Genomic DNA, 143387 nt, shown 5'->3' on the forward strand with positions numbered 1-143387 from the left:
CTACCTTAATATTTTTCTCTTATTTTTCCTATAATATGTTCATTTTTATTTCTTTTTGGTTTTCTTTTGGATTGATGAAAACTTTTTATTGTTCTGTCTTACTCTTTACTAGTCTGGTAGTTATCAATATGTTTACTCTTCTGTTAGTGGTTTCTCTGGAAATTACAAATATGCTTGATGTATGGAAACCTAATATAACTTAGTACTTTTATCTCTTTCAGGACATGTCAAACACATCAGAACACTGTAATAACATTTGCCACCTTCTTTGTGAGATTTTTAATGTTATTTTAATTTTATGTTGTTTTTACAATCAAGTCATTCATTATTTACCAGTATTTTACCCTACTGACTGTTGTTTGTTCCTTCCTGCAAGTCCAGCCTTCCATTTTGCATACTTGGTGCACTGTAGTTTCTGAAGGTGGTTGTGAAGGACTCCACAGGGTCACCATTTTGTTACAAACGCCTGCCCCAGGCTGGTGCTTTCTGGAAACCAACTTGCGTCGGGGATGGGGTCGTCCCAAGCGGAGGCTGTATCGGTCCCTCTCCCAAGAACCCCTGGAAGTTGTTCTCTTACTCTGGCTCAGTATTCCCTACTTTTTCTCTCCAGGCCTATCCTACTGGCTCTTCTGGGGACACTGGGGGCCATAAAATGGCAGAAGCCCTCAGTGGGAGCAGTCCCTGGGACAAGTGGTGCTGGAGGGGCTGGCAGGCAGAGATCCTGGAGACCCAACTGCTATCACAGACGGTAGAGGCAGAGCCGTAAGGGGAGAACCTTGACAGCCTCCTTCTCCTGCCGGTGACCCCCTGGGTGAACCCACCTGGAGGTCAGCTGTCCAGGAAGCTGTGTTGTGGGGTCTGAGTGCGGAGTCACCCGGCAGAGACAGTTTGCAATAGTCACCTGTCGCCGTGTGACAAACCGTCCCTACACTTACTGGCTGAGAACAGCCCTTGCTAGCGATTCTGAACCCGGGCTGGGCTCCGCGAGCAGCGGCTCAGAGGGAGGCTGACAGCCGGCCGGCCTGAGTACGCGCGTCGCGGCGAGCCCAACCCCTTCCCTCTGCGGGCGGGACCCTGACGGGCTCCGGCGCCCACGTGCAGCGCCTGCAGCCGCACCTGCCGCGACGTGCGGAGGCTCCGCCGCTTCCCTCCTTCTCCAGCTTCCGGTTCCTCACTAACCCAGGGCCGACTGGCTCTCCCGGGGTGTCACAGCTGGCTGGAGTGGAGGCCGCGTGCAGGACTGGGGCCGGGGCTTGGCGTCGCCGAAATCGGAGCCGGCAGCCACAGCCTGCGCCTAATCCGGCGAGGGTGGGGGCAACGCGGTCTAGGTCGGCGACGACACCGCGGGTTAAATCCCTTGCCCGCCTTTCAACTGAGTTTTTTCATCCAAAGCGTTAGTCGAACCAAGCTCCCGAGATCAGGTCTGCAGTGCCGGGGCTGGCGGCCGCCTCCAAGCCCGGAACCTTCCCGCCCTGCCGGGAGCGGCCACGGGGGACGCTTAAGCCGTCGCACACACGGCCCCAGGGCAGGAAGTAGCGGGGCACTGTGGGAAGCGCCCGCGCTTTCGCGGGTTCCGCGAAAAATGGCGCCCTTGTATCTGTCGGCGCCCGCGCCTTAGCCGGTCGGGAGCCGGGAGCCCGCGGGGCAGTGGGGGAGCGCAGCGGGCTGGCGAGGGCCGTGGGCTCCACTGGGGTCCGTGGCGCACAGTCCCGAGGCGAGCATGGCGACCCCGGACCAGAAGTCGCCGAACGTCCTGTTGCAGAACCTATGCTGCCGCATCCTGGGCAGGAGCGAAGGTAGGCGCGTCGGGTCGGCCGCTCGGGGTGCCAGCCCGGAGGTCGCTTTCTCAGCTTGCTACTTGGAATCCTCCTGGGGCTGGAGGCGCCGGGACGCGGGGCCGGGGCGGAGGTTTGGAGGGCTGGGAACTGGGCCAGAGGGAGCGGGGCACCAGGGCTGTGTTGGAGGCTCGGAGGGCTGAGGTGGAGAGAGAGGCGGGTCTGAGGGCCGGGGTTGTGGCCGGGGCAGAGGGAGCGGATGGCCGGTAGCCCGGACGGGGACGTGGGGTTAGAGGGTCGGGGCAGAGTGTTGGAGGACCCGGCCGAGGGAGCGGAGGGTCGCGGTTAGGGCCTAGGACCTGGATAGAGGGAGCCGAGTGAATGGGGCCCGGCGTACGGAGGGGTGGAGCCCGGAGCGGGCTGAGTCACCTCGCACTCTGGCTCGCTGCTCTGTCAGTGAAGACAGGAAGCCTGCCAGCTCGGCAATTTATCGCTTTTCTCTAGTATAATGCGTCGGGGAGCGAGCTTCTGCGCACGGTTGGGTTCCTGCTGAGCCTGGGTGAACAGTGCGGATAGCACCGTGGTGGGGGAGGGTGCGAGGCGCTGACGAGCCACAGAATTGCCCCTTTTTCCCTTAGGAACGTTTAACAGGTTTGAGTATTGTGCAAAGGGAAGTGTTTACCACTCTTCTCTGCCATGTTTTCCCACTGTTAAAGGGTTGGAGGTTGGATTTGATATAAAACTACTCTGGTAGAGTTCATGTAGCAGATATTATTAAGAAGCAAAACAAAACAGTCCTGTGTAATAGGTGAAGCCGTTCTGTAGCCGAGGTGTTTGAATAGAAAAGGTGCAGAATGTCATCTTTTGGTTCTTTGGAGGTGGTGGGGAAGAATAGGATGCACTTTGAGGGGATTTTGTGGGTAATTAAAGTTACTTAACCCATTAAGCACGAAAATGTGGCAAATAAATCATGCAATTTGAAGGAGGACTTAAGTAAAATTACATTTAAAGTACTGAGATTGCCCTTTGGCTTTTATTTTTTGATTCATGACAATTTGCGTACACTGTTCTGTAATCTTAGGGGGAAAAGATGAATTTTGTGTCATTTTCTGTTAAATGACTTGACTTCACATAGTTGTTGGTACCTTGTGTAGTTTTACTCTGTCACTTTATTCATCTGTCTTTGATGAAGACACCCCCCCAACACACACACCTAGCTGAAGACACCCTCCCCACACCTAGCTCCTGGAGAAGCAAGAATTTATGATCTATTTAAGGTCATTCACAGATCTTTCATTCTAGTGGAGACAATTAGTAGAGATAAACAGGTAATGTTAGTGGTGATGTTAATGAACCGGCAAGGGGGGTTCCCTCTTTCTCACCTTACAAAAAGTCAATTGGGACAACAGGGATTGTCAAAGAAGAAGGATTTATTGCAGAGAATGATGTCCACTGGGAGGTGGGAGGACAGAATGGTCAAGGGTTTCTCTAGAGGTGAAATGAATAATACATGAAGTGAGTGAGTTATACATGGTTGGGGGTGGAGGCACAGTGAGAAATCATATTGGCATATTGCATGATCAAAAATTGGTGGATAAGCCCTTTCAAGGGTGGAGATTTTAATGGTATAATGAACTGGGGATAATACTGATCCTCCTTTCCAGGGTTATGGGAAGTATGTTGCTAAGAGCGTCCTTGGGCACTATCTGTGGTGGAATGATCTGTTACTTACCTTGGCTTCTCTGAACAACTGGGTAAAGCCTCATGGTTATCTTAGTACTGTAAGGAGGATTCACCATTTCTGAAAAACAACTCAAAAGGGTCAGGGGAAGGGTCCAGTGAAACAGAAAATTATGAAGTTCTGGTCAGCAAAGTTTACTGGTCTGGGGACTTGAAACATAAGAGAACTGCAAAAAGGTGTTTTTGTTTAGGGAGCAAATTGGAGCGAGTGCTGTGATGAAAAAGTCATAGAGAGTGAAGAGGTGAGGGGAAGTGCTTTGAGGTGCTTAAACAGACCCGAGTGAAGGCAGGCAGGACCATTTGGACATCTGGGGAGGGATAAGGAGGAGGGAACAAGAGCTAGGGCCTGAGGTGGGTGTGAGTATGGTCTGCTTTCTTTTTGTGTCTGGAGCACACTGAGTTAACTCTCTAATTTCAAGTTCCTAATAGTAGGGAAGCCAAGAAACTGAGATTGTTGGTTATAACTTAGCTGCTTTAACATCAGTGTTTTTGTTATACCAGTGGTTCCAAACTCTTTTCTTATCTTTATACATTCTCACCGTCATAACTGGATTTTGAAAGTCACTCATGTGAGCAAGAATGATATATCTCAACGTAAAAAATTTTTTGATATTGAAACTTCTTTTGATTGACATAAAAGTTTCACTCCCTAGCCAGGTGTTGTGGCGGGCACCTGTAGTCCCAGCTGCTCGGGAGGCTGAGGCAAGAGAATCGCGTAAGCCCAAGAGTTAGAGGTTACTGTGAGCCGTGTGACGCCATGGCACTGTACCCGAGGGCGGTACAGTGAGACTCTGTCTCTACAAAAAAAAAAAAAGTTTCACTCCTTGAAATGCTTTTCTTTAGCCAAGTTCTGTATCTTACTATCTCCCCATTTAGAATTGTGCCCAGATTGAGAGTAAGTAGGCTCTCCAATCTTGAAGGGTCCTCTCTGAATATGTTGTATCGTAAAGTCCATTTAGGATGATATTCTTTGGGTATTTTTTGTATAGCTAGGATTGCCAGGCATTGATGATACTCATAATATCAAGTTATGTTACAGTTTATGTGGGACAATTTATAACTATTTAGTAGTTACCTCTCTTGAATACAATTTGTTCTTAAAGATGAAAGGAGCAATATTAACTGATGCCTGTGCAATATTTGATGTTAAAAAGTTTCATTAGTGGAAATTTTATCTGATAACTCCATAGAACATTGATTAATTACCTAATTTTCTAATTACATATTGCTAACAGACTTACGTATTTTCATACTGTGAAATCAGAGCATAAAAGATACTTGTTACTTTTAGTGAATTTCATATGCATCCACTTTTTATAGAGTATCTTTAAAAAAAATTACAGTTGACTTAACATCTGTGAATTTGCTTGAGACACATACTGCTGGCTGGCAAGTAATAAAAAAAATCCTATCTTCATATCCCTTCTCTGCCCTGCCCTGCCCAGGAGTATATTTGACTTTATTATTACATCTCTGCAGAGTCATTATTCCTAGCACAGGAAGTAGTGTGCTTAATGGGAGAGTGTTTCAACTCTGCAGGAGTCAACACTTTGCAAGCTCTGTCTATGGGGTAATGAAGACATAGATGTGTGCAGGATAAGTGTTGAGGTGTACCTGCAGCACACAGCACGTTGGAGTGAGAGGGTTGCTGTAACGGGAGTGAGAGGGTTGCTGTAACGTGTCAGACCGCTGTCCCTGCACCACAGGCAGAAGGGACAGCAATGCTGTCTCATGATTCACTACCTTAGAGGTGTTCCTGTTGGTTTCATAATTTTCCAAAGCAGTGAAGAGCTCTTGATCTAATTCTGAATAACATGTGGTCTTCTTTTGATTATACAGTAACTGCATTCTTGGGAAAGTCAATGTATATTGAGTGTTCAAATGTATATTAAATATATATTACAACTTGAAAGTTTTAGGCTTCATTCGAAAGTTGTAATTAATGGATTTATTTTTATTTTTAAGTATTTAAGCATTGCCTTGGTTTATATTTCCAATATGGTAACTATGGATAGATGTAGCCTACATAATCAAAAACTTTTTGGAGTCCTCAATCTTAAGAATATAAAGGGGCCTTGAGGCCCCCCAAAATTGAGAATCACGAATCTACAGTGATGCTTTCTTTCTTTTGTGTTTTTTTAGGACACTACTTTTCAACTAGAGTCATGCATTAGAATTTCCTGTGATTACACAAGAACCTGATAACACTGGTTGCTTGTGGAAAGGGGAGCTGGTGGCTGAGGGCAGGGGACGTCTGCTGTAACGTTATGCGTCTTCATTGTGAGCTCCTTAAATGCGGGGACTGCTCACCCTTTGCTGTCAGGTTGTTTTCTGTGACCTCCTTGGAGATGTGTCGCACTCCAGCTTCCTCTCCTTTTTTGCTTGGTTGGATCTAGTGATTTTCTTGGTGGTCTTAATTTCCGTCTTTTGACCTTTTTGTTTTGGTATTATAGAGATCTCTTCAACTTAAATACAGACATTTTGATTTTAAAAAACATTCTGCAACCATCCTTTGAACATTCCAGAGCTTGTCTTCTCTGTATCTGTAGCTTCCTGTTTCTGTTTCCTGGATATGGTATTTCTAATATTTGAGGCTATTGTAGTTGCTTTTTAAAAAGTCTTTCATTTTCCTACTTCATACATTTTGCTCGTTCTTAGAGTTTCATCTTTCATTGTTTTTGTCTCGCTCTTCCGTGTTGCCTGCTGTCCTCTTCTGTGTGGTGGTACTTGTCCTCTGATAGCTAAGAGTGAGTTGGTTTGGGAGTCTTCTGAGAAGGCAACGCTTGCCAGGGCTTGAGCTTCCTGTGGAGGATGGCACACTTCACTCTACTGTCTCTCACCTTGTTTTGCTCACAAGTACCGTGATTTTTACACACTGAAGGTTTGTGGGACCCCTGCATCGAGCAAGTTCATTGTCACAAAAGCATGTACTCTCTCTTCCTGTCTCTGTGTTACATTTGGGTAGTTCTTGCAGTATTTCAAACTTTTCATTAATATTGTATCTGCTGTGTTATTTGTGATCAGTGATATTTGATGTTACTTTTGTAATTGTTTGGGGGGCGCCACAAGCTGCACCTGTATAAGAGGAGACTGACGGCTCCACTGACTCGCAGCTCCCTGTCACCTTCTCCTTGGGCTTCCCTGCTCCCTGAGCCACCACAGCGTGGAAGTTAGGCTGTTAGGCTGATTAATAGCCCTACGATGGCCTCTGAGTGTTTAAGTGTGTATGTCTCTCACTTTAAATCAAAAGTTAGAAATGATTAAGTTCAGTGAGGAAGGCTTGCCAAGTTGAAGAAGCTGAGATAGGCTGGGAGCCAGGCCTCTTGCACCGAACAGTTAGCCAAGTTGTGAATGCAAAGGAAAAGTTCTTGAAGGGAAATTAAAAGTGCTGCTCCAGTGAACACACACATGATAAGAAAGCAAAATGGCCTTATTGCTGATATGGAGAAAGTTTTAGTGGTCTGGAGAGAAGATCAAATCAGCTATAACATTCTCTAAGCCAAAGCCTAACCCAGAGGAAGGCCCTGACTCTTTTTTTCTAGGAAGCAGTGATTTTTCAACCGATGTTCTACGGCACACTGGTGGGCCGTGAGAGGATCTTACGTGTGCCTTGAAAATTTTAAAGATCATTAAATTATTTTCAAAGAAGTTCAAAGCATATACATTTTTTACTCTTTCTTTTGATCAACATAATTTAAGTGTGCTGTGGAAGTTTAACTATAGGTTCAAGTGTGCAGAGAGATAAAAAAGTTGAAAAACATTGCTGAGAAGGCTGAGAAGTGAGGAAGCTGCAGAGAAAAGTTGGAAGCTGCAGAGGCTGGTCCCTGAGGTTTGAGGAGAGGTGCGTCTCCATGACATAAAAGTGCGAGGTGAAGCAGCAGGTGCTGATGGAGCATCTGTGAGTGACCCAGGAGACCTGGCTGAAATCAATGCCAAGGTTGGCTACACTACAGATGTTCACTGTGTACGAAATCTCCTCCTGTTGGAAGATGCCGTCCAGGCCTTTCATAGTTGCAGAGGAGAAGTCCATGCCTGGCTTCAAAGCTGCACAGGACAGGCTGGCTCTCATTAGGGGCTAGAGCAGCTGGTGACCTTAAGTCAAAGCCAGTGCTCACTGAGCATTCTAAAGATCCCAGGGCCTGTCAGAATTATGCTGTACCTACTGTGCCTATGCTCTGTAAATGGAACAACAAAGCCGGGGTGGCAGCATAGCTGTTTACAGAATGGTTACTGAATATTTTAAGACCACTATTGAGAGCTGCTCAGGAAAAAAAAAAATCCTTTTAAAATCCTACTGCTCATTGGCAGTGCACCAGGTCACCCAAGAGCTGTGATGGAGAAGTACGAGGAGGTGAGTGTTGTCTTCATGTCCATGGATCAAGGAGTCATTTTGACTTTCAGGTCTCATTATTTAAGAAGTGCAGTTTGTAAGGCTATAGCTGCCATAGATAATGATTCCCCTGATGGATCTGGCAAAGTGAAATGAAAATCTTCAAGAAAAGATTTCCCCACTGTAGGTGATGCTGTTAAGAGCACTTGTGATGATGGGAGGAGGACAAATGTCCACATTAAGAGGAGGCTAGAAGGTGATTCCAGCCATTGTGGATGCTTCGAGGGGTTCAGGACTCCCGTGGAGCAAGTCCCTGGAGATGTGCTGGAAATAGCGGGAACCAGAGTTGGAAGTAAGCCTGGAGATGGGGCCGAGTTGCTGCGATCTCACGATCAACCTTGGGTGGATGAGGAGGTTCTCATGGATGAGCAAAGAAAGTGCTGTGTTGAGGTAGAATCTACTTCTGGTGAAGGTGCTGGGAACACTATTGAAATGACAACAAGGTATTTGGAATATTCTATAAACTAAGTTGGTATAGCAAGGGAAGGGATTTGGACAATTGACTGCAATTTTAGAAGAAATTCTGCTGTGGGTAAAACCCTGTCAAACAGCATCGTGTGCCACAGAGCAGTCTTTTGTGAGAGGAGAGCCCACGGATGCAGTAAACCTTATTTTACAAAATTGCCACAGTCACCCCAGCCTTCAGCAACCGTCACCCTGTTTAGTAAGCAGCCATCAGCATGGAAGCACCTACAGAAAGATTGTGAGTCTGAAGACTCAGGTGGTTGATAACATTTTTTAGCAATAAACTATTCTTTAATTAAGGTAGGTACATTTTTAAAGACATAATGCTACATTAATAGACTATAGTAAATGTATCTTGACTTTTATATGCACTGGGAAACCGAAAGAATCATGTGACCTGCTTTATTTTTACCATGGTGGCTGGAAGTGACTCTGCCTCATCTCTGCAGGCTGTAATTGGATAGAGACCCCTCTGTGCAGGGTTACCCCCATGTCACTGTCTTGTCTTTTTCCTTGGGCTGGTTAGTTCGGCTGCAGAGGGGTTTTGCCTCAGTGTTCTGGAAAGGATGGAGGGTCCTTGAATTCAGTCTGCTGCTTTTCTTTAGTGCTTTCTCTAGACCAGCTTTTCTTTGCCCGGGTCAGGGATCAGGGATTGAAGAGAGGACCCAGGGGTCCATTTCCTTCCAGACCTTTAGCCAGGCTCTCCCACTCTGCTTGTGTCTGATCTTGAGGGTGCTGAGTTCCTTCCTTCTCTGAGCCTCCCTGGGCCTCTGCTGAGGGATCCATATTTCTTCTTGGTTTTTGTCTCCTGCTCTACCCTTTTCCCGTTTTTAACCCAGTACACTAGTAGCCTGCAGGTTTCACGGCCCCTGTGCCAGCTTCTCACTTCATTGAATTCTCTCTGCTGTTGTTTCGCCTTACTTCTTTTGCCCTTGGCAGTTTATGCCTAATTTTTAGAACTCCTTTCTTTTCAGCGTAATGGTATTTTTGAAAGGGGTGAAAGCCCACATATGTGTTGAAGCACAAATCCAGATTATTGCCTGTTGTGGCTGTTGAGTGGCCCACTTATGAGTCTATTTGTTGACCCAGAAGGTTCTCAGAGGCTCTCTTGATCAGCCTTTCTTCTTACACTTAATGCTTTGGGATGCACTTTTTTATCTTCCAGGATTTTGAAGACTGTCTGGCCTATTGCTGTTTTTTTTTCTTGTTTCATAGAACTCTTAATTCCATTTATTTGTTCATTTTATTTTAATTTCTTAATAGGATTTTTTTCTCTAGTTAAGACATGTGGAGGGTGGAAGGTGAAGGCTGTGTATACCCAGCTCTTGCAGGCCGTTGAAACTGCTGATTGGTAGTAACTTGCCTGCTTTCATTCACCCTGCAGCTGATGTGGCCCAGCAGTTCCAGTATGCTGTTCGAGTTATTGGCAGCAACTTTGCCCCAACTGTTGAAAGAGATGAATTTCTAGTAGCTGAAAAAATCAAGAAAGAACGTACGTATTTTTATTAAATGTTATGTATTGGATTTTTAAATGTGTCAAAGCATAAGGATATATATGTATGTATGCATGTCGTTCCCAAGCACATTTTAATTATAGGTACTATTAAAAATAAGGACAACTCAATTCAGTTGTAGTAGTGAAAGAGGTTTGTTTTAAATGCCATAACAATGTTACTGAGTTTTAGAGTGTGAGGAAGATAAAAGGGCTTAATGAAACTTCCCACTTCTCTCTAATGTGCCTCTGAGCAGCTGATGTAGAGCCCGAGAACATGTCTTGGCAAGTGGGCGACTACTTTTGATTGCCACCTTCCAAACTTCTGGTACTTCAGGACTTTGGTGAACATTTTAATTCTGAGATGGTACATAAAGCCTCCTTAACCTTAGAGAAGGAAGGTTAGCTCTTTCTCGGTTTGTTATTGACAGTGGGTTATCTGGTTGTGCAGGTGGATTCTGCCACTCCTATGCCTCAGGCGTGTCTGGGGGTAGCTCAGCTTAGGCAGGTGGCAGCCCCGAGTAGTCCCTGGAGAACAGCCCTACTGTCAGTTGACAGGTTGTGTTTCCTGGCAGCCAGTTCTCTGGGCTGCAGAAGCCGAGCCCCAGGGGCTTGCAGTTCTCCGCTGGCTGTTAAACGGCCCAGGGAGTGGACATTGGCCTGTGTCTAAGTAATAACATCTTCTAGAAGTCACTTCTTCATGGTAGAGTTCTCCACCCCAGCTGTTGCCTTATGGACTAGCCAGTGGTCTGTGTGGAGGTCCGGCTCTGCTGTGCGGCCAGACTGGATGGTGCATCAGCTCGTTAGCTGGTGACGTAGTTGACGCTGTGACCTGTGAGTCCTCACATCTGGACGTAGTTGCCTTTGCCTGTTCAGGGTGTGATGAGTGACCTAAATCTGAAATGGTCCATCAGATTCCAAGCTTTGATGTTAGCTACCGTGCATATATTTAAGGCAGAGGAATAAAAATGGAAGATCTGAGCTATTGTTAACGTACTAATATTTATCTTCTTTTTGTGTCTATAAAACTGAACACAAGGACACTGCACTCTCCTCTTGAACCCTAAACCATTTTACATTTTAGATAACCCCAGCTGTCAGGTGCTATATTAACAGGCCATTCCCTGTGTAAGTTTGCCTGTCACGGCCTCATGCTGAGCCTATTACACCTGTATGTAGTAGCAAAGAATAAAGTTTGTCTGAACTTACAGTACAACTGATAGCTACATGGTTACATTAGAAATTCAAGGAAGTCTTGGATTTTTTAAAAGAAGAAACCTAACCATGCACACTTTGTTTCATGTGTGCTGTGTTTTTGAGATCAAGGCATTTTGTGTGCGGACTCAGTATGCCCCTGCAGTGTCCAGCAGCTCTCCCTGGACACCTGCAGTAGGCACCATCTCTCTGAGTACCTGTAGTCCTTTTGTGTGATGGTTACTGTTGGTCTGTTATGTTTTATCTAAGACATTTTAAATTTGATTACATTTGTTGATAGATCAGATTAGTTATGATAGCTCTGCCCTCTGGAATAACACAGAAAAGTTAAGTTTTAATTTTATGTGGCTGACTTCAGTATAAAATGCTAGTGTGTTTTATATTGAAACAAAAGGCAAAAGTGATCATGTGACAAAACCTAACAATTTTTTTGTTTGTTTGTTTGTTTGAGATAGACTCTTACTATGTCACTCTAGGTAGAGTGCTGTTGTGTCACAGCTCACAGCAATCTCCAACTTTTGGGCTTAAGCGATTCTCTTGCCTCAGCCTCCCAAGTAGCTGGGACTGCAGGTGCCCTCACAATGCCTGGCTATTTGTTGTTGTTGTCTAGCAGGCCCAGGTTGGGTTGGAACCCACCAGCCCCAGTGCATGTGGCCATTGCCCTAATCACTGAGGGACGGGTGCCGAGCCTTAACAGTTGTTAATTCTTTAATTTTTCACATTGCCAAATATGTGTACGTTGTAACTTGAGATTTGTTTTGCTTTGTTTAACAATTTTGTAGATAAAACATTCATTTGTAAATATTCTGTATTTTTTTCTTACTATTAGCCTATGGTTATATCTATGAATTGGTGTCAGTCTCATTCTATAGAAAGAACATTCCTTTCATAATTTAATGGTTGTATTGGAGTATATTTATATAAATTTTAAAGGTAGCAAATTACAGTATATTAAATTTTAATTGCATTAATCTTGTTGAATATACTTTATATATTTTAAAGATAGCTTTACCTTTCTATATGGGAGAAGTTGAAAGTACTGTTAGGGTTAGGATTATGTCATCTCTGGTATGTGCTTCTGTGATTAAGACATGACCCCAGCACACTTTCTTAGCTGATGAACATGAGAGAACATTGGGTATAAAGTCAGTCATTACCTTTGTACAAACCAAGTAGAAGATCTGAGGCTCCATGTGACTGGCTAGTGAGGTTTTAACAAAGTCCTCCCACTGAATGGGTGAACACAGAGACTCAGTGGAGAGTCCTGAAGTTATCTGTGAGCTTATTGAAGTGGCTCCTTTTCCAGTAAGTGGAACGCTATATTTTGGTGTGTATAATGTGCTCCCATGTATAATGTGCACTCACATGTTTGGTTCAAACTTTTAGGAAAAAACTTACATTTAATTTTTTTACTCAAATTTTTATTTATTTATGGTTAGGTACTGGTTTTTTATATTATAAAAGAATTTTAACATTTATTTTTTAATGCAGTTACACTTTTAATACATCAGCATAAATAGAAGATGTAAAAACAGATACAGAATTTGTACTACCCATGTAAATGCACATTCTTATTGTTCCCTCAAAAGTTTGGGCAGAGAGTGCACATTATACACGGCAGATTGGGACAGTGTGCACGGCCTTGTGCGTAGGTGGTGTGCAGTGCTGTGAAGGTGAGTCTCTCCCCTTGGGAGCCCCACATATGGTCTGTAGCTTCCCCTCCGAGGAGTAGAGCTCAGAATGAGCTTCTCATTTGTTACAGTTGATTTCAGGTAATTTGTAAGTGTATGGAACATCCAAAGACATTTATTAATAAAACAAATTAGTGGGTGAAAATTAGTGGGCTATTTTGAATTTTATTTGAAACCTCAGTTGATTGTTACAAATGAAACATTGCTGTATATCTTAACAAAAATGTTTAGAATGCGAGGTTTTCAAGTGAAATAAACGATCATGATTTTATAAGTTTTGTTGTTTCACACTCCACCTTGTTAACCAGTTAGATTGGTGGGTTTGCTTCACTGTCACATTTGTAGATAGAATCTAAATGATCCCATTATTCTCATTTTTTTACTTAATTTTCATATGAATGCTTTGATTCCACCTGGTACTGTTCATATTTTATTAGTAGACAGGTCAGAGAGGTTAAATGGCTTGACCAGATTCCTGTAGCTGTTGGGTCACCCACAGTGACTTCTAACTGAAGCTGGGGATTCTTCCCCTCCCTTCAGAGCTATGGAGCAGTGTCATGAGCAGGTGCTGGTGCAGGTGGTTAACATGTACTTTCTGACTTGCAGTTACTCGCCAGAGAAGAGATGCTGATGCCGCTTTGTTCTCCGAGCTCCACAGGAGGCTCCATTCACAGGTGTGGTGCAGGATCTGGGGGACATTTGACTGGTTCCTGGGCATATTACTCATGGTTTGGAACATTTGCCGGGGTGTCTGTCTTTTTTTTCTTGCCTGCTGCCTGTTGGAAGAATTGTTGTCTTGGGCCACATGTTAAATACACAAATACTAATGAAAGCTGGTTAGCAGGAATAAAAAAGAGGCCCATACTTCTCATGATACCTGACACCACAGATAAGCAACAGTCCTCAAATAATTTGCATGTAGCCTGCAGGCCAGACACCCCTGAACCTTTTTTTGTAGTGTCACATTAAACTTTTCTGTAATCAATAATGGCTTTTCATTGTAGATACCATTTGCTTTTTCAAGAGTTTCAATACTTGAAGTAGGTTTTGGCTGAATTTAATGCTAAATTACTTATAAAAATGAATGAAACTACACTGGGAAAGTAGTTAGACTTTGTTTTTTTTTTTGCAGTTTTTTGGCTGGGGCTGGGCTTGAACCTGCATCCCCGGTATATGGGGCCAGTGCCCTACTCCTTGAGCCACAGGCGCCACCCCAATAGTTAGACTTTGTAATTTTTGGTAGTTACCTTAGTTACATTCCTAGGAGGAGGCACATTGGTGGAAGTAGTCTTGGCTGTCTGTAGGTAACAGCAGAAGTTTATCAGGTTGATAGGCTTTACTGATCATTAGGTTCTGGTTTGTACTGCTGTACATGATAACCCTGGGTGGCGAATGTTTTGTGATTGGATGTTAACATTGAATGGTTGTTCTGGCCTGGTATTTTTATAAAAGGCTTTGCTAATACCGATACATTAATTGAATTATAGGGTGAGGTTTCTGTGGGTTTTGAATGTAAAGGAATGTAGTTCATCTAGCTCACTCCCTTTTATAGAGAAGGTGAATCCAGTGAGGTTTACTGCACAAAATAATGTTCATGTTACAATAGTCAAGTGATGGAGTGAGGCCTAATGTTTCTAGTGATCAGACACGTATTTTTTGAGTCTTCCTTTCTGTTCATACATGGTACTCTTAGAACAAGCCTAAGTTTACTTGCTGATGATTGTGGTTCCTTAATTCAGTTTGACTTTGAATTTACTTTTAAGTGTGCTTTTTTCATACTTTGATCTTTGATAATATTTTCAGTATTATTGTATTTTTGAAATATTTACAAAGAAATAGGAACCTTTTTTATATATTCATTTGCAGGCAAATTGTTTCAAACTGCTCTATCATTTGCTTTCCTTAAATCTTTCTCCATTTCTAAGTTGTATATGGAAGTTGAAAAGACCTGGTTGGATTTCACATTTCCCAGCCTTCTGAGATCCCAAAAGAGAATTTCCTTCCGTGAAAGCTATTGTGTCTGTTAATATTGGCCATTGGACGAAAAGACATTTAGAAACTTTGTACTTTAAAATGGTTGTTTTCCATAATTGTGGAATTCTCAATATTTATTCCTAAATATCAGTGATTTAAATAGTGGCCATCTTTCTGAGGCTAACTTAAAACCTAACTTGCTTAGTTTTCTCATTGCATGAGATGAAAAATGTTAGGAAACAATAGTACAACATTGGTAATTAAACTGAGTAGAAAAATATATATAGGTTAGTATCCATATCATCATTTTGCTAAAATAATCATTGAGATTATTTTTGTCCTGTTTTCTCAGTGGGGGCCCCTTGTTGGTGTGTGCCATGCATACCCCTCCTGGAGAGGAAGCCCAGAGGTGCGGCTCTTGCTGTTAGACCTGGAGGAGGGACTTGGGGAGTGGAGGGTAGCTCTGGGTGTGACAGACATGGGGAAGGTGCCCTGTGGTCCTGGGCTGGACAGTGAAGTGTAGCCGGCAGGGAAAGGGTGCAAGGAGGGAGGGTGGCTTGTGAGGGACGGGCAGGCCAGGGTGCACAGTGCCTGTGGGAGGACACTGGCTGGCCCCTGTCCACACCTTGGCACATGTTCAAAGCTCTTCAGAGACTGATCTTGGGTGTTTTATACCTGCTCTTTTTATTGTAAAAAGTGTGGCCTCTCCCTTTAAATTTTGTTCTTTGTTGGAACTTTGTGCACTCTTCACCTGTGTGCCTGCTTTCTGAAGTAAGAGCTGAAGCTTCCTCTTCGCACTCTCCTGCTGCAGCGTGCTCATTTCCTGCCGCCTTTCCTGTGCTGGCAGCTGTCTTTTCTCAGACAGTCCTTAAAGACTCTTCCAGCATAGCCTGGTGGGTGTGCTCTCTGTTCCCTTCTCTCCCTGTGTGTGGCCCATCTTGCTGAGAGCCAGAGTCTCTCCTGGGAGTTCTACATGAGCTGTGAAGTGCTGTTTGTCACATTGCATCTGCCCAGTCTGTTTACCATGAGACTAGACTCTATCAGGGCTCAGGTGGGAATTGGTTGAGTGTCTGAAAAAGTCTGTGTAAATAAATTTAAATACTTGGGATGAGCTTATTCTTTAGAAAAACTTTCAGGTAATATTTAATATAATGAAGCTTTTGCACAATGTAAGAAATCCTATAATTTGTTTTGTAAATAAAGATACTTATATATTCTAGCTTATGCATGCAAAGGTAAGGCTATATGAATAGAGTAGAATGCTGTGCAGATTCGAGGTGGGATGTACTGAGACTTGGCCCCTGTGCGGATTAGGCTGCCGTGATGCACAGTTGGAAATTAATGAACTGTGAAATGCTAACCCTACATGGAAACTCACGGTTAGTTATCCTGAACCCCATCTTGAGTTTGGATGTATGTTGTGCTGAGGCTAAGTCCTGCACTTTAGGATTCTTTTCTCATAATACTCTATTTTGTGTCCTAAATGTGACATTGATAAAGTAAAAAAGAAAACAAAACGTGTTTTATGATGACATTTGTCTTATAATCACTATGCTTTGGAAGTTATATGAATTATTTCCGGGAGGACGATGCTGTTATTTTTCAAAGAGGATAATCTAAACACCTTGTTCTCATTAGGGAGTTTGGAGTTGATTGTGTTGGAACCTGTCTCTTCCTTCTGGGGGCGGGAGGGGGGGTGCTAGTTACACTCCCCGAAATGAGCAGAGGTGGCATTATGTCTCCATGTGTTTTCTAAAATGCATTTCTGTTTCAGAAATAAGTATAGTTTAGGAGAGAGGAAAACGAGACTGGAGAGAAACATAAAATAGTTCTTTTTCAACATTTGTTTTCTTTCTAAACAGGGAATTTTGAAAAACAAGTGGTCAATTCTCTACCTCTTGCTGAGCCTTAGTGAGGACCCGCGCAAACAGCCGAGCAAGGTGAGTGGCTTTGCCCTGCAATCAGGTGTCTTGTTGGGGGCAATTATACCAAATTTTGGTAGGAATTAACTACAGGTGAGAAAATAGCAGGAGCAAAGCAAAAAGCTCACTTGATCGTGGAAGGTCAAGGGCTTTCATTTTCCTTTTTTTCCCCCCCTCATTTCTTAATAGTTTTGAAATGTACCATTGCATCGTGCACATTAGATGAGGTCTCCCTAGGTACCCTCCCTCCTCCCATATCCTCCCTCCCTTCCCCTCTCTCTCCTCTTCCCTTCTACTTTCTGGACTGTAGTTATGTTTTGGTATTCTTATGAGTGTGTAGGTGATTATATATTGATTTCATAGTAGTATTGAGTACATTGGATACTTTTTTCCCCATTCTTGAGATACTTTACTAAGAAGAATATGTTCAAGCTCCCTCCAGGTAAACATAAAAGATGTGAAGTCTCCATCCATTTTATGGCTGCATAGTATTCCATGGTGTACACATACCACAATTTGTTAATCCATTAACAATTGGGTGGCTGGGCACTTGGGCTGTTTCCTTGTCTTGGCAATTATGAATTGGGCTGCAATAAACATTTTGGTGCAAATGTCTTTGTTGTGAAGTAATTTTTGATCATCTGGGAATATACCTAGTAGAGGAATTGCAGGATCGAATGGTAGGTCTACTTTTAGTTCCTTGAGTGTTCTCCAAACTTCTTTCCAAAAAGGTCGTATTAGCTTGCATTCCCACCAGCAGTGTAGAAGTGTTCCCTTCTCTCTGCATCCATGCCAACATCTGCAGTTTTGGGATTTTGTGATGTGGGCTAATCTTACTGGAGTTAGATGATATTGCAAAGTGGTTTTGATTTGCATTTCTCTGATGATTAAGGATGATAAGCATTTTTTCATGTGTTTGTTGGCCATGCGCCTGTCTTCATCAGGGAAGTTTCTGTTCAGGTCTCTTGCCCACATAGAAATGGGGTTATTTGTTCTTTTCTTATTGACTAGTTTGAGTTCTCTGTAGATTCTAGTTATCAGACCTTTGTTGGAAGCATAACCTGCAAAAGTCTTCTCCTATTCTGAAGGTTGTGTGTTTTCTTTACTTACTGTGCTCTTGGCTGTGCAAAAGCTTTTTAGTTAGACCAGATCCCAGTAATGTATTTTTGGTGTTGCTTCAATTGCCCGGGGTGGGGGGGGTCCTCCTCATAAAATATTCTCCCAGGCCAATTTCTTCAAGTGTTTTCCCTGCACTCTCTTCTAGTATTTTTATAGTTTCATGTCTTAAGTTTAAATCTTTTATCCAGTGAGAAGCAATTTTTGTTAATGGTGAAAGGTGGGGGTCCAGTTTCAGTCTTCTACAGGTCACCAGCTAGTTCGCTCAGCACCATTTGTTAAATAGGAAGTTTTCCCCCATTGAATATTTTTGATAGGCTTGTTAAAGATCAAATGACGACATCTTCATCTCTTAGTTCTCTATTCTGTTCCATACATCTACCGCTCTGTTTTTGTGCCAGTACCACTGTAGATTTATAGTATAGCCTGAAGTCTGGTAACGTGATACCTCCTGATTTGTTCTCATTTCTGAGTAATGTATTTGCTATTTGAGGTTTTTTCTGATTCCATATAAAACGAAGTACTATTTTTTCAAATTCTTTAAATTATGACAGTGGAGCTTTAATAGGGATTGCATTAAATCTGTAGATTGCTTTGGGTAGTATGGACATTTTAACAATGTTGATTCTTCCCAGCCATGAGCATGGTATGTTTTTCCATTTGTTAACATCTTCAGCTATTTCTTTTTTCAGAGTTTCATAGTTCTCTTTATAGAGATCTTTCACGTCCTTTGTTAGGTAAATTCCCAGATATTTCATCTTCTTTGGTGCTATTGTAAAAGGAATAGAGTCCTTGACTATATTTTCAGCTTGACTATTGTTGGCATATATAAAAGCTACTGATCTGTAAGTTTTGATTTTGTGTCCTGAGACACTGCTGTATTCCTTGATCACTTCTAAGAGTTTTGAAGTTGAGTCTCTGGGATTTCCAAGTATAGGATCCTATCATCCGAGAAGACTGAGAGTTTGATTTCCTCTGACTGTATTTGGATACCGTTGATTGCCTTCTCTTGCCTGATTGCAATGGCTAAGACTTCATTACTATGTTGAATAGCAATGGAGACAGTGGACATCCTTGCCTCGTTCCTGATCTGAGTGGAACTGTTTTCAATTTTACACCATTCAATATGTTGGCTGTTGTTTTGCTACAGATGGCCTCTATCAGATTAAGAAATGTCCCTTCTATGCCTATTTTCTTAATTATCCTGATAATGAAAGGATGCTGGATATTATCAAAGGCTTTTTCTGCATCAATAGGGAGAATCATATGGTCTTTGTTTTTTTTTTTTTTTTTTTTTTTTTTGCAGTTTTTGGCCGGGGCTGGGCTTGAACTCGCCACCTCCGGCACATGGGGCCAGTGCCCTACTCCTTGTTTTTTATTATATTGATGTGATGTATTATATTTATAGATTTTCATATTTTGAACCAGCCCTGTAACCCAACTTGATCATGGTGTATAATTTTTTTGATGTGTTGTTGAATTCTGTTTGCTAAGATCTTATTGAATATTTTTGTGTCGATATTCATTAATGATATTGGTCTATAATTGTCTTTCTTTGTTGGATCCTTTCCTGGTTTGGGGATCAGGATGATATGTGCTTCATAGAGTGTGTTGGGAAGGATTCCTTCTTTTTGTATGCTTTGGAAAAGGTTGTATAATGTAGGTAGTAGCTCCTCTTGGAAGGTTAATAGAATTCGGATATGAAGCCATCTGTTCTAGGACTTTTCTTTTTTGGGGAGATTTCGTATTGTTTGTGCTTTTTCAGTGATTGATATAGGTCTATTCAAGATTTCTAAATCTTTCTGGTTGAGTCTAGGAAGGTGGTGTGCTTTAATTTTCCTTTTTTTAAAAGAGCATTTTTGTCTGATGTATTTCACTGTTATTCAGATGTAACAATGAGTGGTTAAAAAGAGAATGAATTGTTAGTTTTGAAAATGTTTGCTTTTCAATAAGGTTGCTAATTCCAGCACAGACGGGCAGTTCTTTGTGAGCTGGAGTCCCTTGAGGAGTATCTTGTGGTGTCAGTTACTGTTATGAATGTTCATGACTGCTACATGGTGAAGCTTCGTTGTCACCTGTGTTCAGTGTTTGTACTTTGTGGCGTTTCAAAGCATGATGGGCTGTTCCATGTCCTAGAGTGTGGAGTAATAAAATATTCTCCTTTAGATACCCTGTTTCCCCGAAAATAAGACCTACTTACAGGAAAGATAAGATGTCCCCTGAAAATAAGACCTAGCGCATCTTTGGGAGCACACCTTAAAATAAGACACTGTCTTATTTTTGGGGAAACAGGGTAGAAAGTTGAAGAATATGGGTGAGAGATTTATACTTGTCTCTAAAGCTTTAGTCTATCTAATAATATAAATAGGAATAGCAGTATAAATATATAAAGTAATCATTTTATAGCAGTGCCAAACTTTGAAAAATTATGAGTTTGCTTGAATTTTGAATAAATAAGGTACTTAGTTATTAGACAGTATAATAGTTGGAGTTCAGAAAATTTTCAAAAACTTTATCATTTTTGCCATATTTCAAAAGTGTGTCAACTAGCTTATTATTTAATAAAGCATGGAATATAAACTCAGTCCTAGGAATAGAAGAAAAATCGGAACAGAAATTATCTTTGTAGATTTGGGAAAAATGTCTTGTAATTTCCTATCTCTGTATTCCTGGTGCATTTTTTATTTCCAGGTTTCTAGCTATGCCGCGTTATTTGCTCAAGCATTACCGCGAGATGCTCATTCAACTCCCTTCTACTACACCCGGCCGCAGACCCTCCCTCTGAGTTACCAGGACCGGAGCACCCCCTCAGTTCCGAGCTCAGGCAGCATGGGCAGCAGCGGCATCAGCAGCGTCAGCCTGTGTGGCCTCAGTGGCCCAGCACCAACTCCACAGCCTGTCCTTCCGGGGTAAGGACAGGCTGACACGTACATACAGGTTCTTCTATGAGGAAACAGAAATGCCATGGGCCTCTAAATGGGCACTTGTGTTCACTGACAGCATCAGGAGGCCTCGGATGAGCCGGGCCATGTTCCCCCTGGGCAGTGTCCAGTGTGCTCTGTCTTAAGACCTTGTGCTCAGCGCTGCATCTCAGTGGAATTCTTTTCACTTTTTAATGGTTAGAACTGACTGAAGACTTGGCTGGCTCTCAGCTGTCAGGGGTGTGCTTGCTATTGGGACCTGCAAGGCGAGTATGCGGGCCCTTGGTCTGGAGGTGACAGCCAGCTCTCTGTTCTCACTTGTCTTTCAGTGAACATTGGCCTCTTCATTTGTGTATGTATTCTCCTCCTTGGATTCTTTAAAAAATTAAGTTAAAGAATATAAGGTTGAACTATCCTCCAGTGCCAACATCTTTAAGGATTGTGACATTTTAGTGTACATGAATTAAGATGATGAAAAGCAGGATGCCCAGTGAAGATGTTACATACTTGGTCACTTACTATGATGTCAAAACATACGTCCAAACACGTTTGAGGAAATACAGAATGTGTAGTTGAGAATAAAGCAGGTGGTGAAGAGCCAGGTGCCACTGTCATTAACGTTTTGTTCTTGAGTACACAGTTCCACCTGTAGATAAACAGGTGGCTTTTCTGTTTGTTTCCTTGAAATCACATTAAAACAGATGGTTATAAAGCAGATATTTTCCCAGAAATCCTTGGTCACCGAGGATTCAGCGTTAAATAAATGATGTTTTCCGTATAAGCATGATGGGATTATAAATCATTTTGTGAGTTATGAGATTATGTTCAAGCTGTTAGAAAGCAGAATGTATGTTCTACACACGTGTGTCATCAGGGGGCCTGTGCTTAGTGCACAGCACGTCCGCCTTTGAAAAGAACACTCCATAGACTCCACCTGCAGCTGTGCTCGGGGAAGGGCACGCTAACATCTCATTCTCTCTTTGAATTTGTAATAAGTTTTTGCTATGAGCTGTGTACACTTTGAACTGAGACAATCTTCTAGTATCATTCTCTTAAATTTAGAACTATGCTGGAAGACACAGTTTTAGTAAATGTTGACTTTTTTCCCCACTGAAAATACTATAGAATAAGGGTGGTTTCAGATTTTTCCTCTTCTCTATCTCTGTGAGTGGACTGTAGATGGACCTACTGGTGATGGCACCAGTACAAAGTCAGAGCTCTGTGCCTGGAAGCAGTGCAAATTCTCAATTTTGTGTTTCACAGTCCCAGGAAGTGATATTTTTGCCACAGTTGTCAAAGCATATGTTAGAAATTAGTTATCAGGTTCTTAGATTTTTCAAAAAACAAGTTTGAAATATTCTCAAAATTATTCTAAAACTATCTTGACCTTGAATGTGCATTTACCTTAGCTTTTGTATGTTTGTACTTGTTAGAGCTTAATAGAAAATTGCAGTATTTCTTTTTCTAGTTAGCACCCTGAAGGGCAGAGACACATGAGGACAGGCCCCTAGGCAGTTTGCAAAGGGTGGGCGTTTCTGTGCAGTCAGTGTGCATTGGGTGGTGTGCAGCAGGAGGTACACAGTGTGCAGCGGGAGGCATGCAGTGCAAAGTGTGCTGTGGGAGGTGTGTAGCGGGAGGTGTGCAGGGTGCAATGGGAGGTGTACAGTGGGGTGTGCAGTGGGAGGTGTGTAAGGCAGAGTGCAGTGGGAGGTGTGTAAGGCAGAGTGCAGTGGGAGGTGTGCGGCAGGAGGTGTGTAATAGGCAGAGTGCAGTGGGAGGTGTGCGGCAGGAGGTGTGGAATAGGCAGAGTGCAGTGGGAGGTGTGCGGCAGGAGGTGTGTAATAGGCAGAGAGCAGTGGGAGGTGTGCGGCAGGAGGTGTGGAATAGGCAGAGTGCAGTGGGAGGTGTGCGGCAGGAGGTGTGTAATAGGCAGAGTGCCGTGGGAGGTGTGCGGCAGGAGGTGTGGAATAGGCAGAGTGCCGTGGGAGGTGTGCGGCAGGAGGTGTGTAATAGGCAGAGTGCCGTGGGAGGTGTGCGGCAGGAGGTGTGTAATAGGCAGAGTGCGGTGGGAGGTGTGCGGCAGGAGGTGTGTAATAGGCAGAGTGCGGTGGGAGGTGTGCGGCAGGAGGTGTGTAATAGGCAGAGTGCGGTGGGAGGTGTGCGGCAGGAGGTGTGGAATAGGCAGAGTGCAGTGGGAGGTGTGCGGCAGGAGGTGTGGAATAGGCAGAGTGCGGTGGGAGGTGTGCGGCAGGAGGTGTGTAATAGGCAGAGTGCGGTGGGAGGTGTGCGGCAGGAGGTGTGTAATAGGCAGAGTGTGGTGGGAGGTGTGCGGCAGGAGGTGTGGAATAGGCAGAGTGCGGTGGGAGGTGTGCGGCAGGAGGTGTGTAATAGGCAGAGTGCGGTGGGAGGTGTGCGGCAGGAGGTGTGGAATAGGCAGAGTGCGGTGGGAGGTGTGCGGCAGGAGGTGTGGAATAGGCAGAGTGCGGTGGGAGGTGTGCGGCAGGTGTGTAAGGCAGAGTGCGGTGGGAGGTGTGCGGCAGGAGGTGTGGAATAGGCAGAGTACAGTGGGAGGTGTGCGGCAGGAGGTGTGTAATAGGCAGAGTGCGGTGGGAGGTGTGCGGCAGGAGGTGTGGAATAGGCAGAGTGCAGTGGGAGGTGTGCGGCAGGTGTGTAAGGCAGAGTGCGGTGGGAGGTGTGCGGCAGGAGGTGTGGAATAGGCAGAGTGCGGTGGGAGGTGTGCGGCAGGTGTGTAAGGCAGAGTGCGGTGGGAGGTGTGCGGCAGGAGGTGTGTAATAGGCAGAGTGCAGTGGGAGGTGTGCGGCAGGAGGTGTGGAATAGGCAGAGTGCGGTGGGAGGTGTGCGGCAGGAGGTGTGGAATAGGCAGAGTGCAGTGGGAGGTGTGCGGCAGGAGGTGTGTAATAGGCAGAGTGCGGTGGGAGGTGTGCGGCAGGAGGTGTGGAATAGGCAGAGTGCGGTGGGAGGTGTGCGGCAGGAGGTGTGTAATAGGCAGAGTGCGGTGGGAGGTGTGCGGCAGGAGGTGTGGAATAGGCATAGTGCAGTGGGAGGTGTGCGGCAGGAGGTGTGTAATAGGCAGAGTGCAGTGGGAGGTGTGCGGCAGGAGGTGTGGAATAGGCAGAGTGCGGTGGGAGGTGTGCGGCAGGAGGTGTGGAATAGGCAGAGTGCAGTGGGAGGTGTGCGGCAGGTGTGTAAGGCAGAGTGCGGTGGGAGGTGTGCGGCAGGAGGTGTGTAATAGGCAGAGTGCGGTGGGAGGTGTGCGGCAGGAGGTGTGTAATAGGCAGGGTGCAGTGGGAGGTGTGCGGCGGGAGGTGTGGAATAGGCAGAGTGCGGTGGGAGGTGTGCGGCAGGAGGTGTGTAATAGGCAGGGTGCAGTGGGAGGTGTGCGGCAGGAGGTGGGAAATGTACAGAGGGATGTTTGCAGTGTGCAGTGGGAGGTATGCGGTGTGCAGCAGGTGTGCAGTGAGAGGTGCATAGTGGGAAGTGCACAGTGTGCAGTGGGAGGTGTGCAGTGTGTGCTGGGAGGTGTGCAATGTGCAGCGGGAGGTGTGTAGTGTGTAGAGGGGGGTGTGCAGTGGGCAGTGGGAAATGCCAGGCTGGGGGTCCCAATGGAAGCCCACAGTTTCCAGGGACTTACTGGTGTATCTTAGAGTTGAACCAAAGTGTCACCTGTCTTAGATTTCTGAGTTTCATAGTTCCCTGTATTGATGTATGAAGCATTTCTAGGAATGCTGTACCTTCAGTGAATCACCTGGTCACGTGAAGATATTAAATGTTATTTGTGTCCTGTAGACAGTCTCATCCAGCTCCTGGGGTGGGAGACTGCCTTCGACAGCAGCTGGGGTCTCGTCTGGCATGGACTTTAACTGCAAATCAACCTTCTTCACAAACCACTACCTCAAGAGGTATCCCAAACACTGTTTCCCGTAACATGACACGGTCAAGGAGAGAAGGGGACACGGGTGGTGAGTAACGATGTTTTCACATAGCTTTTCTTTGAACATTTAGAATCCCCCCTTCCTTTAGTTTAAAGTGTGGATCCGGGATCCCCACCTGAAGGCCTTTAGTGGTTTCCTGTTGTACTTAGGGTGAGGCTCAGAATCCCTGGAGTTGGGGAGCCCTGGCTGTTAACTTTGTGCTGTCGGCTTTCCCCAGGGCCATCTGCTCTGCTCCCGCCTTTCTCCCTGGTCACCTGTGGATGGGCCAGGCCTCTGGGTGAAGACATCTTCTTCGACCAAAGCCCTTGTGCCGCACGGGGGCAGGGACTGTGCCTGTCTCGTTCTCAGCCCTAGTGCTTAACAGAAGCTTGAGCTGCCTTGAGAACACTGCAGATAGCAGTGTTTGAAACACAGTGCCCTGAAAATAGAGCATTGGGTTTTACTCTTGATTCACTGTCTGCTGTTTCTGAAATTGCCGCTGGTGTCATCTGTCCTTGCATAGAACACAGAGGCGAGGAGCGCCTGTTAGAGGACGCTCCAGGCAGGCATCCTCAAACTTTTTAGACAGGGGGCCAATTCACTGTCCCTCAGACCGTTGGAGGGCCAGACTTTAGTTTAAAAAAAAAACAAAACAAAACAATGAACAAATTCCTATGCACACTGCGCATAGCTTATTTTGAAGTAAAAAACAAAACGGGAACAAATACAATTCACACCGCCTCATGTGGCCCACGGGCCACAGTTTGAGGACGCCTGCTCTAAGGGGACGTGAGGACGCCTAGCTTCAGCGTCTGTGCAACTCTGCCCACCCCGTGTCCCTCTCATAAGCCTCCCTCTGCCCACAGCGTGTCACTGGCTCAGCATGCAGCTTCCAAACGGAGGTGGGACACTGTCCTGATACCTACCCAGTGCCTCCAGACCTGTATTCTATGCAGTGCTAAGACAAAATTGACTTAAAAATACACCAGATTAGTTCAGAAGAAGCCGGGGAGAATGTACAAAGGAGGAAAGAACAGTGGGGTAGACAGAAAGCACACAGCAAGAAGGTCACTTTAAACCCAGGAATGTCAGCAGTTACATTAACTGTGTGAACACTTGGGTTAAATGACAGTTTTTTAACAAAAATTACATCATTCTGACAACTATGTATTGCTTATAAGAGATACATTTTAGCTATTTGGACACAAATGGATTGAAAATAAATGGATGAAAAAATAAATAGTCTGGTAAACACTAACCCTGAGAAAGATGTAGCTGTATTAATCCCTAGGTATAGTTTAGGGAGAGCAGTGCCAGGGAAGAGGGGCATTCACAGCAACCAAGGGGTCAACTGTTTAGGAAGAAGTAACAATCCTAATCCTGTGCTCACCACCCAACAGCTTTACAGTTCACAGAGCAAAACTGACAGAACAAAGAAAACCAGGCAAACCCATACAGTTGATACTTTAACTTTTCTTAGTAATGGATAGAGTAAGCAGACAAAAACAATGATCCATAAGGTTTGAACAGTGCATTTAGGAACTTGATCTGGTTGATATTCATGGAGCCTTCCACCCGTGGCTGTGCAGTACACGCCTGCCCTGCCTCTGAGCTGGCTGGGTTGGTCTTCGAACCCTGACCCCCAGAGACTAGAAGCTCTAGGCTGCTCTCTCCTTCCATGAATGTCTTAGATTTTAAAACATTGCCTCCCCTTTTGTATTTTGGCCTAACACTCAAATTCTGACTTGGCTTTTGTTGAAAGGAATTATGAAAATAATAAATATCTTTCCTGTATTATTAACTCCACTTATCTGGTGTTAGGGAGGGACCCAGGTCATTCGCTTGCTGTGTGGTAACCCTGTCTCTGCAGACACCCTCCGTCAGCCAATCCATCCTTTGTGGTTGGTTTGTGCTGCTGCCCTGATTCTACAGTGCGGTCCCACAGAGGCTTGTCTGTAAGAAATTACATGGTTTCCATTCCCTTTTCAGAAAGTCCTATTTCTTTCTTAACTCACTCGCTTTTTCATCTTGAGGTCATTTATTGGGTTTGTAAATTTTGTCTTAGTGGTAAATATATAATCTAAAGCTAATTGTGCTATAAAATCTATTTTACCTTAAATGTATTATCTAATAATTGCTCTCTTTTAAAAACCATTTTTCAGGTAGCATGGAAATTACTGAGGCAGCTCTGGTGAGGGACATTCTGTACGTCTTCCAGGGCATAGATGGCAAAAACATTAAAATGAACAACAGTGAAAATTGTTACAAAGTAGAAGGAAAGGTACAGTAACATAAAATCTAGTTAAAACTTTTTAAAAAGAAAAAAAATGTCATGAAGTCCACATAGTGAGCTATTCATTTGAAAAGTGGTATTGAGATTTCATAAAATTGGCTGTACCAGTCAAATTGCACTTTTAAGTCCTGGCTTATGTGTCCCTGCCCCGTGTGTAGCTGTGTCGTAGGACTCTTTGTGATTGATTAATATGTGGTTCCTTCTGTGTGTTCCTAGTTGGCTGTCCCACCTCGCCGATTGCCGCATCCTGCTGCCATGCCAGGCACAGAGACCCAGCTTGGCATCTGCCATCAGTGCAGGGCTCTGGAGCAGGGATCTTCCAGAACTGTTGTTCCCATGGCCCTTCTGTGCTGTAGTGTAGGACTGTGGCTTTGAGCCCTTCACAGAGCGACTGAGGTGGCAGACATTAGCTACAGGTCCTAGGCAGTTACTCTACAGGGTGACCTGGCATGAGCTTAACCACCCTTCACGGTGTTCTGTGCAGCTGTTGCCTTCATGGTGTTCTGTGCTGCTGTTCACTCTCCCTTTAATGATGGCATATTAATTATTTCTAACTTTTAGTAGCGAAACCTAAGGGTTATAATACTGTAGTAGAAGAATGAATGGTTGTGAAAAATAGTAATTGCAATTTTAGTATTGATTTTTAATTTTTAACTCTTGATGTATTTACTTTTTAGGCAAATCTAAGTAGATCTTTGAGGGACACAGCAGTCAGACTTGCTGAGCTGGGGTGGTTACACAACAAGATCAGAAAGTACACTGATCAGAGAAGTCTGGACCGTTCCTTTGGACTTGTTGGTCAGGTATGTTCATGAGGTGAGGGTATTTGGGATGCTGTTTGCTTTGGGAAATGCTTAATGTACTTTAAATTTTACTTTGAAAATAATTCTTGAGCGAGTTCTCTTTAAATGAAGCAGCTTTGATGATCCGCAGCTGTGTCAGTGAGGGTCCACCTGAGAAAGTAGAAACTGCCATAGGCATTGACAAGCACGTGGAACGCAGCAGATTGGTGAAGGAGCTGCTGGAAGACCATGAATGCAGAAGAAAACTGATGAGAGCAGAGGTGGGACAGGCAGAGAGAAGGGGTGGGTTATCAGGTCCTGAAGCTCAGAAGAAGGGCCTGTAGGGACTGGGCCTGCCTGGGCCACTCCCAGCCATTGCTGTTCCTTAGGCAGCTCAGGAAGCAGGATTTGGGGACCCTAGGAGTTGGAGGTGCGAACCCACCTGCTGCCTCAGCCACTGCAGATGGGCCTGTGAAGGCCCCACAAGTAGGCCTCCTTCCTGCTGGAACCCATGGGAAGCAGCTGGCTAAGCCCTTTATGCTGACGTGGTGTATGGTTTGTCCACAAGCTGATTATTGGGCATGAAATTTCTGCTGAAAACCAGTGAGACAGCTCTTGGGGGCTGTGTGCGGGCTCCCTGGCTGGTCCCAACTTGCACCTGGTGTAGGGGAGTTCTGGTCTGCGCCCACCCTCCTGGTGTAGGGGAATCCCCGTCTGTGCCTGTCCTCGTGGTGTAGGGGAGTCCTGGACCATGTCCATTTTCCCAGTATAGGGGAGTCCAGGTCTCTACCTGCCCTTCTGGTATAGGGGAATCCCGGACCACATCCATTTTCCCAGTGGAGGGAAGTCCCAGTTTGTGCTGCCCTCCCAGTGGAGGGGAATCCTGGTCTGTACCCACTCTCCCCGCGTAGGAGAGTCCTGGTCCATATCCATTCTTCTGGGGTTGGGGATTCCTGGTCCACGCCATCCTCCTGGGGAAGGGGAGTCCTGACTTGCCGCCATCTTCCTTGACAGATGGTCAGACAGAAACATGTGTAACCTATAATGAGTGAGACGGCGTTCAAGAACTCCTGGGCCACCCTGTGGAGAAGCTTGTTGGCCTATACACACAGGTCTTTCGCCCCAAACAACGCCAACCCCTTTGGCTTTGCCTTCTGCTTTGTCTTCAGTGAATGATCTTTGAGGTCATGCAGAACAACCACATTGCCTCTGTAACCCTGTGTGCCACCCCCCACCCTCGGCCTGGTCCCACCTGAGAATAATGGTGCTAGGGACATCGCCACCAGGCCCCTGTGTGCCAGCTTATGGATTTTCCTGGACACCTCGTGGTGTTGAAGGGCTGATGTGATGTTCTAAAGTAGGACTCAGGCTGTGTGTTCTGCTGTGGTAGGGGGGCCCACATAATCCTCTGTGCATCAGCCTACTGGTCCCAGCAAGGGGACACAGACTGCAAAGAGAAGACTGCTCCATTGATGCTTGGAGCAGAAGCTCTCAACAGACATGTAAGAGGGCAGGACAGGTCAACCCCTGTTACATGTATGTTGGAAAAACTTGGGGCTCTCTGTGGCTGAGGACCCAGGAACCCAGGATGAGGACAAGGGTGAGGACTCTGCCTTTGCCCCAGAATGCCACGGACCCTTAAGGCAACCAGGGAGCGTGTCTGCAGTACTTGGCTGCAGCATCTACACTACATCCACCTAAGTTACTTGCCTTTCTTGTTCCTTTCTTTTTTTTTTATATTTTATTACTATTTTTTTTTTTTAGAGACAGAGTCTCACTTTATTGCCCTTGGTAGAGTGCCAGGGCGTCACAGCTCACAGCAACCTCCAGCTCCTGGGCTTAGGCGATTCTCTTGCCTCAGCCTCCTGAGTAGCTAGGACTATAGGTGCCCACCAGAATGCCCAGCTATTTTTTTGTGGCAGTTTGGCCAGGTTTGAACCTGCCACCCTCAGAATATGGGGCCGGCACCCTACCCACTGAGCCACAGGCACCGCCCTTCTTGTTCCTTTCTTGCATCTGCTCCCTGCCAGGTCTAGTAGGCACAGCCAACTGGTTGAAACACAGCTTTCTGCCATCCAGGTACTTGCCCAGGCCTCATTCCCAACCCTTTCGGAGCCAGCTTTCATGGTCACCTGTGTCCCTGTTCTGCCCAACCTGGCCACATGTTTCCATCATATTTGCCTCTTATTTAATGCCAGAGTTTTAGCCAAAGACATCTTCCTCCTTTTAATGTGTTTTAGCATTCTGTTCTGAACTGTGGCTGCTCCCTAGCCCAACCCTGGGCACTGTCATCTGGCTGGGCCCATTCATGGATCAAAGCCTCTGGGGCTCAAGGAAAGCTGGGCTGCTCAGTCTCTTCATGGGTCATGCTAATGGAAGAGAGCATATATATGCTTTAAAAAATAATCGTTTTGAAAAGAGTTAAGAGAAATGAATAATTTTGTCCCACTTTCAATATTTTGGTCTAGCAACTTATGGTATATTGATGACAATTTTGTAAGTTTTTCAAAAGTGTATACAGATTTTTATAAATATGACTCTTTTATAATTAACTTATGTATAGCCTCATTCTGTGTAGTTTAATGATGAATGTGCTGGGGACTTGCCTTGGGCTCTTTGGCCTATAGCCAGGCTTGTGTGGTTCTCCCATGGCTTTCTGACTGACTTAGGTCTTCCCATGTGGACTGTAGCCTGGCCAGAGACCCCTGCACATCCCATTGTCCGGGGTAGCCAGGAGTGCTCCCATCCTCCTATAGTGGGGGAACCTTCCTTATTGCCCACACCCCCTCTCTCAGTAATGGCTCCCCCATGTGCTATTGCTGAGATGTTTGTAGTAAAAAAATAAAATAATACTCAAGTCATGTTCAAGTTCTGTAATTATAAGAGATGTTCAACATGGCTTCTATTCCTCTTTTGTTATAGGTATATATTGAGTATTATAATTTTAATATAGTTTTTTCTTTCTTAAAATGTGTATACTTTTTTGGCACCCTCTGTGTTTATATTTTACGTGATAGATGATGATGTGATTATTTTTAGGGATCAGTAGTTTGTTTCTTGAACTTCTCTCTGTGTGTGTCTGCCTTTTGTGTTTGTAAACGTGATGCTTTGCCTGAGCAGATGTTGTGTGCTTTTCTCTACAGAGACCACTTAGGAGAACCAGCCAGAGTGCAGGCAGCTCCGTGCCTACCCTGCACCAGCGCCTTCCTGCGTTTTCTCATTTATCCCTCCCTGGGTCAGTGAGTCAGCCAGGCTCGGCGGGAATGGTCCGTGGTAGTACCAGCAGGGAGAGCCCAGGGTTCCCTATAGGGCCTGTTTCCAAAGTCTGGGACATCTCTTCTTGCAGATCACAGTTTTTGTTTTTGTTTTTTGAGACAGAGCCCTACTCTTTTGCCCTCAGTAGAGTACCATGGCGTCAATTGCTCATAGCAACCTCAAACTCTTGGGCTCAAGTGATCCTTTTGCCTCAGCCTCCTGAGTATCTGGAACTACAGGTGCCTGCCGTGCTTCCTGGCTAGTTTTTCAATTTTTAGTAGAGATGGGGTCTTGCTCTGGCTCAACTGGTCTCAAACTCTTGAGCTTAAGCCATTCACCTGCCTTGGCTGGTGATGGGTAATTGGGTAATCCCAATTAGGGGGATTGGTTTGACTCGTCAGTTTGTAAATTGTCAACTGTGAAGATTAAAGAAAGTTATATCCGAATTCTGCACGTATAGAAAGGACATAATTTTAAGATACAGGATCTTTCCCTAATACGTCTATACTTTTAGCTTTGTGAAAACCATACTGCATTTTTTTATTCCTCTTCTGCTTTTTGTGTTAAGGAACAGCAGTTCTCTAATGTTATTAAAATATATATCATGGTGGTTAGAACTATGGGAAGACCATCGACAGAACCAGAACTTCAGTCACACTAAACTCCGGCGTAGCCGCACTGAAGGCGTCAAGCCTTTGCGCTGACACTGAGCCAGTGTGTAGTGAATGTGTCTTGCTTTAATTCTACTTTTCTCTTCAAAACAGAGCTTTTGTGCTGCCTTGCATCAAGAACTCAAAGAATACTACCGCTTACTCTCTGTTTTACATTCCCAGGTAAATATTTTGTGTTTATCATTTCCTCCTGATTTGAACAATTAGGAAGTTGAAGATGTATAGAATATTTTAAATTACTTCATGTATTTTAAAATATAGTGATCTGTTTTATACTAGTATTCGTAAGAGCCAGTGTTTGTCGAGTTTCTGCTGAGTTTCTGTATATCTTAGAGCCAATTAGGGACTCACTTTTAGGGTCCTGGCTACCATTGAAAGGCCACTTGTAGCTTGACCGTACTGTTGTTTTCTCCAGGGGGCCTTATGTTCACTTTGTGAGCACTAGGAAAGGTGATGTGTGTGGTGTTTGTACTTAAACGTCTGCCTTTGCTATTTTTCAGCTGCAGCTAGAGGATGATCAGGGCGTGAATTTGGGACTTGAGAGTAGTTTAACGCTGCGGCGCCTCCTTGTTTGGACGTATGACCCCAAAATAAGACTGAAGACCCTTGCGGCCCTGGTGGATCACTGTCAAGGTCGCTCCGTGTTTCTTTTGATGGCCACCTGGACTTGCTTTATTTCTGACTTAGTGGAGGGAGGGCATCCAGTTTTGCTTTTGTGTGCTGCCCTTTTGTCTCCTTAATTGCCATAAGTATGTGGATTGAACTTGAGTTGACAACTGTGAACTAGAGGGAAGATGACCAGTTGCTAGCTGGTTCAGTATTTATGCCTGACGGTGCTCGGGCCATCATGGAAATGTAGGCGGGAGGCGGACAGGCACTCTCCTTTCTGTAGGCCTCTGTTAGGACTCCTGACATCTGCTCCTCTGACTGGCAGCCTCTCCTGGCATTTCTCCTTTTCCTGCCTTTCTGGCTGAGGTTGGGGCTGGGGCCAGGTTTGTTGTCTCCATGTTGCAGGTGCCAACATCTGCATGTCGAGTTGAGGCCCCTCTCGGGCTCCAGGTCCTGTGTTTCTGGTTGTCTTCTGAGCATTGTTCTCACTGTCTATGCTAATTTTGTCAAGGGCCTGTTTGTCCTTCTCCTTTGTAACATTGGGCTCCTAGCAGTCATCACTTCTTAGATCAGTGGTTCTCAACCTTCCTAACGCTGTGGCCCTTTAATACAGTTCCTGTGGGTTGTGACCCACAGGTTGAGAACTGCTGTCATAGAGGTTAGGACCGCATGGTATAGACTCTGGGCTCTCTGCCGACCTCTGTCTTGGGAGATTCCTGGGACCTAGAAGTCCATGTGCATTGTCACGCTGTCTGTACCCTCCTCCCTCACCTCTTGGTACTTCCCTCAAAGAATAAAGAAGTCACACACAGTAAATAAATACTGCATTTTCTCCTGGGACTGGTGCTCCTCCCATGCAGTCCCGTTGGCCGCTGCCTGCACCTGCTTTTCTGTGCTCTGTGTCTTGGCACAGGTGCCATTGCAGGAACCACTAACTGACCCCGCTTCTGCCTCACTGCCCCACATGGTCCATGGCCAGTGCGGTCCTCAGATCAGTGACCCAGCACAGTCTGGGCTTCTGAGCACAGCCTCAAGGGCTCTCCCTTGCTTACCCTTCCCACTGTGTGCTGTGCGGCTCTTTCCGGTGGAACTTTGTTTTCTGCTCTGCACTGCAGCTAGTGAATGGGTTATGAAATCAGTTAGTGAAACTAGCGTCTTATACCAAAAAAGGGGATAGGTATTGACTTATAGAACCTTTGTTTTTTATATGTATTTGTGTACTGAATTGCAATATGAAGTGTCAATCTTGATAAATCTCAGTCAACAAAGTGTGAAGAGTCCCATAAGCTCTATAGACTGTTTAGCTGGTCACTCTTTGCTGCTCTTTGCTACTGAAACCTCCTTAGCCGTCAGGAAGTAGGAAATGACCACCTGGGGTTCTGGAAAGACCAAGATTTTCTGCATCAGAATCTGTCTTGAGGACCCAGACTCATTACATGTCACTGCTGTTTCTAGGTCTAAAAATGGCTTCAACTTGGACACTTTTTGTGAGTGTGAAGTGGAAGTCCTGGTAAATTTGGGTGTTTTCATGTATTTCCCTCTTTTACCCTCCAGGAAGGAAAGGAGGTGAGCTGGCCTCGGCTGTCCATGCCTACACGAAGACGGGGGACCCATACGTGCGGGCCCTGGTGCAGCACATCCTCAGCCTGGTGTCGCACCCCATCCTGAGCTTCCTCTACCGCTGGATATATGATGGGGAGCTGGAGGACACGCACCATGAAGTAAGGAGGCACGTCTGCTCTGAGACTTGGCTTTACCAGCGTGGGTGCTCAGTCACTTTGTCTGTTTTCCCCACGGTTACTGTTCCCTCTTAGCAGGAGTGTGACCTGCGCTTCCTTTGGCCGCCGCACACATTGCTGCATGTTACTTTGAAAGCCAGTGATACCACCGACAGCAGAGCTGTACTGGGTTGGTGGAAAGCTTCTACCCCAATTTAAATAGTGAAGAACTCGGCAAGGTCAAACCTCTTACCTGAGCTTACCAGCAAGCTGATGGCAAGGCAAGGACTAGGTCTCTTGTGTCCTAGCATTGTTTTCTTTGTGGGGCGTATTATGGGTTCTGCATTGTGTGATTCCTTATAAACTGACTTTGACTAAGTGTGGTGCTGGCAGTTTGAATGACACAAGCTATTTTTATGTGTACCTATTGAAATATTGGCAGTTTTGCTGTAGTGCAATTAGCAATCACTGTAAAATCACACAGTAAAACCGGAGGGGCATTCTTTGGTGGGGAGTGGTGAGGGCTCTGCACTCAGAGTCTTTGTCAGCAGCACTACTAACTCAGGTAGTCACCTTATAACACATGTGAAGTGGTAAAGAAACATGTAACTGCTGTGGCTTTGGCCTTGAGAAAAGCCCTGACACTAGCTTATGGAAGTGGGCCATCATGGGGCCTGTAGTGCGTGGGCTATGTGAGGAGGATGGGCTAGTGTCTGAGACTGGGTGGCGACGTGGTGTGCAGTGAGGTGGTAGCTGTGTCTATGCGTGGGCTCAGCTGGACGTGTGGCCTGAGCTCCCTCCTGTCCCTTACAAATGTATGCAGTGAGTGGTGGCTGGGCCTAGGCGTGGGCTTAGCTGGGCACGTGGGCTTAGCTGGGCACGTGGCCTGTGCTCCCTCCTGTCTCTTACAGATGATGTTACATACACCAAAATGGAGATTTGCGTTATGTTCAAATTATTTCCTCATTTATCAGTGGCACTATTATTGTTTTCAAAACAAGTGTTAAGCAGAGCTGGCTGTGTATGGTCGTTTGTCTGTGAGCATCTGAAACTCATGGACAGCACCGTGCGCAGTGTCTCGCCGGCTGCTGGTGGACCTTGTAGCTTTTCCTGTTGACGGTTTTTGTGGTTTCCTTTTTTACTGCCCACTGTTCCCCTGTATGGACCGATCCACATCCCTGAGCGTCTGTCCTCTGGGTGGAGGTCGGCTCCTTGCAGTCTCTGATGTGAACGTTGCTAAAGCAAGTCTTCTCGTGCCTCCCCACACCACCCATAGTCCTCTGCGGCAGCTGTTGGGAGGTCTGGAGCGTCTCTTGCCACTGACTGAGCCGTCAGCTTCCTATTACATCTTTGTTCCTCTGCCCTGTTCCATACTTTGTATTCCAACATTAATAAAAATGTTTTTCGTCCAGTGTTGAAGTGTGGCATCTCGCTAGGGTGTTGAGGTGCACCTGCTTACTTGTGAGGCTGACCAGCTTCTCATGCTTGTTGGAATCCTTAGGTCTTTTCCTAATTGCCTATTTATAGCCTTTGCCCATTTTCCTGTGGATGCTTTTTAAGGATGAATCATGGATTATTTTATAAATCCAAGTCTCTTGTATATGTAATTGCACTTAAAAATTATTATTATTATTATAATTATTTTTGAGACAGAGTCTCATCATATCACCCTCTGTAGAGTGCCATGGCATCACATCTCACAGCAACCTCCAACTCTTGGGGTGAAGTGATTCTCTTGCCTCAGCCTCCCAAGTAGCTGGGACTATAGGCGCCTGCCACAATGCCTGTCTATGTTTTTGTTGCAGTTTTTTAGTTGGCCTGGGCCGGGTTTGAACCTGCCACCCTCGGAGCATGTGGTTAGAAAAATTGTTATTTTTTTAACTGTTTATTTTCACATTACTTCAAACTTACAAAAAAAGTTGTAAGAATAGTATGAAGAATTATTTTACTGTTGACTGAGCCTTAACTGACTCCCCAAAAGTTTAACCATGTTTTTATTATATAATAAATTCCCCTATTAAGGCTGGACATGGTGGCTCACACTTGTAATTCCAGTACCGTGGGAGGCCAAGATGGGTGAGTTGCTTGAGTTCAAGAGTTTGAGACAGGCTGAGCAAAAGTGAGACGCCATCTCTACAAAAAATAGAAAAACTAGCTGGCGTCATGGCAGGTACCTATAGTCCCAGCTACTTGGGAAGCTGAGGCAAGAGGATCGCTTGAGCCCAGGAGTTTGAGGTTGCTGTGAGCTGTCTAGCCAGGGTGACCAGTGAGACTATGTCTCAAAAAAAAAAAAAAAAATTTTTTTTCCTATTTATCTGAGTCTATTTCTGGACTCCTTTTTTTCTGTCATTTGTTTTCCAATATTATGTGACTCTATGAATCTGGTAGAGGCAGTCCTTACTCTTGATTGTTTTCGCAGTTTCTCTCTTTTTTTTTTTGAGACAAAGTCTTGTTCTGTCACCCAGGCTGGTATGCAGTGACCTCGTCACAGCTCATTGTAGCCTGAAACTCCTGGGTTCAAATGATCCTTTTGTCTCAGCCTCCTGAGTAGCTAGGACTACAGGCGCTGTCATCGTGCCCAACTAATTTTTTTAATAGAATTGGTTGCTACATTGCTCAGGCGAGTCTCAAACTCCTGGCCTTAAGCAACTCTCCTGCCTCAGCCTCCCCAACTGTTGGGGTTCCAGGTGGGAGCGGCTGTACCTAACCCTCCCTGTGTTGGGGTTCCAGGCGGGAGCGGCTGCACCTAGCCCTGTCTGTGTTGGGGTTTCAGGCGGGAGCGGCTGCACCTAGCCCTCTCTGTGTTGGGGTTCCAGGCGGGAGCGGCTGCACCTAGCCCTGTCTGTGTTGGGGTTTCAGGCAGGAGCGGCTGCACCTAGCCCTGTCTGTGTTGGGGTTCCAGGCGGGAGCGGCTGCACCTAACCCTCTCTGTGTTGGGGTTCCAGGCGGGAGCGGCTGCACCTAGCCCTCTCTGTGTTGGGGTTTCAGGCGGGAGCGGCTGCACCTAGCCCTCTCTGTGTTGGGGTCACTAGTTTTGCTTGTGGAATTTCTCAAAAATGCATTGTGGTTGATAGAGCTAAAATTAATCTTTCTCGACATGAAGTCTATTGTGTCCTTTGCCGTGGGCCTGCCATTGAGGATAGCAGCGTCAGTGGGCTCACCCCCCCTGCAACTCATTATTACCTTGTTACAACTCATCTGACCGCATTGCCTCCGTGGGGCCGAGGTTAATAGCTCTGCTTCCTGTCGTTCCCCAGTTCTGGGTCCAGGGTGGGCACCGACACCTCCCTGAGGCCCCTTCCACCTCTTCCGCGTGCGCATGTGGTTGAGTATGTCTCCCAGGACTGCGTGTGTGTTGAGTCTGGCAGACCGCAGGGGTGCAGTTGTTATCTGCTGTTTGTGGAGAACAGAGGATAGAATTTGAAGGTCTTCTGTCTCCAAGGTGTCTGGCTTTCTCTTACTTATTTGTAGTTCTTTGATATCTCTCTCTTTTTTTTTTCTCCTGATATATTCTAAATTTATAAATATTCACTTAAGTCTTTTAGGCTCTCTTTATCTTAATATATATACCATGAAGATTTGGTAGTTTAGGGAATTATATTGTGTTTGGTCATTACGGAATTAAAATTTGGGAATTTTGTCTCTTTGGTTTCTATGTTGGTGACTTTTTCCTCCATCTGCCTAAAGTAAATCACAGCTTGGTTATAAAATTGCATTCCTTTAAGTGTACAGTTAACTCTAAAGAAATATGCAGGAGCTTTTTAATAATTAATTTTATAATAGTTTGTTGGATATCTGCATAAGGAAATGCTGTTTTCTATAATCAAAAGAAAGTATGAAGTATCAATAAAGAGAGGGAAATAAAAAGGAGCCACATAGGAAGTCCAGAGTTGACAGGGGAAATAACTGAAGGGAAGAAAATTGCTAGTGGAGCCAAGCAGATGTGAGCCAGAAAGAGTAGAGCAGCAGCTGGCGATTGGCTAGCTGAGACACCCGAGTCTGAGAACTGAGAAAAAAGGGGAAGGAGACAGAGAGCCCGAGAGACTGTGTGTGAATTGGATGAAGAACATTAATCTGTACACTTCAGCTCAGAAAACTGAGAAGTGGGGTAAATTCAAAGAGGCCCCCAACAGGACACATTACAAGTTGCATATCTCTTCTCAGAAAGGGCCAGAAGTTTTGGATTTTGGATTTTTGGGGTATTGGAATCCTTACATTATACTTAGCAGCTCAATTTCCCTAATCTGAAAATTAAAAATGCCCCAATGTATATTTCCTTTGAGCATCATGTTGGCACTAAACTTGTTTTAAATTTTGGAGCACTTTCTGTTTCAGATTTTTGGAGTAGGGATACTCAATCTGTGTAATCAAAACTGTAGGGTGCCAAAAACAAAGAGAGCAGTTTACAGCAGCAACTGGGACAGCTGATTTCTCATCAGAAACCACAGAGGCCGGAGGCAATGGAGAATACCCTCAGAATGTGGGAGATCTATCTCCCATGGAGAAGTCTGTGTCCAACAGAATTCTCATTCAGATGAAGGAGACATTAAGACAGTCCCCAGTAAACAAAACCTGAGAGCATTCTAGAAACACAAACTACCAAAACTCTGATGCACAAAGAAATGGAAAATCCGAATGGAATTTTAATAGGTAAAGAGATTGACTCAATAATCAAGCAATTTCAACAATGAAAAGCCCAGGAGCAGATGATTTTCCTGGTGTGAGCCACCAAATATGTAAAAATAAACACTGACCCTTCCCATAGACTTCAAAAAATTAGGTAGGAAGGGACACTTTATAACTCATTTTATAAGGCCAGCATAAGACAGGAAAATTGTATGCCAACATCCCTCGTGAGTATAGATGAAAAAATCTTCAGTCAAATACCAGAAAACAGAATTCAGCACTGTATTGAAAGGATTGTACACCATAGGCAAGTGGGATTAATGCTGAGAACACAAGGGCCGTTGGTGTGATCAGAGTCATCAGGGCGGTATGTTGTCCTAGACAGTGAAAGAAGATCGCACACCTTAACTCAGTTGAGGCTGAGAAAGCATTTGATGAATTCCACACCCAAATTAGGAAAAGAGAGGAACATTAATGCTTAATAAAGGGCATCTATGAAATGCTAACAGCCATCATGCATAATGGTCTGGAATAAGACAGGTGTCCACTTTCAACTCTTCTGTTCACCATTGTGCCAGAAGTTCCAGCTAGGACAAGTAGGCAAGGCAAGAAAACAAAGAAAGAAAGGAAGGGAGGGAGGGAGAGAGAGAGGGAGAAGGGGAGGGAGGGAAGGAGAGAAACGGGAAGGGGAGAGAGGGAGGAAGCGAGAGAGGGAAGGAGGGAAGACGGCAGAGCGTCCAGATGGGCAAGGTATTACCCTCTGGTGTTCACAGAGGATGTGAGCGTATATAGAGAAGACCGAAGAGTCCACACCTGCTGTAGACAGATAGGTTGAGAGGTATTTCTCTATCTGTCCAAGGAACAAATTTGCCAAATTAGCAGGATACAAAATCAATATGCTTTTAATAAATAATCCAAACAGGAAATTAGGGAAACAATTCTACTTACAGTGACTTCTAAATAAATAATCTATGTAGGGATAAGGCTAACCAAGGAGGTGTAAGACTTGCACAATGAAAACTACAAAACGTTCACAGAAGACTTAAATAACTGGGAAGACATGCTGTGTTCATGGGAAGGTGTCAGGACATCCCCAGATAATCTGTGATTTCAATGCAACTCCTGTCAAATAGCCTTTTTTACAGAAATGGAAAAGTTGATCTTCAGAGTCTCAGGGAGGAACAGTCTTGAGCAAGAAGAACCATTTGGAAGCCTTGCCCTTGCTAGTCTTCTAAACACTGCATGTCAAGTTGATTTTCAACAAGGCTACTCAGTGGGAAGGCAGCCGTTGTTTAAACAGATGGTGTTGGGGCCATTGGATATCCATGTACTGAAGGACTTTGGATCTCTTGTCGTGTCGCACATGTAAGAATTACCTGAGAACACATCAGGCATCTTAAGTGTAAGAGCCAATGTTACAAAACTCGTGGAGGGAAACACCGGTGTAATCTTGGGACCATAGGTTAGGCAACATTTTCTGAAATGTGTCACCAATCGCTTGAGCAACAAAAGAAATCAGACTTCATCAAAATTAAAAACTGTATACATCCAAGGACTCTTTTAGGAAAGTGAAAAACTCCCAGTATGGGAGAAAAAATATTTACAATTCAGCTATCTAGTAACAGTCTAGTATCAAATCCCAAAGATATTTGAGAACACTTCTACAAATTCTCAAATATATTTGAGTCCAATTTCAAATATATAAAGAACTGTCACAAGTCAATTTCAAAAAGGATTTGAGTAGACATTTCCTCAAAGAACAAATGTAAGTAAGTATAGGAAAAGATTGTCATTATCACCAGTCATTAGGGAAGTGCAAATCAAGATCACAGTTAGACACCACTTCACACCCAGGAGGGTGGTAAAAAATGGAAACAAAAGCGTACCACCAGTTAGAAACCTCATAAGTTGCTGATAGAAATACAGAAGGGTGCAGTCACTGTGGAAAAGTTTGTCACCCCTCAGGAAGCTACCTCGTGATCCAGCAGTGCTACTCTGCGTATGCCCAAGAGCAGTGAAGACGCGCGCTTACATAAAACCTTGCACAGTACACGCTTACGGCAGCGTTCCTTAACAACTGATGAACAGAGTGTGGTCTGTCCGTACAGTGGGTACACTCAGCCTTAACAAGAGTGGAAATCTGGGATGAACCTCAAGAACCTCGTGCTAAATGAGAGGAGCCAGACGCAGACATTCACGCCTTCCTGTGGGACGTCTGGAGGTGGCCAGTGACTTCTCAGTGGACGTGGCATGCCTTTTTAGGGTGGTGAAAATGTTCTGAAATTAGATAGTGGTAGTGACTGCAGAACTATATTGTGAATATACTAAAAACTGCTAAATTGCATATTTAAAAATGGTGACTTTTATATGGCATGAATTTTATCTCAATAAATGAGAAATGAAGTGTAAATGTTGTGAAAGCAGAAATGCCTGGCAAGGGATCCCAGCTTCATGTGGTTCCTATGTTTTCTCTGTTGAGTCCTCTCCTGTCTCCTGGCTGGCTTCAGGTGCCGTTCACCATGGCGTGGCCGCCTGGGTCTTACGCTCTCACTCCTTTGGCTGCACTCTAGGAGTTTTAGTGTGGACTGATGTGGGCGTGAGTATTTCTAAAGCTCCATGGAGCTTCTGACACACCAGGAAACTTGGGACCCCGGTCTACCCACCCTCTGCTTCCTCGGTGCCCCCCAGAGTTGGGCTGGGCACTTGGAGAGTACGTCCTGGGGCTGAGGGTGACAAGGCAATGGTGTCACACCAGCCATCTTGTCTTGGGAGTTTTTCTGTGAGAAAAAAGAAAAGCTCGCTGGCCACTTAAGAGTAGATGACACTACATACTAGAGTGACTCTGTTGCAGAGAACACTGTTGAACTTTTCTATTTGCAGGCTTAATACCCAGTTGGTGATGTGTGTTATCATTAACATGTTAAAAGAAAATGCTCAATGCTATTTCATGATACCAGCAACAGCTTAATGTATGAAAACATGTGGGTTCTGTTGGTGACAAAGTCGGGACCATGGTTTGTAATTTACACTTATAATTGTAGGAAAAGCTGAGTTTCAGGCAAAGGTGAGTGAAAAGGGAGATGAGATTATTTTCCCTCCAGATTGCAGGGCCTGTGCTGTCTGTGGACTCTGTGAAGAGTTCAAGTTAGCACGGGGCCTGGGCTTCTCCCCACTGGGACTTCTGTGACCCCCAGGAGAACTGAGCCTGCCGCAGCACGTGGAGTGGAAGCTGTGATTCTGCTGGGTCTCCAGGGCCTGAATGTCCGTGTCCCTTGTTTGTACTGCCCCAGAGCAGTGCGGTGCTGGTCGGTGTGTGGCAGGCCCTTCCTGTTAGTGGCTCAGAGCCCATCTTAGGGGCAAAGGCCTCTGGCTGTCACTCTCCTGCAAGCTCTTTAAATGCCCATTACCTGTTTTCTAGGAGAGGGTTCCCTCAGCATCCGTGGCTGTGTCTTGGCTGAGAGCTTTGAGCAGCTTTCCTGCTTAGCCGCCTGTGAGTTTGGTTGATTTGCAACCAAAAGATGAGTTTGTACCTCACTCATTTTCTTTGAAAGAGAAACTTCCGGATTGTGTTTGGGCTTTGCTGTTTCTCATGCTGTGCCATTAAACACTGTCTCTGAGTCTAGCGTTTGGGGTACTACTTTGAGCAATGAAAAGTTTTTCCTCAAAGAAAAACTCCCAAGACAAGATAATAGTAGATAAATTTTATTTCATTAAAACAGTTTTATTATATTGCATATTTACAAAGTCAGGCAAAAGTAGAGGGCTATAAGAATGTAGAAAGTGTTTTGAGTGATTAATTTGGAGAGTACTTTCAACATTTGAGGAAGAGTTTATTTTTGGCTCTTAAAAGTAGTACTGTAAAAGCTGGGGTTTTCACTGTGTTATTACTACTACCTGGAGAGGCAATGCGGTTAGTCCTTATGGAAGCTGATGTGGCTTTATCCTAGAATACAGTAAACACATTATGCCAGTATGTTCAGTTTATAAACAGAATAACTCAGTGTGAATTGTAAGCCTTTCAGATAGTAAAGGTTAGGTGCTTCAGCAAAGGAAAGAAGGGAAAATTTAAAATTAGGCTCCCTTGAGGTTTTCAAAATTGGAAAATTTTCAGACTTGCTTCCAATATTTACTTAAATGCTGTAATAATGCTCTAAAACTCTACATTCTTGAATGTGAAGGTCATGAACTTTAGATAATACAAAATATCTCTGTAGATCCAATTAGCACTTTTGCTGTTTTGTTCCCTTTATACTTTTGCTAAGAATTACTGAAATTTAAAAGTTTACCATGTATACCGTCTTACTCTTGGTATCTTTTTATACCCCACCCCTTGAAACACTGTATTTTCTAAGTTTACCTTGTCAGTCACCCTTTATCATTTAAAAAACTGACCAGTCCACATTCCCTGGCCTAGTGGCCATTACACTTCCCTGGGTGTGGCCTCGGGAGAGAAGGGATCTCTTTTGGTCGTTACCCACGTGATTGGCAAGTTGAAGTTGGAATTTTTATGGTGTGTATGAATGGGTCTAGTTCTTAGAAACTAAGTTGCTTGCTAAGAAAATTATCCTCTTCATTTCTGTTTTTAGTAGGGAGGCTTTGGCATTTGTCCAACAGTTAATGAGAAATCATGGTACAATTATGTTTTATTTTTTTCTCTCAATTCTTTCTGTGTTTGACATAATGGTGAAAATTAAAGAACCTTGAGTGGAAAATGCATCAGTAAAATAAAGGCATATCCTAATTATATTCTGACCTTGGTTCCCCCCCATAACTATACATTTTCACGGAATTAATTCTGTTCTAACAGCGCCTTGCCCTTTGTGTTGCTCTCAACGTGTGCAGCAGAGCGGCTGCAGCTCTGCCCTCAGACGACGCAGACTTCTGAAGATGCCGGAATTGTCTGAGGTTTTATGGTTTAAATTAAATTTTCTTATTATTCCTACTGATAAAAATCCGACTGCACTTCAACTATCAGGATAAATTAGTGTGCTGTGTGTAAATCTAGCTCTTGTGTTTAAGTGAGTAACAAACAGATACTCGACTCACGTGCACTTTGGCTGCAGAGCAGTCCTGCTGCAGCCACGGGCCAGCCGGGGCGCTGACTCCCACTGGGGTCTCAGAGCTTTCCTCTTTCTGTCAGGGATGATTTATGTTAAAGTGATGGTTGTTTCATTATAGCAGTGCCGTTTATCTTCAAAGTAGTCATTTGTTATGTATTTTAAATTAGAAAGGTTATATAAATTTAAAAGGTCTAAAATAGATCAGTGACTGCTTTAGTTATTTAAATCAATACCTGAGGATAAGACATTTTACTTGAAAATAAATGTGGTGATCGGCTGTGGTCATGAAGATGTCAGCATTTATTCCTAATGCTCACTGAGACAGGAGAGTACACATAATTGATACCATCTAGCCATTACCTAACAGGATCAAACGCAAGGCTTTGACATCATTAAAATATGTTTCCTTAAATGTTTATCCTTGGAAGTAGATATCTGTAAAGTAAGAAAAGAAAAAAATCATTTAACAATATTTTTTCTGATTTAAAAACATTTACAATTTTAAACATTTTGATCATATAAGCACAGGTAAAAATTAAAATTCATCAGCAATTCCACCATGAACACGTGACTTCTGTTAATACCATGTATGTGTATCTGTTCTTCACTGTGTATTTGCGTGTGTGTGTATCATGTCGTGATTGTATTTTGTAACCTTTGTTATTTTTTCTTGAGTAATGAACGTTATTTTATGCCATTAAATTTTTTTTTATACACCAATGCTTCTTTTTTTTATTTTTTTTTTTGTAGAGACAGAGTCTCACTTTACCACCCTCGGTAGAGTGCCGTGGCATCACACAGCTCACAGCAACCTCCAGCTCTTGGGCTTACATGATTCTCTTGCCTCAGCCTCCTGAGTAGCTGGGACCACAGGCGCCCGCCACAACGCCCGGCTATTTTTTTGTTGCAGTTTGGCCGGGGCTGGGTTTGAACCCACCACCCTCGGTATATGGGGCCAGTGCCCCACTCACTGAGCCACAGGCGCCGCCCCCAATGCTTCTTAAAATGATCTCTGAAACTCCTACATAGCATGTAAACCGTGTGTGAGTGTAGTCACCTCTGAGGATGACGGGGCATCAGCCCCGGGGTACCACGTGCACACACACTCACGTCCCACACTTGCCCAGTGGGCCCAGTGTGTGTGTGGAAAGTTGGTCCTCTGTGTACTTGGGTTTCACAGCTTGTAAATACCTTATTTTCAATCTGCACATTTGCTTGAAAAAAATTCGCAGGTAAGTACACCTGCATGGTTCAAACCCAGGTAGTTCAGGGATCAACTGTACACTCATTTTTCCCGGGGAAGAACTATACTTTCCGTTGGATTCTGAGCAGAGTCTGTGATAGTTAAGAACAGACTTTATATTTAGTAACTACATGGCATAATAGAACCTCCATAGTTGACCAGCTCCCTGCACTGATCATCTCCTTAAGTTGACCTAATTTTCTTACACCAGACGTGCCCCACATGTACATATCAGTGCCGTAGGTCAGGTCAGTTCCTTATGGTGACCACCTCTTTGTGTTGACCAGCTGCAGTCCCTTGGGTGGTCAACTTACAGAGGTTGTACTATATTTTATAATTCATTTTTTAAAGATATTTACTAGCTTATGGAAATGTACTGTATCCTGACCAAGAGTATTTTAATCCATAAATCCAAGGATAATATTTTGTCCAGCATTTATTCCTTTGTATTCACAAATGAGACTGTCCTGTAATATTTTTGATATTTATAAAAATCAGAGGTGCTAGTGTTATACTCGTTTCTTTTTTTTTTTTTTCTTTTGGCCGGGGCTGGGTTTGAACCCGCCACCTCCTGCATGTGGGACCGGCGCCCTACTCCTTGAGCCACAGGCGCCACCCTATGCTTGTTTCTTAAACTGAGGCATTCTGAATATTTTTTTGTGCTCTAGAACAGTTTAAACAACATTAAGAAAGATGTCTTTCTTTTAAAAAGTTAAGTAGACCCTGGGCTTCAGTGGCCACATTTCATGTACTTGGTTCTTCTGAAGAGCCTGTTCATTTAGGGTCTTCTCTCCCTTCTTGGGTTAGTTTTGGTTATTTACATTTTGCTAAAAAATCATTAGTTGTCTTTGCTATACATAGTAGAATCTCTGTAAGTTGACCACTCAAGGCACTGTAACAAACTGGTCACCACAAGGAGGTGGTCACAAGGAGCGGGCCTGCTGCACTGACAGGAGCATGGTGTGTGTCCAGTCTGTGACACTTAGGGCGCTCGAGGAGGTGGTCAGTGCAGGCAGGGGCCAACGGCGGAGGTTCTGCTGTAATTGTTAAAAATAATTAAAAATTTTTGTATCGGTGGACATATCTTCCCAGTTAGGGTTGTATATTGTTTACTTATTTGGGATTTATGGAAAGGTCACTGAAGAGGAACTGCTGGCTGACGTGACAGGTGGATTTTGTTTTCTGACTAGGGAGCTTGTCTCCACGAACCACCCTGCTTCTGATCTGATGTGCTGTCGAATGCTGAGGTCATGGCCCTGGTGCTGTTTCCCCATAAGAGGAAGTGGGGCCCCTGCATAAGCAGCCGACTCTAGTAGGTCTCTGGAGAGTCCGCAGGACTCAGGCAGCTCAAAGAGGCTCCCATCTCCCCAAACGTGGAGGAACGAAGGCCAGTGAGGATGATAGGTCTGCCTGTGGGAGCACTCACTGCGCCCGAATGATCATGGCACAGAGACTACTGGGCACCACTGGAAGGGGGTGGACAGGGGCACCCCTGGAAATGAAAGTACAGGTCTGTTAGGGCATAACTGAAAAATGAGAATGGGTTCATTCTGAGACAACAGCTGTTGGGTTTCTTACCACTCCAGGGGAAGGTGAGCAGCACGTGGCTGAAGAAGAAGGTTCTGGGGCACAGATGTTCCCAGGGGAGCCAAACGGGGTCACCACCCACAGTACCAGTGTGTGGTTGTGTGCGTGGATGGCAAACTGCCGGAAGAATAGTCTGTGCTGAGGGCTTCTCTGAGAACAGCACAGCAGCGCAGCACAGCCGTGTCCCACCTGGGGGCTCTATAGAACAGGAGCAGGAAGGGCAGGCAGGTTGGCAGAAGGAGACACAGCCACGTGCAAGAGGGGAAGACTGGGCAGGAATGGGAGCTGGGACAGCTGTGTAGTCGGCACTGTCACTGGCAGGGAGAGCTCCGTGCGCAGCAAGGAGTTAGAGGCCCCCCACCCTGCAGAGGCTGTGATGGCCATGACAAGTCTCCAAGAAAATGTATGACGTGTTTTTATTAAACTTTGGTTTTAAAATCTGGGAAATACACTATATTCTTTGAGTTAGAGATTTCTTTCCAAAATGTTTTATAAAACAATTTTTATTTTTTTCAGTTTTTTTTTTTTGGCCAGGGCTGGATTTGAACCCACCACCTCTGGCATGTGGGGCTGGCGCCTTACTCCTTTGAGCCATAGGGGCTGCCCCAAACCAATTTTTATTATATAAATAAATGGATAGTACTCTGTATCTAGAGAACTTGGTTTTCTGGAATAACTTACTCTTTGATATTGCTGTTAGCTAATTTTGGGCCATAAATATCACTTTTTAACACTTCAGTGCTTCTCTGCTTTCAGTTTTTTGTAGCATCGGACCCCACAGTTAAAACAGATCGACTGTGGCATGACAAGTATACTCTGAGGAAGTCCATGATTCCCTCCTTCATCACTATGGATCAGTCCAGGAAGGTCGGTGGGAAGGTGCTTTCGTGATTTTGATGTTCTATTGTGTATGCTTGTGTTATGTGACAAAGCTGATTTTCATTTAGAACTTCGTTGTATTTTAGGACTGTTAATGTTCTTGAGATGAAGTATGTGTTAATTGAATATATCAACATAATATATTTGTTAATATCTTTTGAGTTTCTATAATTCACTGGATATTGTAATAGATGCATTTAATTTTTAATCAATGGCCAGTTTGTAGTTTATGAATATTTATAGCATGTGGACGATCATTTTAATTTTACATAAAGGTAATCACAGGGTGTTTTCTTTTTTAGGTTCTTTTGACAGGAAAGTCAATAAATTTTTTGCACCAGGTTTGCCATGATCAGACTCCCACTGCAAAGATGATGGCCGTGACAAGGCCTGCAGAGTCACCCCAGGAAGGTACGAAGTGGTGGTGGTAGGGCTAAGGGCGCCAAGATGATGGTGATGCTGTGGTGACAATGATGATGGTGACAATGTGATGATGGTGATGCTGATGGTGGTGGTGATCTGATGATGCTGTGATGACGATGACGATGCTGTGATGACGATGGTGATGTGATGATGATGACGATGATGTGATGGTGATGTGATGAGGATGATAGTAATGATGACAATGGTGATGTGATGATGGTGGTGATGTGATGAGGATGACGATGATGTAGTGATGATGATGGTGATGTGATGAGGATGTGATGTGATAACGGTAATGGTGATGTGATGTGATAATGGTGATGGTGATATGATGTGATGATGACAATGATGGTGATATATGATGGCGATGAGAGATGGTGAGATGATGATGCTGTGACGATGGTGATGTGATGATGATGGTGGTGATGTGATGATAATGTGAAAATCGTGATGATGGTTGTGATGTTATATATAGCTTAAAATATTTTTTGTTCCATAAGATTTATAGATTACCTGAATTATTTTCTAAAACACCTTAATTATAGTACTATATGTATGTAAAATGTCTTGTTACTATGTAAATTTTAATTTCCTTTTTATATGGCATTAAAAAATAAGTGTTGGAATAGATGTAGCTATTTTATCCTTCTTGGTAGTTTGTGTTGCTTTTTTAAGTGTTAAAGTGATTGTGTGCCAAAAGAGAACAAGAAAAATTATTGATAATGGTAGCCATCGTTTGGGACTCAAAGGTTTGCTGAGAATTTAGCAAGCAGGTAGTCCAAGTTTATTGTGACCAAAATGCAGTTGGACCCTCCCCGCGTGGACAGTGCTGTGGTCCCTCAGCCTGCAGCCTCTTCCCCATCTGCTGTCTGTGACCTCAGCAATTCTGTAGTGTTTTGAGTGTAGCTGCTTCACATTCATAACTTTCTGGGTGTGGTTATACTTGCCATTTGTGTTGTCGTTTTGATTCAGTCACAAAGTTTACTTGGTACAGGACATCGTGGCCTGTGTAGGAAAGACACTGTGAGTTCACCCTCATTGTGCCTTTCATGAGGTTGTCAGTCTACTGATGGACATGTGATGTACAGCAAAACACTAAGCGTAATAGAGATAGAATGTGATCAGTAAAGTGAGATGTTTTGAGAAAGTGCTGTAGCTGTTTTCAGCAGAGCTTCCAGGAAGGCTTTGGGGAAGAGGTTGGAATTAAGCTGATCCCATGAAAGGGGTGGAGTTTGGTCATGTGAAGGGGGCAGAGCATGGCAAACAGTTTAGAAATAAAATGGGCTTGGGAGATGAGTGTTAATTTGGGGCAGTTTGATTTTCAGTATATGAGCTAGTGGAGATTCCCCACACATACTGGGAACACTGTACGGAAGGTCTGGTGACTGGTCAGGGCCCAGTGCAGAGATCTGGGGAGCAGCTGCCTCACCACGACAGCACAGGCCTGTGCTGGGGGCCTCACTGTAGTCAGGGCAGGTGTCCCCTCCAGTCCTGTGAGAGTCAGCATTGTCCCTGTTACCTCACATGCATTTCACACACCATTTGCACGGACTTTTTGGCATCCATAGATCCCAGTTGTTAGCTCCTAGAATAGCCTGAGCTGTGTTATAATGCAGATTGTTGGGAAATGCCAGCATTTAAGAGAAGAAGAAAAAGGAGCCAGAAGAGTTGTTAGAATTTTGATCCTGTTCCTTAGTGTCTAGTCCCAGGAGAGGCATATGATGGGCCTGGGATGGTGGGGAGTGTGGGTGGGGTGTTAGGTGCCCCACGTGCTTGTTGTAGAGGAGGCTGTCTGTGGAGGCACCGCTCTGTTCATGCTGCGGCTACCGTCAGCTGCTGTTAGGCTGCTATTATTTAATATGTGCTACTGTGGGTGCTGCCGCCAGCTGTGTGTGCCACTGTTAGAGCACTGCGGGTGCTGCTGCCAGCTGTATGTGCCACTGTTAGAGCAACACGGGTACTGCCGCCAGCTGTATGTGCCGCTGTTAGAGCACCACGGGTACTGCCGCCAGCTGTATGTGCCGCTGTTAGAGCACCACGGGTGCTGCCGCCAGCTGTAGGTGCCGCTGTTAGAGCACCACGGGTGTTGCCGCCAGCTGTAGGTGCCGCTGTTAGAGCACCGTGGGTGTTGCCGCCAGCTGTAGGTGCCGCTGTTAGAGCACCGTGGGTGCTGCCGCCAGCTGTATGTGCCACTGTTAGAGCACCACGGGTGCTGCCGCCAGCTGTAGGTGCCGCTTTAGAGCACTGTGGATGCTGCCGCCAGCTGTAGGTGCCGCTGTTAGAGCACCGTGGGTGCTGCTGGCAGCTGTAGGTGCCGCTGTTAGAGCACTGCGTGTCCTGCCTGTAGCTGTAGGTGCCGCTGTTAGAGCACTGCAGGTTCTGCCCGTAGCTGTAGGTGCCGCTGTTAGAGCACTGCGGCTTCTGCCCGTAGCTGTAGGTGCTGCTATTAGAGCACTGCGGGTGCTCCTGCCAGCCGGGTCTGCCGCTGTTGGAGCCCTGTGGGTGTAGCTGCCGGCTGCGCGTGCTGCTGCTCTGCTCTTGTACTCATGCTTCTGCTGTTGCTATGTCAGCCTCTCTAATTGTTTTTTATCTGTAGAATAAATCAACCACAGATCTAAAATCTGCGTGTATGTACATGTATGCGAAATGCAATAATGCAAATAGTACAGCTGAAACTCCCTCTCCAGCCAGTATCGTGCAGCTGCACATTGTGGTCAGTGCTCACGTCATCTAGAGAGGAACTTTAGAGTTTGGGAGGATGTGCCTAGACCTCGTGCCAATGCTGGGCTACTCTACACCATGGATTCAGTTGCACTGGGTTGGGGGGACATTGCTGCTTCCCAGTGACAGTGGCTCCTCCTGTCCCCTTCCTTCTGTTCATGCTGTCAGCGTCTGTGGAGAACATGATTTCTTTTTCTGACTTTATAGTATAGGTGGGAAGATAAAAAGTACAGATCCTTAAAGATTGAGAATAAAACAAATAACAATGGAAAACGTTGAATTTATATTTATATGTGAGAAAATTGTGAAGACTTGAATGTTTGAATAGAGAATAAAAACTAAAAAATTGTCGCATGATATGCCAGACCATTAAGAAACAAAGAGCTTTATGAGGAAGCTCTGAGTTCTACATATTACTACTTTCAGCTAAAATTCATTAATATTTATTTGGACCTTTTCTTTGGAGTGGAAATCTTCAGTGACTCAAACCAGAGTATGGTAAAGCATTTCTGGGGAAAAATATTTACATTAAAAACATACATATATCTGCAGAAACATACCCTGCATCCCCCACCCCACCCCCTTGAAATATGACCCTGCAAACACACGAGGTTCTGTGCTGCGCCTGGCAGACCTGACTCTTTTTCAGAAGATGATGTCGTCTTCACTGGGGGTGTCTGCATCTGCCCCTGCCCAGTCCAATGTGTGATTGCAGTGACAGCAGTGCTAAAATGGGCTCAAGTGAGCTCTGTCAGAAGGATAAACGAGAGTTTTAAAGTTGTCTGATATTCTCACCCTGGTTGACCTGGGTGGTGGAAGGGCACATAAGCGCGTGTCCGAAAGCATCACCTCTTTTTCTTGCTCAGCCTGGAACAAGGATTTTGTCTTTTCTCACTTTTAGATTGTTCCTCATCTTGGGGATGATTCCTACCCTGAATGTTGTTGTAGTTTTTAATGAAAGTGAGTATTTGGATATACTTTCTGAGCATGTTCTGCTACATAGATGTAAGGTAGCATCATCAGAGTCTCCTTGTGCTGTTTCTGTCCAGTACAGAGTGGTAGAAGCACTTCCTTTCTTGTATTGCCTCCTGGAGTTAGGCTTCTTCACTGGGGACAGTCTCCAGCAGTTCCTGAGAGTGCCAGGGAGTGCATGATGACAGTGCTGACTGAGCACAGTGTATGGCTTCCTGAGCTCACCACGTTGGTCTTTAGGGGAGTGTGCACAGTCAGGTGGGGTACGACAGCCCAGTGATTCAGCATGGATCTGCCTTGTTAGCGTGAGATTTCGGGTGTCAGTGACAGTGTAGGAAGTGAGCTGGGAGACCGTGAGCAGAGCTGTTCCTGGTCCCCTGGTGGATTTGGTGTGGACGAGTGAGTGAACCGCTGGGGGTGTCTGAGTCTCCGTGGTCTTGGCTGTGCCTTTGTGGCCCACACAGCTAGCTGTCTGTGCCTGATCCATCTGTCTCCTGTGGCACAGGCAGGCTGGCACTGACTGTGTGTGTGTTCTCAGGGTCCCTTTCTTGTTCTTCCCAGCTGCAGACCTCTTCACGGACTTAGAAAATGCATTTCAGGGGAAGATTGATGCTGCTTATTTTGAGACCAGCAAATACTTGTTGGATGTCCTCAGTAAGAAGTACAGCCTGCTGGACCATATGCAGGCCATGAGGCGCTACTTGCTTCTCGGTCAAGGAGACTTCATCAGGCATTTAATGGATTTGCTGAAGTAAGAAACTGTACTACCTGTTTGGATTTTTATAAATATATAGCATATTTAACATGATAGAGTCTTACAGTTTTGTTTGAAAGAATAGGTGACATTAGAGGAAAATGAGTTAAATTCTTACAGAATGCATTTCTAAAATCAAATCCGAAAATGTTTTCCAGAGTTAAAGTCCCTCTGTTTTTGCCCTTTATCAGCAGAGCATCCTGGTCTTGTACTGTGATTGATGCATAAGACAAACTTGCTTTTTACCAAAACTGGGGCCCTTACAGTTTCTCAGTATAAGGATTTCACGCTGTAATCACAATGAATTTTAACTTCAGTTTGAAATTAATCTGAAAGTAAAATGTATATTTTGATTGAAATTTTAGCTCCATATTTTTAATGTTGGTTCATGTAAAAACAAAACATAAACCCTGTCTTTTCCATTTTGTTTTCTGACATTTCTTATAATAGCATCAGCCCTTCCAAAATTAGATGTCTGTCCTCCCCGTCCATCTATAGAGATGGGCGGTTCTGGGCCAGCGCCTGTTGTGCTCCTGAGTCTAGAGATGGTGTAGACCCCAGGGGTGCAGCCGGGACCCCAGGCACTGCTGGCGAGTGAGCCCTCCAGGCGTGGCTCTGGCATGGCCAGGCAATTTTCACTCAGGCATTGATAAGATTGGAACTGATTATTTTTGGTGTTCCCTGTAGGACACTTAAGTTAAATGTGCCTTTAAAGACACAAACTAGTGGGTGGCACCTGTGGCTCAAGGAGTAGGGCGCTGGTCCCATATGCCAGAGGTGGTGGGTTCAAACCCAGCCCTGGCCAAAAAAAAAAAAAAAAAGACACAAACTAGTAACTTACCTTTGAATCTGACCTGTGCAATGAAGCAGCAGTCTTAGGCCTTTAGTTCTCAAAGTCGAGTGTGCATCAGACCCCTCAGAACTACAGGAGTCGCTGGCCTCACTCCCAGTGGCTAGTCCAGTCAACTTGGGGGCACCTCGGGAAGGGGCATTCTAGCAGGTTCCCAGCTGCTGACAGCGCTGCTTGTGTGGGGCCTGTGCTGTGAGAACCACTGTTTCAGACACTTGAGCTCTCGTGCTCCTGTCTTCTGACAGATGGCAGTCTTCAGGACAAAAAGGGACTGAGCTTCTGAGGCACACCTGGCAATAGCTGACCTTGTGTGTGCTCCTGAGTTGGAGAGTCCGCTCTGTGAGCTACAGAGGGGCCAGTGGGGATGGACTCCTGGCCCTGAGCGCACTGAAGCATGAGTGAGGATGTTCTCTGGATGCCCTGTGGAGGGGGTGTGGGGTGTTGAAGCCAATGCCGTTGTGTGTGTGGGGTCACACCTTGTGGACCCCATGCAGCTTTTAATAGTTAAAGTCTCATTCTTGGTATGAAGTAGAAATTTTATTTCTTCTTCAAATTGTGATCTAAGTTTCTAGTTTTTAAAAGGGTGCAGCAGCGGTGTCTTCAGCTGGCCCCAGGCCGTCTGAGCGCAGCGGGCGGCACCCTCCTTTCTTGCTCCTCTTCTGCACCCGAAGGTGGTGTGCTGCTCTGCACCTGGTCGGCTCCTCCTCAGAGGAATGGTAGCTTCATCCCCACAGAAGCAGAGCTTAGTGTTCGAGGAATGTGTGCTGATTATGCAACGGTTCTTGCCCTTTCGAGTCACACTGTGCACACATCTAAGAGTCCGACTGAGTGGGACCCCCTCCTCTCATGGAGTCTGTGTAGGGAATTGGAATGATTCATGCTACTTTAGGCCAGTCTGAAATTTGAAAATTTTATTTGTTGCCATATATACAGCATAACTAAGTACATTCACTTTAAGCTGAATTTATATATGTATGGGGTGTGTGGTGTGTGTGTGTATAGATATATATATATATTTTTTTTTTTTTCTTTTTTTTTTTAAGACAGGAGTTTGCTCTGTGGCCCAGGCTGGAGTGCAGTGAAATCATCACAGTTCACTCACACTGCAAACTCCTGGGCTCAGGCAATTTTTCTGCCTCAACCTCCCAAGTAGCTGGGACACGAGGCTCACACCCCCACACTTGACTAAAGTCTTTTGGTTTTTTGTAGAGACAGGGGTCTCACCATTTTGCCCAGGCTGTACTCCTGGTCTCAAGTGATCCTCCTGCCTGGATCCTCCTGTCCAAAATGCTAGGATTACAGGCGTGAGCTACTTTGCCCAGCCAAATTAATAATTTTGAGATTTTGAAGAAACATTGTACTCCGCAGGGTAATTGGTAAACCCTCTTTGCAGTTAGTGCTGTGCGTGGCTGGTTACCGCAGTCACCACGTTACTGTGTTGGTCCCATCTGCCATTTCAGTTTTGACAATTCAAACTTACTTTTGTAATTGGTTAGTTTTTAAAACATTCCTTAAGAATTGTAACATTTTAATTTTAAAAAAATCTATCAAGACCAGAACTTGTTCGTCCAGCCACAACTTTGTATCAGCATAACCTGACTGGCATTCTCGAGACCGCGGTCAGAGCCACCAACGCACAGTTTGACAGTCCTGAGATCCTGAAGAGGCTAGATGTGCGGCTGCTGGAGGTACCATCCCTGCCGGGAGGTGGGCCACAGCACGTGGGCCTGCTGTGCCCTGGTTTCTGGGTGGTTGCCGACAGGTCTCTTTCCTAATACTTTTGGAAGGGGCACAGTGGGGGGCAGAGAGGGGAGAAGGCGTGGCAGGGTGGGCGGGGCACCATGCGGGGCAGCTGGGCACCATGCGGGGTGGCACTTCTGTTGGATGAAACTCTCGAGACCTTGACTGTGGCAGCTGGTGATGGAGGCTCAGCACGGCTTTACATAATACATTTGATCAGAGGCAGAGGTCATGATTCATAATGATGTTTGTTTATCAGAAAATTGGTGTTTTTGATTTGTTTTTGGTGGGAGGTGACTTTTCTTAGGACTGTGTGTATTAAAACATGAGCACATTGCTTAGTTATGATGATGGATCATTAGCAGAACCTACTGATCTTAAAATATTAGAACATAAGGATTTTTAGTAAGAGTTGATTTAGAATGTGGAAGATACTACGAGGCAGTGGGTTTTTGCTTGTCTAAATAAGCTGTGATGAATTTTAAATGCAGTATTCATTCAGAAATTTATAGAGCACCTCCCTATGCCTATCCTTGTCTAACTGCTGATAGGAGGGAAGTTCACAAAGGGGCTAAACACTCAAAATTTTTAAGTAGTTTTAAAAAATTAGGCATCATTTATATTATACTGCCTTCTCTTTGAGGAGTCAAGTTCAGCAGCAGCTTAGAGTCTTGCCATTGTTTGTGCTATCAGGTCTCTCCTGGTGACACCGGGTGGGATGTCTTCAGCCTGGATTATCATGTTGATGGACCTATTGCAACGGTAAGATCCTTCTTTGTAGTGTTTCAGCTGTTAAGATTGCTAAACATTTTGTTGTTTAAAATTGGCTTTCTTCTCTAGGGCTTATAATCAAAGAGATCACTTTGACATCTAAGATATACTCCTTGAATGAATATTTAAGCCAAAATTGTGTATGTGTGTTTTAAATAATTATTAATGAGTGCTGAAATTCTCCATTATTTTAGGAATTCTTAACAACACCATTGGTGTATCATAACTTCCCGGAAGTGTAAATGGCTTGTTTATTTTATCTTTAGACAACAGTGACTAGTTTAGGATAAAGTGTGTTTTAGGGATATCATATTTGTACTGTGGGTGGGGAATTTTTGATCTTTAGTCCTTGTTTAAACTGTTGAAGAAAGGGCTGTGCTGTTCATAGTACTGTTGTCTATGTGCAGAAACTCTTCCAACAGTCGACCAGATGTTAATGTTGAACACGGAGCTGTCTTTTGATGTCTTCAATTGACATGCCTTGTCTTTTAGTGTTCATTCTTTCTTCATTCAGACTTGACCAAGATAGCTCTTTGAACTTATCTCTGCCATTTTTATGCCTGTATCTCAAATACTGAGGAAGGCCATTGAATTTCTTTTAAGTACTGGGAAGAACAGTTGAGAGTGACACCGAGTCTCTGGCTGGTGGTGCAGCTGCAGGGCGGCCCTGCCTCCGGGGCACAGCCCTTGTGGCTGGAGGTTCATCCAGGCCACGCCTTCCTTCTTGTCCTTTGGGGTTAGCGGGGTTGGCCACCGACAAAGGTATCTCTTGTGTCTGCTCTGAAATGGAGGCTACCCGTGTGGTTCCTTTATACATAGATCCCCAGCATGTAGTGGCCCTATTAGATCACACCTAAGTATAAAATTGCCCTGAAATTTAATTTTTGTCATATACAAATGAGGTTTTTTCCCTTTGGCTTATATCCTAAACAGTTTAAAACAGTTAGAATGTACAAAACAGTGTGATATTTTAAAAAAATTATTTAAATTAGCAAATTTCACATTACCTGCCTTATTTATTTATCTACATTCCATATTATTTTCATAGAAACAGTGATTTTTTTTTTTTTTTTTTTTTGCTGTTTTTGGCCAGGGCTGGGTTTGAACCCGCCACCTCTGGCATATGGGGCCGGCGCCCTACTCCTTTGAGCCACAGGCGCTGCCCAGAAAAGTGTGATATTTTAAAAAATTATTTAAATTAGTAAATTTCATATTACCTACCTTATTAATTTATAGTCCATATTATTTTCATAGCAAAAAAGATATACCATGTAAATTTAATTGCATCAGTTATTTCACACAGTATGAGTGCCTTGACAAATGGGTAAACTGAGCACAGTCTAGATTCATAATTACTAATTATTCCATAATTGTGCAGATCTTAACAGTATCAAGGTTATAAGTTATATGCTGTAAACAGTTGATCATGCAGTATTGCTAATGTTTTAGATTTTTAAAAGCTCTACTTTAGTAGAAGGACTAAAGGAAAGAAGTTTATATCAGATTTATTTTAAAAAGCATCTACTTCCCTATCCGTGGTAAGTGGGTATCAATTTGTGGCCAGCTCAGGTGGGCTGAGGGCAGCAGCATAGAGTGCATGGGTTTGCAGAGAGCGCTGGCCTGCCCTGGGGTGGCAGGGTCTGCCCGGCCATGGCATGGGAGTGTGTGGGCCTGAGGGCCAGCCTATGCAACTTTGGTATCTGCCATTCCAGTTTTGGGGGTAGCACATGTCCTGGGGTTAGCATATTTTTGGCTGAATTGCCATACCTGTAATTATATTTCATAGTTTAAAGTGTTCAAAGTTAGTAATGGGGACAATTATCAAATTAATTTGTATCTAGTTAACAAACAAAAGTTACTAGAAAGATAAAAAGAGGACTGTTATATTTTTGAAAAACACTTTGAGTCAACTGTGTTTTTGCTTTTTCCCTGTTAAATTTAATTTACTTTATTACCACTATATCCTTTCTGTTCTTAATAATTGAGGTTGTCATTTTTGTGCAGAATTTAATTATAGGTACATGTCTTTTTAATTATATAATTATATCTTATAACTGCATATTTTAGCTTTTTACTAATTCTGTGATATACAATGTCAGGTGAAATTTTTTTGCAGTTCCAATTTAGAAAATTAATCTGGGAAATTTGAAACTCAGATTACTCAAGTAAAAATAACATTAACTAAACATAGTTCATGAACATTTAAAATATTTTTGGTTTATCTTGTTTTTGGTGAATCTTAAACTATTCAGGTAAAGTCAGTAATTTTATTTATGTAAAATTTTTAGTGTACTTAAGTCATTTGATGTTGACTGTAACTGAATGTGGATTTTTTTTTTGTTTTAAGGTCATGAAGTTGTAATATGTAGTAAGATAGCCTAATATTAGGTGAAGAAGGATATGGAAAGACTATCATTTTGACAGTAGGCAGGATAAAAATCTGTTTACTTCTGTTACTGATTTCCAGTGGTATTTATTTATTTATTTTGAGACAGAGTTTTACTTTGTCACCCTCGGTAGAGTGCTGTGGTGTCATAACTCACAGCAACCTCAAACTCTTGGGCTCAAGCAATTCTCTTGCCTCAGCCTCCCGAATAGCTGGGACTACAGGCACCTGCTACAATGCCTGGCTATTTTTAGAGGAGGTTTCTTGCTCTGGCTCAGGCTGATCTCAAACCTGAGACTTGTGAGCTCAGGCAACCTACCTGCCTCGCGGCATCCCAGAGTTCTAGGATTGCGAGCGTGAGTCATCGTGCCTGGCCCAGTGGCCAGTTTTATCTTTCTTGTTTGTTTGTGTTTGCTTGTTTATTTATTTTGAGACAGAGTCTCACTATGTTGCCCTGGCTAGAGTACTGTGGTGTCATCACAGCTCACAGGTGAGCTTTCTGCCTCAGCTTCCTCAGTAGCTGAGACTACAAGTGTCAGGCTAGTTTTTCTATTTTTAGGACAGATGGGGTCTCGCTTTTGCCCAGGCTGGTCTTGAACTCAAGGCATCCCCCTACCTTGGCCTCCCATAGTGCTGAGATTACAGGTATGAGCCACTGATCCTGGCCTCCAGTGATCAGTTTTAGATAAGGAACCGAGAGACCTTAATAGTAGCCAAAGGAAAATGATGTTTTTCTCTATATAATTGAATAGAAAGTGATTTTCTTCCTCTTAAAGAGTTAATATTCTTAAAGATTTGTGATTAAACCAAATAAAAAAAATCACATCTGATCTTTGCTAAAAGGCGGAGAAGTGATGAAATTTTAAAAAATCAAGTTATTTTAAATGTGTTATTAGAATATGGTATTTAAAGGACCCCTGTAGGATATCATTTGATTATTGCAGAATCCTTTGATTTATTCATAAAATCAGTTAAACTAGTCACACTTAATCTTTATAATTGCAAAAGTGTTAATAGTGTGGGCAGCACAGCAAAATTGGGTAACCTCCACAACATTCGTGTTTGATTTTTGAGTACCTTCAAATTAGTTCTGATCACCCCTGTTTAGATGTTAATTATCAGTCAGTATTGAACACCTACCAGATATTGGCACAAAAAGATGTGAAGAAGAATAAATAGATAGTCCTTGGGAACAGGCAAGAAATACATGAATACAGGAAATAAGATAAAGTAGCATGTAGTCAAGTTCTAAAATTGTAAGGATCAAGCAATAAATATTACAAGTAGCTGAAGGAGAGAGAAACTGGTAAGATGATTCTTTTGTGTGGAACCGTCTGAGCCTGTGTGTGTTCTCTTCAGGTGTTCACTCGGGAATGTATGAGCCACTACCTGAGAGTATTTAACTTCCTCTGGAGGGCAAAGCGGATGGAGTATATCCTCACTGACATCCGGAAGGGGCACATGTGCAACGCCAAGCTCCTGAGGAGCATGCCAGGTAACTCCTGAGGAGTGTGGCAGGTGCACTCCTGAGACGCGTGGCAGGCAAACTCTTGAGCATGCCAGGTAAACTGCTAAGGAGCGTGGCAGGTGCACTCCTGAGGAGTGTGGCAGGTGCACTCCTGAGGAGTGTGGCAGGTAAACTGCTGAGGAGCGTGGCAGGTAAACTGCTGAGGAGCGTGGCAGGTGCACTCCTGAGGAGCGTGGCAGGTGCACTCCTGAGGAGTTTGGCAGGTAAACTGCTGAGGAGCGTGGCAGGTGCACTCCTGAGGAGCGTGGCAGGTGCACTGCTGAGTAGTGTGGCAGGTAAACTGCTGAGGAGTGTGGCAGGTAAACTGCTGAGGACCGTGGCAGGTAAACTGCTGAGGAGTGGGGCAGGTGCACTCCTGAGGAGCGTGGCAGGTAAACTGTTGAGGAGTGTGGCAGGTAAGCTCCTGCCAGAGCTGGCAGTGCCCGCACCTACTGATGGTGTCCCCTGTGTGCAGTTTCCAGCAACTTGGCATAGGCACACGTGTGCCTGGAGTGCCCAGACTAGGGGAGACTCTGTGGGACGATGGTCCTGAGCCACTGCACCTGTCCTGCTTATCTTGACTTCAGTACAAATAAGGAAAACGAAAATTGAGTCAAACTAGGCTTTTTTTAGATCATGAAGCTTCTTTTAAGATCACTCATGAGCTGTTGTTGACTGTGGGTTACTGCACCTGCAGAAAGAGAAACTGGACGGGAGGGACTGCTGTATTCCTTCCTTTGGGAAGTTGTGTTTTGCCTGTGTTTTTTGGGGGTTTTTAGTGTTTTTATCTTTAGTTCATAAAGAAATGTTGTAGAAGTATTCATTGGCCCAGCATCTTCGCAAGCAGAATCAACTAGCTAATGTTCTAGTAAGGCCAGTGAGAAATGTCCTATCAGGGGTAAACTGAGGCACAAACATAGGCAGACCCCAGGATGCAGCTCCCCCTACACAGTATGTGGAGGACAGGTCTTCCTTAGTGAGGGTCTTACTTAGTGAGGATCAGTAGTTGTCACCCGGTATGTATGTTACCAATACTTACCAAAGCCATGACTTGCTGCGTTCTGTGGAGTAATCACATGTGGTTGGGACAGGACTGTTTGTCTCTCAGGAAGATGGTGGTGTCCTGATGTCGATGGTTTCTCATTGCTAACCTGGATAGTGGCCGCTGGACACAACAGTGGCAATGTGGAAGTGGTGTGTTAGGCTCAGCTATCCCGAACAGCGGGGCTGCTGCCGCCTCCCAGACATGTGTTTCAGGTGGCACCTCACAGAGGGCAGTGGGTGAGAGAGCACATGTCTGTCCTGTCTGTGCAATGGGAGGGAGCGGATAGAGACCGTTTCTTCCCTCCAGCTTCCTCACTCCCCCTCTCAAGAGTGATACTAAAATAATCCTCTTTAGGTATTTTAGAAATAAAATTGAGCTCTTATGTTCTGGAGGGTAAAGAATTCATCCTTCATGAAGAATCAAGATGGAACTTACATAGTAAGGTCCTAACACTTCCTGTGGTTTTCCTTGGTTTTTAGGACACTCATTTACTTGTCTGAGACAAATAACAATACTTAGATGCTGTATTTAGTGGCTATGAAGTGAATGCTGGTTTTGAGACAATGTCTGACAGGGCTCTGGTTAATGGAGGCTCAGTGTTTACTTCTTAAGTTTACAATAATGGAACTCTGTTAGTTTAAAGAAATGTAAATAATATGCTTAAAATTAGAGTTTGTACAGTAAGCACTAAATTATTTCTTGACTAAAATAATAAAAAGCACTGATTTTCCTTCATCGTTTCTGCTGTGGAATGGTGTGTGCTCTCGGCAGTCAGCGTCTGAGATGAGGCCTCCTTGTGCACGTCGTGAAGAGCAGTGTCTGCTGCGGGAGCAACCTTGTGTGGCCACATCTGACACGGCAGGTCATGTAGAATAGAGAGCTTTTCAAGTAGAAGGTGCTTTGGAGATTCTACGTAGTCAAACCTCCTTAATTTATATTTGGAAACAGTCTGAGAGCTGTATGTGAAGTGATTGCTCCAAGAGCCTATCTTCACGTATCTGTACTTATGTCTCTTGAGTTTGTTTGAAAGTAGAAGTCTTGGAGAAAGGGAATCAAACATTAGCTTTAAAAAAATGGAAGGTGAAGGTGTGTCCATGAGCATTCAGATAGAGTACAGCATGGTTGAGAGCTGGTTCCAAGCTGAGTGTCTGGAGGTAGTTCCCTTCTCACCTGAGCTGAGGGGGGAGTCAGGACATCACTGGTTGGACTGACAGTCAGCTCCCCTCCCACTCTGCACCAGCACCACAGATGTCTCAGCACCCTAAATAATGTCTGGTCCTCAGCCGCACAGAAACCTGGGACTGATGGGTGTGTCTGTGCGCTGTCTGCAGTCGGGGAGTGTTGTGCAGGGTGAGACTTGTGAGGAGGCTCCCTGGCCCTGCTGCCTCCGTCACTCTTCTCTCACAGTCTCAGCAGAGACCGCAGTAAATATGATAAAAACAGGAAAAGGTTGGCTTGGCCCAAATTTGACTTTGGACCAAATATATAGAAAAATAAGCTAAACTGAGGTTTAACTCTTCACACTAATTTTTTTTTGTTTTTCTTTTGACCATATTTTTATCTGTGTTGTTTGCTTGTTTTAATTTCTTAGAATATATCTTAAAATCAGTTAAGGGCAGTGCCTGTGGCTCAAGGAGTAGGACACCAGCCCCATATATTGGAAATGGTGGGTTCAAACCTGGCCCTGGCCAAAAACTGCAAAAAGAAAAAAAAAAAAATTAGTTGAAAATCAGTTGAGCTGCGGCTGTGGGGTGGCTGCTACTTACATGTACGTGGACTTGGTGGCTGGGCCAATGGCAACACCTTGGGAGGAGGGGATGGATGGTCACGTGCGGCAAGACGTTAGCTCAGGAGAAAACTGGAAGGGTTCATTATGGCAGGCGTGTGAGGGAGGCCTTGGCTGGGCAGGTCGGTGGTGCCCTCTGTGCCGTGGGAAGCGTGTGGGCTGAGGAAGGCAGGGGTGAGCGTGGCCAGAGAAGTGCTCGAGTCAGGGGCTGCAGAGCTTTTTGTGGCAAGGCTACCTGAATCTGATGAGGAGATGGAAGTGGATGCTGAAAGTCATGGAGTGGGAGTTGGCTTCAGTGTGGGTGAAGGATGTGGGCAGAGCTGATGGCAGAGAGATGAAGCAGCTCTGCTTTCCTTCCCGAGTCAGAGGCAGCACAAGGAGCAGGTGGAGCAGTCCAGGGCTGAAGGTCAGCGAGGCCAAGTCAGGGAAGGAGGGAAGGACCAGCTGCTGTGGGACGTTGTGAAGGTTGGAGTGGCACTCATTCCTATGTGAGCATGATGTTCTTAATGGTTTTTTAAAAATATAGCCATTCATTTGCATTTTAATTTCCAAATGTGACATGAAAGAACCTAGAATGTTAATCAATAGTGGAGAAATTGTGCACTCAAGAAAAATCAAAGCTTATAAAATAGAATTGATAATTTAATCACTGTGTATCTACAGTCAGGCTGATGTGAAGCCAGAGGAAAATTCCTGGTTTCGTTAGTGGGAACTCAGAAGTGAAATTCACATTGTGCTCCTGAAAACTATGTTATCCAAATACTGTCGGGCTGTCAGTGTGGCTCCTGAGAACCACTCTGGAGGAAGCCTCAGAGTGCAGGCTGCAGAGAACAGTGCAAGCCTTTGCAGGGAACTGAGCTACTTTCCCTATGTATGGAGAACTGACTAGGAACGTGGAGATGAAGAGTAGCCACAACATTTTTATGCTTTTGTAGCAAATACAGGGTCCCCAGAGAAAGTAGTGAGAGGAGCCTCGTAAATGTGTCTGTAAGGAACACAGGACGAATCTGTGTTTATGAGGAACATGCGACAAGGTCTGTGTGTTAGGTCCTACCTGAGGAGTGGTCGTTGGGTGAGTGTGCTGTGTGGCTGTTTCGGAAGGCAGTGTGAGCAGTGGGCGTCTGCCGTGAGGAGGTCAGAATGGTGCTTTTGAAGTTCATGCGTCCCGAGAAGGTGGACTCAGGGATGCTAGAGGTCGTGGGAGACCCAGGTGTCATGACGTGTGATTTGTAATGACACTGGTCAGCTTATTTCCCAGTGAACGCATCCGCCAGAATTCTGATAAAGTTAAGAAGATAAATAAAACCCCCACAGATGATATCTAAACATTTTGCATAAACTTTATTTGCAGCACTGGGGGGAAGAGATGCCCTGAGGACCAGTACATGTGCGGTTCTGTGTGCACATCAGGTGCTTTAAACACACAGACGGGTCCTTGGTGAGACCTCCTGGCTTCAGATTGTCCGTAATGGGCTGGTGATGCAGTGGGGTGGACACAAAGCCTGGAGTAGTTCTAAGTGGTGGTTATTCCCTCAGAGCTCACTTAACACCTAGCACAGCTGGTGTCACTTCAAACACTTCTTGGTGCCTTTACATTGAGAGTTAATTTCAGTTGAAGAGGCTTTGTGTGTTAAATGAGCAATCTCCTTTTTACAGTTTTAGCAGAGAAGGTACATTCTCTGATTTAGGCTTCACGTGAGCCGTGAAGCTTGCCCTGTTGTCCCAGTTGTAGGATGTTAGGAGGGACGTGTAGGTGTGTGGCACCCGTGATGGCACCTTAGGGAGGCGCTGGGCCTCACTCTCTTGGAGGTGAGCTCGCTCCTCAGGGAGCATTGAGGACTCTCTGCAGAGTTTCATGCTTCTTGGTTAAACCTTGTTTGTGCCTCCAGCATGTCCGTCAGAGCAATAGTGGTTGGCGAGGGCGGCGCTGAGTCCCGTGCACGCTGCCCTGTGACATGCTCCACTGGGCGTGGAGGTGGCAGGAAGCTCCACCTCGTCGCCAACCAGGCTTTGTGGCCACCTCTGTGTTCATTGCCTGAGGAGCGATGTGTCAGTGCCCCTCACTTTTTACACTAATTTAACTCACTTGAAAGATGTGCGTGTCCAAGTCTGTCATCAGTTTTTTCTACGTAAAAATTCTTCTGCCTTAAAAAGTTTCTTTTTTTTTTTTTTTTTTGTCTTTCGAAATTTTGTTTCAAATATCTTTTGTCTTTGGCTCCACGTTTTCACCCCTTTCTTCTCCTCCAGGGAAGTGCTAGTGAGTCACATATGTTGTTATCCACTTTAACGCTCTTGGGCTCTGTTCTTGGAACCACCTCCCTCGCTGATCCTTCTGTCCTCTAGAATCTTCACTGGTCTCTGAGGCCAGGCAGCTGGAGGCTGGGTAACAGCCCTTTCTGCACGTGTTCTTGCCGTTTTCCAGGTGTCCAGCCTGTGCGGGCAGACCGGGCCTCACATCAGGATCAGATCATGTTATTGCTGTGGTGTGATCTGGACCTTTGCACAGAGTTAGGCAGTTCACATGCATTTTATACTTGTGTATCTTTGTCCTTTGTTTAAGAATTTAGATTTTTGCCTCCACGCCTGTGGCTCAAGTGGCTAACGCGCCAGCCACGTACACCTGAGCTGGCGGGTTCGAATCCAGCCCGGCTGCCAAACAACGACGGCTGCAACCAAAAAAAGAAAAAAATAGCCGGGTGTTGTGGCAGGCGCCTGTAATCTCCACTTGGGAGGTGGAGGCAGGAGAATCGCTCGAGCCCAGGAGTTGGAGGTTGCTGTGAGCTGTGATGCCACGGCACTCTACCCAGGGCGACAGCTGTCTCAAAAAAAAAAAGAATTTAGATTTTGATGAGTGTTAGAATCATACCTCCTCTCCCACTTCTCTGCTGACCAGGCAGTACGTGACCCAGGACGCAGAATTCCCATGGTAGGAAGCACTTTGTTAGAGAGTGTACCGCACCGTCTCTTCCTCCCCTCCTCCTACGTGTCTCACTCACCCGCTCTTAGGAAGGGCAAGACTGGTTCTTGCATGACAATGCCGCATTTATCTCCTCAGCTAGGTAGCTCATAAGCGAGAGTGTCTGGGGATTCAGTTTGACCCTGCTGTAAAGCCTTTTTGTGATCACCCACCGAGGGCCTGGCTCCACTTCCAACTGTCATGTGCATTATGTAACAATATTCTTTGAAGAAGAAACGCAAAGCACAAGCAGAGAGCCGTGCTAACCTTTCCCTTCTGATGGTGTTTGACCTCATGAAGGACAGACGCCAGGTGTGAGCCCATTCCTGACCACTCACAGCTGGCTGGGCCACTTTCACTTCCCAGTAAATGTCCTTTTGCTCTCCAGATAGCTGGGGAATAGTAAATGTTTCATGCACAGTAGGCAGACTAATTATAAAGGAGCCATAAAATAGAGCTCAATAGTACTGCACTATTGTAAAATATACTTTTTATATTTAACTCTTAAACATGGTTGTGTTTTGTTTTATGCCATTCCTTGTGAGGTTCTTATTTTAGGTGTAGAAACATAAATCTACCTGATCATATGGCAAATTCTTGTTTAGATTGAACAATACAGAAGTTGATTACACAGAGAGGTTATTTCTAGCTAAGGAGGTGGGTTGCAGGGAGTGAGGGGAGGGCACGGTGCTGACGCCCTGTGTTTCTTGTCTGACATCAGCTCTTGCCTTGCAGAGTTCTCTGGAGTGCTGCATCAGTGTCACATTCTGGCCTCCGAGATGGTCCATTTCATTCATCAGATGCAATATTACATCACATTTGAGGTATTTTTCAATCATCTTGTCAATTTTAATTTAAATAGGTCACGTCTAATGCTTTTATGTGGCGTGTTTTATAAAAGATGCTACTCCAGGACGAGCATGACCTCGTCTGGAAGTTTCAAACTGTCATCCCCAGGTGCTTGAGTGCTCTTGGGATGAACTCTGGAACAAAGTGCAGCGGGCCCAGGACCTAGACCACATCATTGCAGCCCACGAGGTTTTCCTGGACACCATTATCTCCCGCTGCCTGTTGGACAGCGACTCCAGGGTAAGACTTCAGAAACCAAACAACCACCTGCTTTTCTTGGGTTCTTACCCAGTGGAAAATCCTAGGAATCCCCCGATGGCAGCCACATTGATAATTAGGTCAATTTTATTGTAAATAGTGTTGACATGAGGATGTGTGCTCACATGGTATGAAAATGGTAGAGAGCGGTGGTGCTGCTCATGTCCTGAGTGGGACAGTAACATCCCACCATGGCGTTCAGAAGAAAAAAATTAACCATGAATGAGGAATTTGAGTTACAGACAGATAAGATGTGCACAAAATAAACTAAGTCACACTACCTAAGAATGAAGCATGTGGTAACATGCGCGAAAGTTCAGAGGAAAGGTGTGAAGAAACGTAGAGCCCTTGGGGTTATATTTTCATTTTCCTGCTCTACTAATATAGTCTTTTCTGTATTTTTACCTTCTTCAAGTTGGTATCTGATTGCATGAGTTAGAGTCAAACATGAGTTAGACAAACCCTAATGTGCCCATGGCCCCAGGGCCCGTGTTCTGGATGTGGGTGTTCTGTGTGGTGCATCTTCCTGGAGTTGCGGTTTTGTTTAAAGGTCTAGGGCAAGAAGGAGCACGTTGCTTCCCCTGGGAACAGATGCATCGTGGTCGGGCACGATTTCAGTGCACTTTTATATGAAGTCTGTGAAGATGCCTCTGGCTTGGACGGCGCCTGTGGCTCAGTGAGTGGGGCGCCGGCCCCATATACTGAGGGTTCGAACCCGGCCCCGGCCAAACTGCAACAACAACAACAACAACAAAAAGTAGCCAGGCGTTGTATCAGGCTCCAGTAGTCCCAGCTGCTTGGGAGGCTGAGGCAGGAGAATCGCCTAAGCCCGAGAGCTGGAGGTTGCTGTGAGCTGTGACACCATGGCACTCTACCGAGGGCGACAGCTTGAGGCTCTGTCTCAAAAAAAAAAAAAAAAGAATTTTCTTTCTTATAGTTTCTATTACCTGGTTTTGGTATATCTCCAAAAAATCACATGAGGTGCTTCCCTAGCCTTTTCTAATCCTTGGAATAGTCCCACTGGTAACTACCTACTGTCTGGCTTTGAAATTGGGGGTAGAGCTTCTTTGCTGTGAGGCTGTTGTGGGAATTGGAGATGGTTTGCATAGAGAGCAGGGCGCCAGGGACCTAGTGTGTGGGGTGTGCTCCATGCAGTAGGTGCAGCTGGTGTCTCCCCAGTGCTTTGTCTAGGAGCAGGGGTCCTGGAACGTCAGGAAGTGAGTGAGCAACTAGTGAACATTGGGGGATTCGTGTTGATATCTTGTTGTATAGTTTCTTTTTCCTAATTATCAATATTTTATTTAAAAACTTAGAATGTTGAGGCTCTATTCATAAAAAATTATCTTTTATAGGCACTTTTAAACCAACTTAGAGCTGTGTTTGATCAAATCATTGAACTTCAGAATGCTCAGGACGCAATATATAGAACTGCTTTGGAAGAATTACAGAGACGACTACAGTTTGAAGAGAAAAAGAAACAGAATGAGATTGAGGTATGGTTTTTATACTGGTTTATCCATTTTAATAGTGAACTTCTTGCCAGTAATAACAAGGGCAATAAATAGTTTTCCTGCTGAGATTTTCACGTAAGTTGAGATATGCTCAGACTCCTGGTGGTGTCTTGAGGAGAGGAAGTACTGACCGTCCTGAAGATGGAGGGGTCACCCACACCGTCATCACCACATTTGAAGAAACAGCACATAGGAGAACCAGAGATCTCATACTAGTTCTCACTAGTAAGCGTTGAGCTGTGGAAATCATCTGTACGGGTGCCTCCGCAATCGTCCCACCTATGCGTTGCTGTCATGAAGCTGCTGGATGGTTCCCCATGGCAGGTTGTGGAGAGGTTGTGTGTCTGCAGATGTGCGTTAGCAGTGCTTGGGGTCAGGAAGCTGCTGGATGGTGCCCCGTGGCAGGTTGTGCATAGGGGGTGTGTATGCAGATATGCAGATGTGCGTCAGCCTGTGCTGGGTTGACATCCTGATAAACTTCTCATAATTTGAAAATATTGGAAGTTGAAAAGTGCATTTAATACAAGTTGAACATCTCTAATCTGAAATCTGAAGTGTTCCTAAGTCTGAAACTTCTGGACACTGACATGATGCCCCAAGATATCTCATTATGTACACATGCAAATATTCCAAAGCCTGACATTCAGAACACTTCTGGTCTTAAGCACTTTAGAGAAAGGTTACTCAGCCTGTATCCTGATAAAACCATCGTAAAGTAAAAGAATCTTAAGTAGGGCATCTTAAGATGAAGACTCTGTGTCTATACGTGCACACCTGTGTGTACATGCACGTGTGTTTAATTGTGTGTACACGTGTACAGGTGTGTGCATGTTTGTGTGTACGTATGTGTTTAGTGTCTACGTGTGTGCATGTATCTGTGCGTGGATATGAGTATGTGTGTTTATGTATAGGCGTGTGTGCGTATGAACCAAATTTCTGTGCTGTACATTATTTTCAGCAACTTTTCCAGCATGTGTCCTCGTTGACCTGGAATTGGGAAGACTTAGCAATCAGATCTGGTGGTTTGTGGGATTTCTTGTATTTCTTGTCATGTTCTGTGTAATCTTCTGCTTTTTCCTGTGTCACATATGACCTTTCAGTCAACGACAGACTGTGTGTGTGATGGGGGTCCCAGGAGATCACAGCACCATACGAGTCTAGACGCACAGACCGTTGTGTTAGGGTCCCCACTATGCGTGGTCTGTGTGCCTGTGCTCTGCAGCGTCACACGAGGTTTCGGCTCTCAGAATGTGTCCCTCTCATTAACCAATGACTCTACTTATTCTTGGAATGGTCAAAATTGTTGAGTCAATACAATTTGGGTAGTTTTATTTCTCTTTTTAAAGCCTGTGTTAGAGGACCATGCTTACTTTGAAAGTCAGACCACTAAGAGCACGAGTTGCTTCGCTGGTATGTTCTGGAAACATAGGTATTGGAAGAGGCCTCATGCCTGTTCCAGTTCAGATTTAGGGTTAAAGGGCTTTCACTTCTTTCATTTTTATAGTTCACATTTCAGCACTGAAAGCCTGGATTCCAGTGTTGTCTTGTTCAGTCCCCTCTGCTCTTACCGCAGCCACACCCGTGTGTACCCACGCCCACAGCTGGATGAGGACCCCGGTACCAGCAGCAGCAGCACAGTTTCAAAAAGAACTTTGTTTTTTTGTACTTCTTTCTTTTCTTCCTTAGAATGTATTTCACTAGGTGAGTGTGTTCAAATTCCATGTGGTAGCATCCTTGAAGTAATAGTCCCGGGAGGCTATGCCATTGACTCAGTGCATAGATCAGTTAGTTTCATTTTGGCTTTTAGTTTTTAGGGATTGTTTTATTTACAAAACAAAGGTGAATTATGAAAGATAATAACCTGACTCCAAAGTCAAATTTACAAAACAAAACATTTAGACAAGTCTAACTTGGTCACTCTCTGCTCTGTGGACTGGTCTTTCTCATAATTATGAAGGTAAAAATCCAAAGCATCACTGACTTGTGATGTACTGAAAAGATAATGTGTTACAGACAAGTCTGAGCTTACTTCAGGAATACAGTGTTCTTTTCATTATTCTAATAAAATTACTGAAGTTCACATTTATAAACTAAAGGAGAAAAATTATATCATTGTATCAGTAGATGGAGAAAGACATTTAATACCTAGTAAAACCTTTTTAAAAGGTTTGCATGAAAAATCTGTGGCAAAATATGGTGAAATGTTGAAAGGGCTTCCCTGAGGCAGAATAAGAGCACTTCCAGGCTGTGTCACGAGCCAGGAGGAAGCACAGGGTGAAAGGGAAAAAGTCATCTTTTATTTTTGATTTTTTTTTGCAAAAGTTAATAGTTGTAGGCCTAGAAAATCTAAAGTAATCTTCTGATAAATTATTGGAATTAATAAGTGAATTTATCAAGGTAGCTGAAAACAAGGTCTTTATCCAAAGCCCTATTATTGTATTAGGAATAACGAAAGCAAAATTCAAAAAAAATGCCACTAGAAGAGCATTTAAATGTAACAAATGTATGTAGGTTCTCTCTATAGGAAACTGAAACAGGGCGTTATAACCTAAAGTTCAGGGGTGAGGTTTGGCCTGTTTCCATGACTGCTTGTACTGGGGAGCCCGCGGTTCTGTCTATACATAGTGGTTGCATTTGTGCCATTGCAACTGACTTGAGTATTTGGGAGAGTCCAGACGGCCCATAAACCCTTAAAGCATCTTATCGTCTGACTTATATAAAGCATTATTGGGAGACATAAAAGTGGTTCTGAGTAGGGGAATGATGTGGTCATGGATCAGAGAATTGATACATAAACTCAATGAACTTCCGATTCTTATCTCAACAATTTTTATTATTGGTAGAAGTTGATCAGCTAATTCTAAAATTTATGTGGAAATATGTAAAGCCTAGAGTAGAGACTGCTGAACAAGAACAAAATAGAAGGACATGGGTGAGTCTGTGTGTGTGCTCAAGACTCACTGTAAAGTCAAGATTGCTCAAAGCATGGTGTGGTGTGGGTCACAGGAGGAGGAATCAGCCCCACAAGCAAGGAGGTCGTTAAGTCACAGCAGGTGGCACCTAGAGCCTGGGGAGGAGGGCCCAGAAAATGGTGTTAGGCAATTATCTCTTGACCCGCCCTCACCGCAACACAGAAAAGCCAACACAAGGCAGGTTTAAATCTAAACATGGAGGTAGGATACTAAAGCTTTCGGGAGCAGAGTACGGATCTTAAGGTAAGGAAACTGTTCTTAAATTTTTTTTTTTTTTTGTAGAGACAGAGTCTCACTTTACCGCCCTCGGTAGAGTGCCATGGCGTCACACAGCTCACAGCAACCTCCAGCTCTTGGGCTTAAGCGATTCTCTTGCCTCAGCCTCCCCAGCAGCTGGGACTACAGGCGCCCGCCACAATGCCTGGCTATTTTTTGGTTGCAGTTTGGCTGGGACTGGGTTTGAACCCACCACCCTCGGTATATGGGGCCGGCGCCCTACTCTCTGAGCCACAGGCACCGCCTGACTTTTCTTAAATTAAGTATAAAACATACTGGCTGCGAAGGAAAGTAACAGCCTTTATGATAAAATAAGGAAAAAACCAGCTGTTGACCTAGCTGGAGAACTTAGACATGTAGCAGTAGCTCATCCGTAATGTATAAAGTTCTTATAAATCCACAGGATAACCCCATTAAATGTGTCTTTACTTTATGAAAAGGTTCCCTCATTAATCATCAGATAAGTCAGGGTTAAAAGCCCCAATGATACATGACACCGTAACAGGACGTCTAAAATTATACAGACAGGTAACAACTGTTGGTGAGGACATGAAAGTGATTGCCGTTCAGTGCTGCTGTCCCAGGTGAACTGGGCACTGCTCTGGGAACTCAGGCAGTGGGGGGTCTTGTGACACAGCATTTCCTCTTCCAGGTACACTCCCGCTGGAAATGCATTGTCAGGCTCACCACCATCACTTGCAGGAGCTGGAGGTCCCTGGGCAGAAGGGGAGTGATTGGGAGAGGCCCCAGGAGCATGGGGTGCTAGCCATGTTCTCCATCTCCACGCACTCGGTGGTGATGTGGGTGTATATATCTTGTGATGATTTATTATGCATGTTTTATATTACAATAAAATAGAGCAATTTAAAATTTTGTTTAAAGATATAAAAGATGCAAGTTGGTAGAGGAAAAAGAATTAGGAAGTAGCATAAATACTGCAATTTCTCCATTCTTGATAGTGTTTAAAGTTCATGCATCAAGTGAAACAGGAGTAAATATGTTAAACGATGTTAAAGACAGAAACATGAAACATGTCAGCTGGCCAAGGAGGGGCAGTTTCATAGTTGCCCATGTTAGGTGTTGACGGTCCCCCCTGTCCAGGCAGACCTGCTAGCTTAGAAGTCCTAGCACAGAACAGACGGTCAAAACAGAGTGATGTAGAATGTTTTCAGGGACACAGTGGCCAAGGCATATGAAACAAATTGAATTCTTTAGAGGAAAGGAAGTCGTGGTTCAAGGCACAAACAGTGAGCAAGAGGGAGGATGGATGCCTTGGAGGGATAAAGTGTGCAGGTCATGATGAAGGGAGAAGGTGAGGGGAGCCCCTGTGAGCCCCGGGCAGTGTACTGTCTGTGTTCTTTATAAACCAGTGGAGGCAAGGAGCAAGGGGCGAGACCCATTAGTATTAGAAGTATAATTGTTTCTTGCAGACCATGAAAGATGAATTACTTAAGAACATAATTATGAAAATCTGTAGCCCCCAATGCCTGTGTTAGTGACCCAGAGAGAAGCAGAGTCAGGAAAGTAGACATCACACCTGCTGTGTTGGGAATGCGGCTGTGAGGTGAACTGGAAGGCAGGCTGAGTGTGCTGGTGTCACTGTGCGGCCAGTTCCAGACAGGCATCCCCGTCCAGCCTTCCTCTCACCATTGCACTGCACTTGATTAGTCGTAATTAAAGACGAGAGCAAAAATTAATGGATTAGGAAATAGGTAAAAGAGTTAAAACCAAGAGCTAGTTCTTTTTTGGGGGGGCAAACGATTGTGGGAGATTAAAATAAGCTATTAACTAATCTAGTCAATAATGGGAAGAGAAGGCAGAAAGTAAGAAAATGTACTATTTTTCTCAGATCTGCAGAAATCTGTGTCCATGAAGGATATCAGTGATTTTCTATAGGTTTCCAAAACTGATGGCAGGAAGAGAAAGCACATTCTAGACAAAACAGTTTATTAAGGAAGCAAAATTACTGAAGGGCTCAGCCGCCAGCCCCAGGTCAGCATGCTGAGAAGTGTCCAACCTCCAGTCATGGACAAGGGAATCCCACACTGGGCCGGGAGCACCGTGAGGCCACTGTCATAATGCACAGAGAAAAACAAGTTGGACTGTAGGTATGGATGGAGAAATCCTATGTGAAATGTGAGTGAAAAGTATCTTACAGAATTTAAAATTTACCAAGATTGGGATTTATTTCAGGAATATAAAGGTTCTGTAAGTAGTGTAATATAATTCACCATAGTTGATAAAAAAAAATAATTCACTGGTAATTCCTAGATATACTAGCTGAAAGGGCATTTAGTCAAATTCACTGTTGATTAAAAACAATCTTAAAAATAGAAATAAATGGCTATATCTCCAAAACAAAAAAAATGCATCATCATATTTAGGGAAATAGTAAATATCTCCTTAGGGCTCGTTATTTAAGGGGTGCCCTGCGGTTTTCTGGGTAAGAGCTGTGTATGACATGGCCGGGAGAGATCACAGCATTGCCACTCATTTCTGAGGCGATTCTCGGTGTGCTTAAAGTGTTCATGTGAAATGTTCCCAAGATACATCATTAATTGAAAAAATTAACTGGAGAGCCTGAGAAAATTACCATGCCAGTTTTCAGCAGTGCAGAGGGCATGGATAACGTGTCTCCCACCCCCACAAGCCAGCCTCACCCCGCTCTGCAGCAGCTCTTCCATCGAGACTTGAACTCCATCTGGAGCTTTTGATTCTTCAGGGCCAGTGGGGCGTGACAGCAGCAGAGGAAGAGGAGGAGGAGAAGAAGGTGCGAGAGTTCAAGGAATCTATCCCCAAAATGTGTTCTCAGCTGCGCATTTTGACTCATTTCTACCAGGTGTGTATTGGGGCATTTTCTGTGACTGACACTTACTTTCCGGATGATCAGATGTGGATCTGTGCTGTCACTTTGGTACTTATCTGTATAGGTGAGAGTGGCACTCACGGGGTCCCGCCTTGGCCACCTGCTAGACCCCTGGGGACCCTGAAACTGCCCCACGGGACCTCGCCCCACCCGGGCTCTCAGGTGGTGCAGGTGCAGCCCGGATGAGCGCCGGGCGGGATGGCTGTGGGCTCACTGTGAAGGGTGCCCCCACCACAGACAGATGACCCCGCTGCAGAAGCCTAGCTGGGTGGAGACGCTGACTGCCTGCTGACATGCGTGGTGGACTTAGGGCTTAGGTCTGTGCCGCATGTCTCTATGCTCCTATTTTGAGAGTCCAGTTCCTCATTTCATCCATTTCCCCATGAGATTTTAATAATAGAAAAACAGATGGGAAGATTTCATGAGGAATGTTTCATCTGGATACTGTAACTAAGCAGACTAATGAGCCCTGACCCTCAGTGATGCGTGTGCTGCTCTGTTCATGGGGTGCCCTGTTCCAGGGCATCTGATTGTGCCCCGAGGCCTTGCACTGTTTGTACTTCTCTTCAGGACAGCCAAGGGGGGAAGCCGGCCCTTCTACAAGTGGTCTTACTCTTACATTGGGCTGTTTTTGCATTTTCGTTGAAAACAAATTTCATAAATGGTGAGAATGATAGGTTTATGTTTAGTGCTGGTATTGGGCAGGTGTTTTTCCATGAAATACCTCCTTGAACTCATGTTCCATGTATAATATGTATTCATATTTCTTAAAATGGGTACCTAATAGTTCCGTTTACTCGTTAAAGTAAGATAGGTGAACAGCTGCAAAGCAGTGATAGGATTTAAAACATCCTCTGTTCTCACTGCTGAGAGAGACAGTGATGTTCTTGTTTATGGTAACACAATTCCTCAATGTAGTTGATACATTGTTTTAAAAAGTAATCTTAATCAGTGTAATCCCAATTTTACTCAGATTACAGTCTTAATCTTCTTTGTAAATTATTACCATGCAGCATACTTTGCTTTCCATGCAGCAAAGTCCTTTTCTGCTCTCTGTATAGTGCCTGGAGTACTAGGGTGTTCGCCACCACTCATTGTCCGCTGTTGGTGAACGAGCAGCCAGAGCCCTGGCCCGTTGGAAGAGATATTCCTCACATTTCCTTACAATCAGTTTCATGGGTCTTTATATGTCAATTCATCATTTAACTGGAAGGTACTGTCTGTATTTTTGGCAGTATGATTCCTTAGAAGCTTTCTTCCCCCTATCAGTCACCTAGAAAGACAGACTGATATTAATATGCGCCTTTATGGGATGTCTCTGAGCCTCCCCAGCTCTCCAGTTGTCCTCCAAGAAGCCACCTGTGAGCCTGAAAGTCACGTTTCTGACCAGAAGCAAGGAAAGGGGAAATGACGGCTAGTGAGGACTCGGAGAGGTTGGTGAGGACATAGTGCTTCCAGACGCTTTTGTCTGCAGATGAGAACTTTTCTAAGATAGCTAGAAAATGAATTCATGACCAGATAAGTGTTGCTGGCGTGGCACAGACTGTGGAACTTGACAGAGGTGGAGTTTGTACTCATTCAGTGACTTTCAGCTTTAGCTAGAAACAGTCATTTTGTCACATTAAAGTCTGAGTAAACTGTCACTTCTTTACAATGCTCCCTCAGGAATGAGGTGAAGTGATTGGCGCGGTACCCCAGCCATCAGGAAGGCTGTGGGAGCCTTGTGTTCCCTGGCACTGGAGCCTAAAGGCCTTGGCTGAGAGCCTGGTCTCACTCTTCTGTGCTCTCTAGTCAGAGCTTCCTGATGGTGAAACACTCTTTCATAAATCCCGTGAGGGATAAACATGTAACACTGAGTTTTGTATTCAAAATAAGAATAGAATGTTTTAACATCAGCTAGTTTGCTGTTTTACTTATTCTTGGGGAATTCAGGGGCATAAAGGAAAAATCTGTTGGTTATATAAAGTAGAACGTATTCATTGCTGATTTATATTTGTGGAAGGTAACTCTTCCCAGCCTGTGTAAGCATTAGGGACCACAGCTGGATGCCTGCAGAAGGGCCTCACTAAAGGCTTGTTCTAGAAGGAAAAGTCTAGAGGGGGTGGTGGGGGCAGTTTGCGGGAAGTGCCCTTTGAGTGAGTGTTTCCTCTATCCCTGCTCAGGGTGTGGTGCAGCAGTTCCTGGTGTTGCTGACGACCAGCTCTGACGAAAGTCTTCAGTTTCTCAGCTTCAGGCTGGACTTCAACGAGCACTACAGGGCCAGAGAGCCGAGGCTGCACGTGTCGCTGGGCACCAGAGGGCGGCGCAGCTCCCGCACGTGAAGCCTCCGGACCGTCCTGGGAGCCACAGACGCTGCCAGTGCATTGTTGGCGTGAAAGTCCCCGTTTTGGTTCCACAAGCACGTCAGCGGCATGCGGGAGATTGCAAGTCTCGGTTTAGATGTTGGAGTTAAGTCCATTTGTAGTATCACTAAGTTAAACAGACTGGCTGCACTACTCGAATTTTACTTCTAAAAGTCTTCATAGTTAAAACATACCATGATGTGTTGAGATGTCTTAAGCTGTCTATGGTATAGTTTGTACTTGTCATTTTTAAAACCATTGGTTTCTTTTAGAGAAAATTAGGGCAATGGGATATTCATCAGTTAAGGTGATGATAGCATTGCTGGTTTTTAACCATCTTCTTCAGAGGCAATCTTTGTTAACATAGTCAAATTGAATTGAAACAATCTCCCAACTTAAAAAAAATATAGAACATTTTATTTTGGTTTTCTAGTGTTGTAAAATACCAACATCTATGAGAAGCTTTGTATCTTAATGCATTACTTTTACATATATTTATTCCTATTTTCTTTCAGAGTTTACATTTTTATATTTAATTTACTATTTCAGAAAACTGTTAGAATAGTCTAGAAAAAAGCAGCAGTGACGCAGAACAAAGATGTCCTTGTGCAGTGCAGCCTCAACTCGAAACCATCAGCGAAGTGGCGTGTAAATAGGAGTGACTAGAAAGAGTTAATGAAGTATTTTATTTTCACAATTCTGATAAGCCTTGGAAAGAAATGGACTTGGATTAATGAACATTTCCTTCTTCCTTTCCTATTTTTTCATTGTAAATATTTATATACTACTGACAAGATGTTGGGGGGAACTGTTATTTTGTAAAAATGTCATTATCAGGTCAGGTCACATAAATCTGCCTTTATTATGTTACATAAATGAAAATTTAGAAAATTAAAAGCAATTATATTTCAGAGTCATCATTTGTTTTTGAGCAGCTTTATGAAGAGACGCTACACTTGCTGGTCCCGGGGTGAGAGTTGATGAGGCCTGACTTGCAGGGCTGCGGTGAACGGGCCCCTCACTCAGGGAGACCAAGACGTCAGGCTCTGCAGCTTCCAGCGGGGAAGCAGAGCACAGTCGAGAGGGCCACATGCTGGAGTCCACAGTGAGGGTTAGAAACTCTCAGGATGTATGTATTTTTCGTTAAAAAATTTTAGAAATGAGAAATTTGAAGCAAGTTTCTCTACTGCAGGCCTTCCAAGATTATCACGATACATTGTACATCTCCAAGAGAAAAACCTTCCCAATGTTGACTGTGGAACCTGCTTTTGTTTTATTTCATTCAAAGCATTGCATCAGGGATTAATCTGTAGAAACTGCTCTAGAAAATGCCACCCTAGAGTTAGGGACTGAAACTCCATTTGTGTTAGGAATTGTCTCAGTTGAGTTGGATTTGTGCACTGGGGGGTGCTTCTGAGGAGTTCATGCCCAGAACAGAACTGTGGGTGTTGGGTGGCCAGGAAGATGCGGGTGTCACTGTGGACCCACAGCCAGGCCGGGTGGGGAGCCAGGGTCTCAGAAACCATCAGCCAGGCAGGAGCAATATGGGGTTCGGTGCTGGGGCTCGGGGGAAGGAAGTTCGAGGTAAGGGTGGCCCCGTGTAGTCTCCACCCTGTAACCGCTGCACACTCTCAACTGTCAGGCTTATAATGGGGAAGGCACGATGTGCACAGGGCCTGGCTCCTATGAGGCACTTAATAAATGGCGCTCCGTGTTCTGTGGAGTGAAGCCATTTCTCTGGGTGGCTTGAGCCAGTGAGGCCGGCTGTGTCATCTGGGCCCCCCTGACCCACTAAGGTGGCCCTGTGTGGAGGGGCCTGCTCCATGTCCTGGGGCCTTGATGGCCTGACTGGGGAAGAGCATGTTCTGATCTCCCCCCGTGTACTTGTCACCAGTAGTATTCAGGGCATCGTGACTCCCAAGTCCCCATGGAATCGTGTGCAGCTTTACAGTCCCGCTTTTCAGGAAAAGAGCATAGTCGCACTGAAGCCGGGTCATGGGAGACAAGCATGTGTCTCCAGAAACTGCTGCCCTTGCATGGCACTGACACCTGGAGCTGTGAATTCAGCTCCTGGCTCCAGGGAAACAGGTTGCATGTGGCTGCGAGTGTTGGTCAGAACACCTCAATGACAGTGAGGCTCTTCCGGACCCTTCACACCCACAAGGGTGTGGCCATGTTAGTGACACAGACACCTACAGGAAAAGGCTTAGGGGAGGAATGGAATGATACTTGGAAACAGAATTCAGAAATAACAGATCATATGCAGTCACAGCGCACCTTGTTTTCTTAGGGTTCACAGACACTGTTTTTTTTTAACCAAAGGTTTGTGGCAAACCTGTACAGAGCAAGTCCGTGGGCGCCGTGTTTCCAGAGCACGTGCTCACTTGGAGTCTCTATGTCATGTTTTGGTAATTCAACATTCTAAACTTCTCCTTTTTTTTATCTCTTGTGGTGATCAGTGACCTTTGATGTTGCCATCATAATTGTTTTGAGACACCATGAAACGTACCCCTGTAAGTGGTGAACCTCACTGGTCAGCGTCATGTGTGCTGACTACTCCACTGACTCTCCTCCATCTCCTGTTCTTTGGGCCTCCTTGTTCTCTGAAACACTTCTGAAATTAGGTCAGTTAATAACCCTCAAGTGGCCTCTTAAGTGTTCAAGTGAAAGTTGTGTGTTTTTCACTTTAAATCGAAGGCTAGAAATGATTAAGCTCAGTGAGGAAGGCGTGTGGAAAGCTGGGGTAGGCTGAAAGCTCAGCTTCTTTCACCCAACAGCCAAGCTGTGAATGTAGAGCAGAAGTTCCTAAGGGAAAGTCAAAGACTTTCTTCTTTAGTGAACACAGAAATGATATGAAAGCAAAACAGCCTATATCTGATAGAAAGTAAGCCTGAGTGAAGGTCAGTCCAGCCCAAACATTCCTCTAAGCCAGAGCCTGACCCAGAGCAAGGCCCTGACTCTCTCCAATTCTCTGAGGGCTGAGAGGTGAGGAAGCTCCAGAGGCTGGTCCATGAGGTTTGAGGAAAGATGTGTCTCCATGACATAAAAGTGTGAGGTGAAGCAGCAGGTGCTGATGGAGCATCTGCGAGTGACCCAGGAGACCTGGCTGAAATCAATGCCAAGGTTGGCTACACTACAGATGTTCACTGTGTACGAAATCTCCCCCTGTTGGAAGATGCCATCCAGGCCTTTCATAGCTGCAGAGGAGAAGTCCATGCCTGGCTTCAAAGCTGCACAGGACAGGCTGGCTCTCATTAGGGGCTAGAGCAGCTGGTGACCTTAAGTCAAAGCCAGTGCTCACTGAGCATTCTAAAGATCCCAGGGCCTGTCAGAATTATGCTGTACCTACTGTGCCTATGCTCTGTAAATGGAACAACAAAGCCGGGGTGGCAGCATAGCTGTTTACAGAATGGTTACTGAATATTTTAAGACCACTATTGAGAGCTGCTCAGGAAAAAAAAAATCCTTTTAAAATCCTACTGCTCATTGGCAGTGCACCAGGTCACCCAAGAGCTGTGATGGAGAAGTACGAGGAGGTGAGTGTTGTCTTCATGTCCATGGATCAAGGAGTCATTTTGACTTTCAGGTCTCATTATTTAAGAAGTGCAGTTTGTAAGGCTATAGCTGCCGTAGATAATGATTCCCCTGATGGATCTGGCAAAGTGAAATGAAAATCTTCAAGAAAAGATTTCCCCACTCTAGGTGATGCTGTTAAGAGTACTTGTGATGATGGGAGGAGGACAAATGTCCACATTAAGAGGAGGCTAGAAGGTGATTCCAGCCATCGTGGATTCTTCGAGGGGTTCAGGACTCCCATGGAGCAAGTCCCTGGAGATGTGCTGGAAATAGTGGGAGCCAGAGTTGGACGTAAGCCTGGAGATGGGGCCGAGTTGCTGCGATCTCACGATCAAACTTGATGAGGAGCTGCTTCTCATGGATGAGCAAAGAAAGTGCTGTGTTGAGGTGGAATCTACTTCTGGTGAAGGTGCTGGGAACACTGTTGAAATGACAACAAGGTATTTGGAATATTCTATAAACTAAGTTGGTACAGCAGGGGAAGGGATTTGGAGAATTGACTGCAATTTTAGAAGAAATTCTGCTGTGGGTAAAACCCTGTCAAACAGCATCGTGTGCCGCAGAGCAGTCTTTGGTGAGAGGAGAGCCCATGGTTGCAGCCATCAGCAGCCACCTGCGTCCTCCCCCTGCAGAAGGATGTGGCTCACCAAAGGCTGGATGATTGTTAGCAGGTTTTAGCCGTAGGGATTTTAAAATTCAGGTGTAGCTGGGATTTTTTTGGACAAAATACGTTTGCACACTTGATAGACTACTGTCTGTTGTAAACATTTCTGTGCTCTGGGAAACCAGAACCTTCGTGTGACCCACTTTGCTGTGGTGTCTGAACTGAACCTGCAGTAGACATGTTTGCATTTTTAGCTGATGAGGAAATAATGATCAGTGGAACACAATTCTGCGTGTAAAATGGTGCAGTCAGGTTCTTTCTGTGTACAGTGAACTTGGACTGAGCAGGCACAAGGCTGTGAGAACTTGACGTGGATGGAGGGCAGGATAGCCCATCAGGCAAGCTCTTGGCACTTCTCAGCCTGCCCGTTCTTCAGAAAGTTCACTGTTGTGGATGTGGACAAGTGTTTGTGCTAATGACCCAAATTAATTTTGAAGTGCCCTTTTCAGGCTAGGTGCAGTAGCTCACGCCTGTAATCCTACCCCTCTGGGAGGCTGAGGCAGATGGATTACTTGAGCTCAGGAGTTCGAGACCTGCCTGAGCAAGAGCAAAAAAGGAATTACTCCTATCTCTACTAAAAACAAAAAAACTAGCTGGGTGTTGTGACGTGCGCCTGTTGTCCCAGCTACTCAGGAGGCCGAGCCAGGAGGATGACTTGAGCCAGGATGAGGTTGCTGTGAGCTATGATGCTATGGCACCCTACCCAGGGTGACAGAGTGAGATTCTCTCTCCCCCTCCCTACAAAAGTACCTTTTGAGCAGATTACGACCAAGCTTTTTCTGCTACAGCTGCTAGACCATTCAGATATCCTCTTTTTGAGTTTGTTTTTATTTTCCAGGCAGCATGCCTTTTCCTTTAGGCCTTCACATTCCTAGCATTAATTTTTAACATAAATGCCTTTGTAATTTTTTAAATATTAATTTTTGAGTTACTCCTTCCATTCTTTATTTTACATATATGTGTTTTCTCTTTTTGTCTTATTACCACGTTCACCAAAGTTTGTGTTTACATAGCTTAGGTATTTCAAGAATTATCTCATTTTTTGATTTTTATCATTTTACTATGGATGCACAGGGTTTCTTTTTTTTTTTTTTTTGCTTTATTATAAATTACTATTTTATATTTAATTCTTTCTACTTTTGGCTTATCATTTCATGATTTGAATGCTAACTGGGTTTATCGCATCACCATTTAATGAGCATTTCCAACTCTTGAGTTGTCCTCTGTATAACTTTGTTTCACAAGTTTTTATGAATATACTTTAGTTTCAGTGTTATTAACACCTAAATCATGTAATATCTGTCATTTTCTTTTGATTGTGGATATAATTATAATTTCAAAATTTCCAGGAAGTTTGCTTTTGTGTTCTTAATTTTTTCTTTTTCAAAGAGTAGAGTGAAAGAAAAATGAAGGGAAATTTGCCAAACTATATATCAAAATATAAAGCTACCGTGTATACAACAGGATGGTAGAGAGATAGCAGCCTCTGTGGGTGGAGTGACTGTCCCAAAGTGCCACCATTCATGAGTCTTAGCACATAATCAAGGTTCACTGCAGAGACACAGGGAACGTCTCATTATTCAACAGATGCTTTGGGGTCAATAGTTTCTGGCAAACCATTTGGACAGAATTTAAATAAAGGGCTTTAACTCAAAAATTCAGACAGTTTAAGTGGTTTCAATATGAACAATTTAAATCATCATAATTGCTAGGGGAAAAAAAGGCAATATTTTTATAACTTCATGTGTCCTAATACTTTTTTACATTACACCGAGGATGGAAATGTAAAGGACAGTTATGGGACATTTGACTAGGTTAGATGGGAAGCTGCTGCCCAGGGAAGGGCAGACTGAGAAAGCCTAATTCCAGCACTGGCAGCAAAGTCTGTACCTTTTTTATTTTTTTGGTAGATGTGGGGTCTTGCTTTGTTGCCCAGGCTGGTCTCTAACTCCTGGCCTCAAGCAGTCCTCCCACCTTGGGCTCCTAAAGTGCTAGAACTGCAGGTATGAGCCACCACACCTGGCCTATAATTCTTAATTATAGCAGGCTTTATAAGTGAGCATAAAATCTACAAATCACAAATACCAATCGACAATTTAGAAGAAATACAAAACACACAAACACATAAGACACGAAGAAATATACTCAACAGTAGCCTCACCAGGTTGGGCTGTGTTGGACATATGACATGTTACACGTCTGCAGTTTAAACCAAGTTGACACGTGTGCAGGCACCAAGCCAGCGTCCCAGTGCAGGGGCTGAGCGTATCCACTGTACCCAGGGTCCCTGCCCCTGTCACTGCCCGCACCTGTAGGCAGGACTGCCCTTCTGTCTTAGATCACACACTATAAACATGGCTGCTGTGAACATTTATTTGCATACAGTCATGTGGGTGAGTAAATGCATCCATTTCTCCAATAAATACCTTGGAGAGGGGTGGCTAGCCAGATCATTTAATAGATTTTTGTTGGAGTTCTTAAAAGACTGTCAAAGCAGGCATTCCTGCACACCCTTGTCAACACTGGTATGGGTGGCATTCTGATAGGTGTAGTTTTAGTTCACATAATCTGTGAATAGGGTCAGTTTTCCTAATGGCTAATGGTGTCCGGCATTGTTTCCTGTGCTTGCTTGTAATGAAACAGTGTCAAAATATATTGCTCTTTTTTTATTAGGTTGATTGTTTTAATATATCTGGATAAAAAGTTGGCCAGGCACTATGGCTCATGCCTGTGGTCCAAGCTACTCAGAAAGCTGAGCCAGGGGGATCACTTGAGCCAGGAGTTTGAGGTTGCTATGAACTGTGATGACTCCTTAAGCAACAGAACCAGACCCTGTCTTAAAAAAAAAAAAGTCTTATCAGATATGTGATTTGCAAATATTTTCTCCTATTTTGTTGCTCATTATTTTTTATTATTTAAAAAAATTTTTTTTGTAAGGGCAGGTTCTTGCTATATTGCCCAGACTGGCCTCAATCTTCTGGCCTCAAGCAGTCCTGCCTCGGCCTCCCAAAGCCACACTGCACCTGACCTTTTTTTTTTTTTTTTTTTTTTTATTGTTGGGGATTCATTGAGGGTACAATAAGTCAGTTACACTGATTGCAATTGTTAGGCAAAGTCCCTCTTGCAATCATGTCTTGCCCCCATAAAGTGTGGCACACACTAAGGCCCCACCCCCCTCCCTCCATCCCTCTTTCTGCTTCCCCCCCCATAACCTTAATTGTCATTAATTGTCCTCATATCAAGATTGAGTACATAGGATTCATGCTTCTCCATTCTTGTGATGCTTTACTAAGAATAATGTCTTCCACTTCCATCCAGGTTAATACGAAGGATGTAAAGTCTCCATTTTTTTAATGGCTGTATAATATTCCATGGTATACATATACCACAGCTTGTTAATCCATTCCTGGGTTGGTGGGCATTTAGGCTGTTTCCACATTTTGGCGATTGTAAATTGAGCTGCAGTAAACAGTCTAGTACAAGTGTCCTTATGATAAAAAGATTTTTTTCTTCTGGGTAGATGCTCAGTAATGGGATTGCAGGATCAAATGGGAGGTCTAGCTTGAGTGCTTTGAGGTTTCTCCATACTTCCTTCCAGAAAGGTTGTACTAGTTTGCAGTCCCACCAGCAGTGTAAAAGTGTTCCCTTCTCTCCACATCCATGCCAGCATCTGCAGTTTTGAGATTTTGTGATGTGGGCCATTCTCACTGGGGTTAGATGATATCTCAGGGTTGTTTTGATTTGCATTTCTCTAATATATAGAGATGATGAACATTTTTTCATGTGTTTGTTAGCCATTCGTCTGTCATCTTTAGAGAAAGTTCTATTCATGTCTCTTGCCCATTGATATATGGGATTGTTGGCTTTTTTCATGTGGATTAATTTGAGTTCTCTATAGATCCTAGTTATCAAGCTTTTGTCTGATTGAAAAGATGCAAATATCCTTTCCCATTGTGTAGGTTGTCTCTTTGCTTTGGTTATTGTCTCCTTAGCTGTACAGAAGCTTTTCAGTTTAATGAAGTCCCATTTGTTTATTTTTGTTGTTGTTGCAATTGCCATGGCAGTCTTCTTCATGAAGTGTTCCCCCAGGGCAGTATCTTCCAGTGTTTTTCCTATGCTTTCTTTGAGGATTTTTATTGTTTCATGCCTTAAATTTAAGTCCTTTATCCATCTTGAATCAATTTTTGTGAGTGGGGAAAGGTGTGGGTCCAGTTTCAGTTCTCCCAACACCATTTATTGAATAGGGAGTCTTTCCCCCAAGGTAAGTTCTTGTTTGGTTTATCAAAGATTAGGTGGTTGTAAGATGTTAGTTTCATTTCTTGGTTTTCAATTCGATTCCAAGTGTCTATGTCTCTGTTTTTGTGCCAGTACCATGCTGTCTTGACCACTATGGCTTTGTAGTACAGACTAAAATCTGGTATGCTGATGCCCCCAGCTTTATTTTTATTACTAAGAACTGCCTTACCTATAGGGGTTTTTTTCCGGTTCCATACAAAACGCAGAATCATTTTTTCCAAATCTTGAAAGTACGATGGGGGCGGCGCCTGTGGCTCAGTCTGTAGGGCGCCGGCCCCGTATACCATGGGTGGCGGGTTCAAACCCGGCCCCGGCCAAACTGCAACCAAAAAATAGCCGGGCGTTGTGGCGGGCGCCTGTAGTCCCAGCTACTCGGGAGGCTGAGGCAAGAGAATCCCTTAAGCCCAGGAGTTGGAGATTGCTGTGAGCTGTGTGAGGCCACGGCACTCTACCAAGGGCCAGAAAGTGAGACTCTGTCTCTACAAAAAAAAAAAAAAAAAAAAAAAAAAAGAAAGTACGATGTAGGTACTTTGATAGGAATGGCATTGAATAGGTAGATTGCTTTGGGAAGTATAGACATTTTAACAATGTTGATTCTTCCCATCCATGAGCATGGCATGTTCTTCCATTTGTTAATATCCTCTGCTATTTCCTTTCTGAGGATTTCATAGTTTTCTTTATAGAGGTCCTTCACCTCCTTCGTTAGTTATATTCCTAGGTATTTCATTTTCTTTGAAACTATGGTGAAGGGAGTTGTGTCCTTAATTAGCTTCTCATCTTGACTGTTATTGGTGTATACAAAGGCTACTGACTTGTGGACATTGATTTTATATCCTGAAACATTACTGTATTTTTTGATGACTTCTAGGAGTCTTGTGGTTGAGTCTTTGGGGTTCTCTAAGTATAAGATCATGTCGTCAGCAAAGAGGGAGAGTTTGACCTCCTCTGCTCCCATTTGGATTCCCTTTATTTCCTTGTCTTGCCTAATTGTATTGGCTAGAACTTCCAGCACCATGTTGAATAGTAAAGGTGACGGAGGACAACCTTGTCTGGTTCCAGTTCTAAGAGGAAAAGCTTTCAGTTTTACTCCATTCAGTAAAATATTAGCTGTGGGTTTGTCATAGATAGCTTCAATTAGTTTTAGAAATGTGCCACCTATGCCTATACTCTTCAGTGTTCTAATTAGAAAAGGATGCTGGATTTTATCAAATGCTTTTTCTGCATCTATTGAGAGGATCATGTGATCTTTATTTTTGCCTCTGTTAATATGGTGGATAACGTTTCTAGACTTGCGTATGTTAAACCAGCCTTGCATCCCTGGGATGAAGCCTACTTGATCATGATGAATGACTTTTTTGATGATAAGCTGTAATCTATTGGCTAGGATTTTGTTGAGAATTTTTGCGTCTATGTTCATGAGTGAGATTGGTCTGAAATTCTCCTTTTCGTTTGGGTCTTTTCCTGGTTTTGGTATCAGGGTGATGTTTGCTTCATAGAATATGTTGGGGAAGATTCCTTCTTCCTCAACTTTTTGGAATAATTTCTGCAGTACAGGAATAAGCTCTTCCTTGAAGGTTTGATAGAATTCTGTAGTGAAGCCATCTGGACCAGGGCATTTTTTGGTTGGAAGCTTTTTCATTGTTTCTTTGATCTCGGTGCTTGAAATTGGTCTGTTCAGGAGCTCTATTTCTTCCTGGCTGAGTCTAGGGAGAGGGTGTGATTCCAAATATTGATCCATTTCTTTCACATTGTCGAATTTCTGGGCATAGAGTTTCTGGTAGTATTCAGAGATGATCTCTTGTATCTCTGTGGGATCAGTTGTTATTTCCCCTTTATCATTTCTGATTGAGGTTACTAGAGATTTTACTTTGCTATTTCTAGTTAGTCTGGCCAATGGTTTATCTATTTTATTTATTTTTTCAAAAAAACAACTCCTTGTTTCATTAATTTTCTGAATGATTCTTTTGTTTTCAATTTCATTGATCTCTGTTTTGATTTTGGATATTTCTTTTCTTCTACTGAGTTTAGGCTTAGATTGTTCTTCTTTTTCCAATTCCATAAGATCTCTTGTGAGATTGTTGATGTGTTCTCTTTCTGTTTTTCGAATGTAGGCATCTAAAGCGATGAATTTTCCTCTCAAAACTGCTTTTGCAGTATCCCACAGGTTTTGGTAGCTTGTGTCTTCATTGTTGTTATGCTCAAGGAAGTTAATGATTTCCTTTTTTATTTCTTCCTGCACCCATCTGTTATTCAACAGAAGATTGTTTAATTTCCATGCCTTTGGGTGGGGTTGAGCATTTTTGTTAGAGTTGAGTTCCACCTTTAGTGCCTTATGGTCTGAGAAGATACAAGGTAAAATTTCAATTCTTTTGATTCTGTTGATATTTGTTTTGTGTCCCAGGATATGATCAATTTTGGAGAATGTTCCATGGGGTGATGAGAAGAATGTATATTCTTTATCTTTGGGGTGGAGTGTTCTATATGCGTCTATCAAGCATAGTTGTTCAAGGGTCTCATTTAAATCTCTTATATCTTTGTTTAATTTCTGTTTAGAGGATCTGTCCAGCTCTGTAAGAGGAGTGTTAAAGTCCCCTGTTATGATGGTATTATCAGATATCATATTGCTCAGACTGAGTAAGTCTGCTTCAAGAATCTGGGAGCATTTAAATTGGGTGCATAAATATTTAGAATTGAAATGTCGTCTTGTTGTAGTTTTCCCTTGACCAATATAAAGTGACCATCTTTGTCTTTTTTGATTTAGTTGCTTTAAATCCACATGTATCTGAAAATAAGATTGCAACTCCTCTTTTCTTCTGAATTCCATTTGCCTGAAAAATTGTCTTCCAACCCTTGACTTGGAGCTTTAATTTGTCTTTTGAAGCCAGGTGTGTTTCTTGCAGACAGCAAATGGATGGCTTGTGTTTTTTAATCCAGTCAGCCAATCTATGTCTTGCACCTGACCTTTTATCTTCTTTAAAAATTGAGCATTAAAAAAATAAAATAAAATAAAAATCGAGCATTTAACTAGGTTCTGTGCTCATCAGAGATTTTTATATACATCCATATTGTGGGCAAAGTCCCATAGGTAAAGTTCATAGGATTTAAATAAAAGACAAATATCAACATGTGGATGACAGCAAAGCCACTGCTGCCATCTCTGTTGTTTTACCCTCCATGTGGAGCTCTGTGCGTTCACCTCAGCGGAGTCCTCACCATGATTATAGTAATTTTCATTTGTCATCTTGAGAGCATGGCAGTTTATTTAGAAGTGCCCTGTCTCTGACAGGTGGCTGTTGAGCATTGGAAGTGTGACTGCTCTGAGCTGGGACATGCGGTAAGTATAAAATAATGCGGGATAAATGGTCTCCTTGTTATGGCTGTGATGGGTTTCCCAGTGTGGCCAGCCAGATGGACGATGCTCCCATAGTTGAAGGTTTCAGACCCATTTTCGTGGCCACAGACCTGAGAGCAGCCCTTGCTCCCTTGGCCTCCCTGCAGGGTGCCCAGGAGAGTTCGTGTGGGTGGCTGTGGCTGCAGAGCTGCGTTCAGAGCCTCCCATTCATTCTGATCTTCCTCCTCCTTGGAACCACTTTGCCTGGTGCTGGTGCCTTACCTCGTAACCTGACCCCCACCTTCATTCCTCGTGGGTGTGGGGGTTAATCTGTGTTAATTGTGCCCTTTCCAGGCCAGGCTTTCATTCTCAAAGGTACAGGAGGGATTGCCTGGTCCCATGCATGTTTCTCCCCGTCTCAGTATGCCTGCTGTCTTGCCTCTTCCAGGGCAGTTGCTCCTGGGCCCAAGTGGTCCGAGCTGCCCAGCAGCAGTAACCACAGTTAAGTTGGAACCTTGCCATGGGCAGAGGGACACAGTGTTGTGGAGAAGCCTCTTTGCTTATGCACAGAGACCTGCAGGGTGGCGCTGTCTTTACAGAGAGGTGCTTTGACTGCACCTGGTGCCGCTCGAGCCACGTTCTGGGCAGTAGGTGTGGGGCTCGGACTGCATGGGCAGCCCACCTGCTTTCCAGCCTGTACCAACCCTGGATCCCTACAGGGCCTCAACCATCAAGACGGGCATCTAGAGTCCTTAAAGGCAAGCCAGGGATGTCTCCTTAGTCAACTGCTATCCTAGCACATGAGAAGTAGAGGGCTGGACAGTGATGCCCAGCTTCTCCTTGACTTATGTAGGTCATGTCCGACAGACCAGCAGGTGAGAGCCGAAGCTGTCCTGACCCGTGAGAGGGCAGTTTCTACTGGGTCAAAAGCTCCTAGAGTGGGAGTGTCTGTATGATGAGCCATTACAGCCTGGAGACGGTATGGAGTGGTTAGAGAAACTGACTTCAAACCAGAAGTATGCTACTTAGGTTTTTTTCAGTAAAGAGGGGCTCTTTAAAGTATATATGTACTTTTATACATATAATTTTGTATAAAATATATGAATTTTATTCTTATATATAAATATATTTACCCTATCTATTTATCTGTTGATCAATAGAGCAAGGAAGACTAGAAATGAATGCCCCAAAGCAAGGCTTCTTATAGGATTTTGGGGGATCTTTGCTTTCTTCTTTGTGCTTTATAAATTTTATATTATAATAACATGACCAATCACTTTTCGAAATTATAAGAAGTAGTTACAGTTTCAGAAAACCAAAGGACAAGAACTGTGGCTTTCAGGATGCCTCATTTGCTAGTGCTGGAGGAAGGACGTGGTGGTAGGTGCTTTGATGTCCAGGCCTCGGCGACAGGGCTTTGGCAGAACAAGCAGTGTGTTTTTGTTGGCATATGTTTTCAGCTTTCCATCTCCCCACTATTTAAAAACACTATGAGCTCTTTCCTAATTGTGCTCTGTGACACAGTTTTGGAAGTTTAAATATACTTTGAAAGTCGTGGAGAGCTTGTTCTGTAGCTTTTCTCTGCCAACAACAGGTGCAGTGCTGAGAATAGGTGTCTGGACCAGATGGTCTGCACCTGCCAAAGCTCAGGTGTCTGCACCACTTATTCCCTAGAGCCGCCTCCCTGTGCTCAGAGGACTCAGGCTCACACACTGGCCAGGGCTCCTAGAATCTGTTGGATCCCCCCTACCCACTGCTGTACATCCTGAAGTCACCCACAGTGTCACCTGCCAGGTGTGTCCCTCCGAGTCACAACCTTACTTTAGGGTTCCCCAAACATAGGGGAGTTGTCACTATCCCTGAGGCTCACTGGGTGGCTATGGCCTCTTGGCAGCAGGGCCTATTTCCAGAATAGTGATGATTACCAGCATTCTACAGTTTACCTGTAAGCTGACAAGGACTCCTTGGAGGGTGTTCAAGGCATTACTCCTTTTCAATCTGGTAAAACCATGGTGTAGGCAGGTGACTGAGGCAGAGCGTGCTGCCAGGTGACAGAGCCCTGTCATCAGCCCAGCTAGAGAGACCCTCAGGCAGGGCTGTGATCTGACCTTTTTTTTTTTTTTTTTTTAATGCTACCATGCAACAGAACCTTTATTAACATTTTGAACAGGTTCAGCTATTACTGAAACTGGTAATTTCTAAACTTAAATTGGGGCAAATGGTATAGTGCAGAGTAATGCCATCATGGGGTACTATGAACGTAAGACTGAAGAATTAACAGCCACCCTCAGACGGAGGACTAGGTGCAGGGTTGACTCTTTCTGGATATTATAGTGAGAAAGAGTACAACCATCTTCAAACCGCTTGCCTGCAAAGATGAGCCTCTGCTGGTTGGGAAGGATCCCTTCTTTATCCTGGATCTTGGCCTTCACATTCTCGATGGTGTCACTGGGCTCCACCTCCAGGGTGATGGTCTTGCCAGTCAGGGTCTTCATGAAGATTTGCATTTTGACCTGTTGGCAAACGTGCAGATGCTACAAAGCTTTGATCATGTCCAACCGCTTAATGTTGACGAACAGCCACTCAACAAAGCCACTCAGTCTCCTCCCCACTGGGGCATCCTGGACAGCACTGCCCCGAACCCATTGCTGTGGCTGAAGCGGGCCCTGCACTACTCTGACCATCTCTTCCTCCTCCTTTGCTCCCTTCACCACAGCAACCCCTGCTGCCCCCCAGCTGGCCAGCCTGGGAGGGATTGCCTGAGCGGGACTCTTGTTCTTGAAGCCAAGGTAGTAAAAATGCCATCAATGCTGTGGGCTCCTGGGAGGCACGCGACAGGAGGGGGCGGACAGAGTAAAAATCACACAAAGATCTCTGTGCTCCGAAAATATACCTCTGCTTTCTGGAAAATTGAGTAAAATGGTATGGAAATTTGGCTGAATGATTATGGATATTGTTCTGTGGACACGTTGCCCAGTGTCTTTTAAAGAAGAGAAATAAATGTGTTTCTCTGCCTTTATGCAGAGATGATGTCGCGGAGCTGGGGTGCCGGGACTGTTGCTCTCCTGCCCCTTGGCCAGCTCCCCCCACTGAGATGAGAAGGGACACTGGAGAAGCTGCCAGGCTGTGTTCACCCCACGGGGTGGGACACAGGCTGGTGTGTCCACATATCCCAAGTCCGAGCACCCATCCAGTCTGCTGCTCATCTGAGGGGCTGGGTTTGAGATCTTGGGGCCTTCCGCAGCCACTCAGATTACCTTTTACTTAGGCGTAAAAGGAGAACCCACCCTGCCTGCTTTGCAGCTGGGTCCTGGTCAGGTGAGTGCCAGAGCAGGTGGCCTCTTGCTTTGGGGGTGGGTGGGTGGCTGCAGGCCTGGCGAGGGAGCTGGTGTTGCTATAGTGGAGTCTGTACCCACCCACCAGGGTGCCAGAGGCTGAGATGAGTTAGACACCTGAGTGCAGGCAACTCTGGACTCGGCCCAGTGTCCTCCTGATGGGCTGTCTCATCTCAGATTTGGGGGAGAGGGGCTGGGGAGGCCCCAGAAGGCCTGAGGAGTGGGCCTTGGGGATCTGGGCCCCTTCAGGCACAGCTGGAAGCGTCCTGACAGGCAGATGGAGGAGCTGTCTCTTAGGTCGCTGGTCTCCAGTGTGCAGAACTTGTGTCTAATTTCAACTGAAAATACAGAAGCGTAGTCACGCGTTGCCAGTACCTGGTGTACGGGAAGACCCTGGTGTTGTGATAGTCTACACATCAGAGATGCACGGGCCCATGGGCTCGGAGTGGCCAGCCTCACTGCCGTGCTCGTGCATGCTTCCATGTGGCTGGTCCTTTGGTCTTGCCGCACAGGCTTGCTTTGGTGTGTGTGCATGTGTGTGCACAGTTCTGCCATGACATTATACTTCCTAGAGCCGAGGGATGAGAAATGCGTGCATGTGGAGGGTGTGGTTCAACCAGTTCTCACTAATGCAGGCTGCCATGTAACCTCTCCTTTTATTCCAGAGAGTGGGAAGCCTGTGGCCTTTTGATTTCAAGCTTGTTCTTTTTTAAGCTCCAATGGTGGCAGGAAGAACTCTAGTGTTCTCTGCTGCACCCCTTTGAATGAAGGGATTTGTTCGGTAAGATTTGGATTTGGTAAAAAGCCACCTGTTTCCTTAAGGCCACAGGTTCCCCACCCCTTGCCTCTCTAGAGCATCCTACAAAGGTACCTGCCACATTGCCTTCCTGTCCCCATCAGTGCCCCACTCTCAAGATTCGCCCTTGGTGCTGCATGTATCAGTCCGTTTCTGCTCATGCTGAAGAACAAGCATCCCCAGCGTGACATGCAGATGCAGTCTGCCCATTTCTCTCTCTGTGGCACCCCGGCTGTTTCCAGTGTTTGGCTACATACTAACACATTTTCAGAAAGCTGCTGTGAACGTGTGTGCAAGTTGTGTGCACATATGCAGTAATATCTTCTGGATAAACACTTCAAATGGGATCTCTGGATCTATGCTGAGCGAATGTTTGACTTTGTAAAAAACCTCTGACTACTTTTGGAAAGAGCTTGTGCCTCCTCACAGTCTCACGAGTGTGCAGACTCTGGCTGCTGTGCGTCTTTCCCAATACTTGGAGTCACTGGTCTCTTTCATGTTGGCCTTTTTAACAGCTGAAGTAGAACCCCGCAGTCCTTTTCACGTGCCTTCCCTGGAAACTGCCTGCTCTGAGCACCTCTCTACGCTCACTTGTTTATTTTCCTCTGTGAAGTGCCTTTCAAGGCTGTTGTCCATTTCTGCTGGGTTGGTTTTCTTTTTTATTGAATTGTAGGACATCTTTATGTATTCCAGATGCAAATCTGTTGTCAGATATTTATGCAAATATTTCCTCCTATTTGTGGCTTGCTGGTTTAATTTTTTTTAAAACTTCCTCACGACGAAACAGTCTAAAACTTAGAGAAAGGTTGCAAGTTTAGTAAAATAATTTTTTCTTGAACAGTGTAATAATAAGTTGCCGACCCCATCACTCCCACCCCCCACCCCCAAATTTCAGTTTGTATTTCCCACAAACAAGGCACGCTCCTACATGACCACAGCATGACCGTCCAAATCAGGGTGTCATCTCGGATCCTGATCACAGCCTCTGGAGCCAGGAGCTCATCGGTCTCACCAGCTGTCTCCATGTCGCCCTGTTTCAGAGGCGACACTTGAGTGCAGAGCCAGGTGTGTGGTAGCCGTCAGGCCCGGCTCTCGCCCCTATCCCAGGCTCTCCTGCCTGTGTGGTGGCCATCAGGCCGGGCCCTCGTTCCCTGTCCAGGTTCCTCAGCCCTTCCCAGGCTCTCCTGACTGTATGGTGGCCGTTAGGCCGGGCCCTCACCCCTGTCCGGGTTCCTCAGCCCTTCCCAGGCTCTCCTGACTGTGCGGTGGCCGTCAGGCCAGGCCCTCACCCCTGTCCAGGTTCCTCAGCCCTTCCCAGGCTCTCCGGACTGTGTGGTGGCCGTCAGGCCGGGCCCTCACCCTGTCTGGGTTCCTCAGCCCTTCCCAGGCTCTCCTGACTGTGGGGTGGCCGTCAGGCTGGGCCCTCACTCCTGTCTGGGTTCCTCAGCCCTTCCCAGGGCTGACCCTGCCTCTCCTGACCCTGAAACTTCTGAGGAACACAGGCCAGTAATTTTGCAGCGTTCTCCTCAGTTTGTGTCTGTGTTTCTTCTGACTGGACTCAGGTTGTGCAGCAGGATGACAGCAGTGCTATGTGTCCCTCGGTCCCTGCTGGGGCGGCTGTGGACTCGCTTTGGCCCCCGAGGTGTTTCCCAGCAACGGCCGAGCACCCGACATGCTCTTTCTTTGTCCGTCTGTGATGTGCGGCCCCAGGAGCAGATCCTGAGAACAGGTGAACTCTGCCTTCCTCATTGAACCTTCAGGTCACTCCTTTATTTTTGTCAGCAAAGGCTCAAGGTCTGCTGTTTCATTTGGTGGGGAATGCTCTGTTACTCTAATTGTTTCTTTCTACGCTGAAATTCTCCCAGCTTCCGCCAGCAGGAGCCCTGTGCCCTCTCCTCACGCCCGTGAGCTCTGCGGTCCTGCCTCGCTTCCCCACAGCAGAATATTCCAGGCTTCCCTTGCCGGCTCCTGCCTCAGCCCTGGGATCCCCATTCCTGTTAGCAGGGAAGGTATTTAGGGGCATGATCGGGGCTTCCCCATCTTGTGAGAATTTCTGCTCCGTGGTTTGGGAGCTCCTCTGTCAGATACTGCCTGTGTAGGTTACTGTGTCTTCTTGATAAAGTGACCCTCACCCTGTGAAAGTCTCTCTGCTCTCTCAGTAGCCTTTGGTGTGAGGCCTCCTCCATCCTATGTTGAGAAAGCCACACCAGCTCTCCCACGCTGTGTGTGTGAAAATTCTCTTCCCATCTTGCTTTTAACTGTGTCCTTTGTTTATACCGTGTCTCTGGAGAACTTGTCTTACTTTTATTTTTCTTATTTTTGTAATAGCTGCCTTTAAATTTGAGTGCTTAGCCCACTGTATACAATGTAATTATCAGTATATTTGGGTTCAATTATACCATATTTCTACATTTTCTACATAGAATTTGTTTCTTCTGCTCTTTGCTCCATTTTCCCTGTGCTTTTTTAGATGAATTCTGTAATTTTTTGATATTTTATTTTTTCTGCTGATTTGGAGGGTCTTTCACATGTCATATTTTTGGTGGTTACTACAGAGATTAAAATGTGTATCTTTATTGACCCACACCTTCAAAAAAATCTGCTACTTTATGAATAGCGTGATAAATCTTCTGAAAGCAAAATTCCAGCCACTACCCTTCCCCCTTTGCTCTTTTGCCTTTGTTCTACCTCTACAAAGTGTAATGTGTACACAGGATGTTACTTTTGTATGATTTTTACTTTAAAGAATCAGTAGCTTTTTCTGCGCATGTGCACATACACGTGGATTTGTAAATACCCAGAGGGAATTAGAGAACACACACCTGTAAATGCATGCGAGGTATTTTGTGTTTGATGTGTACCCTGCTTGTAGTTTACCATTTCTGTCTGGTATAATTTCCTAGTAGGCCACAGAACTCCTTTTAGCATTTCACAGAGGGCTACTCTGGAGACAAATTCTTTCAGCTTTTGTCTATGTGAAAATGTCTTTGTTTTAAAGAATATTTTTGCTAGATGTGGAAATCTACATTGATGCTTTTATCACTTTTAAGATTGCGTTTCATCGTCTCCTGGCCTCTTTTATTCCCGATGAGAAGTGAGTGGTATTTTGTCTGTTTTGTCTGTGACTTTCACTCTTGGCCAGCGGCTCCCAGCAGTTCTATCGTGATGTGCCTGGAGTGGCTTCCTTTGTGCTTCCCACTTCGAGTTCACCAGGCTTCTTAGATTTGTGGTTCTCTTATTTTTCAAGGTCCTTGCCCTTTATTTTTTCTGATATTTTCATACCAGTTTCTGATATGCCATCAGTTTTTTCTGATATTTTCATATTCAGTTTCTCCGTTGTGTCCCTCTGGTGCCCAATGACATGCAGTTGGTGTTAATATTCACCCACATCCTGGACACCCTGTCTTCCCCCCACCTTCACGTTCACTGAGTCCTTCCCAGACTGTGTCCAGCCTGCAGATGAGCTTGAGTGAGAACCCTTCTCTGATGGCTTGTTTTTTATTTCTAGCATTTCCACTTTGTTCTGTTCATGAATCCCACCTGCCTTTTTTCTAGATTCTTTAACATACTTATCATGTTTATTTTAAAGTTTTCCCCTGAAATTCTGATCTCGGAGTCATTTCTAAGTTGGGTTCTGTTGCCTGTTTTCACTCGTGGTGGTGACATTTCCCTGCAGCTTCTCACTGAACGGGAGTCAGAAGTGCCAGAGGCTCCCCTGTCAGTCTGCATGGGGCTACGTCAGCCTCCTCTGTGTTTCCTGCTTCCAGTTTGCCAGGCTTCTTGGATTTGGTCTTTGTTTTCATTTAATAAGGTTCACTTTACTGCAGGCTCAAATTATCTGAGGGCTGGATCTGGGCTTTCCCTCCCTTGGGCACCATGTGTGGAGTGCCTCAGTCCTGCCGCCTTGTCCTCAGCTCTCACCTTGCCTCTGGGCCCTCCCCTGGAGAGAGACGCCTCCCTCTGTACTCAGTGCAGACTGTGGGCTATGTCTGTAGCACTGAAACAGAGAACCAGCAGGCCCTGCTCCCTGGGGACCTTTCACATGTCCTACAGCAGAGAAACTGGCCCAAACCAGCTAGAGCCAAGGCTACTTTTACTGCCTCAGCTGCTGTGAAACTGCCACCCACACCAGGATGTTACAAAGGCTACGCCCTCCCGAAGTTGCCCCATGTGGTTCAAGAAGGGGAGGGACCCCTGGAACTCCCTGACTTGTTCCCAGAAATTTTGTGAATGATCTCCCTCTGTGTGTAAGAAACTCACAGTGGGCTGCTCTCTGCTGCCCTCAGATAGTCACTGCCCATCTATGGGGCAGCTTCCTTCTTTTCTTCTCTTACTATTTGCTTATACGCCACTCTGCTCTCTCCTGAATTCTTTCCTGCATGAAGACAAGAACCCACTTGGTCTTTGGGTCAGGCCCCAGTTCTGGGGTCCACATTCCTCTACCAGTTTCTTCCAGCCTTTGCCCCTCCTCAGGCTGCCCCAAGTGGCCCCTCTGCTCTCCTAGCTCTGTGTGGCATTTTGGAGGGCTCTTCCCAGCTCTCCTGCCACCCCTATCCCCAGTTGGTCCCTGTCCCCATGTCTTGCAGTTGTCTTGGCCGTCCTGTGTGCCTCAGTCTGCTCAAAGGTGCCTGGCGAAGGCCTCGAGGAATCCGGGGGTGGGCAAGCTTCTCTCCCCTAGGGTATCAGGTGTTAACATTTATTTTCTTGTTTGTGGTCCTGGAAACTTCCTCCTGTTCTACTGCTGGTGTTCAACAACAGCTGTGGCGTGTCTCTGGGGCAAGCGGCTCACCTTGTGGATGTCAGCACAGGGCAATCCTTGTGGTCCCACTCTAGGGGGGCTTTCCAAATCTGCAGCTGTGCAGTGGGAATACCACTCCCCACACAGAGGCAGGGGAGCATGTCCTCTTTCCATTGGTGGGGTCTTTACAGTATTTTGTGAAGAGATGGGCTGGGGTCCTGAAACCCCTCTCTGACATCAGACTTAACGGTAGCTGTGAAGAGGTGCAGTGCGGTGCAAGAACCAGACATTCTACTGTACTGAAGAATAAATGCTCTACATTTGCCCATTGTCTCTGTGATGGAGGACGGCTGTCAGTAGGAAGCTTCCGAGCAAATATTCTCAAAGACAACAAAACCCCCATTGGCCCCTTCCAGGAGGAGCCTTCACAATGATATTGTGACTGTGGATAAGGGGCCACTACTGCTCATGGGACATGTGTCCCTGGAGAAAACTCTCTGAAAATGCACGTTCAGAAATGTGACTTTTTTGTTATGTGACTTTGTTTCTAAAAATGATGATGTGTGTCATTTTTTTTTTTTTTTTGGCCGGGGCTGGGTTTGAACCCACTACCTCCGGCATATGGGACTGGCGCCCCACTCCTTGAGCCATGGGCGCCGCCCGATGTGTGTCATTTTTTAAAAGTTTGACTTAAATACTTAAGAAGCTTGGGAAAATAATTTTAAAGTTTGTTTAAAAATATGTCAAACAAAGGGATTCAGTTGATTATTCCTATTTGTTAAAATTATTAAAATGCAACACATTCTAGTTAGAGGAACCACTGATTGTCATCATTAAGTATAGAAAGGGAGTGCCCAGACCTTACGGGAATCTGTGCAGGACTTCTGGTTGTGCAGTGCACAGCATGGTCAGGACAGCCAGAGACACACTTTCCTTGTGTCTTTGTGAGGAATCATTTTGAGGGATTGCTTTTCAGGTACCATAGTCATTAAAACTGAGTATAGAAGCCTTAAGTATCACTTTAATGGGTGTTTGTACTGCAGAGTGTTAACCAAGTGCTTTGGAAGTACCGACATGTCCCACAGTGTGGCAGTCACTGGTCATTACCGCTGATAACCCTGTTTCAGTCAGAACAGGAAACATTGACTGATGAATTTTAAATGACTTAAAAATGTTTTCTATTTCGTCCTTACCCACCTAAAATTTCTTTCTGCTTTGTAATACCTCCCGTGCACCACTCGTGAATAAGTGCCGTGCTCACTGGGTCCGTGCTCACGTTTTGAGTTCCAGGTTTCGTTTTGAGAAGTCAGACCCAGCTGCTGTGGGAGACCCCCAGCTGCACCAGGAGAACATGGTGTGGTGCTGTCTAGGGGACAGTGCAGATTCGTAACTGGGACCCGAGGGTGGCTTGTGTTTTCTCCAACATGAATTAGGACTGGCACAGTGCTGCCCCCGCAGCGTCTCCCCTTGCAGCCTCCTGGAAGGTCCTTCAGTGGAGAGAATGGGGGTGGTAGTGGGAAGCCCTGGAGAACAGCTCATCCTGCGTTGCTGCTGGAAAAACAGGAAACACCAAAGCCCAAAGCCTGGTTCTGCCCTTATTGGCACAGCAGAGCTACTGGGCCCGCAGGGCTGGGTGGGGCAAGAGAGTTTGCACTTAGAACCTTCTTGGGGGTGACGCTGCTCCCTCCCGAGTTTCACGTCACTCAGATGAACCTGCCAGCAAGTACCTGAGAAGCCCTGTGGATGCCTGATATTTTATTTGTCCCAATATTTCTAAAAAGTTACCATTATAACTGGTAACTGGTAACCTCATTATAACTGGTAACTTTTTATAATTGATTGATAAGATATTTTACTTCTTTGTTTTACTAAGTCTTTGAAGTCTGGGGCCAGGTGTTCAGAGCAAGTATTGGCAGAGGGGATGGACAGTCTCAGGACCCTGCTGTGTCTTCCCTGGGAGACCTGACCAGGGACAGTGAGGGGCAGCTGAGGACCAGCTGGCAGGCACCAAGGGCCCAGCCTGACCAGGGCCACCTGGGCAGAAGATGTGTTTTGTCTCCAAATGTATATCACTCCTGCACACAGAGTCCCTGTAGCCAGAGTGGTGTTACTGTTAGGTGACGGACAGTTACATAGTTAGGCGTGACTGGGGGAGCTTTATCTCCAAGATGCACTCCTGACTGTCTCAGCGCCTGCTCTTGGCCGTCAGCACCTGGGCATGTGCAAATCTCTGGTATTTCTGGCAGCTTAGAGCTGTGTGGCCCATTGGCCACCGGAAAGTCCAGATAGAGATGTGATTAAAATACAAACCCCAGAATTAAGATTTAGTAAAACAAAAAAGTAAAATACTTATTAATTCTTATACTGATGACTTGTTGAAATGGTAACTTTTTAGAAATATTACGTTAAATGAAATATTAAAATACATTTCTGCTGTTTCTACTTTTCAAAAATGTGGTTACTAGAAAATTTAAAATTATGTGTTTATGACTCAAAAAAAAATTACACATGTGTCTTGTGCTCAGGGCTAGAACCTCATTTCCTCTGTGTGGCGCTGGTTCTGTGCTCTGGGCCCGGCTGTGGACGGGAAGCAGATGAGAGCAGGGCCATGTGAGGGACCCCGTCTCCCTCCCTGGCAACCCCTCCTTTCCCTGCCTTTCCTTTGTGTTCGTGGCCTTGGTGCTGGTGGGAGTGGGTGGAGGACTGCATGGCAGAAGCCGGAATGTGGGCGGGTGGGAGACTGCATGGCCGAGGCTGGGATGTGGGCGGGTGGAGGACTGCATGGCCGAGGCCGGGATGTGGGCAGGTGGAGGACTGCATGGCCGAGGCCGGGATGTGGGCGGGTGGAGGACTGCATGGCCGAGGCCGGGATGTGGGCGGGTGGAGGACTGCATGGCCGAGGCCGGGATGTGGGCGGGTGGAGGACTGCATGGCCAAGGCCGGGATGTGGGCGGGTGGAGGACTGCATGGCCGAGGCCGGGATGTGGGCGGGTGGAGGACTGCATGGCCGAGGCCGGGATGTGGGCGGGTGGAGGACTGCATGGCCGAGGCCGGGATGTGGGCCGGTGGAGGACTGCATGGCCGAGGCCGGGATGTGGGCGGGTGGAGGACTGCATGGCCGAGGCCGGGATGTGGGCGGGTGGAGGACTGCATGGCAGAAGCTGGAATGTGAGCGGGTGGGAGACTGCATGGCCGAGGCCGGGATGTGAGCGGGTGGAGGACTGCATGGCCGAGGCCGGGATGTGAGCGGGTGGAGAACTGCATGGCCGAGGCCGGGATGTGAGCGGGTGGAGGACTGCATGGCTGAGGCTGGGATGTGGGCGGGTGGGAGACTGCATGGCCGAGGCTGGGATGTGAGCGGGTGGAGGACTGCATGGCCGAGGCTGGGATGTGAGCGGGTGGAGGACTGCATGGCCGAGGCTGGGATGTGAGCGGGTGGAGGACTGCATGGCCGAGGCTGGGATGTGGGCGGGTGGAGGACTGCATGGCCGAGGCTGGGATGTGGGCGGGAGGAGGACTGCATGGCCGAGGCTGGGATGTGGGCGGGTGGGAGACTGCATGGTGGGAGGCCAGGATGTGGGCAGGGGGCCACAAACCTCACTGGGCAGACCGGGCCGTACCAGACAGGAAGGTGGGCTGTGCTGCCCAGTCTGAGGGGAAGTCTGAGTGTGGCGTACACAGAGTGTGTTTGAAGCAGGTGGAGCACGAGGGGTTCAAGTCTTGAAGCTCCCCAAGCTGGGGTCTGGGGTCCATGTGTGGGGCAGGGAGCGCTGCCTGGCTCCTCAGAGCTCACGGGAGGCTCCCCGAGCCCTGCCGCTCCAGCAGGCCTGGCTGCCGTCAGACACATGACCTCAGACTGACATCCTATCCCCAGAATAGCGTTTTTTCTTTGCTTTAGTTTTTTAAAAATTAAAAGATATCAGGACAGGGTAGGTTCAGTCCTCAAAGTTAAATTTCTTCCAGTTGTCATTTAGTATTGCCATTTGGGATGGGGCTTCCCTGGAGCCACCTAGGGTTGGGAGGTTCTTGGCCAGTCACAGTGCACCCAGGCTGCCCATGGCCCTGCCGTGCTCCACCCACTCCACCAGCACCACGGCCACTCTGTCTGTGTAGTGTCAACTGGGTTCTCACAAGTAATTTATTTTAAATCATCGCTGCAGGACTAATACATTTTTTCATAATAATCTGCAATATTTTTATTAATTTCCTCTGAAGAGGGGATAGAAGCCTCGCTTCCAAAAGAGGGTCTATTATAGCTGCTGCTCCTGTCCCTGTAGCATTATCGCTCCTGCTGTGAGCTCGCTGCTTTATCTGTGTCCTTCTGCAATATTTCATGCCACCGATGGCCTTTTGTGCCCGGCCATCTGCAGTGTGGACTCAATATGTCCCCAGAGACTCACTGTCGGTGCTATTATTACTCAGCACTTTGCGGTGGGGGCAGGTGTCCTGCTCAGATGCAGGCCGTCCTGCTGAGCTCTGGCTCCTGCTTCTCCTTGCTGTTGCTAGTGTACATGTCCAGGGGTCCTCTGCCCAGCGTGTGTCAGGGTGCGAGCGTGGGTTCTGTGGTGTGGGCAGGGTGAGGGTGTTGATCCTCTGCCCAGCGTGTGACAGGGTGCGAGCGTGGGTTCTGTGGGTGTAGGTGGGCGAGGGTGTCGAATGGCAGCTGCTTTGTGCTGGGTCCTGCAGGGCAGCAGGCCGGGTCCTGGGCCACCTGGCTTAGTCATTGGTGCTCTGGCAGCCAGCTCTAGTCCTCCTCAGGGAGCTAAGCAGAGTGGGGAGGTCCCCTACGGGAGTTTACGAGGTGGGGGCTGGGGGAGCGAGCCGTAGCCCACAGGGACAGGCCGTTCTAAGCCTCTCTGCTGGGCGTGGTCCCATTCCTCACTCCACACACGTCCCCACCCGCCGCAGCCACACAGGGGCTGCTCTCCTGGGTGGGTGGTGGCCTCTCTTCCCTGGTGTTCCCAGGAGGCAGCTGCCATTCACAGTTCAGAGGTGGTTCAACATCCCTGGAGTTTGACTTAATTGACATCACCCAGCAATGATGGGCTGACTGACAGAATAAGGGAGTCTTCTGCATTGGGGGCTGCAGTGTGATGAATGTGGACGCCAAAAGACGTGGCCGCATCAAGGGCCAGGCGCCCATGAGTGTGGCCTGACCTGGATGAAAGGTCTGTGTGGGTGTGGTGAAGCCAGGGGGTCTTGAGGCAAAGAGGTCACCCTGGATTATCTGGGTGCACCCTAAATCTGAAGACAGTTTCCTCTGAAGACACACAACGGGGGAGGAGGCCACATGCCGATGAGGTGGAGATGGAGGCAGCAGCTACTGGAAGATAGCAGAGGTGGGAAGGACCGTGGCCATGAGCCCTGTGATGAGGAGAGTGGACTTACCTCCAATGAGGATGAGTGTCAGCCAGGGGTGGAAGTCTCCAGGAGCAAACATCAGCAAAGGGGGTTCTAGCTCAGCCAACACGACACATCACCTCTCAGCTGACATCAAGAAGTTGGAGCACAGGATGAATTGTCACTAACCTGCCTTGGCAGGACTCCTGCCCAAAGTGGATTGTACAGGACGGAGGGATGGCCTCGACCAGGCCTGGTCAAAGGGGACTTGAAGCCTGGCTGGAGTTTGCTGGAGGAAGTCTTCTCAGATCAGTCCTCTTGCCTTCCAGTTGTCCAGCCTGGGCCCTTGCATGACCTCCCTCACTGGCCAGCCCTCTCAAGAGTGGGCCACATGGGGGCAGGTCCAGTTTGCAGTGGCCTTTTCACCTGTGGGAAGAAAAGCTGACTGCCCTGGTGCTATCTTGCTAGACATCTGAACCAGCTCCAGGGCTCTGCTGGGATATCCAGGGGCAGCACTGCCAGCCTGACCTTGTGCACCTGTCTCTTGAGGTAGACACCTAATCCCATAGTCCTCCAGCCCCAGGACGCAGAGTCAAGGCTAAGACAGGGCATCCTTCACACCCTGGTGAGGACTCAGGCAGGAATCTCAGGTCACAGCGATGGGCCAGAGAGGTGCCATCCTCCCGTCGCGCTCTCTGCCCACCCAATCCTCTCCCGGACCCTCTGCCCTTTGCTTTAACTAGGACTTAGTTTCGCCACAATTTGGAAAGGACATTTTTGCTTGTTGAGTCCTAAAACTGAAGCAACACAGCTGGCTAGTAAATCAAATTTACTAAATAAATAAGCCATTCTTGTTTAGTATTATCTTAGGTTTTATTTCTCATGTCTCCTTTCATTAGAGGTTTTTATTGTAATCTCTTCAGCTCAACAAAGACAACAGAATCTGCCCTGTTAATTTTGTAATTGAGGTCTGTGCAAACATACTGCCACAGCCGTGGGAATGTTTACTCATTTTCAGCTGAACACACAGTACATTTTTAGTTGAATAAGATCCAACTGAAAGGCATAAATCAAGTGTTTAAAAATAGCAGGAGGATGGCAAAGCTCAGTATGTCAAGATACTAGTCAAGTATGACATGACAGAGACCAGACCCCTGGTGGTGTCAGTGAGGCTCAGCTCACCGCCGTGTGCCTCCCTGGTTTGGAGTCCACTTCCCACGGACTTCTCTGCAGGGCCAGTCAGCATTCAAGGGAACAGAGGAACAAAGGAAGCAGGACTTTAAAATAGTCACCTACTTTACAAATTCCCTAAAATCTGCTGTCATTGGTCTTCTTGTGTCTGTGAAAAGAGACAGGAATACTTGACTGAGGTTGAGGCCTCTGGTATAGCTCAGGACACGATGCTGTGATGACATTCCCTGAGGGATCATATTCCTTGAGAGATCACAGCCCTGAGGGATCACACTTTGTGGGATAACATCCCTGAGGGATCACAGCCCTATGAGTAACATCCCTGAGGGATCACAGCCCTGTGGGATAACATCCTCTGAGGGATCACAGCCCTGTGGATAACATTCCCTGAGAGATCACAGCCCTGTGGGATAACATACTCTGAGGGATCACAGCCCTGTGGATAACATTCCCTGAGAGATCACAGCCCTGTGGGATAACATCCTCTGAGGGATCACAGCCCTGTGGGATAACATCCCTGAGGGATCACAGCCCTGTGGATAACATTCCCTGAGAGATCACAGCCCTGTGGGATAACATCCTCTGAGGGATCACAGCCCTGTGGGATAACATTCCCTGAGGGATCACAGCCCTGTGGGATAACATCCTCTGAGGGATCACAGCCCTGTGGGATAACATCCTCTGAGGGATCACAGCCCTGTGGGATAACATCCTCTGAGGGATCACAGCCCTGTGGGATAACATTCCCTGAGAGATCATAACTCTGTGGATAACATTCCCTGAGAGATCATAACCCTGTGGATAACATTCCCTGAGGAATCACAGCCCTGTGGGATAATATTCCCTGAGAGATCATAACCCTGTGGGATAACATTCCCTGAGAGATCATAACCCTGTGGATAACATTCCCTGAGGGATCATAACCCTGTGGATAACATTCCCTGAGGGATCACAGCCCTGTGGGATAACATTCCCTGAGAGATCATAACTCTGTGGATAACATTCCCTGAGAGATCATAACTCTGTGGATAACATTCCCTGAGAGATCATAACCCTGTGGATAACATTCCCTGAGGGATCACAGCCCTGTGGATAACATTCCCTGAGAGATCATAACCCTGTGGATAACATTCCCTGAGGGATCACAGCCCTGTGGATAACATTCCCTGAGGGATCACAGCCCTGTGGATAACATTCCCTGAGGGATCACAGCCTGTGGGTTAACATTCCCTGAGAGATCATAACCCTGTGGATAACATCCCTGAGGGATCACAGTCCTGTGGGATAACATTCCCTGAGAGATCATAACCCTGTGGATAACATTCCCTGAGGGATCACAGTCCTGTGGGATAACATTCCCTGAGGGATCATAACCCTGTGGATAACATTCTCTGAGGGATCACAGTCCTGTGGGATAACATTCCCTGAGAGATCATAACCCTGTGGATAACATTCTCTGAGGGATCACAGCCCTGTGGATAACATTCCCTGAGGGATCACAGCCCTGTGGATAACATTCCCTGAGAGATCATAACCCTGTGGATAACATTCCCCGAGGGATCACAGCCCTGTGGATAACATTCCCCGAGGGATCACAGTCCTGTGGGATAACATTCTCTGAGAGATCATAACCCTGTGGATAACATTCCCTGAAGGATCACAGCCCTGTGGATAACATTCCCTGAGGGATCACAGCCCTGTGGATAACATTCCCTGAGGGATCACAGCCCTGTGGATAGTATTCCCTGAGGGATCACAGTCCTATGGGATAACATTCCCTGAGGGATCACAGCCCTGTGGGATAACATCCCTGAGGGATCACAGCCCTGTGGATAACATTCCCTGAGGGATCACAGTCCTGTGGGATAACATTCCCTGAGAGATCATAACCCTGTGGATAACATTCCCTGAGGGATCACAGTCCTGTGGGATAACATTCCCTGAGGGATCATAACCCTGTGGATAACATTCTCTGAGGGATCACAGTCCTGTGGGATAACATTCCCTGAGAGATCATAACCCTGTGGATAACATTCTCTGAGGGATCACAGCCCTGTGGATAACATTCCCTGAGGGATCACAGCCCTGTGGATAACATTCCCTGAGGGATCACAGTCCTGTGGGATAACATTCCCTGAGGGATCATAACCCTGCGGATAACATTCTCTGAGGGATCACAGTCCTGAGGGATAACATTCCCTGAGAGATCATAACCCTGCGGATAACATTCTCTGAGGGATCACAGCCCGGGCAGGAGCATCTTGCAAAGACAACACTGGCAGCAGTGGAACCTGAGACAGCTGAGGAGACAAAAGGACATGGCCCCTCCCACAGCACTGTGAGTTTTGGACTCTCTGGTTTGTGGGCAGCTCTCTGGGGTGGCCACAGAGAAGCCTGAGAGCTGAACACACAGCTACCGCCAGAGGTGGAGACCACTACAGGCCTGGCACGCCATTCAAACGGTTCCCTGTTTCTAAGTACTAGCCAGAATTGCTATTGTGGGAACAACCATCTTTAATTAACAAATCAAATATCTATTGATATAATTACAAATTTTCATTTTTAAAATTTTATTTTACATGTTAAGAAAACCCAAGGTTTGTAGTAACTTAATAACTTATTCAAGGTCACAGAACTGTCCACACTTCAAATCCAGGTCCATATCCTGGGCCTCTGGGGGCACGAGGATGAACAGGACCCAGCCCCACCTGGAAGGGCCCTGCTGCTTGTGGAGGGAGGATGTGGGCTGAGGGATGGATGTGGGCCGAAAGTTGGACCTGGAGCAAGTGAAGGACGTGGGCCCAGGGATAGACCTGGGCAAAAGGGTGGAATGGGGGCCGCCAGTACCAGCCGCATAGGCAGGGTGGGCACCAGATGCAGGGCTGCGTCCACCTGGCTCTGGGTGAAACAGGCAGAGCTGCAGGTGGGAGCAAGGGTCCTGGGCAGGACCTGGTGGTGGCAAAGGCAGGTTGGTGGCAGGTGTAGGGCTTGGGATACTGACACCAGGAGTCTGGCTCCTTATAGTCCAGCAGTTGTCAACCTGTGGGCTGTGACCCCTTTTTAACAATGAAAATACATTGCGGCATTAGGAAGGTTGAGAACCACTGTTAATAGTCAAACAAACAGAAAAGATGCATGGTAGCCCAGGTCTGGACACTTCCATCAGTGACTCATCATTAATAACACATGAGGAAATGAGGTTTAAGCCCTGAGCTCTGGGAGCCAGGTAGGACCCTAGAGTCTGGGCAGAGCCCCCACACCCAAACTCTGGTGGGTGGCCTGGCTGCAGACGGAGGAGGTGGTCCCCTGGGTGTTACCCGGTCAAGATCTAACAAACTGGCCACAGTCTCACGGATACTGAGAGGAGAAATGAGACTGGGCTCTGAGAGTGGACAGTTTGTTGCCCACAGCAGCTGTATCAGCAAGAGGACTGTATAGCCCACTTTTACACTCACACGACGGGGCCGGAGACACCTGCATGTCAAGCGTCTGCTTCAGCACAGCGGCCCTGAGGAAGGCACTCTCTCGGTCCCAAAGTCATTTGCTTTCAAGGATGCTTGAAAAGGCAGCCCTGAACCTAAGGGAAGTCAATGTCTCACTTCATGGGATGCAAAGAAAGTGTGAGTTGTGGAGAATTGTGCCCCAGCGGTGAGCTGTGTGGCAACTGATGGGTGGGGGACTTCAGTCCAAAACCTGCGAGGGCGTGGTGCGCACCTGTGTCACTGCAGCTTCCTGGGAGCTTCCTGACAACAACCCCAAACTTTACTCTTTGTCTTGAAAAAGCCCATGAGAGCTGCTGCCTGAACACCTTGAATCCATCTGACACTGAAACTGTGCGTTCTGTGGTTGGTCTGGTGGACTGATTCACTCAGCCTTTGTTCCATCCACTCTAGCTGGGGCAGAGGGAGACCTGCAGACCACACCCGAAGGGCCCCTTCTGCCTGCAGCAATCCTGCCTATCACTCAGAGGGGAGGAAGAGGCTCTGCTGTCACCTTTTAGCTGTTTTCTGGAAAGGCCATTGTTTAGATATGACTTTCTCTGCACGAGTGCCCGTACTTTCAATTCCATGTGTAGTTGTGACAGTAGCTGTGGCCATGTGGGCATCCAGGTCCCACCCCTGATGTCTAGTGGCTGGGATGAGGGAGTTAGGTGTGCCCTGGGAAATCATGGCTGGCTTTCTGGATCTTTTCTGGGTTACTCTGGTCCAAGTGAGACCCTGCTCCTTTGGCTTCACAGAAGTTTTCTGCACATCAGCGATGGTCCTCTCCAGCTGAGGGGGCCGCCCTCCTGTGTCACACCCTGCTGTGCCTTGTTGCTGGTAGCAGATTACCTGCCACGCCCAACTGTAGTGCGGGAGGGAGTTCCCCTACTCCACCTGTGGCAGTCAGTGTCAGTTCAAGGGCAGGAGGGGAGGACAGCTTTCTGCACTTGCCCACTCTACAGATGCCACAGGCTCTAATGGTGAGAATGGCTCACACATGTCTCAGGTGGGAAGGTCTCCTATCCTGTTCTGACTTCAACTCAAGGTCTTTATCTCTAGACAAAAGAGAAACCTCCTTTTTCTTGGCTGTGCCTGGTGTGCCCACCCCATGGCTTCCATGTGGCCACTGTGATGGCGTGGGCCTGCTGTGTTCCCATACTGGCTACCGGGAAGGGCTGCAGGCCTGTGCAGGCAAGTTGGAACTAAGGGCTTGGAGGTGGGGATGTGGCCTGAGGGAGCTCTTGGCCTCCCGGCACATGTGGATTGTGGCCATGTGTGCTGTGGACACTTGCCTGAGCTTGGACTCTGAAGGGCAGGGTGGCTGCCATTCTGAACTGAGCCATGGAGGGGCACTGCAGGACAGAGATTGGGACCTCGGCCAGAGCTGCAGCACTGGGCCAGACTGGGCTCCATTCACCTGCAGACTGTGGCCTCCTTTGCAAGTGCCCAGCTGCTAAACGGGGAGATGCTATGGCTAATTCTGTGTCTGCCTAGCTGGCCCTTGGCTGGGCCAGTATGGCTGTGAGGTACTGTCTAGGTGAGATGGATGTGAATTCAGGAGGCTGAGAGTCCAACAGAGAGACAGCCCTCTGTCGGGGAGTGACCCCCTTTGTTGAAGGTCTTAAGACAAGACTGAGACCTCCTAACGAGGGGATTCTGCCCCTGGAAATGGCTGGGCTTGAAGTGCAGCTGGGGCTGTTCCTAGGTGTCCAGCCTGGAGCCCAATCTTCCCAGCATCTGGCCTGCCAATCATGTGGCCAGTTTCCCAAGTCTGTCTCCTGCCGTGTGTATGCACATGTGCATCCGTGTTTGTGTGCATGTGTGTGCCTGTGTGCATGCATTGTGCATATGTGTGTGTCTGTATGTGCATGTGTGCACGTGTGCATCTCTGTGTATCTCTGTGTCTGTGGGCATCTCTGTGTACACGTGTGCATCTCTGTGTATCCGTATGTCTGTGTGCATCTCTGTGTGTCTGTGTGCATCTGTGTCTGTGCGCATCTCTGTGTATGACTGTGTGCATGTCTGTGCATATACGTATGTGTGCATCTCTGTGTATCTCTGTGTGTCTGTGTGCATGTCTGTGCATGCATGTATGTGTGCATCTCTGTGTATCTCTGTGTGTCTGTGTGCACGTCTGTGTGTGCCTGTGTGTGTGTGCATGTGTGCATATCTCTGCATCTCTATGCATCCCTGTGTGTACATGTCTGTGTGTGCATGTGTGCATCTCTGTGTGTATCTGTGTGTGTCTGTGTGTGCATGTGTGCATCTCTGTGTGTATCTGTGTGTGTCTGTGTGTGCATGTGCACCTGTGTACATGTGTGTGCATGCTCATCTCTGTGCATCTCTGTGTGCATGTATGTGCATGCGCATCCCTGTGTGTATCTCTGTGCATGTCTATGTGTGCATGTGCACCTCTGTGTCTGTGCGTATCTGTGCATGCATGTGTGTGCACGCATGCATCTCAGTGTGTTGTGTCTGTGTGCACGTGTCTGTGTGTAGGGACACATCCACATCCCATTGCTCTGTGTCTCTGCAGGACCCTGACAGATCCAGGCAGTGACTGTGTGTCCCTAAAGGCTGTATGGAGTAAATGACAATGGGTGATGGTCGAGTGCCCCCACTGTTATGGGGTGTCACCATTGGGTGGGCAGGATGAGCTGACCAAAGTCGCGTCCTCGGAGAGCACCTGGCCCGGAGTTGGCTCTCCAGGGTGAAGAGGTCTGTCACTCTTATTCATCATCCCCATGATGTCCTCGAACTTGTTATTCTTATTTTCAGTCTGAACCAGGCCTTGTAGCCACCCTGAGCTGGGTGCCATCACCTCCAATTTTAGGTGAGACACCTGGGGTTCCCTCAGGGTCCCATGACACAGGGGGCTCTGGTGATCCCCTGGGGCCATGCCACCTGGTGAAGTTGTCAGAATCACCTTCTGAGAAGCCGAGTTATCAGTGACTTGGAACAGAGGAGTGAATGGGCTTTTAGAGGTGAAAAACATCATGTAGGATCTCCAGCAGGAAACATTTTCTTATAAATATTTTTAAAGTCTGTTTGGCCACTTATGAAGTATGTCTAACTGTGAAAGCGTTTTCTGGGCTTGCCACTTTAGGCCTTTTAAAGACTCAAATGAAATTTTTCTCTTTCCTATAAAATGATGTAGCTATTTAGTATGTCACAGGGAGCAAACCTGAGTCTCAAGAGGTGGTGGCAGGGATGGAGGCCACAGTGTTGGGCCACGGTGGTCCTGGACCCTCTGTGACTCTAGCTCAAGGGCACCCGCTGACCCCCGCTCCGAGTGTGCTGCCAGCAAGGGGCCAGTGGCTGCATTGCTTCCTTAAATTTAAGTCAATTCAGATGCAACAAAATCAAGAACTCAGTTCTGCAGGATCTGAGCGCTGAGTGGTCCTGGCTCCTCTGAGATGGATGGAATGCCCCTGTTTCCATGGTTGCCCATGGCCATGTTTGCACTGGCCTCAGAGTTGAGATGCAATAGGGACCAGGTTCCTACAAAGCCTAAAGGGTCTCACTGACCCTGTGGGAAAGTCTTTGCTGTGCCTGAAGGGCACAGATTTGGGGGTAGTGGATGTGTGTGAGAAAGCAGGCAGGTCACAGCTGGATGCAGTATCACCAAGGGCAGATACTCAGTAGCAGCAGACACGGGAGGGCTTCTGTGTGTAGTAGCCAAGGCATGAATCACACAGCACAGGGCTGAGGGGGTGGCACAGGGATAGATGCCCTGGACTGTGTGACCATGGGGGTACATCCAGCCAGCTGTGAGCAACATCTGATTGGACAACCAGGGTGGTCTGGGGCCACTTCCTCTGCTGAGGCAGAGGGAGAGGTAGGGCCCCACCACAGGAGAAGCTGCCCATCTTCCCAAGGAAAAGGACAAGAGATTATTTCTGGAGAGAACCTGGAAGCAGCAGGCTGCCCAGCCCACAGACCTGGGGAAAGAGGCACTTTATTGCCAGGTGACCAAGATCCAGGCTCACTGCAGAGGAAAACTCCCACCTGCAGTGACAGTGGGCAGGGTGCCCAACTACTAAGATCCCAAGTCCTGGGAGCCAGAGTAGCACAGGGAGGCCTGATGGGGGCTGTGAGGTGCTCTGTGCTGCCCTGGGGGGAGATGCGGCCAGTTGGAGACATGCAGAATCAGATGCTCAATCTCTCCTCTTCGTGAGGAAACCACGGTGAGGAGCTCACAAGGACAACAGAGCCCTGTGACTCTTGCTTTGTGGATGCTGCAAAAAATTAGCATCTTTTGGAAGGCATGTAAATTCGTGGAGTTGATTTAACTATAGAGGGCATGCTTCTGTGAGTGATCTAAAGGTGTCCTGATGTGTATTTGGTTAAAGATCCCTTCTAGCTCTGAGCACATCTGGACTCTGTGTAAGGGGCTGCCTCATCTCTACACTTGTCCGAGTGTTCCTTCTCAGAGATTTAAGTCTCTCATTGCTGTCATTGCGGGGCTGAGGGAAGCTTTTGGTCCCTTCACCTCTGAAATGTGGTTCTCATGGACCTAGGATTGAAATCTGTTCATCTAAGCACAACTGTGGGCTCATGGTGTTGCACTTGTGACAGAGGTGACGTCTTCTGGAATTAGAGCAAGGGGCTGGATCTGGGCAAAGTCCTGGTGTGCCACCACACATCAATGCTTCATCTTGGTTGTTGTGGGGACCTGAGATTCTGGGGCTGGGGCTCTCGATGTGCACAGGCACCAGGTCACCTGAGGTACCAAAGACGGGTAGGTCCTGCCGCACAGTCTGAGGCTCTGTGCTTCTAACAACACACACCTGGTGGAAAGTCTGCACTACAGAGTGAGCTACACGTGGTTCACTGAGAGCTGACTCACTCCACATCATGGAAAAGAAACTTCAGATGAGGGATAGGTGTTATTAGCTATGATTCCAGTGCTAAGTCCCAATTTCTTCTCATTGGCAGAGCCCTTAGCTGGCAGTGCTCCCCCTACACACACGTTCATTCATTCACCATGGATGCACTGAACAGTTTCTCTGCAAAGCATTTTATCGGAGTAGTTTGGGGTCTGGATGTGCCTGGGTCCCAACTTGGTTCTTCATTACCTGGGTCTTGCTCTGTTCTGATGCACGTACCCTAGCCATTAAATGATACTGGTGATAGAACGCATTCCTCAGGGCAATGCGTTCATGAAATGGCTGACCACTGCCCTTGGGGCTTTGGTTCTTAGCAGGCACTGCCTAGGTCTCTGCAAGCTGGAATGGCCACAGGTGCTTCAGAGCCACTCTGCCTTCCTGATGCTGCTGTGACTCTCTCCACTTGGGCTAACACTTTCCTCTGGGGTGGTTCTAGTCTATTCTCTTCCTAACCCCACATGCAGAAGTTCTTGTTTTGCCTGTTTGGGGCAAAACTGGGCTGTTTTTGCCCATTTGTCAGGATGTAGCTGGTTAAATTTCTCTCTCAGACCAGTGATTCTCAAAATTTGCTTCTAGGGTAAGCAGCATCCTTACCCCCCTACTGAAAACAACTAGGAAACCTGCACTACATACAAATGTGTGTGCTGGAAAACTACCAAACAGGAAGGACTTGCAGGGTTAAGACTCAGAATGAAATTCACTGGTGTGTGCTTTTGTACTCTGAGCCCATCACCAAAGGCATTTACTAATTCTCATGCATCACAGAGTGTTTGAGAAGCATAGGAGAAAGCAGTCACGAGCTTTTCAGCCATTTCCCAGGGCTAGGAAGAAAAAAAAAATGTGAGTGAAGTGCTTCTTAGGCAGCTAGGATTTGAGGTGCCAAGATTCCAGAAAGAAGGCATGTGTAATGTAGTGAGCCCAACTGCCCAGCGTGCTGGTCCCACAGAGCATTTGCCAAGTCCTCAGCTATGCAGCCTGAGAGATGGTGAACAGAAAGTGGGAGCAAAGAGGCTGAGGAGCTAAAAAGAGTTTCAAGTGGTCTCATGGTATAAAAAGATAAAGTTGAATTTCATTGGCCCTGAGAAATTCTCTGAGCTTTAGGCTGGAAATCCCATAGGTTTAAGGAAAACTAGAAATACACCACATGTTACAAAGACTGAAACCCAGTGTCAGAATTGCTCAGTTAAAATAGCCTGTCCTTACTCTAGCTACAGAACCAAAGGTCTTCCAGAGTCTTTACAGTTTTTCATAACAGAATGTCCAGGATTCAGTCCAGAAGTACCATTTAAGAGCCCAAGCAGTAGAAACAGACTTCTAGGTAATCTAGATATTGGAGTTACCAAGTATAGATTAAACATAACTATGATTAATATGTTTCAATAAAACAGATAACACAATGGTCACAGAGAAGTGGAACCCATTAAGTAGAATCAAATGGAAATTCCAGAATTAAAAAAAACATAGCGATCAGAATTTCGTGCTAAATAAATAATTAGCCACTGCAGAATATAGAATTAGTGATCTGGGTATAGGTCAGTAGAAAATGCCCAGATTAAAGCCAAAGAGAGCAAAGAATGGAAAATAAAAAAGAGAATAAGAAAAATATGGGACAGGATAAAAAATATTTAGCAGCCATAATTGGAGAAAAGAGAAGGGGGTGGGGGGAAGGCACAGAATCAGTGTTAGAAAAGACAGCCTAGAATTTTCCAAAACTTACAAAAGAAATCAAGCCACAGGTTCAAATATTACTGTGAACCCCAGGCAGGATAAATGCAATGAAAACACACCCAGGCACATCATTGTAAGATTGCTGAAATGAAAGGGCAAAAAGAATTCTTAACTTTAGCCAGAGGCAAAAAAGACTCATTACTACCCCGTTTCCCCGAAAATAAGACAGTGTCTTATTTTAAGGTGTGCTCCCAAAGATGCGCTAGGTCTTATTTTCAGGGGATGTCTTATCTTTCCTGTAAGTAGGTCTTATTTTCGGAGGATGTCTTATTTTCGGGGAAACAGGGTATGAAAAGAACAACAGTAAAAGACATGACAGCAGACTTCTCAAGGGAGGTGATGGACTTCAGAAGACAATGGAAAACCACCCTTAAAATCCTGAAAGAAAGCAATTGCTTATTCAGAATTCTGTGTCTAGGAAACACATTTCTCAAACCATGAAGATAAAACAAAGATACTTTCAGACAAATAAAAACATGAGGATTTTCCCAATAGGCTCACACTTAAACACCAAAAGGAGTTATTTTGTGGCAGGGATATATTGCCAATCAGGAGCATTAAAAATACACAACAGAATGAAGAGCAAAGGAAAGGGTAGATATGTGGTTGTATCCAGAGGAATATTAGCTACCAAAACCAACCATACCATTTTCTGGCATTTAAAATACATACAGAATTAAAATTTGCAATAAAATGCAAAAAAAAAAGGAGTAAAGGAGTTTAGTGTTTTCCCATTTTTACATTATTCAAGAAGTGATAAAAGTACTAATTTTAGATTAAAATAAGTTAATAATGGATATTGTAGTCTCTAACCTTTATGATAATATTAAAGGAATATATAATTAGCAATATAATAAAAAAGTGAAATGAAAAATTCCTATTCCAAATAAGATGAGTAAAAAAACACTTTAGGCATGTCAGATGAATAGAAAACAAATAGATGGTGTTTACAAACCCAGCTATGTCACTAATTACATTTAATGTAAATGGATGAAGTATTCCCAGTAAAAGATAAGAAGCCTGGATTTTTAGAAAGGATAGACATTAAGTATAATGTTACAGAAAAGTTGAAAGCAATAGGGTAAAAAATGATACCCCAAGTAAACATTTACCAAAAGAAAGTTAATATCAGACAAAGTAGAAATGCAAGAAGAAATACTACAGATAAAGAGGAACATTTCATTACCAGTAAAGGCTTAAATCCACCAGAAAGATATAACAATTTAGTCATTATGAATCTAATCACATAGCTTTGAAATATACAAAGTAAAATTGACAGAACTAAAGGAATAAACCCTCACAGTCATAGGTGGGGACTTCAACACGTCTCTCTTAGTAACACACAAAAAAGCAATCAGCAAAGAAACAATTTAAACCTCACAAATAACCTGACTCTATCAACTTTGTGAGACACTGAACCCAAAGACTACAGCATACCTGTTCCCCCCAAGTTCCAAATGGATTATTTACCCAAATTGGCCATGTGTGAAACCATTAAGCAAGTTTGAATCTGAATATATTTAGAACAACTGAAATCATACAGAAGAGGTAAGTACTTGTCAGCATTTGCCCCCAACCCTTAGTATACAGGAGGGGACCACTGTGGCCCCACATTCACTGCCCCCTGCCCCCTGCCCCCCTCTTTGGAGACACTATTTCCTCTCCCTGGAGGGCCCACTCAATCAGATGCTGCTGGGCCAGTGGAAGGCTCGCCGTCCCCTCAGGGGCACGTCTTTGGCATGTCTGGAAGCCAACCCATCCCTTGCTTTTTTCTAATATTAATATTTGTGGTTTTACTCATAAATGTAGCTTTCAACTGTCTTTTAAACCCCCTGACAGCAGCAACTGTATGTCCCCTGCAGCACTTAAGGGTGCAAGAACTCTCCATAGCTCTCGGTGACCTTTATTCCCCAAGTTTCCCATTAGATGTTTTTGGTGCCATCCTTGAGAGAGATGTTTTCATGTTGTTAAACTATTAAATCATCCAACTCTCAGCTTCAAAGTTTGTGTAATCAGGGATGGAGTGATGGAGAAATGTGGTCCAGTCAACAGTGCTTTTGTTTTCTGGCCTTACAACTCACACAAATCTGCTCTGCCAGTTCCCCTGGAGACACAGGCAATAGAACGAGGATGCTGGTGATAATCGACGTGTCCAGCAGGAAGGGCCTGGCCTGGGACAGAGCCCCGGACCTGTTGCAGGCCATGGGATGGTGTGGCAGTGAGCAGGCCACTAGCACCTCTGAGCCCCAGATGCGCCCATAGGCAGTGGAGGTGGTGCCACCTCCCTGTGTGGCTCTAGGACTCAGTGGCATATATGCATGGAGACAGCTATGGACCACAGAGTACTCTAAAAGAGTTTTGTGAGATTCAAACACACAGAATAAAATGAAATCTACACACACAGAGAAAGGAGAGAACTCAGATGCCCATGTGTTGGTGAAGGGGCTGCAGAGTGGGCTAGTGGGATAATGTGGGGGCAGAAATATTTGCACCCTGCCCTGCCACCAACCGACCAGGTGACTGTGAAGTCATGTGTTCTCCCTGCCTTAGTTTCCCTTCTGGAGTCAAGGGGTCATAATAAAGGCTTGGAATGTTCCAGCACAAACATTCTCTGATCCTGCAGTCTTCCCTTAAGAAGAGGGCACAGCCCAGGATTACAAATAAAGTGGCATATGTTAATTTACTTTTCATCTGCCTTTGAAATAGCTCTTGATAAAGAATCCTTTGAGATTCTTGAGACAGAAAGGGCTGTGAGAAGCGCGCAAGAGTTCTCTACCTGGCATCATTCTGAGACAGGATGTATGAGCTTCCCTACCCTGCCTTTCTGGAGAAACAGGGAATCACATTTGTCCTATTTGCAACCTGGTCACCTCAAGGAATTAAGCAGAGACTGCAGTCTGTCCACAAAATCAGTTCGGATAGTAAGACTTGCTCAAAGATGTGTCCTGGTCACCCCCCTGGGAGATGCTGCAGTTTGGATAGCCCCAGTGCTGGCGGCCACCTCCCGCCCTGCCCCACGGTGCTGACTGCCACTCCCGAGGCACGCAGGCGGACGCACCTTTCCGAGCCTGGCACCACTCCCTCATAGTGAGAGTTCGGGGGTGCGTGTTTTACATGTGTGCACATGTTCATTGTGCGGGGTGGAAATTCCTCATGGGCAGAATTCTTCACAAGCTCTAAGGTTGTGTTTCCTGTAGATAAACAGAATCTTCTGATGCTCTTATTGCAAGCTCAATATTTTCTTTCCTGTTACCTTTAAAAAATATCAAGGTGCCCGCAGACCCTCTAGCTGGTGAATAAACCAACTTCAGTTGGGGTGAATGAGACAAGTCTCCTTCATGCAGAATGGCCGAGGACACGTGTGTGTGTGCATATGTGCCTTTATTCCTAGGGGTCTGGGGCAGCCTTTGGCTCCTGCTTGGGGCCCTGCCACTGTGGCCTCACTGGCTCTCCGAGCTCTGCTCCTGGGCATGGTCCTCCACTTCTCTTTACTGGAAAATGTTTCCTGTTTGGAAAGAGAAGATTTTCTTGAGAAAAGCCAAGTGTCCACTCCTTGTCCCCATATTTCCCAGAGAAGGCTGATACCAGCGTCCAGTGTTGCTGGTGTGTGGGGAGTGTCATCACAGTGCTGTGTGGACATGCATGTCCCCACAAAGGCTCAGGGTGTATGGCCTGTCAGCAGATAGCCTTGCCCTCTTCTCTCCCATAAAGGTGTCTGCAGGTCATCCCTCACTGGTCAGTAACACCAAGAAGGCCGTCCAGAGGCGGCTGCCACACTGAAGCCCTGTTTGGAATCTAGCCCAACCGTGTGCACCCAGGGCTGCGTGGTGCCGTGCCCAGGGTTCTGATGCTGTGGTGCTGGGTGGGGGCACAGGTGATGTAGCAGGGACAGGAGAGTGCATGGATGGAGGCAGTCAGGATGGTCCTGGGCAGAAGACAAATGGAGTTGCAGGCTGAGTCGGGTGGCTGTGGACTTGGGGTGTGGCAGGCGGGGCTTGTCCTCCCTCCTCCCCTCACAGGCAGTCTGCTGGAGGCCGTCCCTGTGATGCCCCAGCACTGCCCGGGGACTCAAACCCTGCCAGTCCCTACTGTCGCTCAAAGAGCTTTGAGGTGCCAGTTGGATGGCAGGAGCCTGATCAAACTGGAGGCCCCGCCTCCCCATGTTTGAGTTACAGGGGACTGGGCTGTGATATCTCTTATGGGATAGTGTCTAAAGCAGCAAAATTGGCCTGGATGACAGCACAGCCCAAGAATGTACCCTGGATGGGACAGCCACTAACTGTCCTGCCTGCACTGCTGATGGGCACACACCACACACCTGGGTACACCCCACACGCCTTTGTGTATACCACATGTCTGTCTGTCTGTATACCACAAGCCTGTGTGAACACCACACGCCTGTGTGCGCACCACATGCCCATATGTGCACCACACATCTCAGTGCACACCACACACCTGTCTGCACACTACATGCCTATGTGTACATCACATGACTGACTGCGCACCACCCGTCCATATGTGCACCACACACCTGGGTGCACACCACACACCTATCTCTACCAAAAGATAGGCACACCTGGGCTGCCAAGTGGCCCAGCATTTCATGGCCCCACAAAGGCAGAGTGTGAGGGTCAGAGCAACTCCTGGCCTGGAACTGATGACAACTTCTGCAGCAGGGAGATCTTTTTTTTTTTTTTTGGTTTTTGGCCGGGGCTGGGTTTGAACCCGCCATCTCCAGCATATGGGACCGGCACCCTACTCACTGAGCCACAGGCGCCACCCCAGCAGGGAGATCTTTGTGATGTGTCATGGGACCGTCCTGGTCAGCATTTTAAACAAAGGACAAACTGGCAGCTGCCAGCCACACTGTGGGCCATCAGAGGCTGGGAGCAGCAGCTGACAGGCAGAGGAACTGTCTCAGTCTGGGAGGGTGGGGAACACCCACTTTCCATGGTGTATAGCTCCCCAGGCAGACATTCCTGCCCCTGGGGGTAACTCCCAAGAACTCAGAATTGTGCCTGTCTGGGAGCAGGCGCTCCATCAACATTAGGTGAAAGTTGAATGAAATATCTAGTTTAAATTTCTTGAGTCTATAAAAAGGGACAACTGTGGTTGGCTCAGAAAGTTCATTTGTCAATGTCAGCCTAAAATTAATGGTGGCACGTGTCTTCATAAGTGCTGAATGTCAGGCTGGGCGGACAGGCGTGTGGTGTGCACATGGACAGGTGGTATTCAGACAGGTGTGAACACAGGCATTTGGTGTGTACTCAGGCATGTGGTGTGTAAACAGGCATGTGGTGTGCACCCAGATTTGTAGGGTGCAGACAAGCATGTGGTGTGTGGTCAGGTGCATGATATACACACAGGCATGTGGTGTGCAGACAGGCTTGTGGTGTACAGAGTGCTGGGGTAGAGCTCTGAGCCTAGCATGGCGTCACAGTCAGGAGACTGTCATGTCCACATTGGAGAGGCTGGGAGGACAGGAGGCTGCCTGCCGATGAAGGATTGGCTTGGAGGTGTTCTGGAAAACTCCACAGAGAATCCTGGGGTGGGGCAGAAGCCACAGGGTCTGCATGGGCCAACTGCCTGGCAGTTAGGAAGCAATGTATCTGGAACGGGCTGGGAAGGCGGGACCTGAGGCTGTGGAGGAGACTCAGCCAGCAGAGTCACCTGACAGGGGTATGGGGTCTCCCCCAGCCTGGTCACACAGGGCCAGCACCTGCTGCCCAGGTGAGGCCACCACGAGGGTGTGGGGCAGCCTGCAGAGCCCTGGTCACTCTTGGGCTAAGAGCATTCCTTTGGTGACACAGCCACAATGGGACTCCATGGGCTCAGCCTGCTCCCTGGAGCTGTGCAGAGATGCACCATCCAGAGTAGGCATTTACTTTTCTTCACCCCTAGGGAAATCTCAGAACATGGACACATTGATCTGTTAGTTCAGTTACCTGAAGTTCTTTCTATATTTTGAAGGATTTTGTCCAGAACCGATACTCTTTTACTTTGATCATTTTTTGAACTCTTCTTTCCTGTGGGGAAACATATGTACAATAGTCAAGCTTTGAAAAATAATTAAGGCATGATACTTTGTGCTTTCAGATCCAGGGAACCATCGACCCTGAGACAAAGGGGACGGTGGGGCTGTGTCCCTGGCCAAGAAGGCATGGCTGGAGTCTGGGGTCTGCTCACTGCCGCACCCACGGCATATAGCCGTAGTGAGGCAGTGCTGTCCGCGTTACAGAACGACGGGAAGATGGTTTGTGCTCCCCGGAGCTTTGTTTCCAGCGTTCCCAGTATGCACAGCATCAGAAATGTTATCTAGCATACTCAGTTACCCGCTTAAGTTTAAAGATTGTGGCATTTACTCATGTGTTTGTCATCCTGTACCAGAAGTCTGTTTGTTCTGATAAATTGTCAATATGTACTTTCTTAAGAATGAGCATAATGCACTACTAATCCAGATAGAGCACAGCCTTGTGAGCTGCTAAACTCAGTGGCACCAACAATGAGCACATAAAGATGTTTTTCCACCAGTGAGCTAAAACGATAAGCCTAAGGACATGAAATACAAATTATCTACATAAGTTACAAAGTCACTGAAACACATCCACTCACCATAAAGTCCTGTTTAGAACATCTTGTTTCACCAATTGTTACGCATAATAAAAATTAATAGGAAAAATAATACTTGTCAAGGAATTTACTCTAAATCAAAATTATAATTATCAATAACAATAAGATTAAATAGTAAATGTAGAATTAGTCAAGCATTAACATAAAGAAGATGTCAAGCTGTTTTAAAAAGATAATAAGAAACTGAGATAGGAGAAAGCAGACAGAGTTGACTAATAACTGCCACTCTCTGGAAGCGGAACGTTAAAACATAACAATACATGATAAATCACACTTGTAAACGCAAAGATAACCTACACACGTAAGCAAAAAGATTGCATTGTGTAAGCTCTGTAAAAATTGGTATTTACATCCGTTACAGGTGGCGCCCGAACAGGGACCTGAAGGACAGGTAATCTTCTCTCTCTTTCTTTCTTTTTCAAGGTTGAGGGCGGCTCTCACCAGGGAGCTGCAGTCCCGCCGGTAAAGGCTGACCGGTTAAGTGTGAACAATCAGCAGGTACCATGGGGCACGCATTAACCAAGGATATTAAAACATGCATGGATGCCTCACCAGCGATAGTCCAAGATATGGCCTATGCTGCAACAATGCAAGGACAGAAATTCAGCGCCTATATTAAAAATACCTTCAATAAGGGAGGTAAGGGGCCGAGAGCTCCTGCTAACACTTACTACAATTGTGGCAAGCCAGGTCACATGCAGAAGGACTGTAAACAGTCCCATGCCAATAAGCCGAGGGGGGAACCGCCCGGCTTATACCCCCATTGTAAGAAGGGGCGACATTAGAAAAATGAATGTGAATCAAAATTTCATAAGGATGGAACCCCCTTAAATAACAAGGGAGACACTGATCCTGAGGATCAGGACGTACAAAGATCAAAAAACTAGATAAGGGGCATTCTCCCAGCCCAGGCCCCAAGGGAGAGCAGGCTGTAGCTTGTAACACACAGCCTTTATCTACATTAAATCCTCAAGCCCCTGAATTTACTATTCATGACCTTTCACGGGGCACTCCTGAAAGTGCAGGTTTAAATTTAGCAAATAAAAAGAATGTCTTATTATCCAAATAGGACGGTGTTACTTTAATCCCCACTACAATAAAAAGACAACTTTTACCTGGAACGGTTGGAATTATAATTAGTAAAAGTTCAAATTATACTAAAAACTTTGAAGTTATTCCAGGAGTAGTTAACTCAGATTCAGAAAAGACAACGCAGAAGGAGGCGCCAGCAGCTACTACAAGATCTCACCCGCCGCTTAAAGAAAATGAAAGTACACTCGCCGATAACAAACAAAACCACCGGGTACATTTCCACTGACTCCAAGACAGCTGAAAAAGCCCAGCAAAGAAGGAAGCTGGGGGCCCCCCTGCCCTTCGTGGGGCGGGCCTACCTCCCAAGTGTTACAGCCCCCAGACAGCAGCACTGACAAAATCCCAAGGGTGAGATTTAAAACCTTTATTATTAACCCTTTGCCACTAGTAATTTGTATAAATAAGAAAAATATTTTTACAAACTGAATCTTTGTCAACAAATAAAATTCTTACCTTTTAAACCTTCTAATTATCAGTTTAGCTGAATAAATAAGTGACTTCATAGTAAACTAGAATCCTGTTTAGTGGAAAGTGAGTTTTTGAAAGTAAGAAAAATTAAACAGAAAAAAGAATGACATTGTGTAAAAAAAAAATCTTGTGTAATAAATTTTATCCTGAAACAAAATAATTATGTAAAAAAATAAAAGACAAAACAAAAATTCAAAAAAATTTAAAATGTTTATAAATAATCTATACAAATTAAATAAAACTCATAAAAGAGAATTTATGAAAAAATTTACATGTAATCCAGTTAACTATATATTTCCTTTAAAATCTTTTAACTTATAAAAATAACTAATTATATTACATCCTTTAATATTCAACATAATAAACAAGTAAATGTCATATTAATTATAAAAAAACCTTCTTATATAATATTACCTATAAATCTACAAAACAATCCATAATATAATAATACAACATTACAAGTGTTAAAAACACTTAATAAATTAATTAAACCTAAAAAATTTATAACAACTTTAATTTTAAACATTACAACTTTAATTTCTATAATCACTACTTTTACTGTAACTACTACAACTTTAGTACAACAAATACATACAACATACTATATCAATACTCTTAACAATAATATAACTTTAACATTAATAACACAAGCTAATATAAATAATAAGCTTAAAACTAAATTGAATATGTTAAAAAAAATAATCTTAACTTTAGATCAAAACATTAAGTACATACAACAGAAACTACAAACAAAATGTCACTCAACATTTCAAGCCATTTACATTACACCTTTACCATATAATGTATCTAACTCATAGAACAAAGTACAAACACATCTTCAAAGTGTCTAGAGAGACAATAATATAACACATAATTTACACAACTTACAACAAGATATTACAGCCATGAGTCAAGCTCATTTACCAATAACTTCTCTTAACACATTAACTCAATCTTTAACTAATAGGTTTAAAACACTCAATCCTCTTAACTGAATCCAATATATTGTACTCATAACCATTATTAGTTGTTTGTCATTTTGTGTTATGTTGTTGTTACCATGTCTCATACGGTGTCTGTTTTCCTCTATTAACTCTATACGCCAAAAAGTCTTTAAACTGCGGTTTAAAAACAAAAAAGGGGGAAATGCCGCACCCACGGCATATAGCCGTAGTGAGGCAGTGCTGTCCGCGTTACAGAACGACGGGAAGATGGTTTGTGCTCCCCGGAGCTTTGCCCCCAGCGCCCCCAGTATGCACAGCATCAGAAATGTTACCTAGCATACTCAGTTACCCGCTTAAGTTTAAAGATTGTGGCATCTACTCATGTGTTTGTCATCCTGTACCAGAAGTCTGTTTGTTCTGATAAATTGTCAATATGTACTTTCCTAAGAATGAGCACAATGCACTACTAATCCAGATAGAGCACAGCCTTGTGAGCTGCTAAACTCAGTGGCACCAACAATGAGCACATAAAGATGTTTTCCCACCAGTGAGCTAAAACGATAAGCCCAAGGACATGAAATACAAATTATCTACATAAGTTACAAAGTCACTGAAACACATCCACCCACCATAAAGTCCTGTTCAGAACATCTTGTTTCACCAATTGTCACGCATAATAAAAATCAATAGGAAAAATAATACTTGTCAAGGAATTTACTCTAAATCAAAATTATAATTATCAATAACAATAAGATCAAATAGTAAATATAGAATTAGTCAAGCATTAACATAAAGAAGATGTCAAGCTGTTCTAAAAAGATAATAAGAAACTGAGATAGGAGAAAGCAGACAGAGTTGACTAATAACCGCCACCCTCCGGAAGCGGAACGTTAAAACATAACAATACATGATAAATCACACTTGTAAACGCAAAGATAACCCACACACGTAAGCAAAAAGATTGCATTATGTAAGCTCTGTAAAAATGTATAAATACCAACATGTGTTGGTATTTACAACTGCATACTCCAATAAATCACAGCTACATACTCCAACCCGTAGTGTGTCAGTCTGTCTTTCCTGCACCGACCTCTCAACTTTCCTCGTTCCTTCTCCCTGCACTCCCTCGAACTGAAGGCCACCGACAGGGCGGTCCGTTACAGCTCACTGTCTCTATGCCTTCTCTGGACACTCCTGGGGGATGCCTGCACACTGTTCTGTCCACCTTGTACAGTGGTTAGCCCTGGTTCCCACTGTGGGCCAAGGACTCCTCATCATGTGACAGGCTGCCCTCACACCTGGACACACATTTTTCCCCTCAGTCCTGACTCTGGCTGCTGCACATCAGATGGTGGGGGCCAACATCCAAGCAGCCTGTCTTGAGAGGCCCCCTGTCCTTCTCTTAGGGAGGGGGCCTTGTGCTCACCACACCTCATGCAGAGCATTCACCTCCTTTCTTTACTCTTCCTACTCTCAAAGCCTGGGAAGACCCGCCTCTCATTAGTTTCCTCCAAACTCCATACGAGTACAACTTGGAACACTTAAAAAATAGTTTAGTTGAGCACATTTCTATTTCTTGAACACACAAATAGTAACTATTTATGACTGGTCTGTCTCAGTCTCTGACTTCTTGGAAAACAAGGACCCTCTATTTATCTAATACCTGGCAGATGCTCAAGTAGATATTACCAAATGATTGACTCTTTTGTTGGTATTATTAATAGGAAATCAATGAGTATGGCACAAATTTAAACATGTCCTATGGACTACTTAGAATTTAACAGATCGCAAAGTCTTAAACTGAAGTTTAGGCACAGCCAATACATTGGGAATAATGTTATGGACCATGGGACTTTTCAGACAATAGGTCATGCAGGGAGTTGGATTTTCTGGCAATAAGGAAGAGAAGATGTTTGCAGATACACTATCCTTCACTGCTTCAGGTTTTAAAAATATTTATATAAATTATTTTAAGGATCTCAATTTATTTATTTATTTATTTATTTTTTGTAGAGACAGAGTCTCACTTTATGGCCCTCGGTAGAGTGCCATGGCATCGCACAGCTCACAGCAACCTCCAACTCCTGGGCTTAAGGGATTCTCTTCCCTCAGCCTCCTGAGTAGCTGGGACTACAGGCGCCCGCCACAATGCCCAGCTATTTTTTGGTTTGCAGTTCAGCCGGGGCCGGGTTTGAACCTGCCACCCTCGGTATATGGGGCCTGTGCCTTACCGACTGAGCCACAGGTGCCACCCTCAATTTATTTTTTAATAAATACGATGAGCCCATGGTATAATTTTTAAATTTTAGAAAAATTGAAAAATAAAGTTGTTACCAATAGTTGACCACCTCATTACCAATTTCCTCCTGTGGGCTACAGTTGTTAGCTGTTCCTGGTATATCTTCTCAGGGATATTCTGTACCATGGAGATTGTTGCCAGCTTCATACTTACACTGAATATTTAAAGTCACACTTAATATTTTTTAAAAATTGGCACATAATTCAGGTTAACTGATTTGTGAAAACATAATTCATCCATCAATTATAAAAATTATAAAATTATAAAGATTTTTGCCTTTCATGTGCTTACTTGTGGAATATAATCTCTAGCCTCAGGAACCCAAGGGAACCTACATTATGGTTACATTTATGTGGTCCCTGTATGTGTGGTTTTATGTGTCTGTCAATGCACCTGATAAGGCTTGTGGGTAATTTTTAGTCTTCATTTATAGATGAAGCTTCCATGAGGCAAAGAAGCCTGCCTGAGGTCACAGAAATAGTATATGGGTGAGCTGGGAAGGAGTCCAAGGGGCTCTGACCTCTGGCCTTTCTCTTTTTCCCAGAGTTGAGATCCAGAGCTCTGGGATTCTCAATGGAACCTGGTGAGTAAAAGTCTAGTATTTGAACTTTTATGTCTGGAAAGGCTGGAGTAACAAGAACCAGACTTATCTTCCAATTTAATTAAAAAACAAGAAAAGAATATATGATACATGATTTTCCATACATCAGACAATAGGCAGCAAAACCCAATTATCTCTGTGAATTGGAAAACAACTGAGCAAACCCTTAGTTTTGAAATGATGCAGTGACGAAGGCTTAAGGAACTCAACAGTCAGTCCCCTTTGAATTCCTGGAAGGTCCTCTGCAGAATGATGGGTGACAAACCAAGCGTATTTGCAGACTGAAATTTATACCTAATTCTTCAATGTCCAAACACTGATGAACATTCACAAACATCAAGAACATTTGGAAAATGTGACTTCACCAAACAAACTAAATAATGCACCAGTAACCAACTCTAGAGAGAGGAAGATGCGTGACCTCTCGGACAGAGAATTTTATAGAAAAACATAGCTGGTTGAGGAAGCTCAATGAACAATAAAACACAGGAAATCAATTCAGAAATTTATCAGAAAAATTTACCAAAAGATTGAAATAATAATAAAACTCCCTCTAAAAATCCTAGAGCTGAAAAATACATTTGATGAACTGAAAAATGCAGCCAGATATATAGAGCAGACATTAATAGACATAAAGAGAGAAATAGAATGTAGAACATTAATAGTAAGTGCACAGTTTCTCAACAGCAGAATCCATCAAGCAGAAGAAAGAATCAGTAAGCTTGAGGACAGATTATTTGAAAATACACAGAGGAGAAAAAAGAATAAAAAGAATGAAGAACACATACACAATCAAAAAAAAAAAAATCCTGAAAAGGGTAAATCTAAGAGTCATAGACCTTAGAGAGTAAGTAGAGGAAAAGATATGGCTAGAAAGCTTATTCAAGGAAAAAATAGAGAACAAAGGGAATGTCTCGGTATAAGAATGTTAAAGATCACCAAACAGATTCAATTCATTTAAGATTACCCAATGTGTCTAATAATCAAACTCTCAAACATCAAGGATAAAAAGAGACTCCTAAAAGCAGAAAGAGAAAAGAAGAAAATGGCATCTAAAGGATCTCTGCCAGGAATCTGGCAGTAGATTTCTCAGTGGAAACTTACAGGCAGAAGGGAATGGGATGACATAGTCAAAATGCTGAAGGAAGAAAAAGCCCTCTAACCAAGAATACTGCACTCAGCAAAGATATTCCTCAAACCTGAAAGAAAAAGAATTACCTCCCCAGAAAAACAAAAGCCAAGGGAATTCACCACCCCAGACTTATATTACAAGAATACTAAAGAAGATTTTTCAGTCTGGAAGAATAGGATGTTAATGTGTAATACAAAATCATCTGAAGGTATAAAACTTATTGGTAAAGTAAATAAGTACATAGACAAATTTAGAATACTCTAACATTGCAGTTGTGGTGTACAAAGCACTTATATCTTTAATATAAATAGTAAAAGACAAATCTATCAAAATAATATCTAAAACAATTTTTAAGGATAGACAATATAAAAAAGATTTAAATTGACTTAAAAATGCAAAATATGGGAGGGAAAAAGTTAAAGGTTTGGGGTTTTTTAAAGTACTTTTCTTTGCTTATTTATTTTCTTTTCTTTGTGATCAAAGTTAAGTTGTCAGCAGCTTAAAATAACTTAAGATTATAAAGTATAATCTTAAGATTCTAAGATTTTTTTATTTAAGCCTCATGGTAACCATGAAGTAAAAGCTTATAATAAATATACCAAAAATAAAAAGCAAGGAATTATGACATATGAGTAGAGAAAATTACTTAATTACAAAGGATGGTGTAAAAAAGGAAACATAGAGTATAAAACAATCAGAAAAAAAGATAACAAAATCATACAGTAATATGTCCTTACCTATGAATAATAACATTAAATGTAAAGTGACTAAAATTTTCAATCAAAAGATATAGAGTATCTGAATAGATTAAAAAAAAAAAAGCCCCACCTCTATTCTGCTTACAAGAAACTCATTTACCTACATAGACACATATAGAGACAAAGTAAAGAGATGTAAAAAAGATATCCTATATAAAGGGAAATGAGAAAAGAGCAGAAATAGCTATACTTATGCCAGATAAGATAAACTTCAAGTCAAAAATTTTACTAAGAGCCAAAGAAGGTCACTATATCAAGATAAAGGAGTCAATTCAGCAAGAGTATCTAACAATTATAAGTAAACATGCAACCAATATTGGAACAGCCAAATATATAAAGCAAATATTAATGGATCTAAGGGGAGAAATAGACTGTAGTACATTAATAGTAGGGGACTTCAGCACTCATTCAAGCAGAAAATAAAGGAAGATTGGAGTTAAACTATATTCTAAACCAAATGAACCTAACTGACGTTTACAGATTATTTTATCCAGCTGTTGTGGAATACACTTTCTCCTCATCAGCACATGGAACATTCTCCAGGATAGGCCATGTGTGTTAGATCACAAAATAAATCTTAACAAATCAAAATCATATCAGCTATCTTTTCTGACCCCAGTGGAATAAAGCTAGAAATAAATAACAAGGGAAACTTTGGAAACTGTACAAATACGCAAAACTTAACATGCTCCTGAACAATAATGAATGGATCAGTGAAGAAACTTTTAATTAGATTAACAAAGAAAAAAAGAGAGAAGAGGAAAATAACAATGAAAACAAAGGAAATTGGGGCGGCGCCAGTGGCTCAGTGAGTAGGGCACTGGCCCCATATACCGAGGGTGGCGGGTTCAAGCCCAGCCCTGGCCAAACTGCAACAAAAAAATAGCCGGGCATTGTGGCGGGTGCCTGTAGTCCCAGCTACCCGGGAGGCTGAGGCAAGAGAATCACGTAAGCCTAGGAGTTGGAGGTTGCTGTGAGCCGTGTGATGCCATGGCACTCTACCAAGGGCAGTAAAGTGAGACTCTGTCTTTACCAAAAAAAAAAAAAAGAAGAAGAAAACAAAGGAAATTTAAAAAAATATGGGAAGACTTAAAGACCTCTATGCAAATACATTTGAAAACCTAATAGAAATGGATAATTTTCCAGGAAAATGTTGACAGCCAAAATAGACCCCATTTGATTAAGAAACCTAGATGAATCATTTTCTCTAGAAGAAATGAAGTTATAAGGAATTACCCCCAGGATAAAAAGCACCTGGATGAGAAGATTTCACAGGGCATTTCTAATAAATCTTAAAAGAATAAATGTTTCCAGGGCTCTATACATTTTCCTAGAGGATCAAAAAGGAAGGAAACATTTTTCTAATTCATTTTTATAAAGCAGGAATAACAAAGATATTTCTACATGTTAAAGATAGTAAAACAAGCCCAAAAATCTAGAGTAATTTCATTTGTGTATTAGATTTAAAAATAGTAAATAAAATATTGCCAAGCAGAATCCAACACCATTTTAAGAAAATGAGCAATATGACCATGTGGGATTTATTTCAGAAATCCAAGGATGGTTCAGTATTAGAAAACCCATTAATATCAATACCATGTTAATAGATCTTAAAAAGTGGGCCAGGCAAGGTGGCTCATGCCTGTAATCCTAGTACCCTGGGAGGCCGAGGTGGGTGGATTGCCTGACCTCACCAGTTCTAGACCAGCCTGTGCCAGAGTGAGACTTCGTCTAAAAATAGCCAGGCATTCTGGTGGGTGCTTGTAGTCCCAGCTACTCAGGAGGCTGAGGCAAGAGAATCTCTTGAGCCGAAGAGTTTGAGGTTGCTGTGAGCTATGATGCTACGGCACTCTACCGAGGGCAACAAAACGAAACTCTGTCTCAAAATATCTTAAAAAGAGCAGTTATCTCCAAAGATGATAGAAAAGACCTAACAAAATGTGAAAGAATTCTTGGATACTTTCTTTACATGCTGAAATATGTAAACCTCTGTACTAAAGCGAGAAGCTTACTTACTGAATACAAACCAGATGCATGCCTGCTAAGGGTACCAACAAGGCAAGTGTGTCCACTAACTCTGCCACTATTAATCATTTTCCTAGATCTATTAGCCAGTGCAATTAGGCAAGAGAAAGCAATGAGAAGCATAAACATTGGTGAAGAAGAAGAAAATGATTTCTACTTAATAGATGATAATATAGTGTATCTGGAAAAGCCTAAATACTCAGTGATAAAACTAACTCAATCAATAAAAGAATTCAATAAGACAGCAGAAAAAAATCAACCTGCAGAAATCAATAGTGTTTATACATAAAAATAATAAGCCTTTTGGCCAAGATTGAGTGTGTGTATACAAAGCACACATAGATAGGGAAAATCTAATTTGTATTAGCAACAAAGGAGATTGAATACTTAAACTTACCATGACGGTATAAGGCCTAAATAAGGATATTTTTAAATACTCCCCAAAGATAGGAAATAAGAAGAAACAGATGGAAAAACTCAACATCATAAAGATGTCAGTTCTTTCCCAAATTATTCATAATAAAAATTAATTATTTATATGTAATACAATCTCAATAAAAATACCAAGTTTAAAGAAAAAGAAATTCCACACGTTCCTAAAAAATACAAAAATAATCAGGAGAATAATGCAAAAGAAAAGTTAAAAGAGGGAACTATAGGGAGAAATCAATCCTGGAGGTTAAAATATACTTTAAATAAAACTATTTGGTGCAGACACCTTAACAGATGAATAGAACAGAGAAATATGATTCATGCATGAAAAGACATTCATGCATGTGGAAATTTAGCATGAAATATAATAAATGTGGCTTTGCAAATCATGGGGGCAAAGATGGACATTTTAATGAAGGGCTCTGAATAACTGGGTAGCCATTTGTAAAAAGGCAAAACTAGAAACACATTACAACATACCCAGCGATAAATCCCAAATGAATGAGAGATCTAATGTGGTAGATGAAGAAATTCCACGTACTACTAAATATAAATACTAGAGGCAGACATGGAAAATGCCTCTTTAGCCTCAGTGTAGGGCAAGATTTTCCAACTATGGCACAAAAGCTAAAGGCCAGAAGATTGGTAATTTTTATTTTTTATTTTTTTGAGACAGAGTCTCAAGCTGTCGCCCTGGGTAGAGTGTCGTAGCGTCACAGCTCACAGCAACCTCCAACTCTTGGGCTTAAGTGATTCTCTTGCCTCAGCCTCCCAAGTAGTTGGGACTACAGGCGCCTGCCACAAGGCCTGGCTATTTTTTTGTTGTTGTTGTAGTTGTCATTGTTGTTTGGCAGGCCAGGGATGGATTCAAACTCGCCAGCTCTGGTGTATGTGGCTGGTGCCCTAGCCACTGGGCTACAGATGCTGAGCCAAGATTGGTAATTTTGACTACACAAAAATTGAAATTATGGGCGATGCCTGTGGCTCTAAGGAGTAGGGATTCAGCTCCATATGCTGGAGGTGGTGGGTTCGAACCCAGCCCTAGGCAAAAACTGCAAAAAAAAAAAAGAAATTATTTTATTGTTTGTTTGTTTTGTTTTTCTTTTTAAAATTTGAAATTTTTGCATGAAAGATTATAAACAGTCAAAATCCAACTGGAAAACTTGAAAATAAATATTTTCAATATACATATATCTCAAAGTTCTAATACTCTTAAAATACAGAGAACTCTGAGGCGTAGAGGATAAAACATCAAAAATGTAGTAGAAAGTGAGAAAATGGCACAACCATAACTTTGACAAAAGTGACATAGAAATGGCCCTAAATCACGAGATGTTCAAACTCACTAATAATTAGAGAGCTATGAATAAAAACAACCCCGAAACACCAGTCCTCACCATAAGATGGGGGAACATTTTAAAGTATAGCCTATGTTGGGGGAGGCTGTGGGGAGCTGGTCCTCTCGCCCTCCCTGGCCTCTCTCTCTCCAGGGATGTCCCCACCTCGGGCAGGGGACGACCACGGGACACTCACCTTTACCGGAAGTCGTCCCCTCATTGCCCAAAGACAACCGTGAGCCTTTGTATTTCTTAGAGCTGCTGCTGGCCTGGAGAGTCTCTTTAGCGCTGGGTTCTTTAATGGAGAACATGGAAAAAATGTGGGAAATTTTTCTTGATCATACACAAATAAACATTTGGGTCATTTAGAAACAAATGTTAAAGTGAAATGTTACCCTTTCCAAATTTTATTTGAAAGGTCAACTTGCAAACACAGTGTCAGACCTCACCTGACCGTTAGAGCCGCGCCAGGGCTGCCCGAGAAGTCTCCAGCTGCTCGTGTGTCTGTTTTTCATGTTACCTGGCTGGACACTTTCCGAAAGCCCTCATTTGTTCCCTTGTCCACTTGCCTTTTTCCCAAGCCACCCGATCCTAAGAATTCACCACAGATTTCCCACACGCGGCTCAGCGCTGGGCCACTCTGGATGACCTTCACTCAGTACACTTATCCAGAGAACAGTAGAGGGGCCTAAACACCTGCGGGGTGAGAGTCCTCTGGGAGGCCCCAGTGTTTCATGGCCCATAGGAAATGGGAGGTGTCAGGAGCCTACCTGGATACTAGCAGACAACTGGATATTAAATGGGGGTGGGGTGGCTCTGTCTTAAAGCAGGGCTTCAATTAATGCACCGTAACCAGTGTGCATAGTCAGTGAGTTGGGCAATTCAGAGGTATTAGAAATATTAGATTTAAGTAGTATTGTATTCTTGTTTAAGCCTGGAAATATCTAGTTCAATCCCTCCAAATGCCAGAGGCTGCTCACTGGGAGGGCTGTTCAGGGAATGAAGAGAAATGAAGATTCCCGGTGCCCTGGACACTGTGTCTAATAAGATCCCCTCCCTGTGCCTGAAACACCGTCAGGCTCTGGAGCCGTGACCCAGGCATGCATGTAGGGCACACCACAGATGTCCCGCATGTGTGTCCTGGGTACAGACGTGCCCTTTCACCCCATGGGGCTCAAGCGGAGCTTTTGCACGTGGTTTTTTCCAGCAAACACATCTTCAAAGGGAGGCCTTTTACCCCTGGGGGACCCTCTCGGGGACGTCCTGGCTCTCTGTCTCTCCCCGGGGAGAAGTGACTTGGCTGAAGGGACCTGCAGCTCCTCCTCTCCCTCTGGGCATCTTCCATTCTGTAAGACAGCACTTGGCTGTGCCCCTCTGGGGGTGATTTCCAGGGGGGTCCATGGAGTGGGGTACCCCTCAGCTTGGTAGAGACCCAGCAACCTGCCTAAGTCAGAGGAAGCAGCCATGTTCTCCAACCCATAAAGGTCTTTCCATCTGCATCAGTCTCACTCCTGCCTCCTGGTACATCTGACCTAGGCAGGGGTAATTCCCAGGTTGCATTTACCATTATTGAACACTTTGTCTTCATTGCCAGAAGAGAAATGTAGACTATCTAATAATTCGTGGTAATTCTCAGCACTGGCAGATTGAGAATTGGTATCACTACCAGCATCTTCAGTAAAGAACATGAAAAAAAAGAGAGAAAAGTTTTCTTGATTACACACTTGTGAACATTTTTGGCCCATATTTTATTGTACAATGTTGAGTTTGAATGCTAATATAGTTTCCAAATTTTGTTTGAAAATGTGTGTTGCAAAGTTAATCTGTAAACAGAGTCAGGCACCATCTGAATGCCTTAACCCGCGGTCTGGGCCTCAGCAGATGTCGGGGGAGCTAATCCCAGGAATTGAAATTTACATCTGGATGCAAAAATCTCAAGAAAATGCTGACCTTCCTGCTGCTAAATGCATTTCCACGCGCTGCTTGGAGATTTCTGATACTCAGTTCTCTAGGATTACATGAAATTATAGGGTTAAAAAAGAAAATACTCACTTTTCTCCTCAGCCAGCTTTTCTGCCATTGTTGACACTATGCTTGTTGTCTCAGCCAATGCCGTCTTATTTGGGTCCAAAATCTCTTGGACGAGAATTTCATCTTGGGGAAAGCACACAAGCTCACGTTAGAACCAGCAGGGCGGCACGGACACCTTTGCTCCGTGCACCCAAGCTGGTCTGTGAACGCGGCAGACAGAACACTCCAGGGGCTCAGTGGATTTAGGATTTAACTTTCTGAAGAACCTGTCTGGGGTGCGCAGGCCGCTGCCTCCCTGAATATGCGCAGAGGAACCAAGACTACAGAAGTCCTGGACAGTGAGCGTGGCCCCCTGAGACGCGGTGCTGGACACCTGGCCCCAGAAGTGGCCATAATTTTCCACCCTGCCCTGTGGTCACCTGTCCAGTCTCTGAGACTCTTCCAAGCTGTTCTCTGTGTATGAATGAGCATCTCTCCTGATTTTTATGTAAATGTGGCCTTCTTTTCTCTTGCTCCGCGAGCTTACAATATCCAGGGCTCTTATGGTGCAAGCTTTCTTGGGGCACCTCCTCTGTCCCAGACACTGCACAGGTGCTGGGGATCAAGAGGCTTCAGCCCCTGATCTCTGTCCACTCCAGCCAGCCATGCATGGGAGGTGAGATTCTGCAGCTGTGATTGTGCATGGTGTTGGGGTAAGGAGTGCATGCTGAGGGCAGACTGGACCACAGGGCGGTAGAGGGCAGGACTGAGGCTGATAGGGCAACCAAGAGGCTCCTCCCTGGGCTCTGCCTGAACTGCCTGGCTGAGCCCTGCTCCAGTGACCCATGACCTTGCTGGGGCCCTTCTTGTCTGGGGGTGGGCTATCTCTGTAACTCACCCTCTCTGAGCTCATCATCGCTAAACTGGCTCACGGGAACCAAACTGCTCCCTGTAAAAAGCCAGGAGTGGCCTCCTGGAGACACCAATTCCATCCTGAAAAGTCCTGGAAATAGGTGAACGACAGCCCAGCTGCAGCAGGACGTGCTCCTGCTCAAAGGGCAATGGCCATCATTGGGTAAGAAAGGCAGGAAGCTAACCAGCTTCCTGCCACCATCAGAGCTGGGCTGGAGGCTGCCCCCAAGGAGGCCACAGGATGCCATTGAGAGTGCAAACCTGCCTCCTGAACTTGGTGAGATTGTGGCTAGAGAAACCCTCAGACAGAGATGACACGTGACCAGGCTAGCAGGGCGGAAGCTCTGTCTGCAGACCGCATCTAACTTCTTAGGGTTATATTCTCTTTCTTTGAGATGAGAGACTAAAATAGAGGCAGACACTGGGCAGACCACCCATAAAAATGACCTTCCCACAACCCGCCACGGCGCTCAGTCGGGCTGCAGGAAGCCAGAATCCCTCTGGTGATGCCCTGGACATCAGGCGGCAGCCCCAGCACAGCTATCCCGAGTGGCAGGTTGCTTCATAACTGCAGCGTCCCTAATTTTTGTCCCTTCTTCTGACTCAGAACCAAGTAGAAAAGCCAAATCAGTCATGGAGCCAAAGCGCCTCTGGCGCTTCAGACTTGGAAACGGGGCAGAGGCAGCTTCCTGACAGGAACTCCGGGAAAGGGCTCCCTGTTCCTTGTAGCACCTGTGTCCCACCAGGAAACCCCTGTCTATGGCTCCTCAGCCTAGACGGCCTCAGCAACCACAAACCTGGGGCTCACCTGTCACACACAGGTGGCCGTGATGGAGAGGCTAGGAGGTGGGCACCATGTGAACTGGGCAGGGCTGTGCTCTGAGACCCAGCTCTTGGTGTTGAGGACTCTCTGGGCCTCAGTTTCCCCAAATGTAAAACGAGGGGGGACCACGGCTGCGGGCACCACCCACAGGGCAGCTCTGGCCATGTGGGCATATGCAGAGTGTGACTGGTTCAAAGGAAAACATCCTGGAATGCCAAACTACACATGGATTTTGAAAATTCAGTGATAAAAAGACTGAAGATATTAACAATTTTATGGTGATTACATGTTGAAATACTCACACTAAATAAATGTCATGAAAATTACTTTCATCTGTTTCTCTTTAACATGGCTACTAGGAAACTTGAACCTACATCTATGGCTTGTGTGCATGCGTTGGGCAGCCCTGGGCTGGGGCCATGTCCTCCGTGGTCCTTCTCTCCCCCAAGGCCCTCTGGGGAGGCACAGACCCTCCAGGCCCAGCCCGAGCAGCAGAGCCTCTGTCCTCGGCTGGGGGGCTGGTGTGTCTGTGGTTTCTACACCAGAGGGGGACTGTCTCTGGGGTACAGAAGCTGCTGGCCTCCAGCTGAATGCAGATTCCAGTGAGGGAGGACATTTCTAGCGGCTTCCGTATGGCACATACCCTGCTGATCTACAGAGCAGACTTCACCCACTTTGAGAACCAGGCTCCCAGGAGCCTCTCAGGTCTCATGGTCTAAAATTATGTCTTTCCTAATTTCTTGGGAGTTTGACTTTCAGATGTGGGTGCTAACATGAAGGCTGTGGAAACATGATTCTGGCCTCAAACCTGAGTAGCCCCTCCACCACTTGCCACTTGTACCAAGGTACATGGGTCATTACAAAAGTTTTGAGATGCAAAAGTTAAGAAATGTAAGATCCACGTGGAGGGAAGCAAGTGAAGCCCTCCAGGAACACAGAGACGCTGATCAAGTTGGAACTTGTATGAGTAAATCAGAAAGGATGCCGCTGTTGACTATGTTTCTTGAAAATGAAATCATGGACCATAACACAGTCTGTCTCAAAACTTTGGTAGTGACCCCCATCCTTAGGAAAGGCCCACTGACAGCCGCCCACCCCCTTGAGACTAGAGGTGGACATGATGCTGTGAGGAGCTTCCTTACCAAACAGTCCAGGCATATCCTGACTTTTCGAACTCAATAGCATGTCAGTAGTTGAACCTGAAAGGGAGATGAACACCTGCACGTTAGCACTGCTGGTTGAATTTGAACTTGCTCATCTTTACATGGGTATGGTTTTGCAGGATGCCCACCAGTAAGGACTGAACTCTGACCTTTTCTCTCAAAGGTCCAAATTCCTTTCTAAGAGACCTGGGGAGTCAGGCCTTTCAAACTATAAAATCTCGTTAACCTGTCTTTTTATTAACTGGAATAATGTGGCTTATTTTCCAGCCTGACTGAGCGGCCTCCTGTGAGAGAGAGCAGCCCCCCCCAATGGAACCCAGCTTCCTTTCTGCTTTCCCCAGGTCTTCAGATGAAGCTCAGCTCTTCCAACAAGTTGCCGATGAAAGAATTCCTAAAACCCACCCAAGACTTGCAAGACCCCGTTTCAAGATGTCCAGCCTTTTCAGGCCAAACTAATGTGTTGACTGATAATTTTGTCTGCGATTCTTGTCTCCTCAAATGTATGAAACCCACCTGCGAACCTTATGAATATTTTGGCAGGATTTGGTTTTCCATCATCACCAGCCTGTTTTGGGGAGGAAGCCTTGGCTGGGTCCCAGTGTCCCCCATGGGACGGCCACAGGCAGCTCTCTGGGACCTGGGTTTCTCAGGGGCACCTACCCATGACTGGTGAGGAGGGAGGACCATCTGCCCAGTGCATCTGAGCTGAAACTTGCCCTCCTGGTCCCTGAGTGCAGAGACCATGTCCCAGTTCCAAAGGTGACTGGGCTCGTTCAACTGCTCTAAGTGAACCAAGCAGAGGGACACACACTCCCTTTTGTAAAAAACACTTTTACTTCCTTTATGTACAGTTCCTACAATAAATGCATCTGGAAGGTTAGAAATATGGTTTGGAGAGATGGAGTCACGGCATGAAACACTCTCTCACTTCCTGGTTCTATTCTGGGAGGCCAGAGGACTCAGAGACTCCCACGCTATTTCTCCTCTGTAGCAAGCACTGCGATGTGGATGTCAGGATAAGAGGTGGAGTCTCCCAGGTGACCTGACAGTCTGAACGTCAGGTGTCTTCAGGATCTACGGGCTTCTGACCTGTGGCTCGGCTGCCTGTCTGCCGGGAGTGACGAGGACACTCCATGGTTCTCAGTGCCGCTTTCTCTTCTGTGGCACCCACCACAAGGCTCCGCCTTCCTGCCACTCACGGCTGTTCCTCCTTAGAGGTGAGGCTTCTCAGTGTCCTGTACGTTTCTTTGGCTTTGGTCATGGTTAAGGTCAGCCTTGTCCCTCCGCCCCCAGGTCGAGGGACAGGGGGCTGTGCAGGGCGACTACACCTTCCCCTCCCAAGCTGCAGAGCTCTGGGTGGTGTCTGCAGGAATCTGAAGTTTCTACACTAAACCAGTGACAAAGCTGATTTCCAAATGGTCTTAATGATAGACAATCTGCATACCAATGGGCTCATCTGCACACACGCTTAGAACAATGCGGGGAAATATGTAAAAAGGTCTGTGATGGTGATGACAATTGCTTCCAGTGTGCTGACCTTCAGAAAATGAAACAAACAAAAAGTACGGTTCTCTTTGGAGGAGACATTAATGATCATTAGGAACGGGCACAGCTGCGTCGCGCAAGCACTTTGTTAAAAATATTCTTTTCATTTTGTGTCTGTCCGTGATTATAATGGAAGTATTGTGCCCGTCAGCCAGTCAGCGTGTGCAACGAGGCAGGAGGCTTCATGCGGCGGCGGCCTCTGAGAGCGCTGTCCAGGCTGCTGCTTTGCTGCGGTCTCCCTGTCCCCCTCTCACCGGCATCCTCCCAGCTTTAAAGTAGCAGGTGGGTGGATGTACCTTGCTCTTGGGAAAGGCCTGAGTCTTAGGACTTCCCTGCCTCACCTGGGAGCTGGGGTAGGGGTACTCTGTCAGGACAGTTTCCTTGAGCTCTGGTCTCTGGTTTCTGCTACAGAGGGAAGGTGAAGGGAGCCAGGTGGTTGAGGTGGCCACCATGGGGAGACGAGGGCCAGGGGCCCTGCCCACTCTGTGCCTCTGCTGCCCAACCATCCTTGTCCCTCAATCAATGGTCAGAACAAAAGAAACTGGTGCCAAGTGCACTGGATCCCTGCTTGGGTCCTGAGTCAACTTCCCAAGACGAGGGAAGATGCTCATCAGACCTTTATACACAGCCATTTTATCTTTTGTGATTTCTAATTACCATTTTCCTCTAGTGCTTTCTTGAAAGCTTTTGTAGTCACCTAAACTCCCAAACTTCTTCACCTTCAAGGAGACACCTGGATGAGATGCTGGCCAGTGCCCTGGAATGTAGGTGTCTGATAATCTATGGTGACACCACTTTTCTGAGGAAGTTTCCATAACTGCCAGAGAGAAACTGGTGGACTTAAGAGACTGCTGCCCAAGGTCAAGCGCATGAGGAGTTAATTACATGCACTGAAAGATCTGATGGGGAAGGTCATAATTTATGTGAGTTTTTGTTTGTAACATCGTTGGTTCTTTCATATTTTGTCTTCCAAATTTGAAGAAGTCTTCTCTTTTTCCCTTGTAGTGTGTATAACTTACAGCAATTTGGTAATTCAATGAGAATAGATTCTCCTTGCAACAGGACAAGGAGACAAATTGGAAACATTGGCTGCCTCACCAAGGCTTTGACTGGAGCCTGTATTCGACAATGAATCGAATCAAGCGTGGCCAGAGAGTTTACACAGTGTCGTTGGCTTGACAGAGCTGATGCATAGAGAGCCCCCCTGGAAAACCCACCTGGTGCCCGGCATCCAGGGTGCCTGCCCTACAGGTGAGCAAAGGTCACTCTGGGCAGGTCTGAGAACCTCGGCATTCCTCGAGAGCCTTCAGAAGACAGGAATTAGCCCAGATCTTCTGATGGTGAGTTCTCAGCTGGCTCCCAACACACCAAAGGCTTTAAAAAGGCAAATCTGAGCTCTTATAAAAAGTTCCAGAAAAGCAAACTCATGGTCAGTTGTCTTCTTGCTATATTTCCATTAATATTTTTTGCCTACAAAAAAGATTTATTTTGTAGACAAGAATAACATTACTATGGTTATCTTTGATCAAAAAAGGAGTAACTATAGAGTGAAAGTTCATATTTTAATGGAAAGCTATAGTGCATTCTTATGAGTTATAATCCCATTTGCTCTGTTTTTGTTTTTTTAACCTTCTGTTGAATCCCACTGCACCTCTGCTTTGCCATTCACCTGTAAAGCGGGCCGGGTCCTCAAGCCTCTCGTTTCTGCCAACGTCTGGCTACAACTCCCAAAACTGATGACTTCAATTTCTCTTTTCCCTTCTGACTTGGGACTATCTGTGAGCCCTGGAAGCTGACCCCCACTCCCAGGCTCTGCCTCGAGCATCTCTAGGACTGTGACTCTGACGTTCATAAGGCTCCCAAGGTTGCCTCAGCTGCAAACGGGAAACATTCAACCACTGGCTGCTGCTTCAGACACCAGCTGGAGACACTCTGAGCCCCACGTCTCGACTGACTGCCCTTCGGCTTCCTAAACTGGGTTTCTGACTACAAATCTTCATTTTTCTTTTCACGAAATTCCCTTCATTAAATTGCTAACTGCTCATGCCATCCATCAGCTGTCCTGCACTGAAGGAGACGTGGACTTTAATCATTCACAGGAGAAAAGACATCTTCTTTCCTTGAACAGACTCTCCTCGGCCTGCCCCTGGCCTGCCCTCCTCTGAGCCTTCTCCAAAGAGGTCCTGGCCTTGCGCTCTGCCGTGGTCGCTTTCTCCAGTTTTAGCACGAATACTGCTCAGTCAGTTTAGCAAAAGCCCCAACCTCAGCCTGACCACCCTGGCCATCTGATCAAATTCCTCCTCCTGGCCTCTGACCACCTATCCATCCTGCCCTGCCTGCAGCAGGAATCCCTGTCAGCTAGCAGGCGATCTCCCCAAGACCCTGCCTGCCCAACCCTTGTTTGCAGAGCTGAGTGGCTCTTCCTACCTCACAACTCCATGGCAGTCGCCCCTGTGAATGGACTATGCTAGCCGTTCTCAACCTGTGGGTTGCGACCCATAGGAACTGTATTAAAGGGCTGTGGTGTTAGGAAGGTTGAGAACCACTGGACTATGCCTTGGCACCTTTAACAAGGTCATGAATACTTTCTCTTCAATTGGTATTAGCTGCTATGAAGAACTTGCTAACTTCATTAGTGTAATAATGCTATCCCAGGTGTGTAAAAACTATGGCTTTATCAGGAGAAAACATTTTACATGGAATAGACATCTGGGACAGTGCTAAAATGGTCCCCAAATGACAACTCGTGTGTGGGCACGCGCATGTGTGTGTGCAGACAAGACAAGCTGGCAAAATACACAACACAGGTGAAAGTGGAGACACTGGGAGGGCCACGCCAGTCTTTCTCTATTGTGAGAGAGTTCTAAGATTTCCATAATAAAAAGCTAAAATAAGTAAATGTGCAACTCTCCCATGGAGTTACAGGCTTTACAATGGCCTCAAAGACAGAAAACTTGTCAGCTTCCTTGGTTCCCAAAAGAATAAATGGTACATTCTGATAGGTGGGGAGGAGAGGGACCTGGGAGGGGGTGGTGTCTCCCATCGGATTCAGGCTCATGGTTTTCTGTCTGCTCAACAATCTCCCTGGGTCCCTACTGAGAAATGGGCTTCAAGGGGGTGGGAGGAAACCCTGACCGCTGACCAGAGTGTCTGGAGGGTCCTTAAGAATGTGGGTGTGAGGTGACCTACGTCACCAGTGACCAACAGGAAAGGACAGTGCTGCTGGAGGTGCAGGGAGGCCCGTGAGAGACTTGCGGCCAGTCTCCTGCAGAGAGAGTGTTGACACCCCTCAGGCCTCTGCCTCTGTCACGTGTCGCCGTCATGAGAGGCACCCACTTCCAGCTCTCTTTGGAAGTGCTCTGAACTGTCTCTGTCTTCCTGAGTAAGTAAAATCTCTCTGTCACCCTGAAACCTGTGCAGGTTGCCTTTACCTGCCTGAGCCACTCCAGTTTTATTTTCCGTTTCCACTTACTTTTACTTTCCATAACCGCAGTGACTTGGTTGAACTTTCTAGCTCAGCTGAGTGATCCAACCAGGTCAACTGGGTTTGGGGAACCAGGATCCCCAACCCCCAACAGCTACCTGTGGTCGTGGTGAGTGGCTGGAACTTGGTCTCCTGCCAGCAGCACAGCAGGAGGACAAAGAGGATCCCTGCTCCTCGGTTCATGGCCATGCTCCCTCAGCCTCCCCGCCTCAGTCTCCAGGAGACTGTGGAATGTTAGGGGCCTGTGACATCACCACCAGGAAGTGAGCCGTGACCTGTCCTGGGGGTGGGGTCATGTCCAGAGTCCTGTGACACCATGACCAGGAAGTGAGCTGTGCCCTGCCCTGAGGGTGGGGTCCTGTCCAGGCACCTGTGACATCATGACCTAAAGGTGAGGCGTGTCCTGCCCTGGGGGGTGGGTTGTGGCCACAGGTCTCCTGCATTCTGTCTCTGAGTCCAGGAAGTTCCAGGGTCATGAAGAACAAGGGACTTGTGGCCCCAGGGTCCAGCCTGTCCTCTTTGCCTTCTCAGCATCAGCCCTTATCTCTCCCAGCTGTTGGATTCTGACCAGCAGGTGGAGAATGTGTCACCCTTCCAACTCCTGCTCCCTGAGTCCCTGGAGTTTCCCCCTCGGCACCCCAGGGAACCCTCTGATGGTGTGACTCTGGTGGCACACCTGTGTCCCAGCCCATCCCTGGATAAATTCCTGTGTCCAGGGCTCAGAGCGGGGTGGCCAGTCCAGATCGGGCAGGGGATAGGGTCCTGGGTGGACGGTCCTCACACCCTGGTGCTGTGTTCCAGAGGGACAGGGGACGAGTCCTGGACAGAAGAGACCTAGTGAGGACCCTGGAGACACTGGCCCACCAGGAACCTTTGTCTCTGATTTTTATTGTTGATGTGGAGACCTGAGAGCACATTTTTGTTTATGCTTCATCTTGATAGACATAGGAGTAATTAGTCTACCTCAGGGAATAAGGAAGATGCTTCAGATTTTTGGAGCGTTCACAAGGACACATTACGCAGGGTGACATTGGCGGGAACCAAGGTGAGTTCCAATTCTCACCCTGAGTTACTCAGTGGCCTGAATGAGAGAGAGCAAGGCCTACAATCCAGGCTGGGCGATTCTAAGTGTGGTCCGCGGCCAGCAACGGCTAGAGACTGGACACACCAGCAGCTCAGACACATCTGAGTGTGGAGCCTGGCCTGCTCTGTGGCAGCGGCTCCAGGAACAAGGTGAGGCTCTGCTGTGCTGGCCTGCAGGTTCCACTGAACGTAGGCCGAGGACTTGGTGCTCAGGGCAGAGGGTGAGCAATGTGACTGTGGCTGAGGACAAAAGGAGCCCAACTAGAGTCTGGTCAATGAGTCGTCTTTGTCAGGACACCACAAGCTTGGTGACTTAGCACAGTCCACGTGTACTATTGCTCACTGTCCCCTGGGTGGGCGGTGGTTCTTCTGGCCTGAGCTGGCTCGGTGGGGGCTGGATAGCCTCGAGTGGCCTTGCTGAGATGATGTCCTAGAATCTGGGATGACCAAAGTCCCTCTCTGTGGCCACTTAGCCTCCATTGGGCCAGCCAGAGCAGGAAAGAGGGCATGTACTCCCCGCCACAAAACCCTCCCTGTGTCACATTTGCCAAAGTTTCAGGGGCCCAATCCAAGGGTGAAGGACCAGGTTCAAGCATGGACGCATGGTGCCAGGTCAGCCTAATTCATGGAGTTCTTCTGCCTCGATTCAAAGATCTGTTCAGCTGATTGGGAAGAAAGAGCCTGGGATATCTGGTGTGTTTTTAATCAGTGATTTATGAGGTTCTAACTTGAAGAGGCTCTCACCAACTCTTGGGAGATTGGTGGCAAAAATTTTCTTCTTTATTTTTTGCTGCGTTTTAGCAAGAATTTTATACATAAGTCCCTTTTGCATTTGTATGTTCATGCACCATTAAAACCAGAAGGGAATTTAACAAATTAATCTATTTATACCAGTTTCTTTGAATGGAGAGTTTAATTCATTTGCATACTTGCTGTGGCAGT

At 45.4% G+C, this 143387-nt stretch overlaps 2 protein-coding genes across 2 annotated transcripts; one reads left to right on the plus strand and one right to left on the minus strand.

The window, feature by feature from the left end:
• Nucleotides 1-1533: 1533 nt before the first annotated feature.
• TUBGCP3 (tubulin gamma complex associated protein 3) lies at nt 1534-77336 on the plus strand. The gene is made up of 22 exons (XM_053563488.1): nt 1534-1796; nt 9755-9862; nt 13375-13442; nt 16605-16682; nt 20472-20689; nt 24509-24681; nt 26796-26914; nt 27604-27729; nt 31728-31796; nt 32135-32267; nt 33798-33964; nt 47234-47344; nt 47659-47767; nt 52034-52223; nt 54629-54764; nt 55510-55578; nt 59333-59468; nt 66003-66091; nt 66225-66356; nt 67727-67867; nt 73856-73972; nt 76162-77336. Exons 1-22 carry the CDS (start codon nt 1721-1723, stop codon nt 76318-76320), a joined length of 2724 nt encoding a protein of 907 aa, XP_053419463.1. The 5' UTR covers nt 1534-1720; the 3' UTR covers nt 76321-77336.
• A 39750-nt stretch (nt 77337-117086) lies between these two features.
• SPACA7 (sperm acrosome associated 7) lies at nt 117087-141582 on the minus strand. The gene is made up of 7 exons (XM_053564041.1): nt 141461-141582; nt 136313-136369; nt 133478-133579; nt 132990-133097; nt 131622-131720; nt 119653-119733; nt 117087-117212 (listed from the first exon to the last, which is right to left on the minus strand). The coding sequence occupies exons 1-7, from the start codon at nt 141549-141551 to the stop codon at nt 117196-117198; spliced, it is 555 nt and encodes a 184-aa protein (XP_053420016.1). The 5' UTR covers nt 141552-141582; the 3' UTR covers nt 117087-117195.
• Nucleotides 141583-143387: the final 1805 nt, after the last annotated feature.

The sequence above is a fragment of the Nycticebus coucang genome, chromosome 15 (genome assembly GCF_027406575.1).
Source record: "Nycticebus coucang isolate mNycCou1 chromosome 15, mNycCou1.pri, whole genome shotgun sequence".
Lineage (NCBI taxonomy): Eukaryota > Metazoa > Chordata > Mammalia > Primates > Lorisidae > Nycticebus > Nycticebus coucang.

What these genes read in the sequence shown, in the direction of transcription:
- TUBGCP3 (XM_053563488.1), top strand. Translation starts at nt 1,721, where the DNA reads ATGGCGACCCCGGACCAGAAGTCGCCGAACGTCCTGTTGCAGAACCTA. An exon ending in ACAGGAGGCTCCATTCACAG is followed by an intron (nt 13,443 to 16,604) that starts GTGTGGTGCAGG and finishes CTTTCTAAACAG; the next exon opens with GGAATTTTGAAAAACAAGTG. An exon ending in GAGAGAAGGGGACACGGGTG is followed by an intron (nt 24,682 to 26,795) that starts GTGAGTAACGAT and finishes ACCATTTTTCAG; the next exon opens with GTAGCATGGAAATTACTGAG.
- SPACA7 (XM_053564041.1), bottom strand. Translation starts at nt 141,551, where the DNA reads ATGGCCATGAACCGAGGAGCAGGGATCCTCTTTGTCCTCCTGCTGTGC. An exon ending in AAAGCTGGCTGAGGAGAAAA is followed by an intron (nt 133,098 to 133,477) that starts GTGAGTATTTTC and finishes TCTTTACTGAAG; the next exon opens with ATGCTGGTAGTGATACCAAT. An exon ending in AGACAAAGTGTTCAATAATG is followed by an intron (nt 131,721 to 132,989) that starts GTAAATGCAACC and finishes TCTCCATTAAAG; the next exon opens with AACCCAGCGCTAAAGAGACT.